The sequence below is a fragment of the Vipera ursinii genome, assembly GCF_947247035.1.
Source record: "Vipera ursinii genome assembly, chromosome: 1".
NCBI lineage: Eukaryota > Metazoa > Chordata > Lepidosauria > Squamata > Viperidae > Vipera > Vipera ursinii.
In genome coordinates, this window is record NC_139512.1 from 190,485,564 (window position 1) to 190,609,260 (window position 123,697).

Genomic DNA, 123,697 nt, shown 5'->3' on the forward strand with positions numbered 1-123,697 from the left:
AGTTCAGAAGAAGACTGGCTCATAAAAGTTCATTGTCCGGGAGCAAGGCATCGATACAGTAAACGAGCTCATGCAAAAAAGGTTATTATTACAATATTATTAATTAACTATTAATTAAATTAATTAAACATGGTTAAAGTTTGCTAAGGGTAGTACAGTAGTTTTAATGTAAAACCTATATATCCAGCTACTCAATTGATCAAGGAAAGAATTTTGTGGAAGTTCTTATTCTATTTCTGTTTTTCACTTCCCACCTTAAATAAATTAATCATATGGCATGAATACTCCACATGTAGAGAAGATGCAGAATTATTTCCTGCTATATTTTCGTAATTTACTTGTGACACCAGTTCAGGATAGAAGATGAATATACCGTAATATGCAATGTACTTGTGACATCAGTTCAGGATGGAAGATGAATATAATATGCAATGGTACATATTTATGCACATCCAAAAAGTATTTCACAGCATCTAAAAACTTTTAGAGACCCATCCCAGTTTTGCTGGCAAAAATTAAAATAGTGAAAAAGACTTTTCCAGTCTAAATTGCAGGACTAAAACATGAGGGCATAGTTAGGATTTCTTAGACAAGAAATGTCTTATTTTACTAAAATTATTTGAATATTATGCATACTTGGGAACATTAAAAACCTAGATTAGGAGAAGAATCCCAGCAACCAGGCAAACACTAGTTACTTCAACAGAAATTTGTCTTCATGTTCAGAGGTAGTATAAAACTGAATTTAAGCTGTTTAAGGGACTCTGTTTCCATACTCCTTATGTAGAGTTCACACCCACCCCTCATTTATATGACAAATATTCAGTGAACTCTGGACACAATAGAGGTAAAATTAGTGCCATTTCATTTTATATGATGCATAAATCTTAAAAAGCTCGGACAACTTTGGATTATACGTTTTTTGGATCATATTCTCCATATGTTTAATTAGTATAAGAATTATGCTACTTTTTAAATCAACATCACTTTTTGTAAGTTGAATCTTTCCTTCTGTTAATAGACCATAGTTACCCATTTTGTGTGCAGCCATTTCCTAGAAACAGGCCTCCTTTTTCATATCATAATAAAATTCATTGCAAATTTTCTCTTCTTTAAGCAATTATTTATGATCAGAATAACTTCTAATTAAGTCATGTTACATTTAAGCTCTTTCCCTTCCCCCCAGTCCTGCTGTGCTGCCTCATCACGGTGCAGAAGGGTATTCGGGAGAAGGGCGGTATACAAATAAAATTATTATTATTATTATTATTCCTGGGAGGGGTGAACAAAGAGCATTGGGCTTGTATATCTAGAGTATATATTGGGCAGCAGCATTATAAGAAAATGTCAGAGGCAAATGATCGCATTATTGACAATGACATGGTAATTCATAGTGCATGGGGCAAGGCAGTGGTAAACCATTTCTCTATTTTTATCAAGAAAGCAGATGTACAGAAAATACAAAATGATTGAGGATATAGTACCAAATAATGAGTCCCTCACTCAATATTTTATTTAATCAACTTCTGTAGTTGCCCTTCTCAATCAAGTGACTCAGTGGCTTATAGTTCTAAAACTACAAAAATAAATAATAATAAAACAATTAAAGCAACAAACAATAAAAACATCAAAATAATAAGTACATATAGCTGCCAGGGTAGTTAACCAACTAAAAGTCAAGCCAAAAAATGGCATCGTTAACATATTGGCCAGGTATATAGCCAAGTTTTTAAACCCTTATGAGGCCAATAGGGTTGGGATAATTCTAATTTCTGAGTGGAGAGTATTCCACAAAGCGGGAGTGTAGCAGAGAGAGCCCATCTTCTAGTTTCTGCCAGTCAACACTTTAGCTGATAGGGTGTGCAGCATGCCTAATCTGATGGAACAAACTTTACAGATAGAAACTCTTGAGAAAAAATGGTCCCTCGGGTAGTCTTCTAATGGAAAAGAGCTGAGAAACGTTTTGGAGTACTAAAGGTGTTTATGATATGGCTAGATTAAAACCTTTGGGACATCTAGTTGGTGATGTTGCCATACTGGAAAAGAAAATATGAAGCTGCAAATACAGAATTACAGTAGGAACATGGAACGTAAGAAGCAGGGACAAAGGAAAGCTCAACATTGTGAAAGATGAAACAATTGCAAAGTGATCTCTTAGGAATCAGCAAATTGATATGGAGTAGGATTGGGCATTTTTTTGTTGGAAGGTTACACTTTTTAGTACTTTAGACATGAAAAATGAAGGAATGGCATTGTTTTCATAATTAGGAAGAATGTAGCAAGAACAGTACTTGCTACAATGCAATTAATGAGCAAATAATATTGATTAGATTTTATGAACAATCCTTAATATGATGACCGCTTAAATTTATGCTCTAATCACCAATGCAGAAGAAGAGGGAGTTGATGAGTTCTACAGTCAAGTTCAGTTTGAAATTGACAGAACATGCAAGCAAGATATGCTGCTTGTGATTTGAGACTGGAATGCTATAGCTGGAAACATGAAAGAAGAAAATATAGTTGGCTTAAGAAACTGGAATAAAGCAGGAGATGGACTTATCCATTTCAGCCACTTCAATGATTTCTTCATAGATAACAGTATCTTCAGACAAAATAATGCATGGACCATCAGATGGAGTATATAGAAATCAATTTGATATATTGTTGCTAAAAGCAGGTGGAGGAGCTTAGCGGTAGCATTAGAGCAGACATGTCAAACACAAGGCCCGGGGGCTGGATCTGGCCCATGACGTGGTTTCATGTGGCCTGCGAAGCCATCCTGGAAACAGTGAGGGAACGGCCCCCTCTGCCTTGGCCCTGGCCCAGAGACCCTCCTTCTGCCAGAGACCCTCAGATCTGTCCCACTCCTGCCCAGGCCCCCATAGGCACCCTTGATGCGAACAATGTAGAGCTGGCCATGCCCACCCAGTAGGCCATACACACTCTAGCCACGCCCACCCAGTAGGCCACACCCACCCTGGCCATACCCACCCGGCCCCCTGAGGGCAACCGCAATGCTGATACGGCCCTCAATGAAATTGAGTTTGACACCCCTGCATTAGAGACATGGCAAGATGCTGACTGGAATAGATCATGAACTGATTATGTGCAAGCTCTGAGTAAAGCTAAAGAAGAAGTGTAAAACCAATTAATTTCTACAACATGATCTGAACATTTGCCCACCATTTTCAAGGAAAACATCAGGGACCGTTTTGAAGTCCTCAACCTTGCTGAAAGAGAAGCGGAGTAATTATGGAATGAGCTTCATGAAGATAAATGTGAAAAGAGATTGTCAAAAATGAAGAAAGAGAAGAAAGCATGTTATGAACCAACTATGGTAATTGCTAAGAAGAGGAGAGAAGCCAAAGCCAAGAAAGGCAAAAATCTCAGGAATTTTACAGAGTTTCAGAAAGCTGTTAAAAAAGAAAAGAAGTAATATTGCAATATTATTGATTGATTAATTGATTGATTGATTGATTTGGATTTATATATCGCCCCTATCCAAAGGGACTCCGGGCGGTGTACAGGGCAATTAAAACACTATGAACAACACATAATATACAAAAATTAAAATGAAATTAAACCAAATAGCCCTAAACAATAAAAAACATTCTAAAATTTAAATTTTTTAAAATTTTAAAGATATTGAAGATTGTAACAGACATGGAAAAACAAGTCATTCAAAAGATTTCTGAGTCCACAAGAAAGTTCCAACATTTAATTACTATGCTAAAGGATGCGAAAGGACAGATAGTAACCAATTCAAATGAGTTCAAAGGAAAATGGAAGGAGTATACTGAAACATTGTATAGTAGAGATGTCAAAATCCAAGATACCTTAGAAGATATTCCCAATTTACTGTAATCTCTGGTACTAGAAGATGAAGTTTCATGAGCACTCTGGTTATTACCAAGTCAAAAGGCTACAGGAACAGGTATAATTATTGATTAAAATATGACAAGCAACAGAAAAAGAATCAGTTTAATCAAGCTATACCAGAGAATCTGGAGAACACAGTAGCACCTCATTAGAAAAGGTCAATCTTTCATTGCCAAAAAAGAAAAAAAGGAATCTTAATAGAGTGTGCAAACTATCATATAATATACTAAATTCCTCATGCTAGGAAAATAATGCTTAAGATCATCCTATGCAGATTAGAGTCACACATAGAAAAACAGATGTGAGATGTTCAAGATGGCTTTAGAAAAGGTCAAAGAACGCAATACTTTATTGCTGATGCATGCTGGATAATTGAGAAAGCCAAAGAAAACCAAAAGGAAGTTAATATGTTGTTTAATTATAGAAAGCTTTTAATTATGCTAAAACAGAGACTCCAATTTGGCACAGAGTGGGACAAGGTTGTACCCCCCCTTATTTATTCAACCCATATGCTGAATATATATATTAAGGGAAGCTTGATTGTAAGAAGATGAGTGTGGTTTTAAAATTGGAGGAAGAAACATCAGTAACTTGTGCTTTGCTGATGACACTACCCTGATAGCTGAAAATGTAAAGGATCTGCAAGTCTTGCTAAAAGCCAGAGGAATGAAAAAACAACAAATTACACATAAACCTAAAGAATACCAAACTAATAACAACAGGTTGAATAACCAGCCTTAGAATTGCCATACTGAAATGGTAAATAGCGTTTGCTTTTTAGGATTAATCATCAACAATAAAAATACAAGCAATCAAGAAATGTGCCACACTACCATTTGATACAGCAGTCAGGAAGGTTTTGGAAAAGATCTTCAAGTGTCATGATGGGTCTACCTATAAAGATCATCATGCATGCCATGGTATTCCCTTTCACACTCTATGGAAACAAAAATTGGACTTCAAAAAAGCAGGATAGAAAGAGTATGCTTTTGAACTTTGATGTTGGGCAGGACCCCTGGGATTACTGTTGACAGCCAAGAAAAACTAATGGATGATCGAATAAATCAACCCAGAATTCTCACTTGAGTTACAAATGACCAAGCTCAAATTATCCTATTTAGGACACAGTGTGTGAACACCTAACTATAATGCTAGAAAAGGTGGATATTATTGATGAAAATGAGATTTTATATAAAATTATCCAACATATAGAAGGACACATTTTACTGAAGAAGAATCAATATTGTTTATGCAAACCATAACTAATTTACTTTCTTGCTTTTTCCTTAAAAATGTTTTGTTTCTCATCCAAGAAGCTTCTTCATTTCTGATTGAGAATCTCCATAGACATAAAGCAATGTCAGAAAATACTTAATAAAACATTTTGAACTTTTATAGCTGTCCTTCATTTATTATTGTATTTTGCTTTTTTTTCAAAAATAGGAGTCAAATAAAATGTTATTGGCTCTTGTTGGTGTTCTTCTGGAGATAAACAATATGAACATGGAAGTGCATACCAATCTTATTTAATAGAAAGTTTATATTCACATACCCTTGTGAAAGTAAATTATTTGTAAATAACATATTTGTTCAAAACCATTATTTAACATTTAATATGAAAAAGCAAATCAAGTATATAAATGAGTTATGCATTCTACATTTTTAAATACAGATATTCCTCAATTTATAACCACAATTGGGATCAGAAAATTCATCGCTAAGCTGAGAATTGTTAAGTGACATCACGTGACTACACCCAAGTTTATGATCTTTTTTGCCATGGTTGTTAAGTGAATTGCCATGGTCATTAAGCAAGACATTTCTTAGTAGAACTGTAGTTCTTTGAACATATAAAACTACTTTGAAAATCTTATACAGTAATGTTTCACTATCTTTAATGCTAATTATAGAGTTATGATAAAGATAGAAAAAAGACATTTAGGCAAGTTATCTTACTAGAAAAATTCTTAAAAATATGGTTTATAAGGGTCCTTTAATTAAGAAAACAGAAAATTAGAATTTAAAATCAATATGGCTAATCTTGATCTAATCTGATCTTGGGTTGGATTGATTTAGTTGTTGATGTGATATATCTCCATATAAGTAAAGAAATAATGTCTTTCCCTAATTTAACAGAGCATATCATCACGGTCCACAAAAACTGGAGACTCAAGCATTCTAGACAAAAAAGATGACTTCACAGAGAAAACAGAATTGACGCCTACTACATCTTACCAGGTATATGGATTAAACATTTTATTTCAGATCTCAAAGTAACTATCTTGGGGGGAAAAACTTTACCAGTACAATGGAGTGAAACATTGCTTAACTCACATAAATCAAAGATTTCAGGCTATCTCAATGGATTTTTAACACATTACAATATAGGTAGTCTTTGGGTTACTACCATTCATTCAGCAGCTATTCAAAGTTACGATTGTATTTACCATGGGTGGTATTTACTATGGGTCTCATAGTTCTGGCCATTGCATTGTCACCGTCATTACAATTTTGCAGTGGGCAAGATCATATTTCCAACATTCATTGCTGACTTCCTGCAAGCAAAATCAATGGGGAAGATGGTATCAGGTCCTTGCTTAATAACACCATGCTTCTCACTTAACAATGGCGTGGGATTGCAAGAATTAGCATCACTAAGCAGTGTGGTCGTGTGACATCACAGTTTATACCATGTCATTTAGTAATTGGCAGTTCTGGTCCCAATTGCCATTATAAGCCTATAGTTAATTGATGAGGTTCTTACAATCTATCTCATGTAACCGCCTCGTAACATATAACCAACCATTTTTAAAATGCTCATTTGCAGTGATAAAAAAAAACTTTTTTTCTTTCAATAAAATCTGCTCTTTTAATAATAGTGTGCTGTTTAAATTTCATCTGCCACATTTGGGGAAAAAATATGGCCACCCCCAAAGACACTTCAAAAATAATTATTTTATAGAAAATTGCCTTTTCCTGTTGAATAAATGCCATTTATATAGTTATTTTTTCTGATTTCTTAGCTTGGTGTTAATAGCTGTTGTATTAGCTTTCAACATATTTTTCCTTTTTTTTAGTAGACCACATCATTTTACAATGTATCACAATACTAGTTATGACATAACACTGGCAAAGTTCTTTCTGTGCACATCACCATTCTGGTAACCCACACCATTTATTTTCAGTGTGTTACTGAAAGTTGATACAGATTGGTAACTTTTGTATGAAACTAGAGAGAGCCAGTATACTTCTTAAATCTGCTGAAGATTATTTTCTGAGAACACAAAGCAACAAACAACCTATTTTAACATTCTAATATTAGGACTATACAAGAGTGCCAAGGCAGGAGAGTACAGACTTGGAGTGGCTAATAAGACTTCGTTGCCCAAGAGCTCAAATGGAACAATTGATGCCAGATCTGAAGCAAGTAAGTTTGGATGTGAATATGTCAATATTTTACAATGCAATATCATCATATAAGTATTTTAATGATGGAAATTTACAACAGTAAAAGCGGAGTTTTGTCATAGTTATGTTTTTAAAAATCTAGTTAATAATCATAAAAGATCTAATACATGATATTAATATTTCTAATACATATGTTTTCATTTTAAGTGAAATACATTTTCATTTTTAAATGGTCTTCCTCTTCCTAATCAATTCATTCATCATATTTGTGTTTTGTAATTTCATCCTTATTCATTCTCTCTATGACCAAATTATGTCAACATATACTTTACTTACTTTTACTTTTATTAAATTTGTATACTGCCCTTCTCCCGAAGGACTCAGGGCGGTTAACAGGGCATATATAAATAACAATACAAAAATTAAAAGGAATTAAACAAGTGCCCAATTAAAAATTACAATAACAATAAAAGACCCATTAAAAACCCTAACGTTCCCCATCAGGCCAGACCAGCTAGTTCAAATAAGTGGGTTTTCAGACCGCGCCGGAAGGAGCGAAGGTCTGATGCCATCCGGAGCTAAAACAGGAGTTGGTTCCATAGCACCGGAGCGCCCACAGAGAAGGCCCTCCCCCTGGGGGCCACCAGTCGACATTCCCTGACCGGAGGCACCCTGAGGAGGCCCTCTCTGTGGGAACGCACAGGGCGGAGGGGAGTTGATGCCGGCAGCAGGTGGTCCTCGAGGTACCCCGGACCCATGCTATGTAAGGACTTGAAGATCATAACCAAAACCTTGAATCTCACCCGGAAGACAACTGGTAACCAATGTAGCTCGCGGAGCAAAGGTGTAACATGGGAGTACCAGGAAACTCCCAAGACAACTCTCGCAGCCGCATTTTGTACCAGTTGGAGCCTCCGAGTGGTCTTCAAGGGAAGCCCCATGTAAAGAGCATTGCAGTAGTCCAGGCGAGAGGTCACGAGCGCATGAGTGACCGTACACAGGGCATCCCAGTCCAGATAGGGCCGCAACTGGAGCACCAGGCGAACCTGGGCGAAAGCCCCCCTAGTCACGGCCACTATATGGTCTTCCAAAGTAAGCCGTGAATCTAGGAGGACTCCCAAGTTGCGAGCCCTATCCACGGGGGTAAGGACACACCCCCCATAAGAAGAGGTGGAATATTTTGAATGTCCCGGGATGCCGGAATGCACAGCCACTCAGTCTTGTCAGGGTTGAGCTGAAGTCTGTTCCTCCCCATCCAGGCCCGAACCGCCTCCAGGCAACGGGACATCACATCGAGGGCATCACTGGGGTGGTTTGGGGTCGAAATGAAAAGTTGGGTATCATCGGCATACTGATGATACCCAACTCCAAAACCACGAATGATCTCACCCAGCGGTTTCATGTAGATGTTGAACAGGAGAGGCGAGAGGACCGACCCCTGAGGAACTCCACAAACGAGAGTCCTAGGGGTCGACCTCTGCCCCCCTGCCAACACCGACTGCGAGCGTCCCAGGAGATAGGAGGAGAACCACTGAATATAGTACTTTTCTCATTCCTGTCTTTTGCTTTTATGTTCAGTCAACATTCATTCAGCATCCTTTCATTCTTAATCCTGCCTTGTCTTTCCTTATCACATGGATTTCTCAAATTATTCCTACTATATTCTATTTACTTTTATCTCTCCTTGACATATTGATTCTCACTTCCTTAAAACAAAGTGGGCACAAGCTGATTTGACATTCATTCCTTATTGCAAACCATGTACAATCCACTGCTAGCTTTCTATTTCTATTTAAACATCCATTTTCTCCTTTTCTTTCTATTAAGTTATACAAATTCATTCATTTGCTATAAGTTTTCACATTCTATTATAATTTGCAGTTGTTAATTCATTGATTCTTGATATACTAATTTTCAGATCCGTGTTTTCAGCATATATTATTGTTTATCTGACATTCACTACAAAGCATTTGGTCCTTAACCAATAAAATGGCATTTTCTGCATAATAAAAATATGTGCATGTTCACATCCCTCCAACCAAAATACCTTTAATACCACCACAAACATTCCTTATCCATTTGTCTATAAATATATTAAGCAACTAAGAAGTCCTCACCCATCTCTGTCTTACTCCTTGCTCAGTATCCAAGTACATGCTGAGTATGTCATTTATTTTTATGCTTGCTCTTCTTCCGTTATGAGCAGGAATTATTTGATTATCCACATATGCTGCTTTTCATTTTAAGGATTTTCTAAAAGGATCTATGAGAGAAATTAAATAGAACCCACAATATATTGTAGTTTCCTAATTTAGACTAATATTTGAAAGTAAAATAAATACTTTCCTACTGTGATATCCTTTGTATAGTTAAGTTTGATATTTTTTTTTTGGTAGTTAAAAGTTTAGTTCATTCACTTGGTTTCTTTTCATGTTTCAAATAAGTCTTTTCCAGGAGTGACTAGATTCCTGAGTAAATCGCAGAGCAAGGTTTGCGGAATTAATCAATCTGAAAAAACAAAAACTTCAGAGAGTTGGCTAACACAGAAGCACTTGTCCGTTGCACAGGTACCAATGTATTGGGGGCACTGAATAGAGGCAAAAACCAATAACTAGTGATGTTTTGCTCCCTCATAGCAAAGTGCACATTTCAAAAGGCCTTAGAAGGCAGATCCATTCTTTGAGTTCCATGCAGTTTATTGAATGTGTTTGTTGGCGATTAGAACAAATTGAATTCCTGTCTGCTCTTACCACAAAAGGGTTGTCACATAATCAAAATGCAACCACAGTCTCTCTCTCTCAAACTGTAGTTGCATTTTGATTATCTTACAACACTTTTTAAATTACGTAATTGATTTGAATATATATAAGCCTGAAAGTAAGATTTAACAGATCAATTCTAGCATGCAGATCCACAGACATGGCCTATGTCTCTACAGAAAGGAGCTTTGCTTGTGATGGGATATGTCTTTCACAGAGACCCCAGTGAAACGCTTAATGTGAAATGCTTCATAACCTCTTCCTCATATGGCTTTGCCTCAGCAACAGATCCCCAGTGGACTGCGGAAGATTCTTTCCTTCTTTGTCGTAGACAATAATAAAAGACCCAGTAATGGGCTCCTCCCACTCATAGCCTTTCATAATCACTTGGTTAATCTGCTTCGAATAATTATTTGCTCTGAATATGATGAGCAATAGCCATCAAGCTCCTATTCACCCTTACTGGTTTTTTTCAATACTGCCTTCAATGTCCTCAACTCACAATCAAAACTAAGATTGGTTCATTTGGCTTTTTGAAGAAAAGTGAAGATTATTTTTCTCAGTTTGATCTTTATAGTTGTAGACTGGTTTTCATATTGTTTTAATATTAAATATTATTTTAAATATTTAAGCATTTCAGTATGAATATTGTTTAATCAGTTTATTAGATTTAAAATCAGTGATAAATATAGAAAATTGTATATTATTAATAAAGAGTAAGGAAAAGTTATATTGAGGCAGATTTTCTAATTATTACCTTCTTATCTTTACATATGTAAAGCATAATAGAGTATTTAATTGTTCTCTGGAAAATTATACTGAATTTGCTAGGTTTACGGCAACAGATTATTAAAACTTTTATTGCAAAACATGAATGTTCTATGTATTCCAAATTATTTCAGGGATTCTAAAGCATTTTAAATTGCCATCTCCAATCATCAAAATCAAATCTTTTTTTAAATATTGCTACAGTTCAGGTAGTAATAATAATGGAAACTGTCATCACTTTCATTATACTGAAATTCAAAATCCACTTAGGGTTCTAATCCACCTGTGCTTCTTCAGATGTTTATTTTTTAATTAGATTTTAATCCCTCTTTTCCTTCAAGAGTACAAGGCAGTATATATCATTTTTCCCCTGCAGCAGCAACCATATAATTCAGCCCATTGGTTGGACTGAAAGACAAATCTAGTGAGCTGTTGTAGTTGAAGATGGATTTGAATCTGGGACTCATGTTATGTTCCCAGTCTAATATCTTAATCACCAGACCACACTGGATCTCTGAAAAACTAGCTTGGTCTGTGTGTTGGTACTTGGGACTTGTAGTGGATCAACATCTGAAGAAACACAGTTTGCCATCCTTATGATATAGTAGCACCATTGATGTACCAACTCAACTTTCAAAGAAGACTTTTCGTGTAATTTTATTTTGTGTTTCTTCTCAGTGGCATGGAATTCATTGTATCTTATAGAGCTGATCTGTTTATAAAATTATTTTTCATAAGTATGTTTAATGCAGTAGTTCTTTCACAGATTTAACTGATATTTTATTAGGCTTTAGTTAATGAAAGCCAGGATGTTATTGGTCCCATTCAATTGCTGCTGGAAAAAGAAAGCTGTTTTATAAGGGTAAGAAATAAACATTGCTTGCAATGTAACTTTCTGACTATTGAGAAAGATATAAAAATACTTGGAGCAGGAGTCCATACCTGTGACCCTCATTCATAAAGAGAAGATCGTTTTTCAACTTTTGAAATCTTATTGTCAAATAACAATTTTCTATAAAAATAAGTACCGTAATAGAAACATCAGTGTTAAGTTTCCCCTTCCCCCACTATTTGTCCTTTCTTGACAAAAATCACACAAATGAAAAAGTTTGTAAAAGATCTTGTTCCTAGTCATTAAAAAAACTTGTTATAAGCTTAAATTTTCAGTACATCTGATCGTTTACTTTTCAGCTATAAGTAAGCTTTCCCAAGGAATAGTGGTGTGTTGCTGATCATTCTGGCTTGCAGTGCTGATAACTGTATGGCATCATAGCTGGAGGGTTTTAAATTAGGGAAGGATGATGTGGATTTTATAACTATTAAGTTATTATTTAGGTTAGTTGAAGCTTGCGAGCTGGTTTTAAAAAGAAAAGGGGGAAAATAGATAAAAATTGGGTAAAAATTAAAAAAAAGATGGGTACTGAAGTTATCTATGTCCCTCTCCAGTAAAGTGGGGTTTTCCATTGGAAAACAATATAATCTATGCAAACATCCTGATTCTTATGGAAGAGGAGCCAGAAGGAGATCAGTGATCTCCGAGGTTTATGCAAGACTGCCGCCTCCTAGTTAGGCATGGGGCTTGGCATTTCTCTGGTTGGTGTATTGATATTAGAGAAAGCAAAATTTGCCTGAAAACCAAAGGGACTGTTTTGCCCAGGAAATACCAATTTCATAGAAGTTGTTCCATGAGGTTGATATTCCTATTTGTATCCAAAAGAAGTTAACCTCATCGTTTGTCCTCATTCTGGACCCTACATTTGCATCCTGTTATCAACATGCAACGCTACTGTTGCTTCTCCAAACAGCTTCTCTGATCCATGAAGGAAGACACATCACTAGTGGTGAGATGAAAAGTCCAATCTTGCTATCTATCATTCAGTAGATATATTTTTATGACACTTTTATCTAGGAAAGCCATCTCTCTGCATTGTCCTCTCTGTATTATTTATTTATTTATTTGCATTCTGCCCTCATTTTTTTCAAATAAGTCTGATACTTTTCCTCCTCCTGTTTTCTACTCAACAGCCCTGTGAGTTGTGTTAGGCTGCCAGAGAGTGACTGGCCCCCAGGTTACCCAGCTGGTTTTCATGGCGACTTTCTCCTGCTTTCTAGTTTGGTGCCTTAACTGCAAGATTCTGTTTTTATTTTTTTATTTATTATTTTTATTATTTCCCTTTGGGATAGATTAGTCTTAGCTTTTCCAAATTTGCCTTGACATAGCTAATAGGGGTCACATAAATCTTTAGTATTAGAGATCATGAGAGCTAGTTTGGTATAGTGATTAAAAATCCCGGTCTAGAAACCAGGAGACTGAGTTCCAATCCTGCCTTAGGCACAAAGCCAGCTGCGTGACCTTGGGCTAGTCTTTTTTTTTCCTCAGCTTTGAGAAGAAGGCAAGGTCAAATCAGTTCTGAAACACCTTGCCAAGATAACTGCAGGGACTTATCTAGGCAGTCTTCAAGAATTGGACATGATTGAATGAAGTAAATATATATTACAGATTTCATATTCAAACAGTTGAAAGTGAGTCGTGTTTCTAGGGTAGTAACTAGGGAATACAATGCATAATTTTGAGAAATATTAAACATAGGAGTGGGAAATCTGTAGCCCTGCAGGAACTCCTGAAATACAATTCCCAGGAGCAACAGCTAACATACCAACAACACCTGTAGTGCTACAGATCACCTATCTCAAGTAGCCCCGAGGAATAAACTCATATTTATTTGATTTTTTTTTTCTATTATGACAAATGGCAACCTTATCTAAAGAAAAAAGAGGTGAGAAAAGTTAGAATCTCATAGGTATATCAACAGCCATTAACACTAAATATAGTAGAGGTTTGGCTGATAATCTGTATGTTTTATATCCCTTAAATAGTTTAATACAGTATACTAGTGTTTCTTGTCAGGGTAAATATAACATGATTTTAGATAAGAAGACTCAAGCCTGTACCTGGCTTCTTTATATATTTAAAAAGTCCAACAGATAAATTATGTATTTGTAGCAGATAAGATGTAATCTATATATTCAAGTATCACATAATTGGTTTCGTGTGGCAATCACATGAAATTGCAGTGGCTTATAGGCACTAGCAATACATATTTTATATATGCAAGTGTTGTCTTTGGGGGAATGTTATAAAGTGTGAAGTATTTATTAATTACTAGTCTTTCTCAATTTCTACGAATTATTTATAGTCAGCTTTGTTTTAAAAGTCCACAATGTATTTATTCAAAAACTACCTTTCTTAATAATAGTTTCTCTGTCAATTAGGAAGTAGACAGGTATTTGAAGCACAATGATTTCTTAGCTCTAAGGAGAAGGGAAATGCTGTACAAGAAATGGTTTGAAAGTGTTTCAAGACCTCTGCTTCAGAAAATTCAGGACAAAGTTGACAGCCAGTCAAGCAAAGAAATAGAAGAGAGGAAGCGAAAACAGCTCTCCCTTTATCTAAACTATTGTAATGAGAAGGTATCGGAAAAGAAAATGTGTTATTACTACAAGACATTGGGATGATGTTTGCAAAACCTTTGGACTTGTGATTTAGATGAAAATGGAAATTATTACTAGTTCTTTATAAAGTTATAATTATTTTAATAGCAATGTGTGAGGGAAAATGTGTTGTTTATTGTGCCAGTTTAGAAGAACATTTAGAATTTCATTTATTTTATGTTTTTAATTTCAGTAAATAGAGCAGTGGTGGTAGACCATTTTGGCCTAGGTATCAAAATTGGGAAAATGCTTACCTTGTCTTTTCTGGTGTCTCAATCAAAAAGAAACAATTCTCTATCTCCCTCGACCCCATCTAGGCCACACTCAAAAGTGGCACATTGAGGCTGGGAAGCAGAGGCCTTGGCCTCACGTTCAGCCCTAATGCCACTGCTGCCATTCAAAAAAGGCCACCGTGCACCATTCCCCAAGGACATAAGCCTTGGCATAATTGTCCCCACTGCATGGCATTCCCCAGGATCTGCTGCACGCTGCTTATGTTCAAGTGGTGCTCTCTTTCTATTGACAGGGCCCTGTAGCCTATCTGAGGCTGCTCCAAGTTGCAAAAGGCCTTCGTTCTTGAAGCAACTTTGGAGAATGCTCTTCCATGGACTCTACAGCCTCTGGAAACTGTAAAAACACACTTCCTTCTCATACAATTTTCAGACACTCTGGGGGCTCTATGAGAGCACAGCCCTTTTGTAAGACTTCTGAAGGATTCAGAAGCCATGTGAGAGCACACCTCATTCTCATGCAGTCTCCACAGCCTCTAAATTTCTGCAAGAATGGGGCATGCTTTCCACAATTATTGTTGTCAGGTGTTGGTGAAGCCAAAAGGTCATGGTGTGTCATTGACACACATTGTAGGTTTGCCATCACTGAAATGGGTCTAAGACAACTTGGCACAGCCAGCTCAGCGCAGCCAGCTCATGGTCAGCTTGCCACCGCTAAGTTACCTCTTCCAACTCACCGCCGCCAAGTTGCCACAGGACAACTCCACACGGCCAACTCACTGTGGGGACAACTTGCTGTAGGTGGATGGAGGGAGAGCTAAGTGGGCAGGTGGGCAGAGCACAGAGTGGTAATGGAGGCTGGGGGGGTGTCCCATTTTCACACTTCCTGCTGCCACTGCCACCACACTGAGCTGCAGGCTGAAGAGGCTGGGGACAGTGGCAGTGTGTGTGTGTGTCTTTGTGTTTGGAACGTGGCTCAAGATCCAAAACAAAACAAACTCACTTGGAATTCCAGCAACAAAGTTTTATTTCAAAAGAAGCGTTTGCAAAGGCTTGGTGGACTGAAACACACACAGGAGTTCAGCCACACCTTACAGAGCTGTTTGACACATTTTTATATCCTATCCCTGACGCAGATTCCCACTCACCTATCGCACTTAACGCCCCTTCCCTAATCATCCAATAAACTTTCCGGACCGCCTAAAACCACTGTCCTTCCCATGTTCCAGGAAGCCCCTTTGTACACATCCTGTCTATCACCATCTAATTTTCTGTTACCACAGTCCAACTCCTATAGTTGTTTCGATATTTCCTCTTACAATTTGTAACTTCTGCTTTTCACATTTGTACCTGTCAATACTTAGATAAAATATTATTTCTTATCTTCAGTTGGCTTCTGCTTCAACCTTTAGACTCATTAGAAATTTCTGAATAATACTTTTATTCCTTTCATTTGTGTGAGAAAATAGGATGCCACCAGCCTCCATCGCCTCTCCGCCACCCATCCTGCCCATCGCTGCTGCCACCATCCCTGGCCTCTTTGGCTCAGGGTGGCAGCAGCGGCAGGGGTTGGGAAAATGGGAAGCTCCCGGCCACCACTCTGCACTCTGTCCACCTGATCGCTTTCTCACCTGCCCACCCAGGATACTCTTCCTCTGGCTGCCCAAAGCGAGTTGTCTCTGTGACAAGGTGACCCTGTGGAGTTGTCCTATTGTGACTTAGCAGTGGTGAGTTGGCATCGGCGACTTGTTGGTTCTCGGATGGCCACATTGAGCTGGCTGCACCAAGTTGTCCCATTCCACACTGAAACAGAGTAACATGCTTGTTTAAAGTGAGGCATAGCTCATTGGAAATGGAGGAAATGAGGCCTGCACAGAGAGGGTCATTGTATATAATATATTCTGAGAATTCACTGAGCTCTGGTGATGCCTTCAGGTGAAACACCTTCAGTATTACCTGGGTTGAATTGACAAATGTAGGACCAACTAATCAAAAGAGTGTTTTCTTGTGAACAGAAGATGATCTGGTTTTATTTTGTCACTTAGAGTGAAACAAGGTACCTGTGTGCAGGAACATAACAATGCAAACAGTAAAGTTTGGCAGCCTGTCCTCGTCTTTCACTTGTTTTGGTACTATAATGATGAAAATCTTGCCCCTTAATAGTTGCCTATTTCTTGTCAGTTGCTGCACTTCAGGGTGAGCCTGGGACTCTGCTATGTTTCATTTTTTCCTGTAGATAGATGGAAAATGGGGAAGGGAAAAATAGAATATTTTTTCCTCTATAAGATCTGTTTTAGAGAAAAACAATTACTTCCTCTGATACATATTTTAATGTATTTTAGTCAAGTTACTAATTTCCTTTTAGGTTCATCAAGATGGATGGTTGATTTCCCCCCCTTGAAATAATTGAATCTCTGTGCCATAGACTTTATATGCCAAGCTGTGAAAATGTAGTGGCAAGATTAGTGTGAAGGCAGCCATCTACAGTATCTGTGAAAAGAAGACAAGCTGCCTGCTTGTAAGACAAGACAAGGGAGCATAACGTGCAGAGCAAACCCAGAGGGATTATTGACTCTAATCCACAACATCAATGAAATGCATGGAACTCATAACTGAAGAATTGTGTGTGGGGGGGGAAGACCAGTTGTAAGACTTGAATCAGCACATACAAAAAGTTGCATTTAAGTTCCCCTCATGGACTCATTGCCGAGCTTTGAACATAAAGTACAGGTAGTCCTCAACTTACAACCATTCATTTAGTGACTGTTCGAAGTTACAACAGCACTGAAAAAAGTGACTTCTGCATTTTTCACACTTACGACCGTTGCATCATCCCCATGGTCATGAGATCAAAATTTGGATGCTTGGCATGTATTTATGATGGTTGCAGTGTCCCTGGATCACCTGATCGCCTTAAAATTAACCTGATGAGCAAAGTCAATGGGGAAGCCAGATTCACTTAATATCTGGAGTGATTCACATAACATTTTGTGGCAAGAAAGTAAAATGGGGCAAAACCCACTTAATAACTGCCTTGCTTAGCAACTTATCAATTTTGGGCTCGTGGTCATAAAAGTCAAAACTAGTCAGTCTCAAAGACAGTATCAGTGAGTAAATTTAATACCTTCATTTTAGAAGAGAAAAAAATCCTCAAAAGGCAAACATAGAGATTTGCAAGTATGAAATACGATTATGATGATTAGAAAGTGTGTACCATTTCTATATATATGCATCATAATTAACACGTGATTGGATTTGCATATAAAAGTGCATTCTGTCATTTTAAAGTTTGTTAGTTCAGTCTTAACTGCCATTGAGAGTAAGAAAGAATGAAACTTGTCTTTGACTTTCTGTTATTATCTAGTATATTTTAACATTCTATGCTTTTCTGCTCATATATTTGTTTTCTGCTTTCCTTGTATTTTTCCTTCTACTAGGCTTCTTCTGCTCCAGGATCCTCCGTCTCATTATGTGTGCTCCTTCCTCCATTTCATCCCCTTTTTGAGTCCCAGAGTCCTCCCTATAGTTCTTATTTCCCTTCTTTTCTTCCTCCATTTCCCTTCTCTCTCCTTTCCATTTCTCCATCTGCCTCCCCTCCAATTATCATTCTCCCCTCAGTCTTACTTCCTCCATCTGTTCCATCTCATTTCTTTCATTTGCTTCCTCCATTTCCCCCTTATCTCCATTCACCTTCTATTTTTTTCCCTTCACCCTTCCTACAGCTGTCCCCCACAGAACTGGTCAGTTCTCCAAATGCTTTGCCATCTCTCCCAGAATATGTAGCCCCCCCTACCTCATCTCCTGTCCTTCAGTCACCTGCTCTTTCAGCCACGGATACCTCTTTGGCCTCACAAAATCCTCCAGTTTCCGAACCAAAATACGGTCAGGACTTCAGTGCTTATCATTCCCATAACCCTTTCTTCCTCCCCGTACTTCTGCCTATCCAGTCTCAGAGGAGGTATCAAGCCCGGCAGAAGAATAGTGACAGTGTTAAATATCCCTGAAGACAGAAGATGCTTTGGGTTTCTTCGGTGCTCTGGTCCATAAATAAAAGCCACTTTTCTACAGTAGAGCAGATTCAAATGTTTGTGGTGGTAATGCTTCCCAAATGTACAGTAAAAATGACGGACGGCTTAGGAGAAAGTTTCTTCAGGATTCACTGCTAATTGTATTTTAAGCACCATGGAGTGAAGAAGAAGAACTAAGACATTGTGTAATTATGGAGTTTATGTATTGTCTGCCCACATAATATTGTTATTTCCCTTAATGTTTGTAATAGGTATATCATACACACTCTTTGAAGCTGGAATATATGCTATATTTTTTGTTTGGTGCAATATAGTTCTTGTAAATCTATATAAAGCATAACATAAAATTTTTACCAGGGATTAAAGGTACCCAGCTGTATGGGAAAGATCATCACTGCCAATGGATTTGGCTTCAAGGTCATTTATAATGTAAATATATTGTATAATAGGCAAAAAAAATAAAATGAGGCTGTCTCATGTTTTGTAATGGAGAGTGCTAGCTAGCCCATCCCTAGAAGTGCAGTTTGCAAGACTCCTTACTTCAGATATTGAAATATGACTTACAAATGAACTTAGATCAAATAAAAACTCATTTGAAATGTGGCCTACATCTTACTCTAAAATGAAACCATCATTCCCCAGCTTATGTGTTGTATTTAAATTCATTTCAAAAGCTTGCTTTGTCATGGTAACTTCTTTTTCAGAATAAGAAGTTAAGCTTTGCCTTATTAGTATCAGAACTATGGCATATATATATATATGAAGGGAAAGATTAAACACTTCCTTCATCTGCTGAAAATAGCCCTACTCTAAACAAACACATATATTTTGTTTTTGTTTGAAACCATTTTCTGCAGTGTGGCAGAAATGACAGGAAGAAAGGATGGAGTGGAAATGGTCATTAAAATCCATGAAGCTCCTTTTTCAGGAGGGGAAACGGTCTCTAGTGATTAAAATAAGGCCCTCTAAAATATGCTTTGTGGGAAGTGTAATTTGGTCCTTAATGTCTTGAATAACTAAAATTTCTTCTAAAAAGGTCCATTAATTTATAGGTAAAGGGCAATTGCCATCTCAAAATGTCAACCTCGGTAATGCTGAAAAGGTGTTGGGGCTTCATTTAATACAATTTGTATAGCAACTGAAATACTTGGTTTTTGTATTGGCTTGAATGAATTAACTTTCATATAAAGTGGATAGAAATATCCTGATTCAGTGGTGTTGATTCACATGGGTGATAAAAATAAACTCATTTTATGGTAAGAAGATGTTACGAAAATTGGGACTATAAGAGTAATTTGTGTAAAATATTTGTATTAGATATTATTTAAGCTATCAAACAGGAAATATTAACTCTCTACTCTGAAGTAATAATATGTGATGGCCACAGATTCACCGAGTGCTCTTTCTGCTCACTCAGGGAGGTGCATCTTTAGAAAGTTATAGTCCGTCATCTTACGATCCTTTCTTCCTGAAGACTTCTCCAGATTTGTGGAAGGTGAGAGGCTGTGCGCTCCCATTTTCCTGATGAGCTCCTGTTGACTTCTTTTTCTTAGCCTTCTGTGAAAGACGGGCTTGGGTTAGAGATTTTAAAAGAAGAGGTGGAAAATACCTCACAGGTATTTGTGGGTAGTTGTGGGATTGGCCTCCTGGCTACTGAAACCTAAATAAGGACACCTCACGGCAGAGCTGGCCTTGCCTTTCCTGTGAAGATTCTCACCTTTCCCCCTTCCCACGTTTGAGAGCATGTGCAGTTTTTGTAGTTCCCAGTTTCTAGCTGCTTAAATAGAACGGAGTTGTAATTTCTAAGAATATAGGAGGGAAGAACCATGAAGACAAAAAATATACACACTCGAAATGGATATTGCTTGTAACTGCTGGAGCATAATTTACATGGTCTTACAGAGCAGTTACAGAACTAGTTTCATCTTGTTTGCCTCTCTTTGTGTAAGTCTTTTAAATGATGGTGAAAATAAAGTGATAAAATATTCAAGGTAATGCTCACATCACACATAAAAGATTAATTGGTGTAGTTACTCCTATATTATAGATTAGGGAGTGAAAATACAAAAAGGTTAGCTTGCTGAATGCTATCCAAGATGTTCCTGGTTGAGCTGAAGATGGAGCAGTCAGTCAGAGGGTTTATCTAGTACCTGACTCAGTTGCCTTGGCCAGAAACCAGATCTTTTTCAGGGAGCCCTTTGTTTGCCAGTGGACAAGAAAAAAGAAGGGGCCAGCTTTACCTTCAACCTTAATCCTTACTTGGCATTTGGGTCTAGCTAAAAATAATTCAAAGTTGAATTGTGGGATGGAGGAATTGGCCATGGCCAAGAATAGGAAGACAGAAATTCAGTATCTAAACTCCACCAGTCGTGAACCAAGTAGGTTTGGTATCTTCTTGCAGAGTGACATGACTGCACTTTTCTTTCAAGGTTCGGTATTCAAGCTTCTCAATGCTCCTTGGTGTGTATAGCAACTGAACTACAGGTAGTCCTCAACTTACAACAGTTCATTTAGTGATCATTTGAAGTTACAATGGCACTGAAAAAAGGGGACTTATGACCGTTTTTCACACGACCACTGAAGCATCCCCATGGTCATGTGATCAAAATTCAGACACTTGGCAACTGAATCGTTGCAGTGTCCCAGGACCATGTGGTCACCATTTGCGACCTTCTGACAAACAAAGTCAATGAAGAAGCCAGATTCACTTTACAACTGTGTTATAACTTAACAACTGCAGTGATGCACTTAACAACTGTGGAAAGAAAGCTTGTAAAATAGAGCAAAACTCACTTAACAACCATCTTAGCAACAGAAAGTTTGGGCTCAATTGTCATAAATCGAGGACTATTTGTATAGGTCTGACTAATTTGATGTCATGAAGTACTGAAATATTAATACTAGCTGTTTTCTCACTCTAGGCATCTGTTCCTCCTTTAGACGACCCCTTGTTAAAGGAAGTAGAAGGACGATACATTGAAGCCAGCATTATGCGGCAATGTGAAACAGGTTCTGTAATATTTCTCTTTGCTTCTGATACTCTTCAGGTTTAATGTCTCTTTAGAGATCCTAGACCAGGTTTTGAATTATTCTTTCATCTTTCCCTATTGCATTAATCTTAAAATACCAATTTGAAAATATTGGAAACCGTTTCCACGATGTGATATATACAACAGATGATATGTTTGTAACTTGGGATTGGGGCGGGGGCGGGAAGATTGGATTTGGCTGAATACTGTACAGGTTTTGTTTTTTCATCAGAAAGTTTGCCTAATGAGGAGGAAAAAGCCTTTTTTCTATATTCCTTGCAACTTTCCACAGGAAAATTATATTCCTCTAAAGATGTTCATGAACTACGTAAGACTGAGTTACCACCACTTCCTTTGGGTCGGCAACAGATGAACCCCATAGAGTGGCTGAAAATCCCATTCCAGTATATGGAAAGTGACGTCCGTCAAAAATGCCGGTAAAGTTTGAGAAACCTTTACATTTTAAAATTCATTCTCTTTTGAATAGCAATCAAATATAAAAGTTGATTATAAAGGGTATAATGATGACATTCTGTGAACCCTTTGGAATACAAACTTTACCATTTTGTTATATAAATGACTATATGTTTCTAAATTACCTATAATTAGCACTAGCCAAGATTTGTAATTAACAAAATATAGCCTGTAATCTTTTCTAGCAGGGGATATTAATAGAAACCAGAGTGCAAAACCACTGAAGCCATTCTACCCTTTCTTGAGGATATGGTTGATTCCTAGCTGCTGTAACAATTCATTTGGCATGCTGGTTTTGTCAATTTATTCTCTCTCTCCCCCCCCCCCCCGTTCTATATTTCTCTATTATTCTTTTTTATTGAAACTCCTATTTAGAATTCCCACTATTCAGTTTTGATTCACCCCAGTTTTTTCCTTAACTCAATTTATCTATTGAGTTTGCATTTATTCCTACAAAAAGAATCTTCAACAAAGTTGAAATAAGTGTGCGTGACTAGTGAGGTCCGTAGTGGAATTGAACCTTTGCTAGTTCCAGTTTGGTAACATGGGAGCCATTAGATTACAATATGCAGTTTTCCTTTATTCCACTACTTCAGAAAAAAAGCATTCTCATTTTCCACAGCTGTTGTATCTTCTTAAACTGTTATATTTCTGAGATCCTTCAGTATAACTCATTTGTTTTGCTCATTGAAGGGCAGTTTACTACAGGGCTCGTTTTTTGTGGAATTGTAGTTGAGAATAATAGAATCCCTTCTCGTGATGAGACTCAGTTCTCGTTCTTCCTAATGTTGCTTCCGGTTTCACTTTGTCAGAACAGAATGTAGTTCTTTGCAATAACTTGTATATCCACGTGTCTGCAGCTAGCCACAATGCTGGCAAGATGACATTTGCTTTTTTGTACTTGTACTTCACAGTGCAAGGTCAAAAGGGGTTGTTGATTGTATTGTATGTGTATTTTGCTTCTTTTATCTCTCTCTCCCTCCCACTCCCCACGGATGGTCATATGCCTGCTTGGTTCCTTCTAGGATTATATGACATATATCCCATTTGCCAGAAAAACTATTATATGAAACTGTAGAGGGAGGGGAAAAGTTATTCAAGCCAAAATAAAGTGGTTTCTTGGAGGAGGAATATAATGAGCCATCAGTGAAAATACAAAAAATCTTTCCAGTGTTGCACAGAATAGAACTGAGTATTGTGTAGGACAGCATGCCAGATAATGACATTAGTATATTAGTAATAAAATGAGTTGATTAAAAATCCCAGGATATTTTTTCTAGATATCAATACTAAACAGCAACCACATGTATGAGGTTTGTAAACCAGACGAACGCTTTCTTTTCATTAGTTACAGATTAATCCTTTTGTCTAATCTATTTTCACATAAAAGAGTATAAACTTTATTAGTTTTATCTTGGAAGAAGTCTAATGTACCTCTTTTAATTTTATTTTTTTTAATTTGTGTATCTGCCACCTCGTATTTGTGACTTTGGGCAGTTCCAAGTTAAAAAAAACAATAAAGACAGTAACACAACCAATAAAGAAACACAGGAAAACAGTAAGAAACACAATAGCTAAATAAATACCTAATTGAAACCAACAATCATAAAAAAGCAGGAAAGTGCAAGTCTTGGATCAATAAGTATAACCGTCTAGCAAGCTCCAAACCTTAACCAGTTCAGGATCATTGAGACAAGCATGTCTTTAGAGCCTTTCACATAGCAAGCCAGATCCACCACCAGGGAATGATATTCCCAAGGGCAGGCGCTGGGCCAAGAAAGCCTCTCCCTCCCCCCAAGTCCCATCAGTTGAGACTGTTTCATGGACAGGACTCTTTTAACACAGGCTTTCCGCTAGAACTGATGGGACGGGCAGAGGTAAGTAGAGCGGGGCTTCTCGATATAGAGGGAAACCGTTCTTATACTCTCACTTGAGGCTTCCCCTGATTTATATTCAAGTATGCACAAAGATTCATGATGTATCGGGCTGAGATTTTGTTCTCTAATTTAAAACTGATTTGAGTCATACTCTTCTTTAATTTTTTTAATTTCCACTTTCAGTGGTTCAGGACTAGGCTGTGTGGGATAGTTAGTGACTTGTAGAAAGATAAATCTCTTCTGTGAAGTAGAATTCAGGATACGCTCCTAGGAATCCTTCAGTAAGACCCACCTTCATAAGAATTAGAAATGGAATATGATGATGAATGCAACTGACATTCTAACACATCGCTAACCATCTCTTTTCCAATGCATTGAAGCTATTTAGCAAAATAACTAAATTTTCTTTTTACCGTTTTTAGCATTTGTTTTTCCCTTCCTTCCTTATTAAAGGTCAGTTTTAGAATAAAAAAATCAACACACATACCCACCCACCCCAATCTGATCCATTTAAAATACAATGGCTTTGGTTAAACAGTAAACATTCAGAGTCTGATCTATGTATTTTGGAAGAATAATTGAATTGGGTAGGCAATATTACAGTAATTAGATCCAACAGAGACCTTGAAATTTCAGCTCCAGAAAACAAGAGGAATTGGCTGGAGCAAATCCTTATAACTGATCTCTAAGGAAGTGTGTGGTTCCTGTTCTTATTCTCCTTCTTTTTTGTAGGAAGGCACATATGAGAGCTAGGAAAGGTAAAGAGCAAGAGAAAGCAAGGAAGAAGGAAATAAACTTTCTCCCTAGGTGCTCAACAACCAGGAAAGCCAGGAACCTGCTCTCCAATTCAAAAAAGGAAATGATCTGGGTCTAGCCCCAGGTCTTCCGCCAACATTGTAACAGTCTGCCTTTTAAAGCCAAGGGGGAAGAGGCTTCCCACTGAAGATGATTTGTCTTCTCCCTCACAGAATAATTCCATATTATTCATTTACTGTGCATTTTATATTGTCCGCAGCTCCACCGTTTTCAACAGTAACAAGGTTTGGTTTTATGTGTCACTGAAAGAGAAAGGTGACGTTTGAAAATTGGCCACCTCTTTGAGTGTCAAGCAGCATCAGTTAGCACAGCATGCAACTGGTTCAACAAACACTGGTGCTGAGTAACAGCGGGCAGCATTAACAATCCTAATTTCATTCTGTTAAAAGGCAAAAAATGAGCACAACTAGAAACCAGAGTACTATGGATTTCAAGAGCTGGGGTGACTCGGCCTGGCCTCCACTGAAGAAGAGATGCCCCTCTGTCAGGAAATCAGAGTTCACCCAAATGGCCAGTCTCTTGTCAAAGCAGATATTTACTGGCTCATCAGTCCAGAAACCAAAAATAAAATCTGCTTTCTATTGATCTTTCTTTGAAACTGATTCCTCGTAAAGGGATAATGCCAAAATTTGGTCCATAAAAGTGTGATCCAATTACTTAGAAGGAATGATTAGGAGCTTCTTTCCGCATCAGGTCCTACTGAGAATAGTAAAACATAGGCTACAGGGATTTTATGCTTAAACGCTGCATAAAATTGTGATTGCATATTGCTGCTTTCAAAAGTATTGGTAAGCAGCTGCTTCATATTTTCTTACAGGGGAAAATCACAGAATGTGGCTATATAAGTACATTTTACTTAGAAGCGTAAGCGGAATAGGGTTAGACGGTGGGTGCTTCAGATAACAGAAATAAAAAGATGTTTTGGGGCACACAGGGATATGCTCTTAAAAGCAGCTGCGTTTTTTCCCCAGCAAGTGTGTGCACTTGTTGTTGCTGGAAAAAATACATTTGGCTTAAGAAGTTGCAGTCTGATACTAGGAGAGTGCCTGGCATGCTCGAAAGCATCTTTTGTCTTTAAATCCAAGGCTCTGCTAATGCCAGTTGAATTGTCCTAAAAGACTGAACAACAGACTCTTATAAATTTAGCATGAATATGGCTTTTGCTGTTTCCCTAAATTGTTTTTCTGTTCAGATACAAAGCAAGATTAACAGCCTGTCCACAAAGCAGCTAAAAAAAATATTCAGTTACTTCATTTCTAAAGGCTCATTGAGAGATTAGTGATTCTGCTCTTGGTGCAATATAGATTTTTAACATTCCTTTAAAGTAAGGAATCTTCAATAGAGTTAAAAGTTCACTCAAGAGTTTATTAATCTTTAAAGCTCAGAGATGAGCTTTAATTCTCCTCTGTCACCAGAAATGAAATGTTCTTTATCCATGTAACTTAGTGTCTTTAGCTTCATTTGATGCAATTTTATGGCATTGTCTTTTTGGACAAGTACTGAAATTATAAAACCTAGATAATGTGCAGGAACAAAGATAGAGTTAGTGTTAGCTTACAGGAAAATACAGTTTTTTCAAATAAAAACATTATTTTTCCAAGTTTCATTTTTAGAGACTGAAGTGGAAGTAATTTCAAGCCAATTGCCTAGTCCTACATTGTTTATTGTTATGAACTGTTAAAATATACCTGATAATAAAAAGTATAGTCTTCTTTGGTTAGAAATAATCTCTTGAGGTAAAGTGAAAAATCTCATAGGAATAGGAGGAGTTGACGCCCAATTATTCAAAGGCACAGAAAGTAATGTGCACTCTTGATTTCAGGATACACTTACGTGCACCGTGCACATGTGAGCAAGTAGAAAAGAACCAGAAATGCATTGTGTATTGTTAGCAGGCAGATTACTTTTCCTGATGTGTTCTGGGAAGGAATGGACGTTATGAACAATTGAATGAGAACTTCTGCTTGGAAGAATTTTTTTAACATTGACATTTCCTCTTTTTCTGTTGGCCTGAAGCATATCAGTTGCAAATAAAAAAGAAACAAACCAAAAATTTAAATGCTCTAAAATTGTGACAAAATTGTCTTTGTAGCACTCTTTAGAGCTATGTTTACTTTCTCTATACCCAAGAAATATACTTGTGTGTATGAATACATGAATTTCAAGATAAATTGTATATCCTCACAGTACCATCAGAATTATTTCTTTTAAAATGTTTTAACTGTTTTAAATGTAATTGTTTTCTTATGGTATAAACCTGGACTCCCCCCCCCCCTCTTTATTGTATTGGAGTTTTTAAACTGCAATTTGGCTTATGTAAACTTGGAATAGTGCGTGTTTCTTTTCCACATGCCCAGAAATGACTGTCATACAGAAGTTTATACAATGTGTTTAATTTCAATTAATTGAATATATACTTTGGGAACAAACGTTTTTTATTTCATATTAATAAAAATGCATTTCAGAAAACTGTTTCTCGGGTTTGCAGTTCACTTAGCTATATGGAAAGGCAGCACTTAAGGCATACATCTTCATTCATTGTTTTAAATTAAAAGTAATACATATATCTGAGATGCATATTCAAAATATACAGCTCTTACTCAACCCTTACATTCTATAAAGAGGAACGCTCCACAATAAAGAGCATGGCTCAATAGCAGCACATTTTTAAAAAAAACTGCAAATAAATAAACACTAGCTAGGCTCTATTAGTAAAGCCATACCAGAGGAATTTGGATGGATACTCTTGACCTGAACATTAAATTCCATAAAATCCTATATAGCAATCCCGACAGTAAATTTAAATGGTTTTAAAGCATTGATAATTTTGCATGGTTTCATTCCTAGATTCTTTCTTACTCATTTACATTCCAGAATACAATAAAATTGGCTTAAGAAAAACAATATGCCACGTATTAATATGTAGAGAAATGAACAGTACATTCACCAACTTATTTTATTTCTTATAAAGCCCAAGGTAACATTAACTTCCTCCTCCTTGGAATCTTTGTCTTGGACATGTTTTAGCTGCATGTTTTATTGAGATCTGCAAGAAACTCCACTTTTCAAAACATGATTAGGCCAATCATTTGGAGGCATGGTTCTCTGAAGCCATGGCTTGAGCATTAGGGTGGCTTGGCATGGCTGCTTCAAAAGCCGCTCCCTTACTGTATGGACATGCACACACTTTCCTGGGATGGCTACCGATGGGCCACCTTGAAGAGGATGTGTCTCCTGATGCCTTAAGCAGTGGCTTTAGAGAGTGCTTTGGTTGTTTGTTTCTGCAGATGAGTCACATAGCCCATGTCATGATGTCCCATATTAGACAAAATAATTTCTCTTTACCACCAAAAAAACCTTGGTAAATTTGCAAAATTATTAAAAGAACTGGAGAGAGAGAGAGAGATTTTATTTCCTTTTTTAAAAAACAGAAGCAAGTTTTTAAAAGGCTGCACTTTTTGTCAGTATAGAATCTTGAAAGGATCCTGAAGTGCTGAAACTTCTTTCACAATTATATCCTGAGATACCTGAGATAAGGGTCAATCAGACTCCAGTTTTTGAACCTGAGGAATGATTTTAGCCGAGAACTAAAATATCCTATGGTTCATTGAAATCTAAGCGGAGCTATTTCAAACATTTTAAATTGCCAGATTCCTTGGTAATGCTTAAAAGGAATCTGAAATAAACACTGGCATTTACTTTAAATTTACTTTCAATAAAGAAAGGCACTGTCTTATATTATCTCATATACAGTATATTGCATAGATTGCCACCAACACAGGAGTGCAAAGCACAGAGCTAAATAATATATACTTGGAGAAACAAAGTCCGTGTGACTAGGCAAAATGAATTTGCAGCAGTATATATTAAAATACCACTTGTAAAACATGCCAGTAAAATCAGTTCAATGATCTATGCTGGTCCTGACTGTTATAAATAAAACACATTTTCTTTCTTTAAACAAGTGTTTTCTGGTCAAATAACTGTAAATCAAAGCGTACCCGAACTTCCCCTGTTTGTACTTCATGCAATAGTAAATGTTTAGTTGTAGGTCCCTTGTTTTCTTGCTCTGTCCTGATTTTGGCTACAGGAACTTCAGTGCGACCCAAAAACTCTGCGTAACAACAACAAAATTCCTAAGTCAGATCACCAAATGTGAAACACATTCATGAATAGACAATGAAGAGAGATCTTAAAGAAATAAAGAAAATTAAGCATTATCACAGCATATTCTGGACAATCAAAATCAGTAGAAGTCTGGCTACTTTTTGAGCCTATGCTTCTATTTTCTATTCACTAAAATTGGAAGGAAATTTTAAATATGGTCAAATACAGAATTGCACACATACCATCAGGTGAAAACTGATCCCTGTCAAACATGGTGATGCACAATACATCTTGATAAAGGTCTTTGATGAAGAATTGACAGTTAAAGTTCCATTTGGGGTTCAAGGTATCTGGCAGTGTTCTGGTAGTGTAGCTTTGAGATCCCATGCTAACTTCGCAATATGGATTGCTTTTTCCTTAATTCAAAACAGAAGTGCATCTATTTATTTATATATTAAATTTATATGCCACCCATCTCATCTGCAAAGCAACTCTGGTGCATTACAATTAAAATAATATAAAAATATTGAGAACCTTAAATATGGAAATAAAAACCAAAGGCAAGATTGGTACAGCATTGGCACCATACAGGTAGTCCTCGACTTATAACAGTTCATTTAATGACTGTTCAAAGTTACAAGAGCACTGAAAAAAGTGACATGACCATTTTTCATACTTATGACCCTTGTAGCATCCCCATGGTCATGTGATCAAAATTCAGACTTGGCGACTGACTCATGATGGTTGCAGTGTCCCGGGGTCATGTGATCCCCTTTTGCAACCTTCTGACAAGCAAAGTCAATGGGGAAGCCAGATTCACTTTGCAACCATGGTACTAACTTAACAACTACAGTGATTCACTTAACAATTGTGGCAAGAAAGGTCATAAAATGGGAGAAAACTTATTTAACAACTGTCTCACTTAGCAACATAAATTTTGGGCTCAATTATGGTTGTAGGTCAAGGACTACCTGTACTTATTAGTCCACTAGCCACTCCAACACAAAGCACCAAGCCAACTGGCACAGCCAGGTTTTAACACCTTCCAGAAGGTTGAAAGGGTGCATTCACAACAGCTTCTCCAAAGAATAACTTTATGGTTTTAATATCTGGTTATAAATGTCTTTGATTATTTTCAACATGTTTGTTTATAATGTCCCACCTTTTTTATTTATATATTCATACTATGCAGGGAAAAAATCTTCCCTGCAAGGCTACATATTATATTTTGGAAATACGTGCTTGGCAACCTCTACTTCTAACAGCAAATCTCCCCTCAATTAGTTTAAACTATTTGGCCAGATAGTTGACAACTCATCCCTAAATTGTTACCATTAGGTTTACAGGCTTTTAATTCAGTTGCTTCAATCACATTCACCATCAAGCGTCCTATTCCTGAGCTTTTTTGTGATCGAGCTGAAAAAAAAATAAAAATGAGATGTGAAAAAAGAATTTCAGAACATGCTATCTATTGGCAGATTTACACAAAAGTTATTTCTGTAGTTTGCAAGTTGATCAATTTGTTCTGGATCGTTTCATGAATACTAGGTACTACTCCACAGCAACCAGGTTGTCAATTGGTATTTATGCAGATCTATGAAATTTCTGGAGCTGATACACAATCAGTGTTTTTCTGTTAACACATCTACACCTAAATAAAAAGGAATCTAGCACATCTTTAGAGATGGTACTACTCAACTTATTTAAAACCCAAAGTATCTTTGATGAATACTGCTGTCTTAGAATGTTTGAAAATGTCACCTGGCTAGCAAAAGATATCACTTGACATAAATGCCAAGTCCTTCCAATCTCACAAAAACAGCTGCTACTAAAAGTTACAATCGCAGATCAGCACCTTGGTAAGCCTTTTCATGTTTCTTTTTTTCAGTTTCAATATATTGTTCTGAAGCTCCTTTAATTTTCTGGACCCAGGCAGTTCTACAAGAATGAATAATTTTGTTAAAGGACAATAATATAAACAAATTCCTTGTGAGTCTAATCACATTTGCCCAATAAAGTTCTATTCTGTTCTATTCTATTCTATTCTATTCTATTCTATTCTATTCTATTCTATTCTATTCTATTCTATTCTATTCTATTCTATTCTATTCAAAAACAATTTATTAAGAGATTTGGTTTTATCTGAACACAAATCTGTGAATGTCACATTCTAATGTATTGGCTCCTGAAAACATACGAAATATCCTTGTTAACCAAGAAATCTTTAAATATGGGATATACAGTACATATATAGACGTACTGATCACTATGTTTGTACCCATATAATAAAACAGCAAATTTCTCTATTCTCACTACCATTTATTATAGAATGTTAAAGTTGCAAGAGACTAATTAAGGGATTTTGTATGCCAATCTCCCTTAGGACAATTAGTATTCTCTTTACTTTCATTATATCTGGTTTTTGGGTTCCTACTCCTTAGAAAGATGATGAATCCTACAATTTCTGCAGTTCGTGAAATTACCAATCTATTTTTTATGGATTAAGATACAAAGTAGAGGTATGCAGCCAAATTGTGATACACCTTTGCTTTTGAACACTTTTTTCAATGATTTTCTCCAGAAGTAGCTTTTTGGATATGAATAAAAGATTTACTACAGTCAAAGAATCCAAGAACAAACATAATAACAAAAAAGAAAACAGCATATGTTTTGACATTTCATGGGGAAAAAATTCAGAAAATGTTTTATTTCTTTTTTTACCCAAGAATTTAGAAGCTCACCTCTCATTAATATTGTCTGTTTTCAGGGTGTAGACTCGGTCAATATGGGAGATGTGGAAAATTGGTTCATCGCTAGAAGGGTCAGTTGGCAATTTCACTAGGACTTCATTAAGAAAAATAGGCTGGAAGAAACAGATTTTGATTCAATTAAGTTGAAACGTTTCAACAAAAAGTGACAGACTGATTAGCAAAGAAGGACTGAGAAATTTGCTAATCTGAAGAGGCTTGTTTTGAATAAAATTTTGCATTGAAATTAGAAATGATTTTGAAAGAAGAATCAACTATTCATGCAAGTAACATTTAATTCAGTGCATTAATCTTTAAAAAAGCAAGTTGAAGGAATTTGATAACCACTATCACTGCACCTATTAATTTTCTCTATAAATCTGGCAGACATACTTTTTGAAAAACCTATTGTCCCCATTAATTATAAGAGCCTTGGTGGAGCAGTGGGCTAATGCCTCCTTAAGTAACACCAGCTGCCTGCAATTAGTGCAGGTTCACATCCCACCAGGCTTAAGGTTGACTCAGCCTTCCATCCTTCCCAGGTAGGTAAAATGAGGACCCAGATTGTTGGGGGCAATAAGCTGACTTTGTAATAATGCCGCTTGGGGTGTGTGTGTGAAAGCCCTAACAAGCAGGCATATACATAGAATGAAGGCTACTGCTAAGCTTGTAAGCCGCCCTGAGTCTTCAGAGAAGGGCGGGATATAAATGGAATTAAAATTAAAAAAAAATTACATTTTTTTGTTAAAAAAGAAAAGTGTTAAATATATCTCTATACATCTTAAGCAAGGGTAATAAGTTTAATTTTCATATCAAAGATTCTCTTGGAACTCCTTCCCAAGATGTATATTTGTTGTTTCATATTTTGCAAGGAATGATGACTTTCTTAGATGAGCCAAAGGAATAGATAGGCTTCTCCAGAGAGCTCAACACAGTTGAATAGCCACAGTAAAGATAATCAATGTGCGCATAGCCAAGAAAAAACACGCCTCCAGAAACTCACACAAATTTGAATGCACAAAATTTAACAGCATAAAGATAAAACTCAGCATGACTTCCATAAGTAGTATGGCCATTTAGCTTATCTTAAAAAGGAAAGACAAGTGTTTATCTAACTGTATGCTACTGAAATTAGGCTAAATAATGGATCTGAATGGAGCAACCTTGTTAAAAAAAATGCCCACAATTAAGGTGCGCTGAAGCTCTAACCAATGCTTTGGCAGTTTAGAAAAATCAATCCCATTGGTACAGATAATGACTTTATCTACAATCTGAGTTTTGATCAGTAAATTCAAAATTATTATTGCTAATTAGGTGACATAATACAATTAACCCCAACTGCTGGAAGAAGAAAGTTACAGGTTAAAGAACAATGTATTTCTATTCCTAGAAATCCCATTTCCTCCCAGTTTGAAAGTATCTGAGATTCTTGAATTCACTCACCACTTTGTACATTTTAAACTGAGAATTTGATTTGGGGCTGAACAGTTTATCTGACCCTGTAGAGACGAACTGCTTCACCATGTAGGTGAGAAGCAGGAAGTCACTGAAGAGAAAACCATAGAGTTCTTTGTTGCTTTTCGTCTTATAAAGCTTGCCGCTGTGCAGAAGTTTCCGTGGTCCCAAACAGTTGGTTAGCGAGTTGAAAATCAGTTGCTAGAAGAAAAAGAAAAATGATGCAAAGCACACATATAAATTATTCCACTTAAAAGCCATGTTGCTGATAGCGTGTCTTATTATAATTAGTCCCAGCAAATGATTCAGTTTTCTCAATTTGGAATTTGACATTTTTACATATTTAGTGTCTATGAAATGCTTTTATAATAGGCTTTGAATTTTGCTTTTGTGTTCTGACTGGCTTATAAAGGTAGAGTGATAACAACATTCCTGTGAGCATTTCTAAAACTTGAATTAATTTTAGAAGATGTAAAACATCTTTTTTGTAGCCTTGTGGTTTTGTAGTAAGAGATTTCATTTCTTTTAACATCTTTCCTTTTCTTAAAAGGCATGCTTCTGATTCATCTAGAAACAAATCAATGTCTCAGAATGTATAACTATTTGCAGAAAGCATTATTATGGAGCTGGCCCCAGTATCTCTTGCCATTGTTATGCGGTTGTTCCAAGGGTTCATTAAATTAGTATCTTTTCCCTTTTTTAAAAAAATTTTCTCGTACATCTGGTAAACTCTCTCTACATGCATTGCCTATATAAAGCATGTATGAATGTATCGGGTATGTAATTCAGATATTATCTAAGAATTTACGAGTTATTATCTAACATTTCTTCCTTGCCATAAGAACTGTGCAATAGCAAATTTCAGTTGCATTTCTTGACCACTGAGCCCAAGTCCCAGTTACCTCAACAAGTCCTTCACACTGGACGTGGGACTGTATCCATTCAAGCCTGTCTGAATTCTCCTTCTCACGCACCCCCTCATTCACCTGGGAACACAATTCTTCAGCACGCTCGAGAGCCTGCTTCAGATTATTGTGATCGGGGTGAGTTTCAAGGGTATTCTCCAGAATCTGGTTGCAGAAAAAGAAAAATTAGCTCACAGCAATATTGAGGAAAAACCCGTTCTTATATTTTCATAAATGTATTTGCAATGATGTACTCACCCTTCCACCTGAGGCAGCTTATTCAGATTCAGAAAAAAAGAAACAGGGTACTCACACTCTTGATGAGCAGAGGGTAGCGAGTAATTCTCTGCATCGGTTTCAAGAGGAAGCTGGACAGGGGCATGCCTTTACAGCGGGAATCTGAGGCCAATTTCTACATGTTTAAACAAATTTGAAACAGAAACATACATTACAGAAATAAAGAACACCTCTAGCTTCTGAAAAGTTTATAACAGTTGATTTTCTATGTTTCATAACCAATCACTTGTGCCTCTAACTTACAGAAGAGGCTATCTTAACTTCTGAAAACTACAATAAAGCTACATTTCAGGAAATCTGAGAGTTGGGCAAAATACCAGTCATATTTAATATTGAGATTTTTCATTTTAAATGTAACAAAGGGCACATTGGATAGGTTTTCATAATTCAGAAGCTACATGATTCCCCAGTAGACATATGCACACAAAGAGATAAATAGTAGGATAAAAGTGGGAGTCATGTCAACTGGTTATTAGATTGACAAAAGCTGCAAATGCACAGAATAAAACTACATAATGAGATCTGTAACCTAACTCAAGGAGTCTCAGTTAATTTAACATTTCCTTCAATGTGCTAAGTATTTTTATAAAGGAAATCTAGAAAGAAGGAAGGCAGAGAACTGTTAATTGATCTAAATCTTAGCCCCATCCCAGCACCATCCGCAGGTTATGTATATATGTCAAACCTGTTACATGGCAGATGCAGCATTGCAATCAATGCCCTGCCACTTTTGTACACGCATCAATATGTAATTACAAATTTTGTCCTTCCCCTAATCACTATTGCACTATCCTTGTTAAACTGCTAACAGTTCTACATTTTTACAGTGAAAAAGAAAAATGGCTTGATGTCCAACAGACATCATATTAATTTAAAATGTAATGCTATTGCAAGTTGTACATGTTGTTGTGACCTTCAGCAGGGGCATTTTTGCTTTTTAATTCCATTTTTTTTATTTTGATTCCATTTAGAAAAGATGCCTAGAGAGCTGTTGGAGGTCCAGCGGATCCGAATCTGATCGAACACAGCTAAGAACTTATCTCAAGTCTTACCTAGTGGCGATGGAAGCGGCAAAGCATGTCTACTTTTCCGCTCTCATTGCGTCCGCAGATAACTGCCCTACCGCCCTGTTTAGAGTGACCAGCTCACTGTTTAACCAGGGACCGAGGGATGACCCCTTGCAGGGTAGGGCTGAGGAATTTGTACAGTATCTGCAGGACAAAATCGCTCAGATCCGGACTGGCTTGGACTCCGACTGGGCGGAATCTGGTGGAGTGGAGAGGGCAGGTCTTGATCATACCATTTGGGGTGAGTTTGACCCTGTGACTCTGGATGATCTGGACAGGATCATACATAAACTGAGCACTACAACTTGTTTACTGGACCCATGTTCCTCCTGGTTGGTTTTGGCCACCTGGGAGATGACAGGGGGCTGGCTCCAGGCAGTTGTCAACGCTTCTTTCATGGAGGGTGTCTTCCCCTCCGCCTTAAAAGAGGCAGTGGTGAGGCCCTCCTGTCTCCAACCTTTGCTTTGTAGCGAAGGTTGTTGAGAGTGTGGTGGTGCATCAACTCCCACAATTCCTGGATAAAGCGGACTATCTGGACCCGTACCAGTCCGGTTTCAAACCTGGCTACAGCACGGAAACGGCATTGGTCACACTGGTGGATGATCTCTGGCGGGCCCAAAACAGGGGTTGTTCCTCTGTCCTGGTCCTACTTGACCTCTCAGCGGCTTTTGATACCATCGACCATGGTATCCTGCTGCGACGGCTCGAGGGGTTGGGAGTGGGAGGCACTGTTTTACGGTGGTTCTCCTCCTACCTCTCGGGCCGCTTGCAGTTTGTATTGGCAGGGGGACAGAGATCTACCCCGAGGCCCCTCACGTGGGGTGCCTCAGGGGTCGGTTCTCTCCCCCCTCCTGTTTAACATCTATATGAAGCTGCTGGGTGAGATCATCCATGGCTTTGGGGTGAGGTATCACCAATATGCGGATGATACCCAGTTGTTTATCTCCACCCCGAGCCAGCCCAGTGATGCCCTTCACATGATGTCCCGGTGCCTGGAGGTGGTGCGGGTCTGGATGGGAAGGAACAAGCTCAGGCTTAACCCCTCCAAGACCGAGTGGCTATGGATACCAGCATCTCGTATTGTCCAACAAGTTCCATCTCTTTTCATGGGGGGGTATTGCCCCCCCTCAGAAAGGGCTCGCAACTTGGGTGTCCTCTTGGATTCACAGCTTAATTTGGAAGATCATCTAATGGCTGTGACCAGGGGGGCCTTTGCACAGGTTCGCCTAGTGCGCCAGTTGTGCCCCTTTTTGGAACGAGATGCCCTATGCACTCACGCTCTCGTCACTTCTCGCCTGGATTACTGCAGTGCTCTTTACATGGGGCTGCCCTTGAAGAGCACCCGGAGGCTTCAACTGGTGCAAAATGCGGCTGCGCGGGTGCTTATGGGAGTATCTCGGTACTCCCATGTTACACCACTCCTGAGTGAGCTGCATTGGCTTCCGGTTACCCTCCGAGTGTGATTCAAGGTGCTGGTAATAACTTTTAAAGCCCTACAAGGCTTAGTCCTGGGGTACTTGCAAGACCACCTGCTGCCATTGTCAACCTCCCATCGCCTGGTTCACTCTCACAGAGTCGGCCTCCTCAGGGTGCCGTCGGCCAGGCAATGCTGGCTGGTGACCCCCAGGGGGAGAGCCTTCTCTGTGGGCGCGCCGACCCTCTGGAATGAACTACCCCCAGAGCTGCGGATGGCCCCTGACCTTCAGTCCTTCCGCCGTGACCTGAACACCTGGTTGTTCTAACAAGCGGGCCTGGACTGACTATGTTTTTTAATTAGGCCTTTTACTGGGTTAAATTGTCTTGTATTTATTGTATCTATTGTTTACTTCTTTTTTAAATTTTTTACTTTATGTTTTTAAATTTTTATGGTTGTGAGCCGCCCTGAGTCCTCAGGGAGAAGGGCGGCATATAAATTTAATCAAATCAAATCAAATCCAAAGTGAAAAAGGAAAGATAGTGAAGAGAGAGTTACTGAATAATAGCCTACTTTCAAATAATCTTTGAACTCTGGCTCTTCATCTGTTTTTTGCTGTAACAAGGCAGCTCCATTAAGCTGGCAGCTACAGAATCGAATATAAGCTTGCATATGAGATAACTGAGCAGCCAAGATGTCACCAATCATCTGTACTGGCATCTTTTCCCCCCCAGTCTTCTTACGCACCCGAAGGGCTCTGAAAAAAAAACACACGGGAAAACAGACTGACTCCAGAAATTCAAGAAAGATGAAGCTATAGAAGGCCTTGCAAACAAGTCTTTCTGTTTCATGGGACACTGTGGGAAATAGAAGAGCTGTCGATCTGGCAGGCACATGAAATATGTAAAATTCAGTCTCTCATTACTTGACAACTTGGAATTTGAAAACTTTGCAAACTGGCTGCCTTGGTGGGCTTGACAGTACACAAAGCTTTCACTTAGAACACTGACAAGGTTGCTTTCCAGCACCTCCTAAAGCCTTCTAGGCCTAGGGCATTACTAATCAATGAATCAATTCCATCACTCACTCAATCTTATTTACAACCAAAAGGCCCAAAAGTAAGTTACAAATATAATCTAAACTTAGCATTAGATGTCAATTATCTCAGCTTATCTCAATGTCCAAACAAAACACTGGATTACCATTTTTATATTGTAATAATGCTTCTGGAATCTTTGAGCCCCAGAAAAATTCTGAGAAACTTACGCTTAAGGCTCACACTGCTTCAGTATTTATTTAATTCAAAAAAATCTAAGATAAAATCAGGGAATGAAGCCTGAAATGTGCCAAAGGAGGTATCTATGAGCACCCTGGAATTCCCAGTGCCTCAACTAGGTACACAGGCTGTAGCTTACCCTACATATGATAAGCATCTCTTCCTAGTTTAGGACCTCTCAAATAATGGAAAGGAGTGAAGGAGGCAATCAAAAGTAGGGTCCAATAAGTGGAGCCCTGGAAATGCAATCAAATGAGACTGTTAATACTAGCCATCTTCTCTCTTCAAACTCATATCAAATCAGGCAATAGATGGCAGACAAAACAACGAAATAACCTTAAGAAAGAAAGCAAGGAGGCATTTAACAGCACTAAAATTAACAAAACAGTAACAGCACTTACTTCAATAACTTTGTATTACACAATATGAGCTCTTTCCAGTTGACAAAGATTAATCCCATTTCAGCTTCTGAGAGACAGCCTGCTTCAGTCATTTGTTTCTGGAAAACCTACAGGAAGCAGGAAGAACAATATTAGTGATAGTCGTGACTTAAATCACAATTGACTCAATAAGTAATAATTTATGAAATATTTTATTCTTTCTATTGCACATAAAGCTGTTTGATGATGAATTTCCCCCCCCCCAAATATTGTTGAATTACAGTGTAAAGAGGACTATCGTCTTGCTCTTCAGTTTATCAATTTTGAGAAAGAACACAACTACAGAGTCTTTCTCTGCAACACTGTGGTAGTAGATACTAAACTCCTTTCTGGAAATTCTGAACTCCGTTTTCTATTTCACCTGATGAAAAAAATGGGTTCTTTCAAATTTGTCTATTTTTTCTGTGGGAGATGAACTGATTTTAGCCATTCTTCCACCAAGGGGATCTAACATTCTTCCTTGATCTGACTGAATCATTATATTTCCAACAAAATTCAGAAAATGAACTATATATTTTAGCAAATGTATATGCCAGCAAATAAAATACATTAATTTTCTCCAAGTATGATATGTAAATTTGATCCTCCTTCCATTAAAATTCCCATTCTTGCATATCTATCATTATATCTAATTTTGCGTTCATATACAGTCTTTTAACTTGTCATATTTCTGAGTCATATTTCAGCAACCATAGATAAAACCCAGCATTGCTCCCAATTTAATACTGTAAGGCCTTCAAATTCAGTCAAATCTCTAAGTTTTTCTTTTGTTTCTGCAGTTCTTTTAATACAATACTATGATTTGCAATATTAAAACCAATGTGGCAGATGAGGCTATTACAAGAGTAAAAGTCTTAAGAGATTGTCCTATCAATAATATCTTTAGTTATATAAATAATTTCTCTCCTCTGTGCTTTCTGCTTTCCTTTTCATAAAAATAAACATTTAAGACAAAGCAAGAGATAACAAATCTGGACCAATTCTTTTAGTATTTATCCAAAAACTCAGTATGTTACTCTTTATTATTTCTTGTAAGCTGCTTGCTTCTATTTCAATCAATTCAGAGATATTTATGCATACCATCTAGAAGTGCAGCTTCCTCCATAGAGATGTCCAGTCCATAACAAAGTACAATTCAGTCTGTAATCTTCCTTAGAAAACTACCTTGATAATAAAATTAAAGTTTGGAGTTGCCAGTTGTCCTTTCATTTCCTATATAATCTTGAATTTAATCCTTGGCTTGTTTTTAAAACCCATATATCATTTGATAGTTGTTTATACCAGTCATTGGATGTCTTGTTTTCAATAGTTATTTAAATATTGATTTAAATAATGATTTTAAGGGAAACATCATAACTAAGATAATCACATTTTGAACTAAAGATAATTCTCTCTGGAGTCCTTGGTGCTCTCTGACTTGATATTTGCTTGCAGATGTTTCATTACCAAACTAAGTAACATCATCAAGGCTATTGAGTGTGGGTTTGTTCTCTGTTTATATATAGTAGTTTGTCCTGCCAGTGATAGTGGGGATATGGCTTTCTTCTTGGTAGTTCCTTGTTTAGACTATTTTTTTCTGCTAGATTGTTTGTCTGGTATTAATCCCTGATTATCAGGGTGTTGCCTTGATGGAAGGATGCATTTTTGGTCTTTTTTTCCTTTTTTTAAATATTTTTTTGAATGGTGTATAAATGTGGTTTGTATCTATGTATTTATTGATGGTGATTTGTCTGAATGCCAAACAAAGGGTTACATTGCATATGCAAAAGATTAATGTGTGTTTTTTACTGTATAAAGTATGGAAATCCTCATAGCTGATGATCCTTACAATACTGTACTAAATGATGAGGTATGCATGCTATTTTATTTATACTATGTGGTCAGTTTTCACCGGACTTTCCAATTTAATTAAAATCAATGAAAACATTTTTATACAGTAACAACTTTTCTTTCCAAACAGATCTTACCTCTAAGACAAGTTGAAGGTCATCCATGTATTTTTCTTCTGTCTGGATCAACTCATGTATATAACCCTGCTTCTTCCTTTCCATGGGTTGCATTGTGTCAAGGCTCTGAAGATCAGCACACCCTGTAAAATTAAGTGGTCTTAATCATTTTGAGCTTATTTGTTCAATACCAAATAGGCAAAGAAAATTCTCACAATGACTTTTTAAGGAATAAAAAAACCAAAACTGACTCTGAAATAGGTGTATATAGTGGCGTAGCGTGGGTTGTCAGCACCCGGGGCAAGGCAAGTAATTTGCGCCCCCTAACCCGTGGATTTTAGCACTCGAGTCTCTTCCACTAGATTAGTTAAAGAAACCCTTACCCCCTAAGCACATGTATTGCTGCTGCACTGTCCCTCCCCCAGATAGTCCCTCGCTCTCTCTCCACACTGCACCGCACGCCTGGCACCCCCCCTCCACAGTGGGCAGCGACCCGGCGGCTCGGATTTGCACAGCCAGCACTGCAGTGAGAGAGAGTGAGTGAGCCAGGCAGGGGCAGAGAGCTGTGAGTGCGAGCGCGCCCCCCTCAGATGTTGCGCCCGGTGCGGCCGGCCCCCCCCCTGCACCCCCCACGCTACGCCACTGGTATAGAACACACACACACACACACACACACACACACACACACACAGAGAGATCACAAAAATTACAATTACAAATTCTTAGAAGTGATAAATGGCAGTTTTATGCCAATATGGAGGGTTATCAAAAACAAAAATATATCAGAAAAATAAGTCAGAAAAAACAATGATGGTCTGTACTGGATAAAATATATATATATATATATATATATATATATATATATATATATATATATATATATATATATATAGGATATCCCTCCCTCTCTTTCTCCCTCCCTCCCCCTCTCTTTTTATATATATAAAATCATTGATGAAAAACACCAGCTTACATGGTTCTCCCCCACTTTTATATTCACAACAAAGCTATGAGAAATTTCGGTGAGTTAGGGTCACAGTGAGCTTCACTGTAAAGCGTAAATTAAAATCCAACCTACCCATTCTAAATCCAGGACAAAATGTAATGCTAATTTCTCTGAGCAATATAAGGCTGAGATGATTTCCTAAGCATAAGGACCTTTAAAATTGACATCTCTTTAACCACGGAATTCCACAACATTCAGCTTTATTAGCCACATTAGACTCTGATTGAGAATTATGGAATATCACCATCAATCCAAGTGACTAAAGAAATCTCTTTGTGAATTAGCAAATGGACAAAAGGATGTAGGCAGGTCCATTCAACCTATGCTACTGGCCTCCCTAATAACATGATTAGTTGAGAAAGTAGCCTTTAAAAGTGAGAAATGGAACAATTTAAGAAGGAAACTGGGAATCTATAGCACCAGCTAAGAAAGCAAAAATCAGCAATGCATACCATGTTAAAAGACTTGGCTTTGCAGAGATATATGTTTATATTATAAATTTAAAACCAGCCTTGATCTTGTTTAGAGTTCAACTTTTACAAGTTTGATCCCAGTTTAATAGTAATAACTTCGTTCTTACTTTCTGGGGATTCCCTTTTGATGAAGAATTTGAAACTTGTGCTGAATGAACAGGTTTAACCTGATGTTAGAAATAACAATTTCTCCTCTGTCACATACCAACAATTGATTAAAATACACTCTACCTATGTGATCATTTTCCAGAAGATTTTAGTGATTGGTTGGTTACATAATGAAGGAACAAAATAAATGAATAACGTATGAAAACCTGAGAATGGTTAACTGTGCTAAAAAAAATCACACACCAATAAGTATGTTCTCTGTGTGTCTCTTTAATAAAATATTTTGCATAGTTATTTCCAGTGTTCAAAAAACAATGCTCATGCACAGCATAGGCTGTGTTTGTATAGCAAAACACTGATCATTATTCCATTGCTTTAATACTAGAAAGCCTCAAAATACAAATTTCAAAACAGCACACAGCATAGTGATATTTAAGAAATAAACATAATTAATGACAAGAAAGCAGCATTTTGCGGTAGCAGCCCAAAACACCACTACAGCTAGAAGTCTGTCAGCACTGATTGACTTTAATAGAAAAATAATACAAGTCATAGGACATATTTTAGCAAATACTGGTTTGTGCGTTTCTGGCAAATCACACTGGGTAGTACAATTCATTTGTAAAAATAAAAATCAAGAAATCCAGAACTTTTACATTCTTTTTGCAAACAAAAAAAATAGTATTGTCACAGCTATTTTATACCCCATTCAAAATGTCAAGAAATCACAAGCTTTTCTCTAAAACTTTTAAGAAAGCTGAATATTAATTTCTAAGTCAGGAAATCCCTCATTCCTATTTGGAGAACTGCCTATTTCCATTTCTGGAATGGGGACAAATAACATGTTGAAGCAAGTTGCTTCATATACTATAATACTGTTATCTATTTTTGATCATATTAAAAAACCTTAGCCGTCCAAATGAAAAAAAAATAAAGCTATTCAACTGTAAAGCTAAAGAACATAATTTATACAGCCATCTCTGAATGCTTAAAAACTTGTACTCAACTATCATAAGAGTCTCCTTTTTATTTTGAAAATCCATGTGATAAAACTTTTGCAGCTTTTGTAAATTGGGACGTTGAAATTAGGAGAAGAAAATTGTCCCTATTTTATGTGAATTTTGTTTTGATTAAGTTTCTCAGAATCCTAATTTGGAACCCTACTCAATACATTTTTTAAATTACTCCTTTCTGAAACTCACTATAATGATGCACACATTTTATATATGTTTCTGAATTATTGTTTAGCTATGCTATGATCTGCTTGGGTCTAGCTTTCTTAGCCTATTAATATACTAGAAATAAATTTATAAAGAAATGAATTATCAGCAAAACAGAATACTAATAATAAATAATAGCAAAATATTTAGTAACAAAATCCTAAACATATCATTCTTATTAATGCCAATTAATAGTTTGTACCTCTTTTGACCTATATTGTACCACTTACATTAAAACATGTTTTATCTCTGAAAATTCTTAATTACAGACTGTCATAAACATTTTTTTTTACTCACCCTACTGGTACAGTAAACATTTGTAACAGTTGTGCTAAATTAAGTCCAACAAACGAAAGCCAGCACTCTTTACTCTTTTACTAGGAAATCAATCAGACATTATTTGAACTCTCAAATATGGTCAAATTCATTTCTGCAACCAATAAGCAGGGATGAACAAGCTGCAGTCCCCAGTACCCTGAGATTATAGGTAGTCCTCAACTTACAACAGTTCATTTAATGACCATTTGAAGTTACAACAGCAGTGAAAAAGTGAGTTATGAGCATTTTCACACTTATGACCTTTGCAGCATCTCCATGGTCCTGTGATTAAAATTCAGCCGTTTGGCAACTGACTCATATTTATCTTGGTTACAGTGATCTGAGGTCATTTGATCCCCTTTTGTGACTTTCTGACAAGCCAAGTCAATGGGGAAGACAGATTCACTTAACCACCATGTTATTAACTTAACTGCAGTTATTCACTTAACAACTGTGGCAAAAAAGGTTGTAAAATGGGGCAAAATTCACTCAGCAACAGTCTCACTTAGGAACAGAAATTTTGGGCTCAATTGTGGTCGTAAGTTGAGGACTACCTGTATCCAACTGAAATTTAATGGCAAAATAGTTGAGGTTCAGCAGCACAATTTCTACTCCCACTCCCATGAGCACAGAAAGCACAATTTTTCCATTTCTGCCATTAAAACTCCTCAGGCCTCAGAAACGGCCTGAAATTGTACCAAGTTTAGCTTTAGGTTGAAGACTTTTTAAAACGAGCAATAAGCCTCTCAAAGGCTTTCTGCTCACATTCTCATCTTTAAAAAGCCACATAACCAACCACCAAAACTACAAAAATTCTCAGTTCCTGTATTTATTAGCACAGAGGTCCTGCCCAGAAGCAAGGATAAATTTACTGACAGTGAGAACAATAAACAATGGAATAACTTGCCTTTTGGGGCTGTGGATCATTGGAGGTTTTCAAAAATAGACTGGACAGCAATTTGATCAGGATGGTATAACCATTTGAGCAGGGAATTGGATGGGAAGACCCCTGAGGTCTCTTCCAGGCATATGATTCCATATTCTACAATCTTGGGAGTTCTTACATGGCATAAACCTGATATTTACCAGGAGAATGTTATACTTCTTTTTGTTGCTATTTTGGTAAACCTAAAGAGGTGGATAAGCACTCATCTTGCCACGATAAATGGTTGGTGAACTATAACTTTGGCAAGAATTAATTGACAGAATCTAATATTTGGTTTTAATTTGGGATTGAATTGCTACATCTCCTGTATGAGATCTTCTAGTTGGCAGCTGTTAAACCACAACTGTGCTTTGCAAGAAAGGACCATCATGTACCATGATTACCATATTAAATCATACGATAAATATTAGAAAAAGAGAATCATCAACTTAATATTGAGCTATTTGCAGATCTGCTATTGTTAATAATAATATAGAGCTAAGATAAATATTTATGACGATGTAAGTACCCAACTGTTTTATTTGGCATGAAAGACCCTCCTACTACAATCCACTACTTTGTATTAGTAATAAAGGCATCAGTGATTTGATAAGCCTGTTATATTCATTTAAATAGCAATTTTCAACACATTTATCTGAGAGTAAGCACCATTGAAGACAATAGCTTATTTCATACCAAATAGGCATAGACTATACTGTGAGGCAATGATGCTAAAAATACTTTGTAGAAAATAAATCACACTGAATGGGATTTAATTAAAGGATTTTAGATTACAACCTTAGAATATTGAAAATAAATGGATATGCACTCCAAATTAAATATCTAATCTTGTACAGAAGAAATGGGGAATTTCTTTCAGTCTAAGGATTGAACTAATTTTCATACTGGGGTCTGTAAACCAACAGGGTGAGGTTTGGGCTGCTCCACACAGGCCCAAATCCCACCTAACATATGCTCACATGGAAATACACTTCCTGAAAACAAGGCAACTAACTCTCACTGCAACACAGCACAACTATACAAGATGTCTAGAACAATTTAGCAGGCAGAACGAGACTACATTTACAAATAGATATGGACTACATCTGGGTCCCCAATCCCCGGTCCCTGGACTAGCACCGGGCCGTGGCATGCCAGCAGTCAGGCCACACAAGCAAGCAAAGCCCATCCACGGGATGCAGGGCAGTTGCTGAAACCACGCCCCCTCAGGTCTGTGGGAAAACCTCTCTCCACGGAACCAGTCCCTGTTGCCCAAAGGTTGGGGGCCACTGGACTACATGGGGGGGAGGAGGAAAGCTTGATTGTGGCCAAAAAGGCACCATGAAGTGAGGTGATAATGGTGAACGTTAGCAAATGTTAAATTGCTACAGAATGAGAAAAAAATTAACCAAAAGATTTGGTTAAATGTAAAAAATGGTTTGTTAACTAAGAAATTCCCAGAAAGCCATGCAGCAGTAAAAACATTTAATAAAGTTGTTGGGAATTAAAAAAATGCTTTAGTTTTTTAAAAAATGTGTCTGTAAAAATGGGGCAGGGGAGGGGAACTGTAGAGTCTATTTAGCTACTTGGTTTCCTCAATATCATGTTGGTAGCAAATATCTAATTTTCAATGGTGTGTTTTCTTATATTTTCTTGAAAACAAACCTAAAATATTATCTAATATATCCAAATAATAAGGGGGGAAAGCCAAAAATGTCAGCCTTGCCCGCTACATTATGACCGGTATCCAGGGCTTTTTTTCCTCATAGAACGCTCAGAACGGAGTTCCGGCACCTTTTTTGGATGGAACCTTGTAGGGTAGGCAAGGTGGTTTGTATGACATGTGTGAGTTCCGGCACCTTTTTCTTTTACAAAAAAAAGCACTGCCGGTATCATCCTGTCATAATATAGTGTTCGTTTGAAGATTTTTTTAAAGTTCAGCCCTAGGCACAAACCACTCGAAACGTATCTGGCCTCCAAAAGGTTTGTTTTAATTTTGAAAGACCCACAATACCATGTCCTGCTCCTCTCTTGCAACCAGCTCCTTTCCCTCACAATCAGGATCTGAAATGCTCTGGGAAGGTGATAATGCCAGGAGCACTGAGATACTTCCCTTAAGTCTCCCAGAGTTAAAAAAGCTCTCTTTGATGCTCCACTAATCCCACAACAACCTGAAGTATCAGAACCAATGGGAGGGAAGGGACGGGCAGGCGGAAGAGAGAAGCACGTCAAGATTGTTACAGTATTGGGATTTCAAGAAACAGGCTTCTCAGACTTTCAGCAAGGCTCCAAAAGAAGTTTCTCTCAAAAACCAACTTTGTCCAGCTTTCTCAAAAATTGTTACTCTTTCCTTTAACATATTAAGAAGTGTGTATTATTTAGGGCAGAATCTTTCCAATTTCTGTAGCAAAAGCCACCTTATACACTTTTGTTTTAGGTGAAACTAAAGAGCTCTAGTATATAACATATATAGACACAGCAGTGGTATAAAGTACCTTTAAAAACAACACAACAGATTTCATTCTATCTCTGCTCTGTTTTCCCACAATAGCATTGCCACTATTTACAGGATCATACATGAAGTGCATAGTGAGAGATCAACATAGGAAATATATGATGCTAATCATGAGAACACCATTTCCCACGTGACAGTATAAATAGTAGGTCTTTGTGTGCCTAAAGTTGCATTGCGCCAAGAGATATAGCTTGGACTAGCAATCTAATAATTCATTATTGTTCCTAAATAAAGAGAGTAGAGAAAACCAGATTGGAGAGTGCAGAAAGCCACACAAAGACCCACTAATCAGTTTGCATAAATGATTTGTAATTGTACAGCATAGAACAAAACGTGAAGTCTTGGATTTAATACTGAAGCGAAGCAAAGAAATCGTTTCAGAGATCTGAGCAGGCTGTCCACCCTGCCGCCATGCTATAGTCAAACTTGTATAGTGGGTCTCTGAGGTGCTTTCATACTGGAAGACAACAGTAGGTCCTTGAAAAAGAAAAGAAAACAAAATTAGGGATAAATGACTATAGTAGAACTTAGTGAAATGTATAAGAAGCAGTACTGGCTTAATAACCAATATTCTAAAGACAGAATTAATATGTTTTAAAACATTTTTGATAATTTAAAACCACTTGGAAACAGGATACTCTGTATTTAAAACTGTCAGATCGTTTTAAAAATTAAATTAACATAAGGGAAAATAAAATAAAAAAGCAAAGTAATTTCTTAGAATATTCACTGAACTTGTGATAGGTAAATTTTAAAGTTTCAATATTTACACCTGACCTTAAATCAAAAAGTTCAGAAGCAATGCTTATTTGTCAATCCTTCTATCCCACCAGGATTGACGTATCTTCCCAACTGCCTGATTTTGTGCCTCTATCTGTTTTATTCGTCCTATTAGTGTTAATTTTGATGATCCTCATTATTACCTGCATTATATTAATATTATTGTCATGTTATCAATGTATTTTATGCTTTTTACTGATACGTTCAATTTTAGATTATGTGTTTCTATGTAGCGATTTCTGGCCTAAAGGCATAATAAAAGATTTGTTTTTGTGGATTTAAATGCTATTTAAATTCAATATCTGGGTTATATATGTTCAGATTACATAGTACCACTTATCAAGAGCATGAAACCAAATTAAACAATTATCAACAGACATTGCCATATTGATCTACTTCTGTGGGCCAATGAGTTCAACACTTATTTCAAGAGATAAAAAGGACATCAAAATGGCTTAATGAACATTGGTAAAGGTAACATGGAGTTTAACCCTTCATGACTACATGTCCATGTGATTTCCAGAGTTAACAGAATGAAAGTGGTGGGCCATACTGCCATTTCTTTAAGAATGTTTCTTCAGTTTCTCCATCAGCTTGCAAGTACTAATCATGTCTGATTAGATGGTACCGTTTGTTATTGAGAAACACATAATTAAGGTATATGCTAATATCATATTAGGACATCCATCAAATTTGGGAGAAAAGCCAGATTCCAGGAAGCTATCTTGGCACTTCATTTTGAATTATGGCTTTTTTACTAACATAACCTTTTATAAGTAGAATGAGCAGACCTAAAAACAGTAGCATATTGTTTCCAAATGGTGCTATGTTCAGATTTTATTTAATGAGCTATAGTAGATAAAATGAGATGTAATACTCATATTACCATACAGGATGGAAGAAAAACTACACTTATTAAACATGCGTATGCATACGTATATTTATGTGTATGTGTGTGTACATAGGCATCCAATTCATGTCAGCACTCAGGCCTTTGATGCATTAAATATGCTACCAACTCTTTCCATGTTCATATCAGAATATGGAGAAAGAGGAAAAATACAAGCAGTCTAAAGAACTGCAGTGTATCTGGAGTGTATGTGTGTGGGGTAGGTACTGAAATCTTTACTAGAGTAATTACATATTTCTAAGAAACAGGTTTTCATTTTGAAGTAACTGTGATACCAACACTGAAGTTCATACAAGCCAACTCTTATTAGGTTAGAATATAAGTAATTACTAACTTTGCATAATATATACAAACCAGAGGCATTTTGTTTACAGCAGCTTCTTTCTTGGTATATGCATAAAAAACAAACCAAAAACCCAATATTATGATATGGGGATGACTTTTCTTATCAAAAAACTGTCCCTATGTAGACAAATGACATGTTTGCAATTGCTCTAAAGGATAACAATCTGGTCCACCCACAAATATGAGATTGGTCTTCTAGAGTAAGATAAAAATGCCAGGAAATTCTATCTTGTTAATATCCCAACATACAAACATTGGCTTATTCAATTACTATGGTGCAGCCCAATTTGTTACATATGTTAAATCTAAAAGTATGAACTACATTGTTAACTGTGTAAAAGCCAGAAAAATCATTCTAATTATATAGGAAATAATTCAAATTTCATAAATACCTTCAATTAGGCCAAATCACAATCACAAAAGAGAAAATGAGCATTCATGTTTTATTGATCAAATGGTAAGCAAAGCAAAAGTTAGAGGAAACATACAAAACAGTGAATGCTGAAGCCAACACTATTCCAGTTATTCACAAACTGAGACATAAGACTATATGTATAAAAATTAGATTCTACCAGGCACTTTAATTATATTAGGCTACGTATGGAATTATACCTTATTCTTGATCTCCCTTTCTTTAAAAAAATAAAAAATAAAAATAAAATTCTGCTTCAAAACTATCTCTATCCCTTGACAAAACGCAGATTTCTTAACAATTAGAAACCAGAGTAGTGAAAAGTTGGTAATCTCTGTAGTAATAAGAATGATGTCAAGAAATATTATGTAATTGAAGGAGCTGTACACTCTGAAAAATGTCAGAGCTTTAGCTTCAGTACAGAGATAACTCAAAATAACCTCACTTTGATTCTGTTTGGTACTAGGTGGGCAAAGAGAAACTTTGACAAGTTTTCAGGATTGTAATTTTGTTGTTCAGTCTGGTATAGTGGTTAAGGCACCAGGCTAGAAACCTGGAGACTGGATTTTATTTCTATCTTAGGCATGACGTCAGTCAGGTGACCTTAGGCCAGACAAACTCTCTTAGTCCTAGGAAGTAGGTAAGTGCAAACATTGCCAAAAACATTGTTCAAGAAAACTAACTTGATGGCACAAAAGATCAACCCTACAACAATAAGGTAGCATGCTTGTAATCCTTGTAGGGTCTGTTTCCTGACTTGGTCTACCTCAAAGATCTGATGGATCAGATTTGTGAGGTTGGAAGCCTATGTTATAAAACTTCTTTGATGCTTTCTTTTTAAAAAATGAAAGAAGGCAATAATCCATATTTAACTCTATTGAGGAAAGTTGGACTATTATTTTATATGTGCAATTTGCCTGTTTTATTATGCTACTTACATTGTTGTTTTGATTTTATTATATTATTTGTATATTGTTTCTCAATGGTATGAACCACTGAGAATCTTTTTGACTGCACCAGACATAAATTAAATCAGCCTATCACTCTCTTACTCAAATAGCTCACTACCCATAGGAAGAGTTCAGCATAACATAATTTGAGGGATACTTAATTGAGCTTTCCAAACAATTTCCTTAAAAACTACTGCCATGTTCAAAAATGCACGTCCACAGCAATCTATCTGAGTGATTAAATTATTTTAGTCATTATTTTTAGCCCTACAGTTTTAAATAACTCAGCATTTTTCTGTTGCAGAGATGGATGTGACCATACAAATGCACACCTATATTGAATGAAGTATTTGAATTTATTCCATACCAAAGCATGAATACAGAGAAATTCAATCATTACTTAAGCATGTTTTACTTACACTGTTGACTTGGATCAGAGTCTACAGTCATCTTCACATAGTTTGAAGGAAAGAGGCCATAAATGCCATTGATTTCTCCTTGCCACCAATCCATATCATCTTTGTTCAGTACATTTATAAGCTGCCCCTTAGAAAAATTGAGCTCATCTTCATTGTTTGCTGAGTAGTCATACATTGCTATCACTTGACACACTAATAGAAACAAAAAATATGACAAAGGACATGTTCTTCAGGAGCACCAACAATAACTATTTCACTACTTGTAAAAATCCCCATCCTTGCCTAGAAATTTACAAAACTAATTATTTCAGTTTGTGCATGTTACATATTTACATTTAACATCATAGGTAATTCAGAAATAGCAACCATAGTCTCAATGGCCCAGTTCTGCTTCTGAGTTGAACAGTTTTGACTTCTGGATTGATTATCTCAGCAAATGTGGATCTGACCATTCTGCACTCAATTCTTAAAAGAAGCTATCATAAAAGTATAGGGCTGCAAAAAACTGAACTGCAATAAGGTGTCTTTTTTAAAAAAGTAGAGTGTTGGCAAAAAACATTTACTAATATACTTTCAATCTTTAAACATTTGTGAAGGTAAGCTTTGTCAATTATAAATCATTTAAATTTTTATACATAGTTGTCTCTTGCCCACTTATTTATTACTATTAATAAATAGTACAAATTCTTTAGGACATTTAATGGGGAAAATAATGCCCGATTTTTCCCCAGTTAATAAATTCTTTTAGTTAAATGAAATTTGATTAAATTCAGAAACTTAATTTATTTTCCTAAATTTACTTATAGACTGTCTCTCCCAAAGATTCTATTATATTATTTATAATAAATTCAATATATGCCCCCCATTCTGATGCAATTAAATTCAAACATGTATCAATAGAACACACATTTTGCTTTACTTTCTCTTGTGCTAATTTTTTAGACTGCCTCTCAGAATAAAGACTTGTTTTTTTTCTTCTTCATAAAGTACAAAGCCCCAAACTTTATAAAATTCAAATAGTTTGGCTATAATTCATAATCAAGTATTTTATATGATTTTATCAGAACTCTAGATATCAATGATTTTATACAAAATCTGAAGAAAAGCCAGAATATATATATATTCAATATATTTACATATTGAGAAGTCAAAGAAATCAAAGAAAAGAAAGAAATTAACACAATAAATAACTACATTGAAATGATTATCAAGAACAAGCTATAACTACAAACAAAAGAATCAAACCAAAAATAAAACACAAGTTATATGACTTGCACCTAAAACAAGGAGGATCTGTTTTTTGTTAATATATCACAATTCCCATGTGAATCTAAGTCATAAACCATGGGTTACAAATTATAATGGATGAAATCACACAGTATGCTAAGCTCTAAAAGTAACCCTTTGCTATGAACTCAGGCACCAATCAGAAACAAGCTTTAATTGCTCACCTGGATGAACAGTTGGCATAGCCTTTTCATGGCTGGGACCTAACAGTTTCACATGAGTAGCAGGAAACCATCCTTTTTGTCTTTTTTTCCCTCTCGCCTGAAAAACACAATTGGTGATACAAAATCTAATATCTGTTTACATCTGCACTTTTACCTCTGCTCAGATTGGCAGTGAGAGCCTCTTATCTTGTGCTTTCTTGCCCTGTCCTATGAACAAACCATGGTCTCAGATTTAATGCCTTTATTACATTTTGGGACAGCTGGATTAAAAAAAAAATGTGTTCTTTCCTACTATTGGATTCAGAGCTTTTTTTGTCATAGAACGCTCAGAACGGAGTTCCGGCACCTTTTTTGGATGGAACCTTATAGGATAGGCAAGGAGGGTTGTATGACGTGTGAGTTCCGGCACCTTTTTCTTTTACAAAAAAAGCACTGATTGGATTCATATGTGCCAATAAGGAGGAAGAGTGCTAAATTCCTCTCAAGAGCAGATGATGCAAGAGGGATACCAGATCTAGTTTTTGGTAGATAAGTGTTTAATATGTCTATCTGCTTATTCCTTCCTGTTTTAATTTATATTTAACTTCTGAATATTGCTTTTGATTTCAATTGATCAATCAATCAACCAACGGGATCTCCTTTTTAAATAATTTTTTTTCTTGAAAAAATGCATTTTTTTTAGCAGCAAGTATTTTTACAGACATAATTTGCTCATCTAGATAAGGAACCTGATACCCAGTCAGAAAAACCTCTTGATCTATTTACCTGTAGTTCTCCCTGCCACCATCCACTAGAATTTTTCTTCAAAATTACAATCAGCTGTCCAGGAGCAAGACTCAGCTGTTCCGTTCCTGATGCGGTGTAGGATGTTGTAACTTGAGCAATTTCTAATGAGAAATATGTATCAGTGTAAAATGAATGATTATAATATATAATAACATGAAAAAACCAGTAATACTCACCAGGTTTTTTATTTAATGTTCCTGTTTTGCTAGCTGGAGGAGAAGTCTACAAGAAAGAAGAAACAATTGGGAGCCCAAGTTTAATTTTAGTTCTCCCCCTTTTTTTATTGCAAGCACCCATTTTTGAAGTATAGCACAACCTTAGAAAATCTAAAAGCAGAACACTTGGGAAGCAGAACACCTGGGAAGTCTTACCTCATGATCCTTTGGTTTGACATAGTTTGAAGGAAAGATTCCACTTCTATCACCAATTCTTCCAGTCCACCATTCCCCATCTTTCTGACTCACTATTATTTCTTCACCTTCAGTGAAAGTTAAATCACCAGGCTCAGAACTTGAATAAGAATATAGTGCTATATATTCTGAAAAGGCAGAGAAAAATTCAGTCATGTAATAAAGCTGTATATGACTAAAGATTGTAAAACACTGGTTCATGTAATCCCTTCTACTTCAAAATCTTTCACTAATGCTCAGGTAACATCATGCAACAAAGGGAATTATAGATAACCTTTTTTTAATGACAGAAAAATTCAAAGTCAAAATGTAATACTTCAATAGCTTAATCACACACGAACATGTTCCTCTCACATTTAGAACATCTTACACCATTCTTTAGCTATGTGTAGTGTCCCTTCATCTATCTGGGTCTAGCATGGCAGACACTTAAGAGGATATTTTCATATGATTTAAAATATGAAAGAGTAGATTCAACCTACATTTTATATATGAGAAACAATAACTTAGATATTAGAAATATGATACTATATACTGTGATTTGTAAGTGTAGCTTACTAACGGAGGGAAAGACATACCCTCATCACACATATATACACTGCACATTTTGGTATTTGCAAGGATGGCAATTTTATTCTTCACTTAAGTTAATGCTGGTTAACAGATGAGAGTTTGAATGCTATGCTTAGGCTCATTTCTCCGAATCCAGCATGCTGATTTCTTATCATGTGTCATAATTTAACCTGCATTTAACTTTCATTTTTAATTAAATTATTTTATTAACGTATTCAGAGGAAAAGTACATGCCTCAGGTAAAATATATGGAGACCAGAATAAAAGGCTTTTCTATCTTTCTTATTCCAATATTTATCTCAGAACATTTATAGTATTGGACAGATAAACAATGTTAGTGTTCTAGCATGGGTGTCTGAGACACTGTGCAGTGCTATGCATGTTCTTTATTCCTTCAGACAAATACACTCATTCAAAGACTTAAGAATCAGAGTGCTTAAATGCAGTTCTTACTCTCACCTGAAACACAAGTTGATGTGGAAGGATTCTTATTTATAACTGAATAAACAGCTTCTGGTCTGAAAAAGAAATAATTAAGTTAAAGTTATTTTTCCACACTCAATGAGTCAAACTTAGAGATGCTTAGAAATAAGGGAAAGAATTCATCAAGTCATGTTAAATATGATGAGATGCTGCCTCATCTCTTTCTCTTCTCATATATCCCTCCCCATCCTATCCTTGGGTTGGATTCAAAATGAAGTTTCTTTTTCACAGTAGCTGTACTTCAGTATGCTATGGTTAATATTAATTCTGCTAAAATAAGCCATCCTTGGAATCCATGGTTTAAAGTTGGGTGATTTCCTACAAACCTATCAGCAGAAGGCACTAATAAGAACACAAATGTAAGAAAGGAAGGGAGATGAGAATTCTGTGTGGATATTGTGTTTATTAAGATAAAACCGCTACATCTGGTAAAAGGTTTCTTCCAAATATATTTCTCAATTTCAAACTTCATTTTAAAAATTCTGAGTTTATCCCAAAATTTGGGAATATAACGTATGAACAGTTAAAAAGAGAATAAAAATTATCTGTGCAACTGTTCTTAATTCTAAAATAAATATTCAAAGCCAGCAAAGTTTAAAGACAGACGTGCTAAAAAATCATCTCTGTGGAAACAGAGATGTCCACATGAATCCTTCCAAATCTCCAACAAAGTCTTCTATTCACCTTCTACACAAATCACATGTATTTTGCCAATAGTTTCAGTTCAAATATTCTGACAGCCCTACTTACTCCTCTCTTTGGCATTCATTTCCAGGCAAAATCTTCACATAGGATTTGGGAAACCATCCTCTTCTTCTACCAGCTTCTCCATACCACCAATTTTCTTGCTGCTCCAGCACAGTAATTATGTCATTTTTTGAAAAGTTTAAGTGATTATCTTTTTTTGCAGTCCAAGAGCAAAGTGCTTGTGCTTTTATGTTTTCTACAGCTTGTCCCTGTCAAAGGTAGTATATTAATGCCAGCCATGCAAGTTTTAAAGACACAAAATATAAACTAAAAATATTTTCACTCCAAAAACATACTATATATATTGTCTTGCCTACAAATTCCAACTGAATTATGGAAAATTTTCCATAAAATAGAATCAAAGCAGGACAAAATCTAGTAAACTACCTTGAAAATTTGTGTAGTAGACAGGGTAACCTTTCATAAACAAATAATTAGCCATTTATGCAGATTACCACTATGTATTTCTCATATATACTGTAATATTGTATTATATGAAGCAGAATACAGAGTACTTTCCATTTGTAGATAGTTCATTCCCAAAGACTCTGGCATTATAAAATGAGCTCCCCAAAGAAAAGCCAACCCCAAATATACATTTAATAATAACATAAAAATGTAAAATACCAAAAGTACAAAACTTATGTGTTTTGGTGTCCTTGGCATATTAATGCTCCCAACCCTGTGGCAATACTTCTATTCTGAACCATGAACATACCTGTCCATGGATGGGAGAAACAGATCCTGGGGAAACAGTGCGAGTAAAGGCAGACTTTTTCTGCCATGAGCTAGGATTTAAATTTGCAAAAGATACATTTTGGTACTCTGCTTCGTCTGCTGGTTTACTGGGTGAATGTACTCTGCAAAATCAAAACATTTACATAACGGGATTACTTTCAATAAAACCCAACATCCTAGCAAAGTAGTCAAAAAACTTTCATGGTCTCCCAGAAAGGACATCTTAGGGATTCTTTATAATTCACAGCTTCTGCAGCTGCTAAGGAATCCTTACTCTGCAGAAAGAGAGAAATTCTTGAAAGCAACTTGGGAACCTTTTGCATGCAGATGGATCCTCCAGTTACAGCTGTTATTTTTAATACACGAAGCACACAATAGCAAAACACAGCACAAATACTTTTACATTTTTAAACTGGAAACAGACATCAGCTTGTCGCACATTATGTTAAATTAAAAAATTGTGATGTTGGTGCATTCACTGTGAATTAGTTTTATTGAAATATTTGTATTGTATTAATGGCTATTCTTTAACCTCAGCTGCTGATTGCCTATTTATTTGTGTGTGTGTGTGTGTGTGTGTGTGTGTGTGTGTGTTGTTGGTGGTGGTAGTGGGCTATTATTCTTAGCCAGCCAGTCACTAAATTGAATACATAAAATTATATTTACTCTAGAGGAACTGAAGTAGCTGGTAGAGAGACTGTCGGAGGAAGTAAGGCTTTCTTGGGAAGTGAAACGGCTTTCTCGTTTTCAGGTATTTTCTCTACATAATTGCATGGAAACCAGCCAAAATGTCCTTGAAAACTTCCATATAACCAGCCAGGTTCTCCTTCAGTTTTCTCAGCAACCTGGAAAGGAAAAGAGAAAATAATCAAATATAACGTTGTTGTTTTTTAACTTGTTTACAAATATGTTTTAATTCTACTACGTGTTAGCTGGTGCATTTTTTAAAGAAAACACACCACAAAATTATTTGGGATTAAGTAAACTATTTAGTATTCAGAAATGATAACTTACCTCAATAATATCTCCGGAATGGAAGCTTATCTCATCTTGATTCCTGGCTTCAAATGGGTATAAAGCTCTATAATTCACAAAGCCTACTGATGTCTTTGAATCAGCAGCACTAACTGCATGGCCTGAAGAGTCAAGGAGAAACTAATTATTGATTGATAGTTCCTGAGAAATGCTTTCTCAAAAGTCTATTCCTAGGAAGGTCAGGATTTCTGCAAGCACACCACCTTATTCTCTTGTTTAAGTCTTGGGAAGAAGAGCCAAACACACAGGAATCATTGCTACTGAAAATTTGCCATCCCTTTAAGCTCCTATTTCCTCACCAATCAGGAACAGCAAAAGACAATGTAGACAGCTACCAGAGGTCATGGTAGATCCTATCTAAATGTCCTGTGCATAACAAATGCCTTTTCATTAATGCACAGGAACCTTCTTCTGTGGCTACTACCACTGTTCCATAAAAGTCCCCTGTCCTCAGTAGAAGGTTTCCAAAGCAAAGCAAAGAGAAGGGGAAACCAGCAAAAACCAGCATCTGCTTTCTGACTGGAGCATTCATGAGAGGGACTCTTCTGTCCACCTCAGGTTCCTAAGTGTTCTTTCAAACTACAGAATAATCCAAACCAAACCACTCAAATCTTAAAAAGAATAGTTACCTTCATTTTTCATGACAGACTTAAGATTTCCCTTTGTTTGTTTAAGAACATTTACGTTTTTCTCATTTAAATGGGAAACAAATTTCTCAGAATCTTGCGAATTAAAAATATCTTTTCTTTTCTTCCCTTCTTCAAATCGTTTAAGCTTTTCCTCAGCTTCTTTTGCAATCTTCTCCTGTCTTTTTTTTTCTTCTGCTTTTTGTTTCTGCCTTTGCTGTTCAGTCTCTCTTAGAATTCCTGTTTGTTCATTTTGTCTTTCCTTTTCAAATTTCTGCTCTGTCACTTTTTGTTTCTGGATCTCCCTCTCTCGTGCAATGGCCTCCTCAGCTCTTTGTTTTTCCTCATGGATCTTTTCCTGCATTCGATCTTCTTTCAGACGCTTTTTTCTTTCTTCTTCTTCCTTCCTGATGGTTTCTTGCCACAAGTTCTCCTTTTCCTGTTTTGCTTTTCTTTTGAAAGACAAAAAACATAATTATTCTGTTATTAGTATTGAAAAGCAAGACTGAGTAGCAAACACTTGACATGAACCTTATACCAGCTTCTTATTGATTCCCTTCTGAAGGATTTAGGTTCACCTGTATGATGCAAAGTCTTGGTTATAGCAATATTAATGTTTACTATTTGCTGAAATGCAGAATGTTAGGAATAAATTTAAGCCTGATTTTAATTTTGTCACAGCAATGTAATCAGTAAAGAGTGGTGAATACTAGCATTCATAAGGACTCTCAAAATGCAGTTTCTGTATTTATTGCTGCCTATTAATAGGAAACAGAGAATAAGATGAAGAGGCTAGATGAAAAAATGAGGAACACATTACCGTGTAGCCTCATCTTCTACACTCTTTTTCAAAGCAAGCTCAGTTCTTTTTCTTTCCAGTTCTTGAATTTTTTCATGTTTGATTTTGTGGAGCTGTTCAAGCGCTTTCTGCTGTGTGCAGTAAGTTTCTCTTAGTTCCTATTAAGAAAGCACAAAATTAAGTGAGCAAAACAGCAAGCAGATTTTAGAGAAGTGATTCCATTTAATATTCTGAATCCAAATGTTCCTGCATGTTTCCCAACAATCATATAGAGTAAGACAAAATTATTTGTATGTTTATTTTTGCTTCTGCGGCAAAAAATGCCATTAAATACCATACCATTTAAACTGCCCTTTAAAAAAACATTTAAAAGTCATTCTTTATGGTTTTGCAAATATGTAGAAAAACGTCTGCAATGAACACTGTTTTCTAATCACTTATTATGTCCATAACTTACTTTAAAAGTCAGAAATAATTTTCTGTAATGATGATGGTACAAAGTTACATTTCTTCACCACTGCTTCAGCCTTCTAGTGATGTCTACAGCAGGGCAAGAGAACTTCTTAGTCTACTTGATATGATGCCACAGATACCTGCCAACACTTTGAAGAGTGTACGATTCTATTCTAACCCCTAAACTGTGAGATTATTTTCAATTGCTGAGGCATGATTTTTTTTGTTATTCGTTTACTAAATTACTTCAGAACTTTGTTTGAAAACGATCACAAAAAATTATTCCAAAATGTTAAAATATCAAACAGCAATATGAAGAGGAGAAAAACAATATAATTCAAGGTGTTGTTTATGATCTATACTGATCTTCATGGCACGGGGCCAGGCTACCTACAGAACCAGCTCCATCCATTACATCAGCCCACCCGATCAGGCAGGGAAAGTATGTTGTAGTCTCCTTCAGGGTCCAGGAATAGAGCCCGCTCTGACTTTGCCCCCACCTATGGAATATTAATTCCCCAGAGGTGAGGCAGGCCTCCACTCTCTGGCCTTCTGAAAAGGAGTTAAAACATGGCTCTGCAGGCTTGTGTAGGGAGCCCAGAGGAGCAGGCAGTCATGGGGTTTGTTAGTGCCCTCTCTTTGCCTTCGTCAACCAATTTTAATTATTCTTGCTTCCTTAAAAATTTGTATAATTTTTAATGTTTTTAATGTAATGTTTTATTTGTAACATTTTAATTTTTTATATACTGTTATGTTTTATTGTACACTTCCAGAGTCCCTCTTTGAGAGAGATGTAAACAGAAATGTTTACATATAAATAAATAAATAATCTAAAATCTACTACGAACACCACCTCACCCTTCCAACTAAGATGAACATTGCCTTGTATGAGCTTCAAGACCACATAAGGATCTACTTAATTTGGGCAGAAATGGTAATCGGGATATATGTAAATTGATGCACATTTATTTTATCATTTTACTACATACTTATTGGTACAGGAATTGGAGAATTATTATTTTTATTCAGTCATGTTCTGCAAAGACTAATCCATTGACTATAGTTATCATAAGTCAACATGCACATCTTGTAGATAACACAGATCATTGTGATTAATCAACTGAGGGTGCTTAGCACCAACTTTACAGTTTCTACCCTGCAGCATACATGTAATTCATGTCATTTACACATGTAAGCTCTCTAAAGATTGCACCCATTGCCAAAGCCTCAAGGCGTTAATTCAATTAATCGTTCTTATGTGTCCAAAAGGCCTTTCCTATATTTTTGAGAACATTTAATTGTATCAGCAGACATAGAATTAATGTTTTATTTCCAATCTCATACAATGAAGTGGCTAAGGATGAATGTGTGAGTTATTGATATTCTGAGTTTTTTATCATTCCCAATACCACAAACATAACACACGAAGTCTCTGCAGAAATCAGTAGCTGTTCATATCTATTTCCCGCTAGATTTTTCTGATCTGTCATCACATTCTTCAATGAACTCCTCAAATGTTTTTTTCAGTCCCTCACTTTCTTCTAGTAATAACGAACGTTTGTATACTTGAGTTATATTCTTTGCTGAAATTAGGCTTGCTTTAGTTATATAATATGCTTCACACTCAACCCCATTAGGTAGGCCGGACCAAGAAATCACCCCTAGTTGTCTGCTTGTGGATCTTGTATATCTTGGTCCAGGCCATTTACTTTACTTGCTACATTCATTAACAATATGCATTTTGTTGGCTGTATTTCTCATCCCATTTTTTTTCTGATTCAATCAGAGCACTATTAATTCTATTTATATTTAAGTAGTTTCCTATATAGTGATGGGAAATTTTCCGAACAAGAGTGAAAAAAAAATGTTAATAAACACTGTATCTGCATATTCTTCATAATTGCCATAAATTGTAAACTGTAGGACTGTATGTAGTTGGAGATGGAATTACTGAAAGGAATCATAAAAACTCTGATGTGAAATACCAATGTGTAGAAGGCCCTCAAAGATTCAAAAGACTTTTTAGTATCTTACATTTTGTCTGAATAACGAGAGACTCTTTGCATGCCAATCACTTGAGTTGGGTGGAATGTTCCTGCCAGTTCTGTGGCTAAGTCACTTTCCTGCAATCACGCTTTACACTGACATAACAATGCCATTGTTTAAATTGAGTACAGAACATTAGATTGTTCTAGTACACCATCAGTTGTGTGATTATGAAGTCACTGTATTATACTATTAGACATTGTCAGTCAATGTCAAACCAACTGTTAAATGAACAAGATGAATTACAGAATCTGAGTTACTCCAGTATAATGACTAAGATGCTGGACTAAGACACTGGGAGCTCCAGTCCTTCCTTAAGCACAGAAACTGGCTGAATGATTTTGAGCCAGTATCTGTCTCTCAGCCCAATCCACCTGAATGGGTTGTTGTGGGGGAAAAAGGAATCAGACACATTATGAATGTCACTTTGAATTGTACAAAATAAAAACAATCTTCTATTTATCCCTTACTCTTACGTTGATTTAATTGCTTAATGCTTTCAAATGGGAGGCTTTAGGTCCAAATCAAATGCCAGGTTAAGTCTTCAAAAATTGTGCTTGCACATATACATACTAATATTCCCTGCATATCCTGCTTTTATCCATTATACACGTAGGAGAGGTTAGATTGCTTCCCACCTTCCAAAAGTCCTTTGCTGCAGAAACAGCGGAACCTGTAAGATTCCCCTTTTTTCAAAAAGTCTCCTTTTATATTACCAATGGCCAGTGCTTTTTTTATAAAAGAAAAAGGTGCCGGAACTCACACATGTCATACAAACCTCCTGGCCTACCCTACAAGGTTCCATCCCAAAAAGGTGCCGGAACTCCGTTCTGAGCGTTCTATGAGAAAAAAAGCCCTGCCAATGGCCCAAGGAAAAAGGACCTGGGTGGCTTAATATAGCCTGGCAAAATGTCCATCCCATTCTAAATAAGTGCACCTCAGGCAGGACACCCTTTCCATAATGCTATAGGCCAGCACAATCTTATTCTTGTTATATGGAGTTATCACCCTCAGTCTTCTGGATGTGCTTCCATACTAAACAGGCAGATAGAATGTTCTTACACACACCCAAAGACAGGTGATGCTTCTTAATGATCTTGCACCCAGACGGGGTAACATCATCAATGTCAGCGAAGCGTTGAAGCACTAGCACTGATGATGTTACCCAAAAAGAATACCAAAAACCTGCACTTTTTGAAAGCAGCTACAAAACTTTTAAAACAAACTGGAATTAAAATGACAGGAAACAAATCCTGTGACGAATGCAAATGCCAGCTCTGTTCACAAATTATATCGACAATATGAGGAATTCATATCATTGTTCATCTTCTTATATAATTTATCTATCAGAAATACTACTCTACATTCAAAAAACAATAAGTTGATCAGTTATTCTGTGAATAGATATAAAGTATGAATATTGGTAGTTCTCAGGATACTCTGTGACTTTTTTCAAAGTGATCATTTGTGAACAAAAAGATTACACAAGGACCAGTTTCATAATGAAAATGTAAGCCAGAATTCACAAGGATGTTCAACTGTGTAATATATGATTTTAAGCAGATACCAAAGTTTTTTTTAATAAAAATCATTTATATACACGGAAAAGTCGCATAGCTAATGACAATTATCAACCTCACTGTCCGAATGTCCTTCATTTCAATTCTCCTCGACTTCTCTGTTTTATAATTCCCTTTGGTCTTTTTCAGAATGATAGTCAGTGCACGTGTCGAAACAATGATTTATAAAATCTCATACCACACTATTGTTTTGCTACAAAAGGCCAATATTGCTATATTTTCATATCAACAGCTCTGGAAATGCTTTCCTCTCTTTGATCTAAGGGGGAAACTGGAAAAAGGCAACATGGCAGCCTGTATGCAAATCAGAGCAATTGTCACATTGTGATAGTGGAAAAGCCAAACAAAAGATGATCTTATATATAGCATGTTCAGCAGCAGTTTTTGTGGTGGGGTAGAATTTGGATCCAAAGAGGTAATCAAATGGGTTTCTGAAAATAGTCTAACTATGTAATCCATAAGGGAACAAAGATCTTAATACTTTTATTGTGCAAAATATAAAGTTTTATAAAAACCTGCTCAAGAATATATGCTGTTTTGGAGGGGATAAAGGCACAATTGAAATATATTGTATATTGTTAGTTGTTATATGAGAAGAAATATAGGTAATAAAAATGGTCTCCAGGGGTGTGGGTGCACTGTAGTATTTGTACTTTTTTGTATTGTTTTTATTTAGGTTTCTATGTGTTATGTTTGTATTATTTGTATTTGAATAAAATATTTTTTTAAAAAAAATAAAGTATAAAGTTTGCCCTAGTGATAGTCTACTTGGCAGTTGGTTTGTTATGAAAAGCCAAGTAGATGGGAGAACAAGTCAACATGTAATGAGCTTTGTAATTTCACAAGATTTTTCTCCAAGGAACATATATTCGTGAGATTTTATGATCTGAATCCAACTTCCTCTGATTTTATAACTATCTAAAAGAAAGTAGCAGGCCACTTTCTTCAAGTGTACCTCAGAAATCTAGCTAGTTTATTATTCTTTTCTGCCAATGTTCTTTAGGCAAAATCAAGCATATATGTAAATTTATCAGTGGATTTTTTTCTTGGTCTGGGGAGAAGCAGAAATTGTTTTTCACAAAATGGTATTTTTTTACTTATTCTGGGAAATCTGGCCTGGACTTTTCCTTTGTTATGCATGTTATAGAAAACTATTTTCTATGGTCAAAACAGATAAAATAATAACAGTCTTGATTACAGATAGGACTTTGTTTCAGATAAACTGGTAATGAGTAGTAATCCATCCACCACACACTACGTGAGTTTTAAGGATTTCGCTTAAAAGCAGTGACATGAGGATTATTCCTACCTTTTCCCATAATCAAAAGTATTTGGTTAGTGGACAGAGTTTAAAAGCAAGCAAAAGGCAAATAAAATCTCTTCCTGCAGTAGAGCACCAAATTATTGCATAGGAAAATATTTTGATTTAGTGCAATGCAAATTTTTTTGTCACACACACACACACACACACACACCAATACAAAATACATGGAAATTATTAGAAGCAAAAAAAAAGGCCAAAGATTAGAAAATAACCTTAAGTAAGAGGAAGAGGTTGTTGAGACAGCTTAGCAGATACAAAAGGCACTGAAGAATAGAAGCATCCATAGTCTCACACTGTAAGATAAGGCAGATAAAAAGCGGTTAAACTTTTCTCTGGGATTGTTTTGAAGGTGGAGAACTTAAGGAATCGGAATAATTAATCTAGCAATCAAAGTTCTGATTCATCTCTCATCATATTTACCTATGTATTATGTGAGTGTGGGTGTGAATGAGGGAGATAGACAGAGTCTTCTATAGCCAAAATTAGTAATATTAATGGTTCACAAATAGGATCAGCAATAAAATCTTGTCCTTTGCAATGTTCCTATTCAGCCATCGTTTCTTCTGCTCTATATGCCACTCTATTTCTGTTCTCATTTCCCACAGTAGAATGCATGCCACAGAATGCATAAACATGACTGGGCTAAGTTTGGGGAATGGGCAGTCCTTCAACTGTTGATCCCTTTAAGCCTACTGATGCCTCCTGCTTGAGATGAAGTGGTGGTCTTTTGTAACGTAAGGATTGGTACTTGGGTAGGTATCCTTCTACAGCAGGGGTCTTCAAATCTGGCCCTTTTATGACTTGTGGACTTCAACTCTCAGACTTCCTCAGCCAGGCATGCTAGCTGAGGAATTCTGGGAGTTGAAGTCCATAAATCATAAAAGGGTCAAGTTTGAAGACCCCTGTTCTACAGTATCTGCACATAAGCTCTACAGTGAAAACAGGCACTGCAATGGATTTGGTCTCATGGGAGCAGTCTATAAAAAAAGCCTTTTATATTTGTTGCTCTGCCTCTTGACATAGACAGGACAGACAGGTCAGGAACTACGGTCCAATTCTCTTGACTACAATATTTCAGGAAAGAGATCAAACAGCTGCTCCTTTACAATCTCCTTTCACTTGCCCAGCTCTACAGCATATGTGACTGACAGGTAGACCTTCCTTGAGGACTGCCATGTTTAGTAATCATTGAAAGTTACAATGGTGCTGACTAAATAGTTTTGCAATCAATCTTTCCACCATTGTAGCATTCCTACAATTATGTGATCGCCATTTCGGCACTTTCACTCCAGACAAGTGTTTACAACTACTGCAGCATCCCAAAGTTATGGGATCACAATTCCAAAAAGCAGAGTCAGTGGAAAGCAGTAAAATTGCAAGTCGCAGTCATGCGATGTCTCATTTAACAACTGTGGCAGGGGTGAGGTTGTTAGTCTGTTGCAGTCACATGATTATTTGTTTAATGATCGGGTTGCTTAGTGATAGCACTGTGGGTCCTAACTGTAGTCATTAAGCAAGGACTACTTGTAGTTGGCTAGGCTAAGCCTCCAACTTTAATCAGTCACAAGAAAGTTCAGTTATGTAACTGAGAAGAGGAAGCTGCTTCTTCCATATCACCTCCCTATGCTGTTTACTTAAAGAAAGGAAGAAAATAAGGAAGGAAAGAATGGAAAGGGATGGCAGCACTGACTTTTCCCTTTGTTATATTTACAGACATACTATCTACCTTTCCGTTATGTGGAAAGGTTTCAGACACACATTGTTAAGTAGGAAATTCATAATCACCACACTCCCAAGATTAATTATCTTAAACACAAAAATCATAGCTTTGCCAGCCCTCCATATTCCAATTAATATGCATGTATATGTATCTAAAATATGTTTTATAATTTAAGCACAAATACGCTGTAATGTAGCAGGGAAGACTGTCACTAAATGACTTATACATCTCTTTTGCTGTCCAGGCGTTGACAGTTGAAGGACAATTTCAAGTCCTCCATTCATAATCTTTGGCTCTGAAAGAGATTTGAATCATAAAAGCCCTTCAGATAAGATGCTCTCTGTCATGGTGCAATCATGCAATTTTGGGAGGAGATGACAGAAAACAGGAAGGAAAAGAACACATTACTACTAAGTAAGCCAGGTAAGGAAGATTTCAGGGGTAGCTTAAGTCCTTGCAACACACTTCAGGAAAGAATTTGAGTGGAGAACCTAACTGCCAAATACAATGAACATGTAATAGATTCTTTGTTTAGAAGTAAGCTTAATAACTGCAGTTTGTTCACATTTTTGGTTTTCTCACCCTTTTCAAGCATTTTGTTTTCTCCATATTTTCCCCTTATCTGCATATTCCCTATTCTCACTGTTGTGACCTACATTCTGTAGATGAATGGAAGGAGATTAGATGATGTAATATGAACTTCACTTGCACCAAGAAACTGCTTTGGTGTGTCTTAAATAATGAACGTGCTGAGTGAAATAGTTGGCTTTCCTTTTATTACATTATATTTTTTATTAAGGAAAATAGTATTGTCATCCATTTCCCCATGCCAAGGTTCACTTTCAATATTTTAGTTGAAGTTACTTCAAATATTACTAATTTACCTTACAATATGCAAAATAATACCCCTGTAAATCTTGGCGTAGATGGGCCAAACTGCAAAATGCTGGTACTAATTCTTTTTAAAATCAAATTGGAGATTAATGGGGCAGCATTTGAGTATCATCAACAAAATGGTATGCATTTTTATGAAATCTCATAAACAGAAAATAACACACAAGGCTTGATTAGTTGAAGAAAGAAAGTTTCACTAAATGAACAATCTTAGATGCTTAAATAAAAGGCGACAACAAAATTGTACCTTGAGCTGCTTATTAAAAATATCAATTTCTGACAGCTTGGAAGTGGTTTCTTTTTCTAGTGTATCTAGTTGTTCCTGAAGTTTTTGGCATAATTCTTCTTTTTCTGATGATTTCTTCTGCAGTGAATTTAGATGTGTATCTGCAAATGAAAGACCAATTATTTAATATTTACTTACAAATTTTCAATGTTTTGTCACATATCTACACACCATATTTACTTACATTTACTAATACTTTAGTCTTTGACAAACTATAGGGGAGAGCTGCCTTAAACAGTCAGAGTGCTATGCAGAGTGGGTGATGCCATTCAAGCACAAAAAGGAATGGGAAGATTTTCTATCTGTCTGAAAAGGGGACCTCAGAACTGCTTTTCAGACATGGCTCATTTGAGGGAGCAAAAATACTCCTGAATGAATGTATACTTATAAATATGTAGACATAAGACTGATGATACTTACCAAAAGAGTTGCTCATCTTGTTGTGATTTATTTTCTCACTCAGCTGTTGTTTCTCAGGAACAAGAGCAATCAGCTTATTCTGATATTCCTGTAGAGTTGAGGACAGTATATTTTAGAAAAGTAGTACCAGCATATGTGTTTGGCATAATCTGATAATACAAATGAAAGCACAGACTTAAGAAACAACACTCCTGCACCAATTTAGTGGCTTCCAAAGTACCCTCCAAGTGACTATGACCCAAATTTTCAACGTTTCTTGAGAAATTAATAGGGTAAAATGGATTCTTTAAGTATGAGAGACTCAGATATCAATTTTGCACCTTAAAATCCCCAATCTGAGAAATGGTCAGTTCCTAAATGTAAATTCTTAAAGCCCTCCTTTATCTGCGAGGATAGTATCATTTTAGTTATGCCATGACCTGAAGCCAAAACATTTCCAAAAAATACATGTCCTTTGGATGAAACCAAACCAAACCTATGTAGGCTGATATATTCCGGTATGGAGAATATATCTCCAGTAATAAAAAAAAGTGTGAAAAGAATAATAATGCAGCTCAAAGGTCAAGTGGGTATGTATTATTTATAAATTTTTGCATCATGAATAGATAAATGAAATTACTATCATTTCATGATGCCCTATCAAACAATGTCTCTGCTTTGTAATGTTGGTCAAATAAAGGACATTACGTCTTCCACTACCCCATTTACAATGAAATCAGGACCAAATTATTGATGGTAAGTGAACTCAAAGGCTCAGATCTTGAAAACTCTTCTTGCAGATTGATTCTCAACTATTAACAACCAAGTTGCTACTTTTGTTCTGCTGTCATTTAAACTTAGAAATACTTAATTTCTTAGTTATAGCTCTGGCTTTATCTTGCTGTAACTTTTTACATCTAATACTCTTTATATTTTTATTTTACAATCTTATATTTTACAGCACTGCTGTTTTTTTTTTTGTTTTTTTACGGCATGCTACATGTACCAATCTATAGTTACAGGAATAAATTTACTTAATAACTTTTCATGAGTTAAGCATGTATAAACAGAGAAATTTTGGAAGATTGGGGTATTTATCAATTTTTCAACCATTTAATTTTTTTTAACATTTTCTTTCAATGCTGCAGAAGACCAAACAAAGCAAAAAATCCTGTTTTAGAAAACTATATGCCAAAACAAGCACCAATGCCCTGCCACATGCCAATATAAATGTACATACACAAATAATGAGCTTTAGGGCATATATTCCATAATTTAAACTAATTCTGACATCTTTTAAAATGTCCTCTTCAGTGTCAAGCCCCATTCATCTGGGCAAGATCAAGGAAGCAGGAACTACATAAATTTCAGTAAGTTATCTTTAACGTTAGTCAGAGTAAATAATGAATCTTTCCAAACCTCAATTACAGTGAGTTCATTAAAGGAAAGTTTCTTTGAATAATTTGAAAACCTTCTCACCAGGTCTCTTGCCTCTAGGATTGAGTTCCAGTTTGTGAAAAAAAACCTCCAAATAGCCTGCCTTCTGCTCTTGATTGTTTATATCTACCCTTGCTCCAATTTCTTTCCCAGTTTCATCACAATCGCTCACATTTGTTAACAAAATAAAATGTTCACTTAGTTGTAATTAGGAATAAAGACACAAGGAATAAGAAGGAATGCTTCATGTGTGTTGATTGGGTTCATGTATTATGGATACTATTGTATGAAGATAATGTCATGTTGCCATCTGAGAATCTCAATGATTCTTAACAAATATGACATAGATTACATGACACAATAATTCTCAAGACTAGAGGGTTATATTTGATAAGAGAAATCACATGAACACAAGTTGTACACGAATGGTGACAATTTAGATCAAAAGAATGAACTTGTGTGTCTTGGTTGAATGTTAATTAAAAATGGGAAAATGGATGAAGAAAATGATTTCTTCTTTTATCCAACCTCCTGCTTTAATTTCATTTGAGTACCATTTCTTACTCTTTTTGCAGTTTGCTTAATATTCCTTACCTCAAGAGTGTGGCGGCTCACAAGGTTAGAATGCTGGCCTGATAATTGGCAGCCTCCTGTTCAAGACCCACTGCTGTTGAGGGGCGGGGTGAGCTCCCATCACACACTCCAGCTCCTGACAACTCAGCAGTTCGAAAGCAGGCAATTGCAAGTAGATAAATGGGTACCATTTCAGTGGGCAACTCATGGGAACATGAAAGGAGCCCCCAACTGAGAATCCCACAGGCTACGGTGATGTCACTGGCAAATTGTTTCACCATGGAAGCACTTCAGTGCTTCTGACACGGAAGTGTTAACATTACCCCAAAAGAGAGCAGTATTTTAGATAAGTGTGGGTACACTCACACACTTGTTTGTGCATACCTCGTTTGCTACAACAGCTCCCCACCCTTCACCATAGGAATTATACATTTTATCTCTCTCTCCCTCTCTCTCCAGTCCCAACTAAAATCACTTTTCTTTTCTTTGTGCTTTCTGTTAACTGCCTGCACTAGTCCCTGCAGTTTTCTTCATGTGGTTTTACAGAATGGTTTGCCATTGCCTCCTTCCTACGGTTGAAAGAAAGTGACTGGCCCAAGATCACCACTGGTTTTGTACCTAAGGCTGGACTAAAACTGTTTCCTAGTGAGTGCCTGGTGCTATATTACATCAAAATGGCTCTCAAAACCTTATAGAATATTTTTTTAAAAAATGTAATGGTTGTGTTACTTTCCTTATTTGCTTTGTATAATTTATGCAGTTATGATCTGCAACTGTCATGAAAGGACAAGGAATAAATCTCTTGAAAATCTTAAAATTGTCATAAATTCTGCTTCTTTGTTTAGAAACCTGGATAAACACTCCTGCTTAGGGAGGATCTTCAGGCGCCTCCGGTACCTTCTGGACTCAGGGCTGATTAGCAGTGATTCATATTGTTCCTGCTCCATAGAACGCCTGTCTGTGTGTGCTTAAAGTAGCAGTCAGAGATCAGGAATCAAGAAGAACCTGAATTGTCAGGCTTCTTGAACATTTTGTATTAGTACTGAGAGCAGGAATGGGGAACCTGCTGCCCAGAACCTAATTTCAAAGAAGGTACAAGGTCTCCATTCTGATATTGGACTACAGTAATCTGTTCCTTCCAGAGAAACAAACTGTGCGTATGAAAATGAAAAACCAGAGAGAATGAATGGCAGATAATAGGCAATCTTCTCAAGAAAAACAACAAGAAAGAATCTTGGCACACTCAAGAGGACTGCAGCCTTAATAGACAACTGGTTTCAATGTTTTTTCCCCCCCTGCATTGACCGTCATTTTGTGGGAATGAATTTCAGACTTAACAGAACATCACATACTTGAAGCTGTTGTTCCAATTGCTTGATTTCAATAATTCCCATATCACATTTGCTTTCTAGATTGGCAAACTCGTTTTTATGTTTTTGTTTTCTGTTACGAACATCTTCTAGTCTTCCAGAGATCTGCTTGTATTTGTCATTCTGTATTAACAAACATTTTAAACATTACATCAATAACATACACAAATTTCTTGACATACAATTATTCATTACTTCTTTAGGATTTAATCCAAACTCTGGCATGTATGACTGAGACCTGGCTAAGTAAAAGTTAAGGAGAGTTATTCTCTTAGAGCTCTGCCTACCAGGTTCCTCCACTGAGTAGCAGGTAAAGACTAGATGCTGGGCAGGCAGAATGATGGATATGCTATACACAAATGCAACAACCAGATGCTCCATTTACCAATCCATTAATTCTTAATATAAGTTAGCTATTTACTGGGACAAATGCAGCAATTCTGTTGGTATACTATCCACTCTTTTGTAACAATATTATTCTTTCTAGCAGGGTAATCTCAGGGACAATTTGGACTATCTTTACTAAGTAATTTCAAGGTCCACATAGAGGATGGCTCATTATTTTATATCACCAATGCAACCACACAATTATCCCAATTAGTATTTGGAGTGCAGGGGACTGGATAATCTATTAAGATGATCTATTCTAAGCACCTAACAGATCACTATTTAGTGAATGACTTAAAAGAGATTTTTCTACCACTTCTTGCAGGCAAAACTTTAAAACACTGACCAATCTATGAAAGACAAAAAGAATGTAGGTGATTTGCTTCTGGGCTAATCCCATGCTATAAAATATATTTCTTTTGGCAATCCTCTAAGACTTCTCTCTCCACTTCAGCCATGGTTTTTAAGGTGAACTGATAATTTCAGGTGTTTTTAAGTGGATTTTAAAAACTGTTTTATATTTTGCATGTGTTTTCTTATCTATTATCACCCCTTTAGTGCTCTAGAGATAAAAAGGGGAGGATGTAAATTAAAGTAATACAAGAAATAACATCACCATACTTCAAAGATAAATGTTATTGAAATGAATAAATAAAACATAGTTGAAGAAGGGGGAGATACAGTACCAACCACGGTTTTTCCCTCCTATGCAGCTACTATATTTATTTATTTATTTTTATTTATTTTAATTCCATTTATATCCCGCCCTTCTCCGAAGACTCAGGGCGGCTTACAAGCTTAGCAGTAGCCTTCATTCTATGTATATGCCTGCTTATTAGGGCTTTCACACACACCCCAAGCGGCATTATTACAAAGTCAGCTTAATTGCCCCCAACAATCTGGGTCCTCATTTTACCTACCTTGGAAGGATGGAAGGCTGAGTCAACCTTGAGCCTGGTGGGACTCGAACCTGCACTAATTGCAGGCAGCTGGTGTTACTTAAGGAGGCATTAGCCCACTGCTCCACCAAGGCTCTATAGTTCTATACTGTACATCTGAAAGCTTCTTCAAATCTTCTGATGCTGTCCTTTAGTTGTTTTGTCTCTATAAATGACTATTCTTAATTTCAATATGAGAAGTGAGGAAATGACACCATAGAAACAAAAAAATCTGCAATTTATTTACAATTAAAGTAATTAGACAAAAGATTTGCAGAAGCCATGGGAAAACAACTGAGTTTAGTTGTAATGCTATACTTTTGTGCAGTGTGTGACTCACCAGTGCACCTAGTTCAAGATTAAGGCTCTTTTTTTTAGAAGATAACTTCACAATTTCCTCCTGTTCTCTATTACGTTGATTAAGAAGGTCTTGACGACGAATCCTCTCCCATTCAAGCCGTCTTTGACGCTCAAGTTCTTGTTTAGCTGCCTGAAAATAAAATACCTAATGCTTATGCGATAATAGAATGATTATAAATGTTTTGTATTTATTCCAATCGATGCTTAGGTTCACAAAGTGTACCCCAAGAAATTTAGACTATCATTTATTTTAATGACCACTTATTTGAATCCAGATGAAACTATCTGCTTAAATTAAAGTTCAGAATAAAAGGTAAACTATAAAATAATCATAGTTTCTTAGCTGTCAATAAGCGAAATATTTTCTAAAGGAGTGCACTTAAAAGATCCACAGACTCTCACGGGAATGGGTTTACTTAACGGACAAGCTGAAATAAATTTTCCAAAGATTAAATCCCAAAACAATTAGAAAGACAACCTCACGTCTTTCAATCTCTTTTTTCCGCTCTTCCTCCCTTTGTTTCTCCATCTCTTGTTGTTTTTCCAAGCGCCTTTCCAGCTCGAGCTGTTTCTTCCGCTCCAGTTCCTTCCTCTCCCTTTCTCTTCGCTCCTTTTCTTCCCTTTCCTTCTGGGCTTTACGTTCCATCTCTCTCTGCTGCTGCTCAAGGAGCAGCTGGCGCCGTTTCTCCAGCTCCAGGTTGCCTCTTTCGTAGTTTGCCTTCCTCTTGTCCTCAAAGGTAACTAGATTAAAGAACAGCGAATGGTGCTGAGCTGTGAACACTGATCAGGTCGTGTTCTTCTCAATTACTTGTAAGAGATGGATTAGGGTAGAACCATTCAATACCCAAAGGGAGACAGATGGAGATGCATCTAATCTTATTCAGGCGGCTTTCCAAATCTCAAGATCTGTATGTATCCCATTGCTGCTGCATGCGTTCGGTCTAGGTGCATCTGCCTTTATTGCTATTTCGTCTTTTTTTATTGTTGGAAATGTATGGCTCGAATGAGAATGCACCTGGTCCGCACCATGCAGTAATGAAATGTCTAGGGTTGTAATTCAGAAAGCAGCTTCCTAATATAAAGCTAAAGTAAAGTCAACCAGATACATCTCAAATAGGAGATATAACTAACATAATTAAAACTAATTTTTCCCCCAAAAAATATTACCCCCTATTTTAATGCAGAAACAGAGGATCCCAGTTACCTGGAAGTTTCTGGGGAGGTTCTTCTTCTGGTTGATATGTTGGCAGAGCACAATTAGTATTTTCCAAAGGCTTTCCACTTCTAGGAGAAAAAGGGAACACAGTCGTTTTTTAAAAAAATTCAGTTCATCAGCTTTTACCTATAATTTTAATTACATGTCACCTTGTGTTAAGCACCTCATAGAAGGGGGCACAAACTCAGGAGGCAGAGTTAGAGGGAGTGGGTGCCCAGCTTTGGCCATATCAGTTAAATGCATAGCTAAGATGAACTCCTCTGCTTTCAGCTGTCCATCACCGTCAGTGTCAGACAGAGACCTAGGAAAGACAGATCTGTGTTAAAAGAACCGAGGGAACTGGGGAGAGCTACTTTGATCTTTGCATACAACATCTCCAGGGATATCCATGATGAAGCAGGGACCAGCTTTGAAAAATCAGATACAGAAACATTACTTAAAGGTACTGTTGGGCAGGAAGAGATAGGAAATCTGCAACTATAACGTGTAAGCTGGCCAGAATCGCCTTGTACGGGAGATGGGCGGAATAGAAACTTAATAAATAAATAAAATAGCAACATGTTGCTGAAATCCAGACAGGCTGGCACTGCTGTAAGTTGACGTTCATTATCATCCCCAAGGCAACAGGCTCCCTATTCTCTATAATTCATGTATCGGCATATACCAATTTGGAGGACTGCAGACATAGTGCAGCTAGGTTACTGTATGTTGCTGTATGCTATTGATTTTTCAACAGCAAAAACTCAACATCTGCTCAAATTCTCTTATTGGTATTATAATAACCATCGTCTTCAACCCGCTTTGAGATGTCTACCTATAAAGCCCTACAAGCCTGAGTTCCAAGCAGCAGCTGCTCTAGTGAGACCTAGCTTCATCCCAACACAGGTGAAAAGAGTGGAAGTCCGGACATCCCTCTGGGGGTCAATTTGTATTCTCTGTGGCATGATTTGGTAAAGCTGCTAAAGTGTAATGCTTTTGTCATGATTGTATACTGTGGTTTTGTAATTATAATTGCGAATATTGTATTTTATGGCTTATTTCCACTATCGTGCAACGTGAACTGTTTTAGATTAGGCAGCATGCAAGCTAAATGAATAAATGAATGATCCAGGGGAAAAAATATCAATACTCTCCTTTTGCAATCTAGGAACAATAGTACAATATTAAATAGATAACGACCTAGTCTGCGCATAATGCTGAATACAAGCTACTACACGTATCATGTAAAGAAATAAAAAAGTAAACAAATAGAAACCACATCCATAATCAAGCATCAGTCTATAAAAGGCCATTTCCATAATAAACACGAAAGCAAAGAACACAGAATATAATGATGTTGTACACGTACAAAACAATTCCATTCTTCATTGCTACAAGTTAATTGAGACACCACCAGTTACTACTAAGAAATATACGGCAAAGATATCAGGAGTTGGTCAAGCAATCCTTGAATGTTCTATCTGGGAAACTAAATCCGAGCTATTCAATAAACTTTAGTTAAAACAATGCTTGATTTAGCATTATTTGTGGTGGTTGTGAAAGTAGGTAGTTACAGCCATCGTTACTTTTCAAGAATTTGAAATAAGTATCACAATCTATTAAAAAAAAATTGCAAACATGCATTTGTGAATAAACTTACCAGATAGTAGCTAACTGTGTCTGAGATAGGTTTGACTGTAGAAGAGCATTTCTTGCCTGAAATCCTTAATAAATCAAATGTAATAATTTACTACACACATTAACATGTAAAACCAGTTAGAACTATGAACTAATGATCTGTATTTTAAAAAGGTATCCAACTAATTTCATTTTAAATTTCATCCCAAAAGGCACTTACAAAAAATTCCAAACATAATCAGCACAGGGATCCCACAACTTACAACCAAAATTTCTGTGGTAAGTTCTTGCAGTCGTAAGTTGAGTTGGACCACGTTTTCATGATAATTTTTATGGCAGTCAAGTGAATCATGCAATTGTTAAGCTAATTGTCAGAACCTGTTCCTTTGCTGGGGGGGGAGGATTACCTCTATTCTTTTCCTTTCTGCGGGTTCTGTCATACTCCTGGGGGGAGGGTGAGGAGGAAAGCTTTGGGGATTTGACATGTTAATTCTTCCTTTCACTTAACCATACAATGTATCCTCTCCACTTCCTCTATCTGCTTGCTCTTTGAACTGTTTCCCCTTGATACCAGCTTAGGGTGAGAAAGGAATTTGCCTCTGGCCATCTGGCTTATCTCTCACTATGGAAGAAGAGGTGCGAAGACCTAACAAACGTTTTCACAGCCTTGGGAACGGAGTCTTATCAGCCCTGTTTCCACAGTGGACGTTTGAACTGACCGGATGAACTATTGGAGTGAGGTTTGCTTTTTGCTCTTTTAACCTATTGATTTGAGTGGGAAACCCTCAGATCCTGCCTTCTATGCCTGCTGTCAACTTCTCCTAATAAAAGTTCCTTTTGGGATTACTCCGTTCCAAGAGTTCTGCTTTCTTGGGAAGAGGTTTTGAAGCAGGTCCTTACACTAATCTAGCTTTTCAAATGGGTATTTTTTGCTAGAAATCAGCAAAAAAGGTCTGAAATCATGATCACGGGACCACAGGATGCTGCAAACCAATCATAAATGTGAGCGGACTGCCAAGAGCCCTAACTGAAATGACATAACTACACTACTTAAGAACCCAGGAGAACCTGTGGCCCTCAGGCCTCCGGAGATACAGTGCATTCACTTTTGTCAATTTTGTTTTTTTTTTAATTTTAATTCCATTTATATCCCGCCCTTCTCTGAAGACTCAGGGCGGCTTACAAGCTTAGCAGTTATGTTATGCTGAAGCTGATTCTACAGTTGTTAAAATTCATTTTTTTTCTCATCAATCTATACTCAGTATCCCATAAGGACAAAGTGAAAACAGAATTTTAGAAATGTCTGTAAATTTATTAAAATGAAAAAAAACTGAAATATCACATTGGCATAACTATTCAGACCCTTTGCAACAACACTTGAAATTTAGCTCAGGTGCCTCCCATTTTTCTTGATCATTGCCGACATGTTTCTACACCTTGATTGGAGTCAACCTGTGGTAAATTAAATTAATTGGACATGTTTTGAAAAAGAACACACCTCTCTATAGAAGGTCTCACAGGTGACAACACATACTGTAGCAGAGCAAAAACCATGATGTCAAAGGAACTGCCTGCAGAGCTCAGAGACAATTGTAGAGATTACTGCAAGGCACAGATCTGGGGAAGGCTACAATAAAAATTTCTGCTGCACTGAAGATTCCTAACAGCACAGTGGCCTCCATAATTCTCAAATGGGAGAAGTTGGCACAACCAGGATTCTTTCAAGACCTTGTCATCCAGTCAAATTGGGGGAGAAGCCCCTTAGTAAGAGAGGTGGCCCGATGGTCACTCTGAGCTCCAGAGATCCTATGTGAAGATGAGACAGAGTTCCAGAAGGACAACCAGCCCTCCATCAATCTGGGCTTCATGGCAGAGTGGCTAGACAGAAGCCTCTCCACAGTGCAAACATATGAAAGTCTGCTTGGAGTTTGCAAAAAAGCACCTGAAGGATTCTCAGACTGTGAGGAACAACATTCTCTGGTCTGATGAAACCAAAATTGAATTGTTTGGCCACAATTCTAAACTTTATCTCTGGGGGAAATCAGGCACCGTTCATCACCTACCCAATATCAACCTAACAGTGAAATATGGTGGTGGCAGCATCATGCTGTGGGAAGGTTTTTCAGCAGCAGTGACTGGGAGACTGGTCAGGGTTGAGGGAAAGCCGAATGGGCAAAGTCAGGGATATCCTCAATGAAAACCTATTCCACAGCATTCAGGACCTCAGACTGGGCCAAAGGTTCACTTTCCAACATTACAATAATCTTAAGCACACAGCCAAGACAACACAGGAGTGACTTAGGGACAACTCTGTGAATGTCCTAGAATGGCCCAGCCAGAGCCCTGACTATTGAACATTTCTGGAGGGACCTGAAAATGGCTGTCCAATGACAGTCGCTATCCAACCTGACTGAGCTTGAGAGGATTTGCAAGGAAGAATGGCAGAAAATCCCCTAATCCAGGTGTGCAAAGTTTGTTGCATCATACCAAAAAGACTTGAGGCTGTAACTGCTGCCAAAGGTGCTTCAACAAAAGATTGAGCGAAGGTTCTGAATGCCAATGTGATATTTCAATATTTTCTTTTTAATAAATTTACAGACATTTCTAAAATTCTGTTTTACTTTGTCCTTATGGGGTTCTGAGTATAGATTAATGAGAAAAAATGAATTTCAACAACTGTAGAATCAGGCTGTAGCATAACAATATTGACAAAAGTGAAAGGGGGTCTGAATACTTTCTGAATGTACTATAGATGCACTGTCTTTGCTAACTGTAAACTTTAATGTGTATTAGGCAAAAACTAATAAATACCACTGGTATTTTCATAATAATTTGTCAAAATTAAATTAAATTTAGTTTTTGCCCCAACACAACTCTCAGGCGACAGTGTCTGGAAACCATTAAAAAGTCATGTATGGTAAATGGCCTGAAAAATATTGTAATTTATCAATAGCAATAATTGTACTTAGACTTATATATGCCCCATAATGCATCATAGCACTCTCTGAATGGCTTACAGATGGGGTGTCAAACTGCCAGCCTGTGGGCTGGACGCGTCACGAGGAAACCGCGCCCACTCCATTGCTGGCAATGGGGAAAAAGCTCCGATACATCGCGAGTTTGACAGAGTCAGCACATTGGCCCCAACAATCTGGCTCCTCATTTTACCGACCTCAGAAGGATGAAAGGCTGAGTCAACCTTGAATCAGTGAGAATCAAACTGCTGGCTTTCAGCAGAATTAGCCTGCAATATTGTATTCTAACCATTGTGCCACTATGGCTCCTCATTTCTAATGTATGCACTCATGAAAAACCACAATATGTTTGCATGTACTTGATAATCGAGTATCACCCCAGCTAGATCTGAGAACTAAGATTCCATTTGTGTATAGCTCCTTAGTCCATAGTCCAGGGCTGAGCAGGATGGGATCAGATTAATATTGGGAAACTCAGGAAATCCAGGGTTGTAGCCTTGGTTGGGAATCGAAAAAATATTCCTGAAAGCATTTCAAACTATATCCATTCTATGACTAACTATAGAGATACATCCATGAAGACCCCAAATTTTGCCTTTGACTTGAAGGAGATTCTACCTTATTTCACAATAAATAAAACAGTTTTTCCAAAGTAATTCTCTTTGAAATGCTTTTTAAATTAAAATTTAATTTAAAATACATTTTAATATGTATTGCAAACATGCAGAAATTTTTTTTTTGTTAATTAAAACTAGGACAATATGACATGATGTGTAGATTCTTTCAAAACCTGAAAAATGATTACTGAAAAAAGAGTATTAATTTTAAAATAAATCTTGTGTATTTTTATTTTTGGTCTAATGGTTAAGGCACCAGGCTAGAAACTGGGCCACTGTGAGTTCTAGTCCCGCCTTAGCCATGAAAGCCAGCTGGGTAACCTTGGGCCTCTCACTCTCTTTCAGACCAGTCCACTTCACAGGGTTGTTGTTGTGGGGAAAACAGGAGAAGGAAGATGTATCGGATATGTTTGTTCCCTTGAGTTATTTGTAAAAAATAAAGAGAAGGGATGTAAACACATATAAACAAACAAACAAACCCATCTTAAATCCGGCACTAACCTGAAAGGTATCCAGTCATCCCTTTATCAAGGCTATTAAATTTTTGCCTGTATTTTAATCTTGAAGCCTGAGGAACTGCCCAATCTAAAGATCCTGTCTTTGGTGAATTGCCAGTTAATGAGGTAGTAGAAGAAGAATTTGAACTGTAATATAAACCAGAGTCGATTAAAAAAACAACCCATGATATTCAAAATTAACATTCTTCTTCTATTTTTCTGCAGATTACTAATTTTTCCCAACCAATCTTCCCAAATACTGAGATTACACTTCAGGTGCAAAGATAATCAAAAGAAATGGTCTTGTTGGGGAAAAAAAGAAATTAAGTCTATTGATTGAGACTTAATATTTCAAGTTGGAAGATCCATACCTACTAGATCCTAAATCTATCAAGGACTGAGTTTTCTGGATGTTGGAACCACCAAATCCTCCTATCATGGGAGTATATGAACTAGAATGAGGCAAAGCTGAAACAAGAGAAATGTTGAAATGGGTTAATAATTAGTCCAGTCCTGGAAAGAAACATCATCATCTCTACCGGAAAAAAGACTTATCAATGTTGCTGAACCCTGACTGCCAGTATTGAGAAAATCAAAGGAGGTGTCCAACCTTGGCAACTTTAAGACATGCCTGGCTGGAGAATTGTGGGAGTTGAAGTCAAGTTTTAAAGTTGCCAGGACACTCCAGTATATAAAAACATTTGAATGTATGCTTAACTGCATTTCTTTTAGGTCCATAGATCTGAAAACTTTTATACTAGCTTTGAGAAAGTCTCTGATTCCAATGCCTATTAACCAAAACCTGAAGGAAGAACCTGATTTGGGGGGGGGGTTTCCTAAGCAAAGTGATCAGTCTTTTGAGGGGACAGGAGTTAGACGGGGAAATAAAATACCATAAGTAATTTAAGCATCTGCAAAGGCAATCAAGCTGCCTCCTGGGTCAAAGCAGATTAAAAGTGTTAGTTTCACCATCTCTACTGATCCTCAGCTGGTACTCTCCGATTTTCTATTGCTTCTCTGAAGCTCAGAAGTTCTAACAAACAGCATTCCCCCTCCTCTCTTAATGCACTCCACATCCAACTCCTCTTTCCAATTTATATTTTATTTTCTGTTTCCTCTACTATTCCCATCTTCACCATACTTCCTCCTCCATTTTATTCCCTTTTTATAATTAGGTGTGAAGACATTGTTCTGGAAAAGCTAAGCTATACAGTTTTATTTATGAAAATTTATTTTGCTGTAAAGATCAGCTTTAACCCCATTCTGAATGACTGCAAAGTGCATGGAATATTGCTGCATTGTTTTTATGGGTTCTGTAGCTGGCCAGAAAAGCCGCTGTCCAGAACCCAGCCACAAATTGAGGACTTTATACCACTGACATAGGTAAAAGAAGTGACAAAGGACAGGGAAAAAGAAATCCCACTTGCAGAGTGGAAAAAATGGAGCCTATGTCTCCCTCCACATTGACAGGTGGGGAAAGCAGTTTGCATAAATAATAGTAAATTATTTTTTAAGTAGGGGAAGGGAGATAGTGCACCTCCTTCACCCCTCTGCTTGTTCTCCATTACAAAACAAAATATTGGGGAGGGATTTCTGGGGAAACAGAGGAGAATGGAACAAATAGGATACATGTGGGAGGGGAAAAAAACCTCGCTGGGAATGGAGACTAGATTGGCTTTTCAGTCTTGACTGTTTTTATGCAAAAACGCCCAAGTCAGGCTATCAACATTCAGAAACTAAACATCTGGAAACTAAACAACATGCTCGGAGAACAAACCACCACATTAGGCTGTCAAAACTGGAAATTTTCTGGCATTAGGGTACTCACTGGAAGAGTAGGACATAACTAATGGCTGAAGAAGGCTGGAGGTTCCATTTGGCAATGATGGAGGGCTGGCAGAAGGCAACAGTGGGGTTGAAATCACCATGGGAGAAATGGAAGGTACAGCTGACAGATTGGACATGGGGGCCAAAGGTGCCACCGTAGACAGATTTGGCATACTGCCCATACCTGGAGAAATTCAGGAGTCAATATAAATACACCAGTCCAAGGCTATGGAATCCACCCCTCTCCCTGAAATAGATGGCTGGCTCCATTTGCATATGCTTCTCTTTTTAAAAAATGATTTTTCTGAAACTGGTTGTTGACAAAGAATTCAAAGGGCTAGCTAGACTAAACATTTTGTTTTTAATAAATTACTATCCTTTAATAAATTTGTATTCCACTAATGTGGACATCTGTATCTAACACCAGGACAGATATTGTAAAAACTGGCTTTAGTTAGGCAGCTTATACTTGCACAAAGCATTATTTCATTTGTTCCACCAAATGACCACAGTTGCCACTTCTGGCTGGGAAAATTAGCGTAAGTCCAAACACTGGAAAGCAGTAGAATGAAAATATAATTAAGTGCTTGTTTTTACTGTACTCAAGGGCTATCAAAATAATCTTTAGCCATATTTTCTTCACACAGTTTTATTAAACATAATGCTTATACAAATCTGCAGAGAATCCTCCATCATTATCACTCGTAATAGAGAAGGGGTCAATCTCTAGATATTTGTATGATTACCAAAACGAGCAGAAATCAAGGGAGAAAATGCTGGAGACTGTTTCATGACTGGAGGAAGCACCATAGGCAAGGACTGGCCTTGCAGTTTCAGTTTGATGAGTTTCATAGCTATGGAGAACTCCAGCTGATCCATTTTCCCATCTTTATTGAGGTCACTAAGAGCCCTTTAAAACAAACAAAATGCATACAAACTGAGTGTATGTACATATGTTCAATGGTTAATGACTGTGGTTATTACTTTGTTAATTACTCACACCTAACACAGCATGAAGTTTTCTCCACTATTTCTAGCAATAACTGTTGCTGATCCCTTATCTCCAAACAAGTCTCACAAGCACGTTCTTTAGTAATCCTGGCATGTAAAGCAGCCAATGGGCAAGGGTGAGAATTCAGCACACTGAAAACCATGAATCCAAGGGCTATATTTGGCTGTAGGTCACCAAGTGCTATTTATAACTATTACGAAAAGGATATAAAATTACATCCACATTCATAACATCTAAACTCTTTCTTTACAAAGTATGCTTGGAAGAAAACTTATCAAGCTGATAAAATACCAACCAATCCCCATGAGCACCCAATTCAAATGTGCTCTTTTGTTACTAAACTTTTTAAAAGAAAATCCTTTTTAAAGGATGGATTCTCTAATCAGATTCTCAAATTATTTTCAGAAATGGTACCAATAAAGATCCCTTTTAAGAGTTCAGCCTTTTAATAGGACTGTTTTACATTAGAAAATTAGATTTAGATGTAAATGTGCCATTTTTAAGATAATGCCAGTCCATTGAGGATCTGTATATTGCATGGGGCAGAAGGAAAGCTGAGAAAATATCTACAGATCCCTCACATCCTGGACATAAACTGTTTCAATTCCTCCCCTTGTGACACTGCTACAGGGCATTGCATGCCAAAACAACCAGACACAGAGATAGTTTTTTCCCTCGTGTATCATTCTGCTGAACACCTAATTCCCACAGTACTGTCTTAGGATATTTACCCTTGTAATATGGCTTTAGTATTATTATTATTATCCTTCTCATCTTTTCTACTACCTTGTCTTATGGTATCACTGTTATGATTATTACTTTGTTGTTTTGCATGTACACTGAGAGTTTATGCACTGGAGATAAATTTCCTGTGTGTCTATTCACACTTGGTCAAATAAATTATTCTCTTCATTTCAAGGTGGTCCTTGAGTTATGACTATTCATTCTGTGACCCTGCAAAGTTACAGTGGTGCTGAACAAATGATACTAACGTGGTCATGTGATCAAAATTCAGGTGGTTGGCAGTTTGTTCAAACTTATAACCTCAGGAGCATTTGAACTTCCCTCACCTGCCTATTTTCACTCCCACCTTTGTCCTTTTGTCCACCCTGCACAGCAGCATTCCTTGGCAGTGGCACTGCAGGCTTTTGGCAAATGCCATGATTTTGGTTTCTGATAGTTAAGCCCTAGCTGGTCTTCTTTTCGATACTGTGCTAGTGCTCTTAGTTTCTTTTAAAACTAGTAGATGTTCTTGAGTATTGCTGCAGTGTCTGCATAGAATAAAACAGATGTGTCTTCCATCGTGTATAGGAAGTTCAAGTTTGTGTTGAGGAAATGACCCACCATGGAATTGCTATAAAAGCTGAGTAGGAATGGGGCCAATATGCATCTTTTCAGTTAACAATGGCAACAAGGAGTGCCAGGATTGCCATTGCTAAACAATGCAGTCATGTGATGTTGTGATTTACAACTGCATCGCTCAGCAATTTAGTAAAGCAAGAGGCTGTATAGTTTTTAATGAGGAAAGGGAGTCAGTTTTCGAGAGAGCATCAATAGTTTTGAAATAGAAATTCCCATATACAGAAACAATAGGCATCTATAAAAAAATTCATACAACTGCAAGCTCTTGGTCATAACATTATTCAACAAGTAAGGAGGCTCATCTCATGCCATCATTGTTACAGCATGTTTCTATAGTAACCTTGCAATCTCTTAATATAATTAATTCACATAGTGAGATGCTCACCATATTTCAGCCAAAACCAGACTTGACAAACCTGACTGTAAAAAAAACATTCGTGCTTGATCACCTGTAGGAAGAAAAGACAGGGGACAGAAAAGGACATAATAATGCCTTTCCACACTCTCAACTGGCAATTTTGTTCTAAAAGACACACATTTTTAAAATAATTCTGTTAAGATTCTAATGCATTTAGTTACGGGATAGGATATAAAATCTGCCTGGACTGAACAATTACAATGTTATTACTGAAAAGCCAATTCATAACCTTAATTTTCTCATCAGACTGTGTGTGTGTGTGTGTGTGTGTGTGTGTGTGTGTGAGAGAGAGAGAGAGAGAGAGAGAGAGAGAGAGAGAGAGAGAGAGAGAGAGAGAGAGAGAGAGAGAGAGAGAGAGAGAGAGAGAGAGAGAGAACAGAAGGCAAAAAGGCTAAAATGGGAAGTATACTGGACTGGGTAGGAGCTCCAAAGCCTTTGAACAAAAATAAACTTGAGCCTTTTAGAAAAGATGTCAGATTAGTTTGAAGAATCATACCCAACCAGAGGGAGACCATGGATAAAAGGGATCATGACTGCTATTCAATGGCATTTCTCTTCAGCATTTGTAGATGTCTGTTCCCTTATCCAGAGACAGAATCTGTATAAATTAGAAGGGTCATATACACTTCCTCCCATTCCAGGAGAGTGTGTGGTTGCTCTGATACTTGACTCCACTTTCTAACTTTATTCTTCTCTCTCTTTGAAAAATGATGGAAGAACTGAACTAACAGCAAAAAATGAAAATCGGAAACACCAAATCCATTTGGGGCAAACCTCCCATAAACCAGAAGCAACTCAAGTTAAAGGCTTCCTTGAGCCAGGTTTGACTATTGGTGTCATCACAGATGTCCATGAGGTTTTCTTTGAAACACTATGGCAGTGGTTTTCCACTGATTCCTTCTCAGAGGCCCCTCCCTCTAATTTTCTAGTCCATCTACAGCCCTGGGATTTCCTGGTGGCTTCCTATCCAAATAATAATCAAATCCATCTTCAGTTTTTCTGAAATCAAGCAAAATTGGTGTGGTGGAGCTACCTGCTGTGATGCCTCCTGGAAGCAGATCTATGATCTTGTATATTAGGACAGCTAACAGTACCCCATAATTCAAAAAATATTATGTCACATATTGTTGTCTAATAAACTGTGATAAAATCATTAGATAAACACAAACACGTGTTCATTACTTCCAAAAAGTTAAGTCAAATAGAATTTTATATGTGGCTTATAGCATTATCAATTTTTGTGATATTGACAGTTACAATAATTTTTCAAGAAATATTTTAACCAGATCATAATTCAATGAACTAAATCTTCAAATCATATAACATAAAACCACCCACTGCAGAAGATCACACTAACCTGTAATATAACCCCCAACTGGCTTAAGGCTGTTAAACTGCTTATCATATTTCTTTCTTTCTTCAGAAGTGATGGCCCACATATTTGGGCCTCCTGAAAAATACAAAGTAACACTTTTTAAAGATTATGTTCAATTGGGGAAACTAACCTTTGTTGCCTAAGTAACAATAGTAAACCTAAAACTTTTATGACCCATCTTGCTTTACCAATTTGACAGGAATGACATTCTTTCTTGGGAATCATCCATTCTTCCTTCACATTTTTCATTTTATTATGTTGTTATTATTTTTAGTATTTCAGACTGCTTTTTCACACATTTTTACAAACTCCCCCTTAGGAAATCTGCCCAAATTCCAGATTTTTAGAAAGCAGAGATGTTTATTTCTCCCATGCCCTTCGTTCCTTACACTCAGCAAATTACCACTGCTATTCTGCTAATGGCAGTCTAATTTGCATAGAATCCAATTATAATGCAATATTAAAACACCAATTTGATAAATTCAGATTCAGAAATATATGACTATTATAGATTTTGGAAATGGAAGGACAGGAGAAATGGGGTAAAACCAATGTTTCTCTAGACATCCACATTTTTCTGAAAAATTTAGAACATTTAGGATGGAGCATACAATTTCCTAAAACATTATTTGAAATATTTTAATTCACTGTCATAAAATATAACCCCATTTTACAAATTGCAAGAATGCAACCTTATATTATTAACGTTTTTAACATTAAAGGAGGCTGTATCTAAAGCTGGCTGACATGGGTTTCCTGACTGAAGCAGGAAAAAAAAAGTGGAGTTGCAGCAAAAATCGCCAGAAAAGAAGGTGAGGCCTTCTCTGGACCTTTGTTCCTCTATTCCCTGGATTGCAACCTGCTTAGCATCGATATGGAGAACTCACTGTTTGCCAGCTTAAAACCAATCAAAAGTTCTTCCTTTGTTGGGTCTCTTTTGAGGGCACGGAGTGTATTTAATGCACACTGGCCCCTGGGGAAGCCATGGGGATGACAGGAGGACTACACCCACAACTGGTGAATGTCTGTCAGTGTATGGGTAATATCTGAGACTATTCCTCAGTGTAGTCAGGAACAGCTAGGAAAGAAGGTTAAGTCACACTTGGCTTCCTGCAGAGGGAACTGATACCTGAAGTGAGAGCTTGGCTGCCCCTTCAGAGGATGTTCCCAGTCTGCCTGGTGGGAGGGAAGGTTCCTGACTTCCGGAGTTTTTACTGTTTTGATGGTGTGCTGAGAGGTTTGTATGCATATACAGATATATTAATCTCTTAATGTATTGTTTACTATTTACAGTTTTTTCTTTTCTCTTATTTAAATTGTGTGACCAAATATTTTTACATTTCAATAGAGACCTTTTTTCTTGACCAGAAATTGTATATGAAATATCTAAGTTATTAACATTAGAATATGTTAGCCACATGATATCTTCAATCTGCTAGTTAACTTCAATTGATTGGCTATCCACTTGTATTCTATTGCTTATACTGTCTATTTACTTATACTGTCTATTTATAAATATACTTATACAGTATATTTACTGCATTCCTGTAAATGTATATTTGTATCATTTATTTATTTTTTCTTGAAATAATATTAAACAAATAAACATATGTATTTTGCAATGCCTGTATGTTTTTCATGAGCATATCTGCATATTTGATCTTTCATACTTACTGGATTATCAGCATAGATATAGATATATAGATATGTATGCACACAATGGTACTATTATGAATGATTAATTTTTAAATATAAAAACCAAGAGCAAAGTGGTACATGTTGATGTGTAAATAACAAAATGACCAAAAGAACAATGATTTTAAATGAAAAGCCCAATACTGACCAGTCAATTTATCAGTACATAAGATTCTTAAAAAGTATTACATAGCAGAATGGAAGAGCCTTATTCAGTATTGGAAAAATAAATACTTTAAAGAAACTATTTACCATTTATGGTTGTAGGAAACTGAGCCAACATAGTCTTGAACATATCTTGTTAGTTCTTAGCCATCTGCAAAAAAATATCATTGAATAAAATATTATTAATAACCCAGAAGTATCAAATGGGCAAGGAAAACCCATCTCCAGTTTCTGCATTAGAATTTCTTGTCTATACCGAGAGTAGCCGAAAAAGGATTGGCAGAAAGCTTACAAAGTATAACATGCAGCTGGAAACAATACTTTTTAAATTAAAAGTGATACCAATTGTTGAGCAAGTTCAAATTAACTAATAAAGATGAACAGAACAATCCAGATTAAGATAGATTCTCAAACTGACTTGGTATATGTCTATGCTGCTTTCTTGATGATGGTACTGAAGGATAGGATAGGATAGGATAGGATTGGAGAATCTGGAAGGGATCTTAGAGGTCTTCTAGTCCAGCCCCCTGCTCAAGGAGGAGACATTATACCATTTCAGACAAGTGGCTGTCCTTTCTCTACTTGAAAACCTCTAGTGATGGAGCACCCACAACTTCTGAAAGCAAACTGTTCCACTGGTTAATTGTTCCCACTGTTAGGAAATGTTGCCTTAGTTCTAGGTTACTTCTCTCCTTGATTAGTTTCCATCCTTTGTTTCTTGTCTTGCCTTCTGGTGCTTTGGAAAATAAGTTGACTCCCTCTTCTTTGTGGCAGCCCCTCAAATACTGGAATACTGCTACCATGTCACCCTTAATCATTCTTTTCTCTAGACTAGCCAAATCGTTCTTCATGTTTTAATATTCAGGCCTTTAATCATCTTAGTTGCTCTTCTCTGTACTTTTTCCAAAATATCAACATCTTTTTGTGTGTGTGTGTTTTGACCAAAACTGGATGCAGTATTCCAGGCATGGTCTTACTGAGGTTTTATAAAGTGATATTAATACTTCATGTGATTTTGATTTGATGTCTCTGTTTATACAACCAAGGATTGTATTAACTTTTTTGGCTGCTGCTGCACACTGATGCCTCACATTTAAGTGATCGTCAACTAGGACTCCAAGGTCTCTTTCACAGTGACTGTTTTGAGCCAGGTTTCACCTAATCTGTACTTATATATTTGGTTTTTCTTGCCTAAATGTAAAACTTTGCTTTTCTCCATATTAAACTTCATTTTATCGGACAGGGCCCATTGTTCAAGTCTGTCAAGATCCCTTTGGATCCTGCGCTTGTCTTCTGTGTTGTTGGCTACTCCTGCCAGCTTAGTGTCATCTGCAAATTTGATGAGTTCCCCTTCTATTCCCTCATCTAAGTCATTGATGAAGATATTGAAGAGTACCGGGTCTAAGGCAGAAACTTGTGGTACCCCACTGCTTCCTTCCTTCCATGTAGATGTAGTTCCATTAATGGATACTCATTTAGTATGGTGTGTCAGCCAGTTACAAATTCTTCTGGTGATGTTGTTCTATCCCACTTTTTTTCCAACTTACCAAGAAGTAGGTCATGGTGTACTTTGTCGAATCTCTTACTGAAGTCTAAGTATACTATGCCAACAGCATTTTGCTGGTCTATTAATTTAGTCACTTTGTCAAAGAATGAAATAAGATTTGTTTGGCATGATCTGTGCTGGCTTCTAATTATAACTTTGTATCTAGCTGTTCGCAGATCTGTTTTTTTATTATCTTTTCCAGTATCTTCCCACAACTGATGTTAGGTTAATTGGTCATTATTATTATTGTCATTTGTCACTTGCCATTGCTTTTTCCAGCACCTTTTAAAATTTCTAACATTCATAGATCTGGCACTATCTGTTGGTCTCTCATCCAAATATTATCTTTGCTTAATTTTTTTGCCACTTGCTGTGGCTTGGGCTAAGAAAAGGATACTCTTAGATGAGAATCAATACATCTCCATACCAAAAACTGTAACATCTCAATTAAAGGTTCTCAAAGGAATGAAAAGGATACGGAAAAAAGAAATTACCGTAAATACAGTAAAGTAAAAGAAAGAATACAAGTAAACCTCAATTTATTATTGTAACTGAGCCCTACAGTCATAAGTTGTTGTGGTCATTATATGAGTCACCATGAGACCAGACCCAATTTTACAAGATGTTTTGGGTGCTCATTAAGCAATTGCAGCAGTCTTTAAGAAACAATGAGGTTGTTGAGCAAATCCATTTTACTTAATGAGTGCTTTTTATCAAAAACTGGAAATAAACATATTGACAAAAATAACAAAATGACAAAAATCATGGTGATGTGACCGTGGGATGTGGTAAACAGCCATTAAGGTGAGCCAATTGTGAGGGCCTAAAATGTGATCATGTAACTGTGTGAGGATGGTGCAGCCACTGTAATTTTGAAATTCCATTTTAAGCAGCTTTTCAATGTCCATTGTAATTTTGAACTGTTGCTAAGTAACTGTTTGTAAATTGAAGACTACCTGCAGAGATCAAATAACTTTAGTTTACTAAGTTAAATAACTTTAGTTAATTACTTGGATTGTAATTACAACAAAGATTTTACACCAGATTCAGGAAATGCGTACAGTTGCTATGTGGCTAGGAGAGGCCAAAAATTGTAGTAGTAATCAATAAAAACTGTGTTTTCCCCTTGTTATTATTATAGCCTGTGCAACGGTTGTAATGCTAAATCAGCCTTCCCAGGAGACAGTTCCATCAGCAGCATAAATATGAAGCTATTGGCATATCTCAAAATGGTGAGGGTACCCCCCTCTTCCCCCCCAAAAAAAATCTGTATATGTGTAAAATAGTGCAGTTAAGTGTAAAGCTTCAAGTTAAATGTAAGGGTTTTTTTACATTCTGGATGTAAAAGTGACAGACATACTTTATTTAATGCATCCTTCACAATCCTAAACAAGTTAAAATATCCATCTGCTAGAAAAAGAACAAAACTATTGAATCTGCCTATGTTGCTGATATCCAGGTGTGATAAACATGCTTGTGAGGAGATATATAGTAGATCAGGCATGTGCTAATTTGGTCAAAAGCTGATTTCTCAAAAAATAAGTCAATCAAGCTGTGTTCACTTAACTTCTGAATAATTATTCTTCTTTTTCTATTTTCCACCCACTGACATCATTGGGCTGAGATAATCAAAACAAGAAGCACCCTGGAACAATTTCTAAAGACCAACAATTTATCAGTGATCAACTTTTTCTGGGCAAGCTTCTTAACCAAATAAAAATTATTATCCCATGGTGTAAGAGCTCTCTGTCCACCCCTCAATATTGCCAGAAAATCCTGGAGGAAAAAAAATAAGCCTAGAGAAGTGAGAATTGTTTGCAGAAGCTTTGGTGGTTTCAGCAAGCCAAAATTTCCATAAAGAAAAATGTTCCTGCTTTTTCCAGATAGTGGTTTTATCCTCTAGTGTCTGAATGGTGTCATGAACTTCCCTGTAATAGTTTTTGTTTAGGCCATGTCTTCATGGTGTTGCCTTTGTGTCATCATCATCAGCACTTAGCTATTAAATTGATCCAATTTTAAACTACTTTTTCCAAACACAAGCTTTGCCCAGCCCATGCTTTTGTAGTAGACAGCGTCCAGGCTAGTCAGATGTGTGTTTGTCCAATTAAGCAGAGAAGAAAGCCTGGAGCATGATCTGGGAGGGTTCTGGCTCCACATGGATGCCCAAAGTTGGCTCACTGTCAGAGCTCACTTCTGCTCTGCGTGGATAAACCAACAAAGTTAGCATTTTCTACAATGGCTGCTGTAAAGAACAAATAATATCCTAAAATACATATGGAACAGAAAAAAATGAGAGATCAGAGTCAAAAATAAAACCTAGACTGCAAGAATTATGCAAAACTAAGTAAGTTCACCTTTTTCATTAAAAAAAGAAAAGAAAATTTATTTTTGATTGTGAAAAGTTTTTATTGCATAAAGTTGTAAGGTGTTTTTTATTTCTTGTTCAACCTTAGCGCTAATGAAGTAGTGAAAAAATTACTTCAGACTGAGATGCACGAGAAAAAATGCAATAAGAATGAATGGTAGGAGAAAAAAATAAAGAATTGATACAAATAGAAAGGAAAAATATGGGCCCGGATTATCTTAGGGAGCACCTGCTGCCAGCATCAACTTCCCATCGTCCTGTGTGCTCCCATAGGGAGGGCCTCCTTAGGGTGCCGGCGGTCAGGGAGTGCCGGCGGGTGATCCCCAGAGGGAGGGCGTTCTCTGTGGGCGCACCTGCCCTATGGAATGACTTACCTGTGGAACTCCGGACCGCCCCCGACCTTCGTTCGTTTCGTCGGGACCTGAAAACTTGGCTCTTTGATCTATCTGGCCTGGACTGAGGGGTTTTAAGTTTTAAACTTTGTTTTAATTTGTTGGGCTAGTAATAATTTAATTTATTTTAATTCTATTTCTATTTTAACTTTTATATTGTTTTTAAACTTTGCCCTGTAAATCGCCCTGAGTCCTTCGGGAATAGGGCGGTATATAAAACTAATTAAATAAAATAAATAAATAAAAATAAAATATAACTGAAAGTAATCCACATGATCAGGATTTAATTCCTACTGAAAAAGAAAGGATTGGAAGATTCCACTGAAGCAAAATATTTAAAGTTCCAGTGCAGTGAGTTTTTTTTCCACAAGTAGTGGAAAACGGGTAAAGTTTAAACCGTTTGACTTTGTATTAAATATATATTTGAATATATTATTTACTGAGCCCCCTTAACTTTCTTGTGCCCTTATTATTTTGATTTGTACTGGCACTGTTTTGCTATAGTTTCCTACTTTCTCCACATTGGGAGGGAGAATTTGAGCCTTAGGACTTTGCAATGTGAGGTCCTGCAGGGCTTGGGTCTCTCTCTTCTCTTTAACATTTACATAAAACAGTTGGGTGAGGTGATTTGACAGTATGGGGTGTGGTATCATCAGTACATTGATGATACCAATTATACATCCACACCCCTGGTAGGGCAGATGAGGCTATTAGGAGGCTGTGAAGGTCCAGATCATGAGAAACTGACTTTGACTCAACCCTGGCAAGACAGAATGGCTTTGGGGCCTCCAGGCTCTGGTGATTTGCTATGTCTGAGTCTGGATGGGGTGGCACTCCCTCAGATAGAGCTGGCACACAAGTTTGGAATCTACCTAGATTTACATTTATTCCTCTATGAAGATGGGATAGCCATGGCGGGGGGGAGGGGGCTTTGCACTGATTCATCTTGTGAACTAATTGTGTCCTTTCCTGGACTGGAAGACCTTGCTCACAGTCACTCATGCATGGGTTACTTCCCATTTGGGATACTATTGTGTAGTGGGTCCGACGCAAGGAAGAGATGCCAGCCGGTGTGTGAGTTCAGCTCTTTATTGGAAGGGGGTAGTGAACTGGGGAATGAGGGTTACCTGGCCTCCTTAAATACCTAGCCAGGTACGCGGACAGCCAATGGGGTTGGCCCTAGGTTTCCCGCCGAAACTGGGTTTCCCGCCAAAACCGTTCAGGCCAACGCCCCCTGGTGGCTGTTGCTATGCAGGTGCCTGCATACATAACAGATACTGCAATGCGTTTTGCAGCAAGCTATTCTTGAAGACCACCTGGAAATTATAATTGGTCCAGTATGGATTGGTGCTTGCAGCATTGGGCACCCCTAGTTGGCCTACATTATATTCCTGTTGTGCAAGCTGCACTGGCTCCTATTTTTCTCTCAGGTACAATTCAAGATGCTAATTATCACTTTTAAAGCCCTACGTGGACGGGACCAGGTGACTTGGGAGGACTGCCTCTCCCTATAATGGGCTGTGGGAAACATGAGGAAGAGTTGCAACCAAGCCAACTATCAGGCTTACAAGACTGATGTCAGCCCTTCAAATAAACCAGACTTGGAAACCAAAGTCATGAATACTAAAACTGCTTTTATTACAAGGTTATATTAACAGAATCTTGCAAGTATGAAAGTGCCTCCCACCTCCCTGACTTTATTTACAACAAAACTAGGAAGGGTTAAGTCTGAGATATTTTCTCAAATTAAATTAGTGCTTTGGACTCGGATTCCTCTTATTTGACTGTTGTCTTCGTTGCAGCTCTTTTTCCTATTCCTCAAGTTATTCTCACAGCCCATTACACCCCCAGGAGGTATCTGTCCACCCCACTAGAGGGATAAGAAATCTTTTTTTCCACCCAGCACATTTAATGCAAAACCAGCATTTCCTGAATCAAATTCTTCCTGAAAATAGTGTCCACTATTAGATTGAAAAGACCTGTCTCTGTCAGCAAGAGGACTAGTCTCTCAAATGTTCACCACTTACCCTGTTAGAGTCATTCAAAACATTCTAGATTTAAACATAAATTAGCTCACTTACTGAGAAGTTCAAATGGTGCTTCATTTAAATAATGTTTCTTTAAAGAAAGAAGGAAGATGCTTGAACAATGTTGATTTACTCACTGGATGACAATAATCTCAACTGGGTGGAGTCAGAAGTTTCCTGCTCTACTTGCGTTTGTGAGACAATACACTTCATGTCTGGTTTCCTGTGACCAGCCCAGTCTTTCCTCCCTACTATATCTAGAACTTACAGTGGATATAGAAAGCCTACATATCCCTGTTAAAATGCCAGGTTTTTGAGATATAAAAATAATCAGACCAAGATAAATCATTTCAGAATTTTTCCCACCTTATTATGGTTTGCCGCATAGTCAGCTAGTTGTTCAGACTGGATTTGGCATTTTTATCCACCTATCGAGTCCTTCCCAAAGACCTGGGATAGGCAGATATAGATGTTTGATGGTGTTACAGGTGTCGCAGAATATAAGCTATTCCAAGGAAAGGTACCTTTTGCAATTGACTGATGGTGAACTTGTCAAAGCCAATGGTATTCAAGTGGTGCTCCAGTTGTTTTGGGATTCCACCGAAGGCACCTAATTGTTAGTACTTCCTTTGCTTTCTTTTCCCACAGTCGTGCTATTTCTTTTTGCAGGTCTTTGTATTTTGTTTTCCTCTCCAATTCCTTCTCTTCTATTCTTCTGTTTCCAGATACTGCCATGTTCACTATCCAGGCTTTTTTTTCATAGACAATTGTTAACTCTGGCGTGTTAAGCAGCAGATGTCTGTTTGAATTCTATACTCCCAAAGCACTTTAGTATCTTATTATTATTGCAGTCCCTTGGACTGCAAGGCGATCAAACTGGTCAGTCCTAGAGGAGATCAACCCTGACTGCTCTTTTGAAGGCCCAATCCTGAAGTTGGCCACCTAATGAGGAGGACGGACTCACTGGAGAAGAGCCTAATGCTGGGAAAGGTTGAGGGCAAGAGAAGAAGGGGACGACAGAGAATGAAGTGGCTGGATGGAGTCACTGAAGCAGTAGGCGTGAGCCTAAATGGACTCCAGGAGATGGTAGAGGACAGGAAGGCCTGGAGGAACGTTGTCCATGGGGTCGCGATGGGTTGGACACGACTTCGCAACTAACAACAACAACATTATTATTGAAGTCAGCCAAATATTCAGACTGGATTTGGAAATTTTGTCCAACTATTAATTGCTTTCCCACTTTTATGATTTTTACAAATAACTCAAGGTAGCAAACATATCTACCACGCCTTCCTCCTATTTCCCACACAACTACCCTGTAAGGTAGGTTGGGATGAGAGAGAGTGACAGGCCCAAAGCCACCCAGCTGGCTTTCATGGCTAAGATGGGGATTTGAACTTATGATCTCCTGGTTTCTAGCCTTGTGCCTTAACCACTGGACCAAACTGGTTTAGTATAGCATATATAGTAAGTGTTTAGTATTTAATGTAACATAAGCTGCTCAATACAATTGGAAAAAAAACTGAAACTGAAAAACAACTGAAATCTTTAGAGAGGAAAATAATAAAAAGTACAATATTGAAAGGTGAAATTGTGAAAGCTGAAATTCCTCTTCATCTTTAGCATTTTAGCACAGGCCTGAAGGATTTGTGTCAAAATTGACTGATGTTTGGAACTGTTCATCTTTCCCTCCTTCCCCCCTTGACTAAAGCCCCAGTTCCAGCTGAAACAAATACGCAGGGTCTAGGAAGAGTGCCTTTTCTGTTGCTGTTCCTGCATTGTGAAATATCTTGCCCCTGCCTGTATTAATAACGGCTAACTTCATCATCTTGGAATTCTCCAACTTTTGAAATTTTACAGTGTTGTTTTATGTATATATTTTTAAATTTTCCTCTTAAATTATTGTTTTTAATGCTTAACTTTATTGATTAAATTATACATTGCCCAGAGCCTCTCTCTGAGAGAGATGGGAGATTAAGAAGTGTGAAAAACAAGCAGACAAATAAAGCTGCCACCATCATCCTCACTTTGGTGATGCACAGTGTTGTTTTTGGTAGAGGACAGGAAGGCCTGGAGGAACATTGTCCATAGGGTCGCGATGGGTCGGACACGACTTCGCAACTAACAACAACAACAAGTGTTGTTTTTGAACCAAATATACTTTTTGGAATTATAGTTAAAAATTCAGTCTTGGTTTCATCAGACCATAACACATTTCCCACATACTTTGTCAGACCTGAAGTAGGTTTTTGCAAGAGACCACCTGCTGCCATTGTCAACCTCCCATCGCCCGGTTCGCTCCCACAGAGTTGGCTTCCTCAGGGTGCCGTCGGCCAGGCAATGCCGGCTGGTGACCCCCAGGGTGAGAGCCTTCTCTGTGGGCGCACCGACCCTCTGGAATGAACTGCCCTCGTAGCTGCGGACGGCCCCTGACCTTCGGTCCTTCCGCCGTGACCTGAAGACCTGGTTGTTCCAACAAGCGGGCCTGGACTGACTACGTTTTTTAATTAGGCTTTTTACTGGGTTAAATTGTCTCATAATTTTGCATTTATTGTTTAATTCTTTTTTAAATTTTTTACTCTATGTTTTTTAATTTTTATTGTTGTGAGCCGCCCTGAGTCCTCAGGGAGAAGGGCGGCATATAAATTTAATCAAATCAAACCAAATCAAATCAAAATGTAGCTGGGCTTGGATGATTTTCTTTGTACAAAAATGTTTCCATCTTGCCACCCTACCACATAGCCCAGACATATGAAGAATATGGAAGATTGTTGTCACATGTAGTACACATCCAGTACTTGCCAGAAATTCCTGCAGCTCCTTTAATATTGCTGTGGGCCTGTTGGACTTCTTCTAGTTCTTTCATCAATTTTGAAGTGACTTCCACTACTTGGTAATGTCACTGGTGTGCCGTATTTCCTCTACTTGTTGATGACTGTCTTCACTATGTTCCATAGTATATCTAATGCCTTGGAAATTTTTTGTACCCTTCTCCAGACTGATAATTTTCAACAATGAGATACCTTTGATGCTTTGTAAGCTCTTTGCAGACCCTGGCTTTTGCTGTAAAAGGCAACTGAGTACGGTAAATTGCAGAAAAATCCAGCTATGACAGCTGAACCGATGGCAACTGTGAAATGACTGTTTAATATCAGTTTGAATGTGATTGGTTAATTTTGAATACAGTCACATCCCTACTTATTACTGTTATTCCTCCTCCCTCCAAATTTCAGTTAGTTTTTTAATTGAATTGTACAGTTTATATGTTATATTACAAATGGGAAAAGTCTGAAGCGATTTATCTTGGTATATTTTTTTTACATCTGAAAAACTTGGCATTTTAATAGGTACCAACAAAGGAGAATAGAGTATTTGTAGCTCAGGGTTGAAATGAGGAGTCCTTAGTGCTCTCTGAGCTTGGTTATTTTCTTGCAGATATTTCATTACCCCAATTAGATAACATCATTAGCACTGAATGATGTTAACCACCGATAGTAATGAATGTAATGAAACATTTGCAACAGCTCAGAAAGCATCAAGGACCCCTTCATTTTAATAGGGTGTGTAGACTTTTTATATCCACTGTATGTCCAAATCCTACATACATACAAGGGAATCTCCTTCCTACAATTCAACTTTGTTATTAAGAAGGAATTCACTCCCTGCTTAATAACAAACATTTAGACTGTACAACCAGTACCAGATACCTAAGCGATTCATAAGTTTCTGGTACTGGTTGTTCAGTCTAAACTACCTTCTATGGAAGTTACCCGATTCCCATAAAAATATTTTTTGTTGAAATCATTCTTTGTCACTGAGAGGTCAGCAATGGATTAAGACTTTGCCATGCTGAGTTGATTTGGAAAAACATTCTTAAGAATTAAGGTTATTGAAAAAGCATATAGAGTTCTAGTTTATTTTAAAAGTTACTGACCACTTCTGAGCTTTTCTCTGAATATGGCTTTGTCAACTGAAGTTACCCGACTCCCATAAAAATATTTTATGATATGCGAGTGATGCTTGCATCCTAGACGTTCATATTTATCTAAAGTTTAAAATGATTATCATGACAAACAAGCTGGGTTGCAAAAAGAGCCAATTATTCTCCATACAGATAATCTATAAGCTTTGAGTTCCTGTATATCCAGGAAAGAAATCTTCCCAGACCCATGGATAGCTCTGAAAGATACAATAAATGCACAGCAACTAGTTCAACCTGTTCTAACAGGCAAGGTTGACAGTCCAGACGCCCAATGTCACCTTTCCTGCTTGATCTGCTCTCTAAATCTTTCAGTATATTTTCAACACATCTATCTTCAAAGGCAAAAAAAAATCACCTCTGCATCTTTTAAACATCTGGCCAGAAGTGCTATAGAGCAGATATTTACAGTACTCTTGCCAATCCTCAAATCAGAAAACTGCATCGCATGAACTTGGTTATCTTCACTGTTAATCTCAATCCTGCAACTATTGTCTCTATCCTTAGTCATTGCAAGTGACCTGACTTCACTCCAACATAATAGGTGACAAAGCCTTAATAGATTTTACACATTTTGAGGCTGTCCTTAGTATAAAAGGAAAATGCTACCTTTCATCAGATATCTATAGGTAGAGGAAAGAGTTTTTTTAAAAAAAGATGGCATTCAAATTATATAGACCAGTGTTTCTCAACCTTGGCAGCTTTGAGATATGTGGACTTCAACTTCCAGAGTTTCTCAAAACTCAAAGCTGTCAAGGGTGAGAAACACTGGTATATATAAAGAATACACTCACATCAATAATATCTGATTATATTAAAATGAATTAAGGACCTTTCTCACAATAAATTTGGGTCGCTTAAAACCATCCACTTACATTTCTAAAAATATCTGCTCTATAAGCAATAAAATTATGTTTAGTTTGACATTTCATTTAAGCAATGAAGGCACTTTTCTTATATTGCATGCCTGATATGGGATAAGTTAAAAGTAATTTGGGGTAAATAATATACAAATGCATAATGAAGCTTGATTTTATTTTATTTATTTATTAATTTAATTTGTATACCGCCCTTCTCCCGAAGGACTCAGGGCGGTGAACAGGGCAATACATAAAAACAAGATACAAAAATTAAAAATTATTAAAAAGTAATTAAACAGTGCCCATAATAAATTGAGCTCCGTTTCATTTTTTTGCACAAATAAAATATTTGGAACAAGTGACAAACTTCAACATCCTATGTATGTCACAATTCTGATTGCACCATAGCATATGAAATGAGAAGAATCTATTCTAGTTTCTATTTGGTTGCCTCATTGCATAATTTGTGTAGAACATTTTCATACATATAGAGATGGGCTCATTTGCTATTCTTCACCTTTAGTGTGCTTGAATATCTTGGCAATAACGCAGGTATTTTTTTTTACTATAGTTCTACTCAGGGCTTTTTTTCTCATTGAATGTCCAGAACGGAGTTCCGGCACCTTTTTTGGATGGAACCTTGTAGGGTAGGCAAGGTGGGTTGTATGACGTGTGTGAGTTCCGGCACTTTTTTTTTTAACAAAAAAAAGCACTGGTTCTACTTTATAATGTATCTGTAATAATGAGTAGCTTGGCAGTGATAGAATGTGAACTCACAGATGAATCTCCCCCTCCTTCTTAGGGCACTCTAGATGATTACTTTTTGGAAAATCCTACTATTCTAGAGATTAGAATACTAATCTCAGGAAGTTAATTTTAGTGTCAAAAATTAATAACTAAAACATTATATCGTTTTTCAGAAAATTCTCATGCAAAAGTATTTTATATAAAGAACATAATTTTATTTTTATATAAAAATTCACAAACAGCACATAATGAGGTTCACAATATTCCTAGTAATTAAAAAAGGGGTTAAGCCTTAACAAGTAAGCCTCTCAGAACACAGCAGAACTGGTTCCTGAGCAAACATTCACATGATTAGTATGTACTCTAAATAGCTTCTTTCAATGTCATGTATGTTTCCTAAGACGCCCTTTAACTAATTTTACTTTTCAAAAACATGTTTAATCCAACTGCACTTCTTAGAATACAAGAAGATATTGAAAAAATATGACAATGTTAAAATAAAAATGACTGCAATATTTTCATTTCACCTCAATATGTTCAAAAAGTTTGTTTCAAATCATCCTCATTATTTTTAAGTATGCTTTCATTCTGAATATTTGCTAGGATATGGGAAAAGTGTGTGCTCTGTATTGATTACTTTAATCAAGAGAGAGAAAATGGATTTCACTCCTTAATCTTTTTCACCACACCCTCAATTTTTGCCAAAGAATAGTCATGATTAATGTTAGTTACTTCAAAGGAGAATCTTTATTTTTAATAACAAAATATAGGCCAAACTGACAATAGTACAAATACTATTGCTAATCTTGAATACAAAACAACTTCTTTGCTCCATTATATCCTAGTAATTAAGAGTTAAAAATCTTGCTGTCTATAGTACACACATATTTATACACTGGCATATTAACTCTTATTCCTCAGTTATCCATAGGAATATACACAGTGTTCTTTGGTTAGCCATACAAATGCATTCACCTATTTAATATCATTACCCATTATAATACTACTATGAAAAGCGTGGTTTCTATAGAAACATAGATAAGTATTTAGAGTGCATGCATTTGTGCATGGATATAATTTATACATGGGTAATTTCATAAAGAAATCATTTTTACAGATTTTAACAAAAGCAATACATGCAAGTTACAAGAATACTGCAAAAACACATTAAGGAAAGTGATAAGATATCCAGAAACTTCAAAACGTGCAAACGTAAGAAAAGCCTTGCTATTTAACAACGAATTGTTAAAAATAAGCTCGAGTTCTAGCTTTATTTTTTTTTAATTTTAAAGTCCCGGCCACTTTAACTATTTGTATTCCCAAGTCATTTTGATTGGCAAGGCCACACACGTAGCTTGTACTGTATTTTATTTTGCCTTTCACCTTCTGCAAAGCTACCCAACTAGAGAACTAACCCCAAACGAAGTCATTAGCAAAACAGTGCGCACGTGCAAGCCGAAGCCCTTTGGACCCAAAAGCAGCCGGAGGCCCCGAAGACTAAAGGCAGGAGCAGCGGGATGGCTTTGGCTCCGAGCTTGACAGATGCAGCGGAAGGGGCCGACTGGTTGCGCTTAATGGCGACTCCCGATGGCCTGGCGCTCTCGCACTCCCGAGTCCCGGGCACAAGTCCCGCCCCAGACTCTTTACGGTGGGCTCGCAAAGCACCGCCGCAGACCGCAAGGCTCCCTGCCCTTGCCCAGGGCTCCGAACGCTTCCCCCAATCCTCTCTCAAGCAGCCTGCCCGCCGCAGCGCTCCAGAGCCCAATCCGCCTTCTCCCCGAGGTTCCCACCGCACTTCCCACAAACGCAACCAGCAAAGCGGCCGCCTACCTCCTCCTCCCCGTCCCCCCTCTCCTGCAAAGGGATTCAAGACGGCATTCCCCGGTAACTCCCGACTGCGGGTCGCCCTGGCGCAGCCATCTGGCAGCTTTGGGCGACAGGCCTGGAGCAAAAAGCACCTGCGCCTACCTGTTGCCCCGCTTGTCAGCACCTTCCTCTTCCGAGAGAGCTGGTGGACTGCCTCCTTCCTCTGGGCTTGCGTTTGCACTTCCTCCTCCTCCTCCTCCTCCTCCTGGGGCCGTGCTGCTGCGGCTGTTACCACCGTTGCGTCAAAACCGGAACATGGCGTCAGGGCCGGCTGCTATATACATAAGCGGGAGCAAGCGGGAGTAGGACTTCCCCGCGCGCCTGGGCTCGGCCCCCGCGCGGGAGTTTCGGGGAGCCAGCAGGTCACCAGTGGAATGCCTCTTGCCGAATTTTCTTGAATCGATTGCCGAAGGGATAATATAATATGCCTTGCAACGCAGTCAGCTGTTTTTGGGGTTGTTGTTTTTTGGGTTACCGGTTTAGTTTGCCGTAAGTGGGCAAAAATGGCCGAAAGCGCACGTTCTCTGGGTGCGCCAAAACAGCGTGTGAGATACCCCTCTTCTCCTTTCTGTGGGTGGCAAACGGAGGTTTCGCCCCTCTTCTGGCCGATCACGATTATGTAGCGAAACTCTCCTGTAGTTCCGCTCAGCTGGAAGCCCAGTAGAGACTGACCCTTTTAATCCATTTAATCTTTCGAGCACCGAGTGCTTTTTTGTTCGCTGCTATACTTTCCCAACACTTGAGTTGTTGGTGCCCGTGGATTTTGCCTCGCAGCCTCGCGTTGCCAAAGAAGAACCGAAGAAAAAATATCCCTCTGCACTATAGTCTCCGTGCCTATCATTGCCAACATGGCATTTAAATTTAGTGGGGGAAATGTTTCAAATAAAGCTTTTCTTTTCCTTGGGACCCAGATTGTTGGGGGCAATTAAGCTGACTTTGTAATAATGCCGCTTGGGGGGTGTATGAAAGCCCTAATAAGCAGGCATATACATAGAATGAAGGCTACTGCTAAGCTTGTAAGCCGCCCTGAGTCTTCGGAGAAGGGCAGGATATAAATGGAATTAAAATAAAAATAAAAATTAAAAAATTAATTGCTTTTGGATTTCCAAGATTAAATTTCAGAAATTTGGAGGAGATAAAAATATGTTTAGCTCTCTAGAGCAGACATGTCAAACACAAGGCCTGGCGGCCAGATCCAGCCCGCGAAGCCATCCTGGAAACAGTGAGGGAACGGCCCCCACTGCCTTGGCCCTGGCCCAGAGACCCTCCTCCTGCCAGAGACCCTCAGATCTGTCCCACTCCTGCCCGGACCCCCATAGGCACCCTTGATGCCAACTTTGTAGAGCTGGCCACGCCCACCCAGTAGGCCATACGCACTCTAGCCACGCCCACCCAGCCCCCTGAGGGCAACCGCAATGCTGATGCGGCCCTCAATGAAATTGAGTTTGACACCCCTGCTCTAGAGTGTAAAAAGTAGTAAGTTTAAAAAGTAGAATTGCTGCAATGATGAAAACATTGTTAAGGGGAAAGCTGTGTTTATCTTATGCCATTTAATAGTTGTTAGAAAAGATGCTAGAGATTCCCTTTTTCCCCCAATGGTCCAAATGTCAGAAGGGCGGGCAAGTTCATAGGCTGTTTGATCAATTAAGTGCCACAGCACAGCCATTTGTCAACAAGCCCCTCCCTCGTACAAGTGTCAAATAGCAACAAAATAGTCAAAAAACAAAGCCAAAATGAAGAGCAATAATCTCATAATCACTTTTCAGAACACTGGAATGCCTCTATTTGACAAGGCTCCTAGACCTAATGACTGCACCTGCCTTAAGCTATTAGCTAAGGCAAGCAAAACCTGAGCAAGAATGCAGTACTGTCACTGCATCTGATACAGTGAATTGAAATTCAACAGATTCTGCATTACAATCTAAAGAATGTTTAAGAGGAAACTGAAGGAAGGGCTGCAAAGTTGCCAAGTCTGATAAGATTATCATACAACATACAAGTTATTTGCAGAACTCACTAGTTAACCCATCTTAGCCTACTGCTGCAATAGGCTACATTGTGTGAATGCAGTTTATATAGTTAATATTCCAAATTCTGCAAATGCAGAAAACTGATTAGCTGAATATCATTAACATGTCATGTGAATACAAGCATTCACTATTTAGCAATTGAGCTATACTCACATAAGGTAAGGTTGTCTCTGAGTCAACCTCAACTCCTGATGATTTCAAAGCCTTATTCAAGGCAAATGGAACAACTACTGCTTCTGGATTTTTATTTTTTTACTTCTCAATGTAGTCAATAGCCCTGAATTCTGTTTCCCATCTCAAGAGTACCATACTGCTTTCAAAACATTTTACTGAAAACAGCTGAAATCAAAAGCCAATTTCACAAGTCAATTAATATTTTCTGAAATTAACATAGCAGCATTACTTTGATACCATGCTTCAAATTAGCAGCATGTTATTTATGACGTAAATAATGCTTAATTTTATTTCTGAATAGAAATTTTATAGTGCGTATTACAATCTTGTTCAGTAAGATTTTTTTATCCAATTAAGTATTATTACAATTCTCTTTATATAATACATAAACATGAATAAAATTGGATTTCTCAGTGTGGTTCCTGACAATACTATACTACAGTTGAAGGTTTATTATAATGGATGTTTTACATCCTAAAAGTATATGACATTGTTGTGTACCATAAGTTGGAAGATATGACAGCATTTTTGTTTCAAATAGCTAAATACTAGTATTGAGTTCCAGTTACTACAATAGTTAACTATTCTTGGGATCATTATCTTTCTTTACCAATGGATACAGGCAATACATGCAAAATTATCAGTTTATTTTTACTGCTGTTAAACCAACATTGCCAGTATAAGGTATTAAACACAGGTACAGTAAAAAATGAAGTGGATAATAATACAATCAATGCTTTTATTGAAGATATGTCATACTACTTTGATTTCATGTTACTCAGCATGCTACAAGTCCCCACTCAATCTTATTTATCTTTTTATTTGCCTTATCAAATACAAAGAGAACTTCTGGAATGGACAGGAGCAACCCTTGGCCACTACCTTTAATTCTGTAGCCCTTTGGCAACAAAGTAAGGGATTATTTTTGAAATGTGCTGGTTTATACATGAAAAAACTCTTTAGCTGCCTCCTATTGCAAAAAAGTTAAAACTTTGTGGACCAATCCCTTTTAAAGATGTCACCAAAGTGTTTCTTGTGGCCTTCATATTTTCCCCAATTATCAAAAGTTTAGCTGCTTGTTTAGAATGTTTTATGTATGTAGAAATTGCTGAACACAAAAAAAGTATGTGTTGTGATTCAGGGTCAGCCTGTGAATTCGGCAGTTGGGTCAGACGACTCAGAGGAGGAGGAGGGGGGTGTTGAAGACCTTGCTGAGGGGGTTGAAGATCTTGCTGATGAGAGCCCTCAGCCAGGCCCCTCCCACTTGGTCACCACGGAGACCCAGCTGTGTGAGCCTGACAGCGTGGATGAAGATGACCCACAGCTGGCCCTGTTCAAGGACGCCCGACACAGGAGGCAGTCAATTAGGAGTAAACAGAGGAAGGCAATGGGGCTTCTCGGAAGGAGGCAGAGAGAAGCCACGCCCTGAACTCTATATAAGGGGAATGTGTGGGGAGGGCTGGTTTGCTGAAGGCAACCGCTTGGATAGTTCGTGTTTCTTAAAGCTCCTGTTTCTTGGTTTGTGTCTTGTTTGTTTTTGTAGCTATAAATTTGGCAGGCGTAATTCCAGCCTCTTGCCGTTTGTAAAGGGGTTGTCCCTGCCTTTTCTGCAGGGCCGGTAGCAGGCTGGTACAGAACAGTATGAATACCTTTCATCTACATGTTTTTTCAAGAGTCACTGTTAAAGATAAAACCTAAAATTCTGCGAACAATGGTCTTTCTAGGTAATAGCCACCTAGCTTTTATTCAGCTCTTCATTCACTTCTTTCTGAATTTCTTTTTCAATTTTTGATGTATCATACTCTATCATCATATCAAATTGTCTCCAAGGCATTTCCCATTTTTTAATTCTTTCTTTGTCTTTTTCTGTAAGATATTCGTCAAAGTTGATGCCCTGGATATTGTATTTTGGATGTTCCCAGCGTTTTGACCACGGTTTAGGCTTCATTTTGACCTTCATCTAATATAATTCAAAGTAAAATGTGTTAGTTTGTGAATACCGTATTTCAGCAAAATACTTCCAAAAATTGTATTTTGTACTCATAGACATCCCTCATTCATGCATAGTGATTTTTTAGCGATGCTGAGAAATCACGTGTGTCCCATATGATTCTTAGAATGGGTGAACTTGTGCCAATCACTATCTGTTGATTGAAACTTTCAGATTATTATACTTCTTAGATGAAATAACAACAGGTGGGCTATAGTTCATACAGGAACCTTATTGGTCAAATACAATGCTGTGCTGGAACCTAAAATCATTTGGAAACCTTTAGAACTTGGCAGTTTGTACAAAGCTCTTCATGCTCATAATAAGTAATTGTTTTCCTTTGTTAACTCAAAAGCAATTATTTATATAGGGGAGAATGCTGACAATAATAAAAACAGGGTAGTTACCCTACATAATAGTACTTGACTTAACATTGGTTGCTTAGCAACTGTTCAGAGTTATGATGGATCTCTCTGGGGATACTTACAAGCAGTTCCTAAATTCTGACGGCTAGACACGGCTAGACACGTGTCTGCATGTTGGGTGCTTGGCAACTGGCCCGCATTTATGGTCGTTTGCAGCATCTCACAGTCTTATGACCTCACTTTATAACAGTTTTGCCAAAAATTAGCATTTACTTCTGGTTCTCAGCAAAACTGGCCCATAGGGAACCATTGGTTCGCTTATCAAGTGCAGCTTTGCTGGAAGATCTTCACAAAAAAAAGTCATAAAAAACCACAGGTGACCTGATTTATGACCATCATGACTGTGAGGGGCAGGTTCCATTACAGTCATAAATCAAGGACTACCTGTAACCTGACACGAAACCTCTACTGGAGAACATTTTCCAAGCAAGCAGAATTCTGTGCAACAGCTTTACAATGCAAAATTATTTTCAAGCACAACGAATTGTTAGCTGCATGCACCAGTTACCCATTTATATTACCTTATTGACAGGAACATCATCATAAAGTATGTAAGACACTGGCTTCATGTTTACATCAACAGTGCTGAACTCTGGCAGAGCATCTCGTAAATACATCAAGTTATCATCTGGCCTCTTTTCCAACTTCAAAACCTTGATCTCATGGATTAGGGGATTATATAATTCATAGCAGATTTCAACACCTTAAAATGAACATTATTTCTTTAGTTGATAAAGCAAACGCTTACCACACTTAGCAAACAAATAATGATCCAGGTTTTAAAACTATGAAAGCTGAGTTTTCCTTGTGTGATACGGTCAATTCTTTGTAATTTTTAACCTTGCTGTTTGAAGCCGATACTGTTCCCTTTTCTGAATGTCCTGACTACATCCTTAAAAGGCATAACAAACTCTGTATACTTACCTTGTCCGTTTATTACATTTCGAAGTATGAATGTTGCACCAAGTCCCTTTCCTGATCGCTGAATACAAATTCCTACAAAAGTGTTGCATTTTCCATTGGAATAGGGATCCATTGCAGAAACAGCAAGTATACTTCCTGGCAGAAAAGAAAAAAATTCAACATTCAAAGAAACTACGTCAGACCTATGGATTAATTAGAGTAAATATAACACCTTAAAATAAAAGTAAACAATTTTCTGACATAATTTTGTTGCATGTTGGAACAAAACATTTTGGAAATCACATGGACAGCATGGGCAAATACTGCATATGTGACCAGGGTTTTTGCACATGAACTAATGAGAAACTTTGATACTTTCAGAATTAAATGAGAACCCAGGCTCGCCAGTCAAGCAGTTGATCAAATTTATACGTATTTGGACAAATCCCATGCCCACTCTAAAGTGCTCAAGATGTCTCAGATCTAGAAGGGCCCGAGTCACATCTAACGTTTGGGATTTGCCACTGTGGTCATAAGAAATATACACCATAACTAAGCCTTCATGTATAAATATTTCTCCTTACCTAAAATATTTATATCCTACAATATAAGTTCATTAGGTTAGCTATTTCTGCTAGTATACTATTTATAAATAACAATTCAAAAAATAACAGCTTTTTAATGTCAAGTTCAAATTATATTTTTCATAGTAAAAAATTAACCCACCTTCTAATGATTTTTTTCAATTTATATGGCTCCAATTCACCAAGTACATATGTGTCTCTTATGCGTTCATTTATGAAATTTTTTTAAAACTATTTTAAAATTTAGTCACATATTTTGTTAACTTCCCTTAAAATATTAAAGTATTTAACCCTTAACATTTAGAATGGAACTTCTGTCTAAACTGACTACTGTATTTGGTCATTTACTTAAGTATGGACAACATTTACATTAATTTGTAGGCAAATTGGAACATTATTCTGTTTATACTGAATAAATATCCTTATAAAGGAATTATTTGGGAACAGATACTTTGGACCTCACAAACATCTGTTATTCAATAATAAAACTCAACTTTTTTCAAGCTTCCAAATAGTCTTGGGGAAAAAATGTCACAGCTCTAAGGTACATACTCATTAAAGTTAATCCAAACCTTATGCAGAATTCTCAAAGTCAGACAACTTGAACAAATAGTAGAATTCACTATGTTCACATGATGTTCAAATCACTTCAGTTCTGGATCAATTCAACATACAGAGTCCTACTAAATTAAACATTATATATAAAACGTGTTTTCTTTTACACTACAGTGCAATTATTTATGATGTAAGCAATGCCACATTATGAAGTTAACATTCCTAATATAGTACTGACCGACATAAAATTCTGGAATATTGATTACTTTTCTTCTTTTTGTCATATATTGTCTTTCAAGGAAGAATTTTAAAGGATTTGTTCTCTGCCGTGGAGGGATGAATTCAGGACTCAAGAACCTATTAGATATATAAATAACTTCAAAATAAAAGAAAATCTGACTTATTTAACATTTAAAGATCAAATATAACTAGATAGGTGTTATTTACCGTGTTTTTGTTGCTTGTTGTTTTAATTCATCAATAATGATTGGCTTGGAAGGTGGTTTAAATTGTTCTGATTCTCCATCTTTACTGTTGAATCGTCCAGCTGATAAAGCAAGGCACCCTTTGGAAGAATAATATTTACATTAACTGCTATGTTTTAACAATATCTACATATCTTTATAGGCTTGTGTACTATACAAGCAAACATCCTTGTACTGCAACTCTGTATAAAAAATTGCAAAGACACTCAAGAAACGTATCAGATACATATTGGCTTCTAATTGTGATCCACCTTAGATATGAATACATGTAAAGGGTACAGCTGGATTGTTGAAAATGCAAGTCATGCAATAGAAAAACAAAGTCTTCTGATATTAAGTTTATCACAGCATAATTTTTTGCGGACTAGGATTCATTCCATTAAACTCTTAAAAGTGCTAACCGCAGTTGACAAATGCAACATTTAAAAAAATACACCAAACTGAAGATAGGCTTGATTCACACACAAGGTGCAAAAAAGTATAAAATACAAATATTCCATACCGAAAAAACCGTAAGATCAGAGTTCTAAGAAAAAAGCTGGGGGGAGCCTGAGATTCTCGCAATCGTCCGCTACGGAGTAATTTACACTTCGGGACGTACAAAAACAGAACCAACAGAAATGGAAATCCCACTATTTCCATAGCCTATCATGCGGAGAACAACAACAACAAAATGCACAAGGAGAACAGGCAAGAGTTTCACACTCTGCAAGGGACTTTCTTTTTAGGAATATGTCTCCTCGGAAGGTAAAACACATTCAGAACGAAAACGCTCTGCCGAGCACTTACTGCAGCGAGCAACAAGCGGCGACCAAAGCTTCCTTGTAAGAGCCGCCATGACCGTTTAGGACCATTCCGTACAAAGAGAAAAGAGCGCATGCTCCTGAGACGCAATTAACGCTACGGCAGCCTCAGACAGACAAAATTAGTTCTCGCAGTGAAAAAGATAGGGAAAAAGTTCCCTGTTATCGGGGGAATGCGTCCTTTGGATTTCTGGTTTCAGTTGAACTTTTGCACCGGCTGAAAGAGAATTGTCGAAATTCCCCATACATTGCTGTTAAAGATAAGATTTCTAAATTCTCATCCAGTTTTCCTGGTGATGTGAAGCTTTGTTTTCATTTATATTAAATACACACAACAATCACTAGTAAGGAAAAATCTTGTTTCGACTCTCGGGCAAATCTGAGCCTTATTGTCAAATTCCGTCTTCCTTTTATCCTATTTGCCCAGGGTTTACAGCTACAGACCAAGAAATGTATATGATATATATGCCTGGTATACCAAATTAATTTAATATATATTAAGAAGCATTAAGTTTGTACTCAGTTTCTTAAATGACGTCGGGCAATTATAGTGCACAAATGTAACTTGTCTCTGCAATTCTTTAAAGCAATATTGTTGCAGAATCAAGAGATTCAGACTCCGGAATCAAAAGAAGTTTGTTTTATTTTGCGCAAAAGGTTCAGAGCAAAAAGCAATATCAATGTCTGAACACGTTTTCAGGAAAAAGCAAGTACATATATAGTCTTCAAAAGTAGCAAACCACGGAAATATTACTTATGAGCGTTGATTGGTTACTTGAATTACAGCCCCCAACTCCCCCTTGTTGCTATGCTGATATTTAGCTAAATATCTTGCAACCTTTTCTGATCGAGGTCACAAGTTCCTTGTAGAAGCGCTTAAGTTTCCGGCACCATGTAACCACTAGCTACAAACAAGACATACGTGGTTAGATCAGGGGTAGGCAACCTCGGTTCTTTTATGACTCATGGACTTCAACTCCCAGAATTCCTGAGTCAGCTGACTTAGGAATTCTGAGTCAGCTGACTTAGGAATTCTGGGAGTTGAAGTCCATGAGTCATAAGAGGTTCCCTACCCCTGGGTTAGATGTATCACAGCTCTATGCTTGACTAAATAGGTGTGAGAGACAGATGAACTTGTGGTTTGGCATTTTCCATTTCCTTGTTCTTTTCTAACTAATACACACGTTTTCTTTAAGCCGCACTTTTATGTCCTGCCTTCACTTTATGTCCTGTCTCACTTTATGTTGTGCCTCAATATAGTCTTTGCCTGGAATAACAGGGCAAGCAGTTGTATGATCTTTGGAAAAGTTGCAGCTGTTTCAAAAATTACTAATTGGGGCTATTTTCATGTTTCTAAATATCCTGAAACACCTTTTTTCATAATGCTTTTCCAAAATGCTGTACAATGGAACTGAAAATATGACTTACCCTTGAAAAACTTCTGGTGCAAAAAGTAGCATCTAACCTGATTGGATTCTGCCTATTCTGAAATTTCTATATCAGGTGACAATTTTTCACATTTTAGAACATTTCACATTTAGCGTTTGTAATTGTGTAATGATATGCTATTACAATATTACTATATGTTTATGATTTTATCTTGTTTCTATTGTTAATGGTGCTTTTAATTAATTTAGTCTGTTTACTTTTTTATCGGTAGACTGGCAAAGCTATCAGATCTGGGTTGTAAAAAGAGGAACAACCACTAGATGGCAGCAAAGAAATATTAATACTTCAAATCTTGGTGGTAACCTGTCAGCATCTGGATTTTAGTTCAGTTGGAAAGGTAGCATACACACTTATTAAAAATTAGGTTAATCTGAGGCAGAACGAATGACAAATAGTTCCTGTATGAATTTACTGGGGATCATTTATTAATCAAATAATATGCAAACTTATAAACAACAAGTAACTGTGGCATATAGAGATTATTAGTATTGCATATATTTCAGATTTCTGAGCATCTTTATTGTTAGCTAAATATGGACGAACATTTAAGCAAAATCCAATATTGCTATAATATTTGGTTGTGGCTGCTATAAGTAATTGCAGAATAATATAAATAGTAAAACTATTCATTTCACTGATAACCTATTGTTTCTCCAAGTTTGTGTTATTCCATAATCACCTCAACACTGAGAGAAAAGAAGTTTCTAGAGTCAACACTGAAAGGATTAAACCATCCTAATTTCCAAAGACCCCTAGAATTATTGTTTTGCAATACATTCAATTCTCAGTTACAAATCTTAATTATCCTTTATAATACGGGCCATTTAACACTTTAAAAGCAGACTAAACAGGTTCAAAGAACACATTATCAACTCTTTTCCAAAATGGAGAGATGCACTGTATCTACATATAAATTAAAATATCTAAATTCTATGCTGAATTGAGGTATTACTTGCTCTCTTTTTTGGTGATGCTATTTTGTATATAAATTGATTTTTCCTATTACTGAATTTTTATAGAGAATTTTAATTTGCAATCTAGTCTAGCAGTGTTTAGCATACATTACATTGCAGTGCTAAGCTAAACTAAGCTGTTTTTTAAAATGAGGATTTTTTTAAAAAAATATGTATACCGGTATATAAAATTGGCTGTCCATTAGTTATTTGTTGCTATTTACTTTCAAATGAATACTGATGTCCAGATAAAGCTATGATAACATTGGGATTTTTCCTTTACTGGAAATTTCCACTTGGATCCAGGTAATGTTTAAAAAATAGTTTTCTTGTGAACTTGGCATAACGGCATTGAGATTGCCTTCAGACTGTTGGCTCCTTATGCTGCCAATCATTCCTCTTCTGCTATGAACTGAAAGTAGAAATACCAGTGTCTGGCCACCACCTATATTTATAAAATGGTGCAAAAAACTATACAAAATTATATACAAAAGGTGGCATAATGGTAGTTATTGTCCATACAAACACACACACACACACACACACACACACACACACACAAACACAGAGTGCTTTTTTGTAAAAAAAAAAAAGTGCCAGAACTCACATACGCCATACAACCCGCCTTGCCTACCTACAAGGTTTACCTTTGTAGTTGGAAAAAAACCCCTTCAGTTGTTAGTGTATCTAAAAGACTAGGATTTTGTTCAAGGTAAGTTAATACTATTAATTTACCATTTTGGCTTCCGGTTTCAGATCATGGCACTCCCAGATGTGTGAGGTGATTGCTCTTCACGTGGTTTGGCTTTCTTTCTCTGGGGGCCCCCCTGTAAAGGGGTTGAAAGTCACCCTGGAGGAGTGATGAGTGGGGGAGACGACCCTCCGATTGATGGTGGCAGCCCTCCCGTCGATCTGGAGCAGCTCTTCGGACTGACGAAGAAAGGATCGGCCACTTCTGCTGTTTCCTGCCGAGGCCAAACTTACAATCAAGCACTTGAAAGCACAGTGGAGAAACTGAGTGAGACCTGCCTTCTCTTTTTTCCAAATTTTTACTTTTTCCTGTCAAAAGCCTGTTGAATCTGCTTCCCCTTGCAAGGAGAAAGAGAAAGAGCGGCCTTTGTTTACACCGGGAAAAAAAACTTGAAAAAATATAACTATCTAATTGGACCTACATCCCTTTTATATTTGGTGACGCAAAAACTACTATTTTCACGGGAACTGACTACCCCATCTACTTGATAAAAAAGGGGTAAAAAGACATAGAAGGATTTGAATTCAATAAAATTTACTCTGAAAAGGATTTTAAATACTCTGAGGAAATCTTGTGGCTAAGCCTGGTACAGCAAGTGAATATTACTGGCAAATAATTCTGTTTCTAATTTGGACTCGTCCTTGGCATTAGCTAAAGATAAAAACCTGAAACAGCTGGGAGGTGAATTTAGCTCTCAAGATCTGTGGAGGCAAACATTTACTGACTCTTGTTTAAAAATTAGCCTCCACTAAAGGACTATCTATATTCCAGAAATGGAGGAAGACCAGCCACAAACTTCAATTGATTACAAACTTATACTTGAAAAAATTCTCGAAGCCACTGAGATAATTAACTCTAGACTGAAAGATAAAGGTGTTAGCTCCAATCCACAAACTGAAACCCAGACTCCAACTAAAGAACTTACAATCCAGAAAACAACAAAATTGGAACAAACTACTATTAAGACAGAGGAATATAAGGAACAACAAAAAGATATTGAAAAATCTAATATCCAAATCCTGACTCCATCCCAAGAATCTACAATTTTAAAAGTACAAGGAACTATCACTAAGACAGAGAATTTTAAGGAACAACAACAAAGTATGGAAATACTCAAATCTTGACCTCATCTAAAGAGCCTACAACTCTAGAAGTATATCAAGTATATCAATACAATATAGGTTGTTCTGTTGGTAATGTGTGAAGTATCAGGATGAGAAATAGAAAATGTTTATTAGGTAGAATTGAGTTGTTCGACTACTGTGTGTATGTTAGATGTTACAATTTTTGGTGTAGTGAAATAAGGGAAATTTGGGTTATGAATATTATTCTGGATGTTAAAGGCTAAACTTGAATACTATAACCAAAATCAAAAAATAGATAAAACTTAAAAACAGGACATGGATATGTTTAACTAAAATTGGACTGACAAATTTTTTAACTGACCACGTTATTCTTAGAAATTTATTAGTTTAAGCATGTTTAAATGCTAAGGGAAATAGAGAAGGATGTTTTGATAATGCAACCTGAATTATGTACTAAAAACTCTGTTACTGAATTTTTGATTACCCAGTCACCATGATGCTTTCTAAATATATAGATGTTAAAATGGAAAACTAATAAAACTTGTTTTTAAAAAATAAAAGACTAGGATTTTGTTCAAGGTAAGTTAATACTATTAATGTTACCATGCACTGTGTGCTTTTAAATTACAAGAAGGCACTTTATTAATCTTTTGGGACATTTACCACTGGCCTACCCATTTAGTTTAATTAGTGGAAATGTCAGCTTTCTATGTGGAATGAAATTGGCCCAATAAAACAAAATTTGGTTGCTTGTAATAGATTGAATTATTTTTAAGAAGTTGTCAAACAAGGTGGAAAAATTTACATTCGGAGTTTAATATGGATATTGACTTGAAACAAATTTAAGTTGAAACTTTGTCAGTGAACACATTACTTTTAATTTAACTTTAAGTTAAACCCAATTTAATAAATAGATCTGATTAAACCTCATACTGTAGGTCTACCTGTACATCTGACCAATATATAATTAGTATATATTATTAATAATCCCTCCAAATCACAAGACATTGGCTTTATTCTTATTCTTCCCCTCTGCAGTTTGAATATAAAGTATTAAAGACTAAAAAGAGATTTTCGTAGACATCCCAGCCTTTGAACTACCCAAGGAACCGAAACAGCAAAGTTTTGCTATTGGGCAAGCTTCCACGCCAGCCGCCTTTCTTTCCTCTCGCTTCGCCTCTTTTTAACCTCACACTTCTATAAGGGAAGGCAAAAGGCTCACTCACCCTCTGTGAAAGATGGCCTCCATGTTTATGTGTCTCCCACTGCCACCATCGGCTTCCACACTAATAGTCCGATCCAGCCAATCAAGCCACACTCTGGTTTGATAACTCAGGACAGCTAACATACCTAATATTCCCTCCTCTTTTTTTCTCCACAACAACAACTCTATGAGGTGAGTTGGGCAGAGAGAGAATGATTGGCCCAAAGTCACCTAGTTGGTTTTCATGTGGGACTAGAATTCACAGTCTCTTGCTTTCTAGGCTAGTTGCCCTCACCATTACACCAAACTACCTCTTCAGACCTAGCTAGGGTTTATTGGTGCCTAGCTAGGCTCATTTGTTATTACAGTTGCCTTTTATTTATTTTTTTATTTATTCTGTTGTTTTTATTTTAAGTTGTTGTGACTTGCCCAGAGACTTTTGAGTTGGGTTGGTCATAAAAACTGTAAAATAAATAAAAGCATGGGCATGAGGCAGCCAAGGAAGCAATATTTTTTCCTTTTCCTTCTTTCAACCCCTTGTCACCATGTGTCTTCACCCAATATTTTGAAAGAGTTTCTTAGAGCTCTTTTAGTGCCCTGTGTTGTCTGTCTGTGTGCTTAGTGTTTGTTTGTTTTTTACTAGTTCTTGCAGCACAGGAATTGCAGCATTGTTTCAGGTTTTATAATGTGATTTTAAATGCTGGTGTTCTGAGTTTTAGAAAACTTGTCTGCCTGCTTTTCCTAATACATTTTAATTTTCTGCTGTTTTATAAATAGGCTGGAAAAGAGCAGAATTATTTCTATCCCCTGCCTTTCTCCATGTCCTGCAGGGGGAGCTCAAAAGATTCCTCAGAAGTAGCACTGATATTACCTATTTTGGATAAGGAAACATCTGCAAGAAAACAACCAAGCTCATAGAACAAGGGTCTTCAAACTTGGCCCTTTTATGACTTGTGGATTTCAACTCCCAGAATTCCTCAGCCAGTGTGCCTGGCTGAGGAATTCTGGGAGTTGAAATCCACAAGTCATAAAAGGGCCAAGTTTGAAGACCCCTGTCGTAGAACATCAAGGACTCTTCAGATTCCTTACAACTTGCATTTTTTTTCTCCAGCTCTCTTGGGAGAAGGAGGGAATTCCTGCTTTAGAAAGTGCAGTATTTATGTGGGCACACAATCAAAAAGTAACCTTTTAAAGAAACTTGGGCTATTCCATTGAATTTTTATTTTTAAAATGTCATTGACATTTTAAAGTTCTCCTTACCTGGCACTATTTAGTGCTGCTGGCTGGGAGAATTCTGGGAATTAAAGTCCACACAGCTTAAGGCTGCAGAAGTTCAGAAACACTGATGTAATGGTTGAGTAATTGCCCTCAAACCAACATTCTTCAAGGGTTTAAGAGGAGGCATCCAGTATTCTGTATGTCACATTGATTGGCATATTGTAGCTTTTCCACATGTATTTTTTAACATGCTGAACATTCCACATGTTCTGTTGACAAAAGCACAGCATAGGTGTCAGGTTCACAAATAAGAATTACTCTCTTTTAAACATCAATTTTTGTCTCTCCAAAAATATTGAGAAGCCATGCTGAGGCTCACAAGATTCTCTTCCTCCTCTTTCTTGCTTTTTGAAAAGAAGCAATGTATTTAGATCATGTTATTCTAAAGATTTATTGGTTGAGGCTGCTAAAAGATTTCTTCGTTATAAATATGTATAATGAAAACATTTGAAAATTTTCCTTCTCTCTCTCTTCCCTGTCAGAATCTTCTTTCCTAAGATGTGGATTGAAGTGGGTTGTGACACCCCACTATGAAGGGTGACTGAGAAGAAGTGGGAGGTGAGAAAGTCGGATGGAACAGATTAAGATTGAATATCATTTCTTTTGGCAAAGTGGGAGAGAGAGAGAGCGAGCTAGGTGGGTGAGAACCTTTTAGGGGGGGCTTACTGTCTTTCCCCTCTGTTGGGCTACCCGCTTCTCCTTGAACAGGCAAAGAGTTCAAGCAATTCCAGCATAGAATTTGCTGCTCCCATTGTAAATTCCTGTATTCCATCCAGTGCTTTGGTTTTGCCTTGCCCCAGGATAACGGAGTCTTGGTTTTGCATGTGGGAGTATGTTGAGGGAAGAGATTAAATTAGGCAAATATAACCTTTGGGTTTGGGTTTGGGTGTCTTCCCACTTTGTGAACAACACTAACCAGTGGAAAACCATGTGCCAGTCAGGAATCGATGCATGGGTGAGTCTTTGGAAACAGTGAGACTTGAGAGGTGGCTAAGAGCACCTCTTCTCCTTCACCACAGCTACTGAAGTTGGAGTTGTCAAAACATAAGTGCTGCATGATAAAGTGGGAAAGCCAGTTTTCTCAAAACCTGTATCCTGCTAAAGAGCTCCTGCACCCTGAGAAAGCTGGTTCTCCCACTTTGCCCTGCAGCTCACAGCTCACCAATCAGCTACTCAGTAGGCTTGTTCTGAGTCAGATTTATTGTCTTTGTACAAGTCCAGTGAACAAATATTTTGTGAGCTAGGTAAGTTGCAAAGTAAGAACTTTGTAGGAAGGTTTACTATTTTCACCCCTGAGCTAGCCGCTTCTCCTTGAATTGGCAGAAAGAGGGAGGAGAAGAAATAACATGGCAATTACTCCTTCCTTCCTTCCTTCCTTCCTTCCTTCCTTCCTTCCTTCCTTCCTTCCTTCCTTCCTTCCTGTTCCATTCCATTTTTTATTTTCTATATTCCTTTTTCCCTTAATCTTTTAATTTTGTATACTTTTATTGTATTGAAAAATTGTAATAATGAAAAAAAACCCTCCATGGAGGATGGCAAGGGGAGAGAGAGGGAGTGCTATATAGCGAAGTGGCAGAAATTAGGAACCTGCCAGATTTACCGCTTTAAAGTGCAGCTCCCTAGCCTGCCTTACTGCTGCATACAGAGATGTAGAGCGGATACACCCAGCTCTTTCCATGTAAAAGATAAAATAGGTTGGCAGCACAGAAAAGTGCCCAGGATCCAAGAGCGATGGTGTGCCTGCCCCAGTTGGAAGAGGCCAACACTGTAGGCTACTAATATGGTCCCATGCCGTATAGGTTATCTGACCACCTGGCTGAGAGAATGGTTACTGAAGCACAACAAATTTTAAAGGTCTCAAAGCTGTTACAATGGCTGTTTACTTTGATGGGAAAACACAATTTAAACCAGAACAGCCAAAGATGACTTAAGCCCATTCAATGATGCAGACATAGTAGTAGAACAAACAGTACTTCATGCCAGGATCTGTTTGATTTACGGATAGATGTCAGCAGAGAAAGGCATTTAGTTCTAGCTAGAAAGATAGTTTTGCCTTCAGTCCTAGAGGAGATCAACCCTGACTGCTCTTTAGAAGGCCAGATCCTTCTAAACTCAAATACTTTGGCCATCTAATGAGAAGGAAGGACTCACTGGAGTCCTTAGGCTCTTCTCACTGGAGAAGAGCCTAATGCTGGGAAAGATTGAGGGCAATAGAAGAAGGGGACGACAGAGAATGAGGTGGCTGGATGGAGTCACTGAAGCAGTAGGCGTGAGCTTAAATGGACTCCAGAAGATGGTAGAGGACAGGAAGGCCTGGAGGAACATTGTCCATAGGGTCGCGATGGGTCGGACACGACTTCGCAACTAACAACAACAACAAGAAAGATAGTTCATGTTGGTAGTGAATGTTAAAATAGGAGCTAAAAGAGCAGAGGCATTTAAAAGAAACAATTATCTAAAATTTATTACATATCACTAGCCAAAGACTGGAAGTAGAATTTAGGTTACAGTGAGTGACAAATCAGAACTCCAGGAGAAAGTGAAGTGGTTAAGCCTTGGATCAATCATGTGGAGCTCTGGGTGAGAGTGGAAGGAGGGAGGCTGACTCAAAATTCAGAATGAGAACTTAGAAAAGAATGAATGACAAGATGAAACACTTCTGATATCTTCAGCTTCGAATCTCTGCCTAGGCTCAGCAATATTTTTTCCTAAATAAATCTTTTTTTGCTAGCATACTTCAGGTTGGAAGACTTCTTTTACAGAATAAATGAAATGACCACCAATATGAGCAACATCTGTTCACTCATTTATATGGTCTTTTATATATAGGTGGGATCCCCATGAAGCTCTAATGACAAAAGGATGCAAAAATTCAGAAAATCCAAAAGGGGTTGAATTATTTTTCAGGGACTTACATAAGGGGATACATAAAACTTGCCAAGAATGATTGTAGAAAAATAAAGCCATTTTTCCAGATGCTAACTTATCATTGCAGAAAGGAGAGTTGCATGCTCTCTTGGCTACTTTACTGAAAACTAATGAGGCAGTTATATTATCAGAGACCTTATTCTAGACCGGTGTAAAAGTTTAAAAGGAGTAGTATCCAGAACAAAAGTTTCTGACTGAAATATTGTGACTTTTGGTTCAAATATTGCTTTACCTTGCTGCTTGACTGATCAAAGGAACCAGACATTTCTGAAATATGTTTGCACTAAATCCAAGTAAAAGTTTTGTAATTTGCAGACACGATCACTTTATAGATGCTTTTAAAAATTAACTCTTAATTGGTAGGTGGTAGTTTATTAAAATCTATTTTTATTACCTTTCTCTGTTGATTCACATATTTTCTTGCTCATATTCAAGACTGTGAAACATGTGGTAGATTAAAACATCTCTTCAAACATTCCTTCAGATGTTTAAAAAGTACTGCTACTTTAATAATTCCTCAAACCTGGGAGGTCTGTGACATGTTACAATCAATGAAAAGGCAATCTGTTTTTCACTGTCAGCTGACTTTAAAAAGTTCCCAAAGATATTTACTGGTTGAAGAATTGCAACACATTTCTGGAATCTCATAGAACTATATCTGATGCCTTCATTTATCGCTTCCTCGGACATTAATCAAATTTTGATGAAACTATTTTAAAAGCAGAATTTTAAAAATATATTCAATACAATAAAGGTAATGTGATTTGTCCCTCACTTCCACTTATTTTTATTGCTTTCATATTTGTTAATCAGTGATTTTTCTTTAATAAAAATATTGAAGAACTGAAAGAACAATAGAGTGAGTTTTGGGGGCATGTAGATATAATTGATCTTTAATTCCAGTAAGGCATAAATGGAGGAACAACAAGAATTCAGCAACATCCAATTTTTTCTGCATGGTATATTTATTCAAGGAAGTACGCTATTTCTGAAAAATAATTGCGAATGGAATTTAAAGTTGTGTAGAAATTGCATTCCTTTGCCTGCAGATGCAGCTTCCTGCTCAGACTTCTCCACTTCCATTAACTCAGAGGCAGCAGGCAAATCAGCCTCAGAGCTGCTTTGTCTACCTTGTTGCTCCTTTGTGCATGAACTGAAGACACCAAAGAAGCTCCTGGGAAGACAAACGCTATGCCTTCTATTTTCTTCCTACAGGTTTCCCTTGCTTTTTGGGGTGGAGAAAGCCTTCTTCTTGGTACTCAGACAAGCCATGCATCCAGGTTGCAGCCGAGGCAGAAAGAAGGGTGAAACCTCTCCTCTTGTGATGATCAGTCATTCCTCCACCCCTATAGCTAATCAGAGTGTTGTGACATCCCAGTAGTTTAGTAGAACTTCATGCAGTTCCAGGAAAGACTAAGGGGAAAAACATGTTTGGTTAGATACAACCAGTTTTGTGTTAATAGAGCCTGGTCTCCCAAACGGGGTACCATGGTTTGTTTGTTTTTTAATTAGCAGATTCTGAAAGAAAACTCCTGGTCTAGTGCACGCAGCAGCAGCAGCAGTGGCAGATCAGTTTCCAGTGCATGTTTGCTTTCCTCTAGATAAGTGGGATGCCTCATCCTAGGGGCCTGTGAAGCTTCTCAGTGCATGAACTCCATTCGGTCTTCCCTGCCTCAGGGGTTTTGCCTCTGTCACCACTCTCCAAATCCTTCCTATAATATCACTGCAAGGCCAATAAGCCAATGATGGCTGTCAGTGCCCCAATTTCCTGTACTTCTAGTAGATGTGTTGGAGAGACAGCAAGCAGCAAAGGAATTCCCTCAGCCAAAAACTTTTCTTGGACACATGCCTTGGAAGCCCTAAGACATGTCTTGTTTAATCTGAACACGCAAACCAGCATCAGAAGAGTCCTAGTCTGGGAGAGTCTTGAAGGCTTTCATACAGGAGGCTCCAGGTTCAATTTCTAGGCCATGCTGAGTTGTAGAGTAGCCACCCATTCTCAAGGAGGTAGAATATAAGGATCTGTGAAACTCATTGATTTAAGATGGAGTGCTCTGGAAATCTCCAGAATATTCTGCTCCCTCTGCAGACCATGCTACTCTAGTCAGAGTTTGGCAGTTTCTGGGTTTGCCCCCTTTCAGCATGTCACCCACCAGTCAGTAGGAAAGTCAGGATGCTGCAGGACTCACTGAGCTTCTCTAATCTGGTTTGTTTGTGCCTCTTCCAACACCCCACAGGCCTCGCCTAAATTAAATAATCTGGAATAAAGAAACATTTGAGAAGCTATCAGGCCAGAAATGGTCCCAGAGAGTAGAGAGGCAGACTTTACCATGATTATTGAATAAGTGAACTAAAGTGGCTGCTAGGCAATCATATTTCTTATTTTAAGAAGAAGAGGAAGTGATGGAAACTGATAAGTACAGAACAACTGATAAATAAGCAACAAAAGTCCAGCAATACTTGGAGGTTATGGATGGAGTCAATGTAATCAAGAAAACACTGGGGCTGCCGATAGCACTTCTGTTGTGAAGGCACAAGGGACATTTGAGAGGACAGAAAGGCAAATGGAGCAGCTGGGTGGTTTCCATACCACCGTGCATGTATTTGCATTTTTCTTTAATGGTTTTAGCATAATACAATAATGCAAATGATAAAGGAGTAAACTTCACTTGGCCATCTTTTTGCTTTTATTTCTTTTCTCATTTCAAAAGTGTTGGAATCTTATCACAGCATATGCTGCAGCCAATTTAGTGATAAAACAGCTCTTTTAACAGAAGACACCCGGCATTGCTTTGCTGCACATTTCCCACTTTGCAAATGTCTGCTGAACTGGAAGTGATGCCGTCTCTTTCCGTGTGACTGCAGGTGACCCTGAGAGAGTCACATGGGCTCCTCATGAAGTATGAACGGCCAGGAGACCTCTTAAGATATTTTCTCTTGCTCAGCGTGACAAAAGGGCAGTGGCCTGGATTTAACTTATTGTGTGCATGAAGAAGTCCTGGGAAATAAAAAATGCCCAACGTTTCCTTCACCCTTATTGTCCTTGTTCCCCTTTTAGCGAAAAAGGCAAGGTAGTGTATTCCTTTTAGTTCCAGCCAGTAGATTTTTTCTCCTTTTAACCTACTTAATGAGAGAGGAGAAAACAAGCTATTTTCCATGATAATAATAAATAATATATATTTTACACTACTGTGTATTTATCTAAATATTTATTTATATCTCATATATTTAATTATACATATTTATTTAGGAATAAAGTACAGACTAAAACCCAAATACATATTTTTAAGAAAGTGTTATTTCCTGATGCTACCTTCTTAATGCCGACTCATCTTCTGTGGACCCTACATGGTCCCTTTTCTTTCTGTTTCCCACTGGTTCCCCCTGATTCATGGGTTGGGGCAGGTTTTGAAAGGGGCAGAGTATTAAGCCAACTCTTAGCACACAGTCCTTGCTTCCTGTGGTCTCCTTGCATTCCAGCTTGTGCAACCCTTAACAATTTCTTTTTTCTTGCAACTTCTCAGAAAAAAAAACATCCAGGAAGGTAAAAGGGGGAGTTGGTGGAAAGCTCCATTTAAAAAGAAACAAAGATTTACCTCTAATCTTGATGAGCTATGGCTGTATGTCTTTCAGGCTGAGCAAAAAAAGAAAAAAAGAGAAAAACACACACCTGCAATTTGACCTTCCTTAGCTTGCTGTGCTTTTAAAGAAACAGAACAGCAGGTATTTGCTGAATGGATGGCAAAATATACAGTTGAGGCACCAATGAAACCAGAAGGGTGGATTTTCTGATCCTGCTTACGAAAGTGAGTGGTGTTTTAATCTGTCCTGAACTGCTTTTAGCAGCCTTACCAGAATTAGGAGAGACTGGACGTAACTTTTCTCACTAGAAATATGTAGCTTTTTTGGGAAAACATCGCAGCTTTGAATAATACTGCCACATGTGTTGGATTCCTTGCTCTTGGGCTATGAAAGAAAATAGTAAAGTTGGGACCAGGTGGAAGTCGAAAATACCAATAAGGAGAACAGAAAGAAATAAATCACTCTATTTTTGGTTTTTTTTAACTGATTTGAGCAGGATATCATGATTTACTATAGTTTCCCCAGTTTTATTACAGCAGAGATGTTGTGTATTCCTAGCTGAAAACAAACAGTCAGCAGTTAACTGAATTAGTTTGATCAAAATGTGCTCATGCTGGGAAATGGAGTTTGTGGCTTTGTTGCCCTGGCCAACTCTTTACCCCATATTTGTATACAGTACTAGGCAAGTCAAGGTCTGCTCTTGTAAGAGCTCAATTATGTTAAGATCCCTTAGGCAAGGCAGGCAGATGAGAATGCATGGCAAACAGGAAACCTAAAAGGGAAATTTACAGTACAGTAGCTCCTATCTGACTATAGAATTTATGGCCCTAGGGCCCAGCTCCTAGCTCTCATAAGGTTTTGAATGTCCTTGCTGTGAAGGTCAGTCTTAGGGCCATCATACCAGATTGGGCTAGCCTTAGCTCTTGTAGGGTTCAACATCTGGGAGAAAGAGAATTCAAAATCTTTATGCAGAACTAAGATCTAAGTTTAGAAGGATACCCTCTGCCCTGCCATTAATGTGTTTTCTCTTTGCTGCCACTTGGTGGCTATTAGCCCTAAGCAGTCCAACTGTTGCATGTGGCACTTCAAAGATGGTGACATGTTGAAAATCACTTGGAAGGTAGCAAGCAGGCCGTCTGTTTGAATGCCGGGATGCTTCTACTTCTGATGGCTCCCAGACTACCGATGCTGGGCAGACAGATATTGCAGCCATTTGGCCTTGGCATCATGTGTGCATTTGTGCTTGAAGAAAATAATATGGAAAAGTTGGGAATAAAATGCATAGGAAGGTTACAAAGTGAAAAATACCTTGTTAGGTACCTCAACCCCCACCCTGTCCCCCAGGAAAATTCTGTGAGACAGGAGAATTGTACAGTACAATAAAATCCTTTGTGCAATCAGTTTCATGCTGACTGTAAAGAGTGTTTTTCTTTTCAAGTCCATTGGTGAGTGCTAACACACCAACATTCTTTCTGTGTCAGCACTGTCTCATGTATATTTTGTTGGGAGGAGAAGCAGTGAAAGGCAGGGAGAGAGAGTTGAAGGAAATGAGAGGCGGCCTTTTTTGCTCCAGCTCCACTCAAATATTTTCACGTTTTAGAAAACCTCTCTCTCTCTCTCTCTCTCTCTCTCTCTGTGTGTGTGTGTGTGTGTGTCTGTGTGTGTGTGTAGAGAGAGGCCAGTGAATCAATTAACATTAATTCAGCTGGTATCAATTTGCTCTAGGCTGTATGATTTTTGGAAAAAAAAG

At 37.3% G+C, this 123,697-nt stretch overlaps 2 protein-coding genes across 3 annotated transcripts; both read right to left on the minus strand.

The window, feature by feature from the left end:
- Positions 1–27,118: 27,118 nt before the first annotated feature.
- Positions 27,119–100,937, minus strand: ITSN2 (intersectin 2). Of its 2 annotated transcripts, XM_083351814.1 has the most exons (40): positions 100,871–100,937; positions 87,074–87,137; positions 85,109–85,201; positions 83,719–83,782; positions 81,706–81,869; positions 80,961–81,143; positions 79,504–79,600; positions 79,137–79,279; positions 75,066–75,129; positions 73,590–73,727; positions 73,415–73,494; positions 72,689–72,951; positions 72,191–72,340; positions 70,508–70,648; positions 67,167–67,254; positions 66,708–66,847; positions 64,059–64,139; positions 58,465–58,601; positions 57,648–58,096; positions 56,998–57,119; positions 56,650–56,828; positions 55,964–56,105; positions 55,249–55,454; positions 54,475–54,533; positions 53,404–53,570; positions 53,209–53,254; positions 53,012–53,133; positions 52,247–52,343; positions 50,796–50,987; positions 40,436–40,557; positions 38,430–38,536; positions 37,326–37,509; positions 34,288–34,386; positions 33,972–34,139; positions 33,058–33,270; positions 31,609–31,730; positions 30,723–30,805; positions 30,200–30,283; positions 29,110–29,283; positions 27,119–28,874 (listed from the first exon to the last, which is right to left on the minus strand). In XM_083351814.1, exons 2-40 carry the CDS (start codon positions 87,114–87,116, stop codon positions 28,717–28,719), a joined length of 5,364 nt encoding a protein of 1,787 aa, XP_083207940.1. In that variant the 5' UTR covers positions 87,117–87,137; positions 100,871–100,937; the 3' UTR covers positions 27,119–28,716. The 2 variants fall into 2 exon arrangements, with proteins under 2 accessions (XP_083207940.1, XP_083207941.1); XM_083351815.1 differs by lacking the exon at positions 64,059–64,139.
- Positions 100,938–104,701: 3,764 nt separating this feature from the next.
- MRPL19 (mitochondrial ribosomal protein L19) lies at positions 104,702–108,773 on the minus strand. Its single transcript, XM_083348941.1, has 6 exons — positions 108,704–108,773; positions 107,877–107,994; positions 107,668–107,786; positions 106,312–106,446; positions 105,909–106,090; positions 104,702–104,932 (listed from the first exon to the last, which is right to left on the minus strand). The coding sequence occupies exons 1-6, from the start codon at positions 108,750–108,752 to the stop codon at positions 104,708–104,710; spliced, it is 828 nt and encodes a 275-aa protein (XP_083205067.1). The 5' UTR covers positions 108,753–108,773; the 3' UTR covers positions 104,702–104,707.
- Between the last annotated feature and the right edge of the window lie 14,924 nt (positions 108,774–123,697).

Bases quoted from the DNA above. Each gene is read 5' to 3' on its own strand.
- ITSN2 (XM_083351814.1), bottom strand. From the start codon at position 87,116: ATGTTCAAGACTATGTTGGCTCAGTTTCCTACAACCATAAATG. The intron at 72,341-72,688 runs GTTGTCTTTCTA...TTTTATTTTCAG, and splicing joins AAGAGATTGAAAGACGTGAG to GCAGCTAAACAAGAACTTGA. The intron at 64,140-66,707 runs GTACAATTTTGT...CTTATCTTACAG, and splicing joins TTTTTAATAAGCAGCTCAAG to TGTGAGACTATGGATGCTTC.
- MRPL19 (XM_083348941.1), bottom strand. From the start codon at position 108,752: ATGGCGGCTCTTACAAGGAAGCTTTGGTCGCCGCTTGTTGCTCGCTGC. The intron at 107,787-107,876 runs GTAAATAACACC...TATATCTAATAG, and splicing joins CAACAAGCAACAAAAACACG to GTTCTTGAGTCCTGAATTCA. The intron at 104,933-105,908 runs GTAATATAAATG...GAATTATATTAG, and splicing joins ATGATGTTCCTGTCAATAAG to ATGAAGGTCAAAATGAAGCC.